The 142,106-nt window shown below is 33.9% G+C and overlaps 14 protein-coding genes across 15 annotated transcripts; 3 read left to right on the top strand and 11 right to left on the bottom strand.

The window, feature by feature from the left end:
• Window positions 1-572: 572 nt before the first annotated feature.
• On the bottom strand, window positions 573-7,522 carry LOC110698681 (biotin carboxyl carrier protein of acetyl-CoA carboxylase-like). Its single transcript, XM_021876182.1, has 9 exons — window positions 7,271-7,522; window positions 5,187-5,384; window positions 4,065-4,153; window positions 3,321-3,380; window positions 1,971-2,210; window positions 1,833-1,895; window positions 1,273-1,341; window positions 1,029-1,074; window positions 573-912 (listed from the first exon to the last, which is right to left on the bottom strand). The coding sequence occupies exons 1-9, from the start codon at window positions 7,278-7,280 to the stop codon at window positions 833-835; spliced, it is 855 nt and encodes a 284-aa protein (XP_021731874.1). The 5' UTR covers window positions 7,281-7,522; the 3' UTR covers window positions 573-832.
• Window positions 7,523-8,211: 689 nt separating this feature from the next.
• LOC110698682 lies at window positions 8,212-14,795 on the bottom strand. Its single transcript, XM_021876183.1, has 10 exons — window positions 14,506-14,795; window positions 13,823-13,948; window positions 13,446-13,533; window positions 12,196-12,281; window positions 11,904-12,110; window positions 10,281-10,405; window positions 9,028-9,186; window positions 8,854-8,934; window positions 8,722-8,776; window positions 8,212-8,638 (listed from the first exon to the last, which is right to left on the bottom strand). The coding sequence occupies exons 1-10, from the start codon at window positions 14,614-14,616 to the stop codon at window positions 8,444-8,446; spliced, it is 1,233 nt and encodes a 410-aa protein (XP_021731875.1). The 5' UTR covers window positions 14,617-14,795; the 3' UTR covers window positions 8,212-8,443.
• Window positions 14,796-16,201: 1,406 nt separating this feature from the next.
• Window positions 16,202-29,038, top strand: LOC110698683 (polyadenylate-binding protein-interacting protein 3-like). Of its 2 annotated transcripts, none has more exons than XM_021876184.1 (15): window positions 16,202-16,344; window positions 18,029-18,191; window positions 18,262-18,423; window positions 18,542-18,678; window positions 18,884-19,074; window positions 19,208-19,385; window positions 19,468-19,710; window positions 22,870-22,979; window positions 23,129-23,183; window positions 23,307-23,349; window positions 26,035-26,348; window positions 26,554-26,697; window positions 28,027-28,125; window positions 28,224-28,286; window positions 28,461-29,038. In XM_021876184.1, exons 2-15 carry the CDS (start codon window positions 18,053-18,055, stop codon window positions 28,488-28,490), a joined length of 1,908 nt encoding a protein of 635 aa, XP_021731876.1. In that variant the 5' UTR covers window positions 16,202-16,344; window positions 18,029-18,052; the 3' UTR covers window positions 28,491-29,038. The 2 variants fall into 2 exon arrangements, with proteins under 2 accessions (XP_021731876.1, XP_021731877.1); XM_021876185.1 differs by having other exon boundaries at window positions 28,236-28,286.
• Window positions 29,039-29,359: 321 nt separating this feature from the next.
• LOC110698684 (F-box protein At3g07870-like) lies at window positions 29,360-30,863 on the bottom strand. Its single transcript, XM_021876186.1, has one exon. The coding sequence runs from the start codon at window positions 30,710-30,712 to the stop codon at window positions 29,480-29,482; it is 1,233 nt and encodes a 410-aa protein (XP_021731878.1). The 5' UTR covers window positions 30,713-30,863; the 3' UTR covers window positions 29,360-29,479.
• A 1,031-nt stretch (window positions 30,864-31,894) lies between these two features.
• On the bottom strand, window positions 31,895-33,103 carry LOC110698685 (late embryogenesis abundant protein 29-like). The gene is made up of 3 exons (XM_021876187.1): window positions 32,897-33,103; window positions 32,697-32,777; window positions 31,895-32,440 (listed from the first exon to the last, which is right to left on the bottom strand). The coding sequence occupies exons 1-3, from the start codon at window positions 32,960-32,962 to the stop codon at window positions 32,237-32,239; spliced, it is 351 nt and encodes a 116-aa protein (XP_021731879.1). The 5' UTR covers window positions 32,963-33,103; the 3' UTR covers window positions 31,895-32,236.
• A 480-nt stretch (window positions 33,104-33,583) lies between these two features.
• On the bottom strand, window positions 33,584-55,191 carry LOC110698820. The gene is made up of 48 exons (XM_021876338.1): window positions 55,031-55,191; window positions 52,906-53,083; window positions 52,714-52,785; window positions 52,548-52,616; window positions 52,383-52,454; window positions 52,197-52,268; window positions 52,001-52,072; window positions 51,798-51,869; window positions 51,646-51,717; window positions 51,466-51,537; window positions 51,288-51,362; window positions 51,110-51,181; window positions 50,817-50,882; window positions 50,641-50,709; window positions 50,487-50,528; window positions 50,326-50,366; window positions 49,717-50,093; window positions 49,394-49,589; window positions 49,140-49,271; window positions 48,812-48,930; window positions 48,473-48,683; window positions 48,153-48,387; window positions 47,862-48,012; window positions 47,295-47,667; window positions 44,234-44,353; window positions 42,950-43,127; window positions 41,885-41,956; window positions 41,706-41,774; window positions 41,555-41,626; window positions 41,386-41,457; window positions 41,195-41,266; window positions 41,017-41,088; window positions 40,857-40,928; window positions 40,372-40,443; window positions 40,195-40,266; window positions 40,025-40,084; window positions 39,121-39,186; window positions 38,272-38,340; window positions 38,137-38,172; window positions 38,009-38,049; window positions 36,738-37,114; window positions 36,442-36,637; window positions 35,991-36,122; window positions 35,470-35,588; window positions 35,132-35,342; window positions 34,775-35,012; window positions 34,328-34,478; window positions 33,584-34,232 (listed from the first exon to the last, which is right to left on the bottom strand). Exons 1-48 carry the CDS (start codon window positions 55,110-55,112, stop codon window positions 33,858-33,860), a joined length of 6,006 nt encoding a protein of 2,001 aa, XP_021732030.1. The 5' UTR covers window positions 55,113-55,191; the 3' UTR covers window positions 33,584-33,857.
• Window positions 55,192-57,361: 2,170 nt separating this feature from the next.
• LOC110698821 (F-box/LRR-repeat protein At1g06630-like) lies at window positions 57,362-59,515 on the bottom strand. Its single transcript, XM_021876340.1, has 3 exons — window positions 58,124-59,515; window positions 57,853-58,017; window positions 57,362-57,712 (listed from the first exon to the last, which is right to left on the bottom strand). Exons 1-3 carry the CDS (start codon window positions 59,162-59,164, stop codon window positions 57,362-57,364), a joined length of 1,557 nt encoding a protein of 518 aa, XP_021732032.1. The 5' UTR covers window positions 59,165-59,515.
• Window positions 59,516-78,112: 18,597 nt separating this feature from the next.
• On the top strand, window positions 78,113-84,493 carry LOC110698686 (ABC transporter C family member 3-like). The gene is made up of 9 exons (XM_021876188.1): window positions 78,113-80,713; window positions 81,180-81,266; window positions 81,373-81,999; window positions 82,205-82,369; window positions 82,680-82,974; window positions 83,067-83,281; window positions 83,388-83,693; window positions 83,780-83,843; window positions 83,944-84,493. The coding sequence occupies exons 1-9, from the start codon at window positions 78,359-78,361 to the stop codon at window positions 84,300-84,302; spliced, it is 4,473 nt and encodes a 1,490-aa protein (XP_021731880.1). The 5' UTR covers window positions 78,113-78,358; the 3' UTR covers window positions 84,303-84,493.
• Window positions 84,494-88,923: 4,430 nt separating this feature from the next.
• LOC110698688 (late embryogenesis abundant protein Dc3-like) lies at window positions 88,924-90,540 on the top strand. The gene is made up of 2 exons (XM_021876191.1): window positions 88,924-89,144; window positions 89,785-90,540. Exons 1-2 carry the CDS (start codon window positions 89,091-89,093, stop codon window positions 90,298-90,300), a joined length of 570 nt encoding a protein of 189 aa, XP_021731883.1. The 5' UTR covers window positions 88,924-89,090; the 3' UTR covers window positions 90,301-90,540.
• A 587-nt stretch (window positions 90,541-91,127) lies between these two features.
• LOC110698687 (ABC transporter C family member 3-like) lies at window positions 91,128-98,449 on the bottom strand. Its single transcript, XM_021876190.1, has 9 exons — window positions 95,891-98,449; window positions 95,336-95,422; window positions 94,603-95,229; window positions 94,233-94,397; window positions 92,663-92,957; window positions 92,356-92,570; window positions 91,949-92,254; window positions 91,801-91,864; window positions 91,128-91,700 (listed from the first exon to the last, which is right to left on the bottom strand). The coding sequence occupies exons 1-9, from the start codon at window positions 98,243-98,245 to the stop codon at window positions 91,342-91,344; spliced, it is 4,473 nt and encodes a 1,490-aa protein (XP_021731882.1). The 5' UTR covers window positions 98,246-98,449; the 3' UTR covers window positions 91,128-91,341.
• Window positions 98,450-103,124: 4,675 nt separating this feature from the next.
• Window positions 103,125-107,367, bottom strand: LOC110698689 (WD repeat-containing protein 43-like). Its single transcript, XM_021876192.1, has 7 exons — window positions 107,191-107,367; window positions 106,958-107,083; window positions 106,115-106,347; window positions 105,931-106,013; window positions 104,123-104,234; window positions 103,602-103,676; window positions 103,125-103,510 (listed from the first exon to the last, which is right to left on the bottom strand). Exons 2-7 carry the CDS (start codon window positions 107,058-107,060, stop codon window positions 103,331-103,333), a joined length of 786 nt encoding a protein of 261 aa, XP_021731884.1. The 5' UTR covers window positions 107,061-107,083; window positions 107,191-107,367; the 3' UTR covers window positions 103,125-103,330.
• An 8,092-nt stretch (window positions 107,368-115,459) lies between these two features.
• On the bottom strand, window positions 115,460-123,349 carry LOC110698690 (periodic tryptophan protein 2-like). Its single transcript, XM_021876193.1, has 7 exons — window positions 121,910-123,349; window positions 121,412-121,663; window positions 121,213-121,305; window positions 117,731-118,102; window positions 116,519-116,863; window positions 115,958-116,185; window positions 115,460-115,856 (listed from the first exon to the last, which is right to left on the bottom strand). Exons 1-7 carry the CDS (start codon window positions 123,158-123,160, stop codon window positions 115,686-115,688), a joined length of 2,712 nt encoding a protein of 903 aa, XP_021731885.1. The 5' UTR covers window positions 123,161-123,349; the 3' UTR covers window positions 115,460-115,685.
• Window positions 123,350-124,074: 725 nt separating this feature from the next.
• On the bottom strand, window positions 124,075-127,589 carry LOC110698691 (acyl-protein thioesterase 2-like). Its single transcript, XM_021876194.1, has 9 exons — window positions 127,257-127,589; window positions 126,947-127,061; window positions 126,145-126,181; window positions 125,955-126,024; window positions 125,715-125,819; window positions 125,362-125,512; window positions 125,161-125,243; window positions 124,745-124,838; window positions 124,075-124,619 (listed from the first exon to the last, which is right to left on the bottom strand). The coding sequence occupies exons 1-9, from the start codon at window positions 127,285-127,287 to the stop codon at window positions 124,535-124,537; spliced, it is 771 nt and encodes a 256-aa protein (XP_021731886.1). The 5' UTR covers window positions 127,288-127,589; the 3' UTR covers window positions 124,075-124,534.
• A 10,414-nt stretch (window positions 127,590-138,003) lies between these two features.
• On the bottom strand, window positions 138,004-142,001 carry LOC110698692 (cytochrome c oxidase subunit 5b-1, mitochondrial-like). Its single transcript, XM_021876195.1, has 6 exons — window positions 141,592-142,001; window positions 141,418-141,497; window positions 141,240-141,290; window positions 139,293-139,359; window positions 139,084-139,163; window positions 138,004-138,387 (listed from the first exon to the last, which is right to left on the bottom strand). The coding sequence occupies exons 1-6, from the start codon at window positions 141,752-141,754 to the stop codon at window positions 138,313-138,315; spliced, it is 516 nt and encodes a 171-aa protein (XP_021731887.1). The 5' UTR covers window positions 141,755-142,001; the 3' UTR covers window positions 138,004-138,312.
• Between the last annotated feature and the right edge of the window lie 105 nt (window positions 142,002-142,106).

Below are 142,106 nucleotides of genomic sequence, written 5' to 3' on the forward strand. Positions count from 1 at the left end.
GTAAAGTCGAAAGCTCAGAACGCCGGAGGTTCCATTGTCGACTAAGTTCAGGTATTGGTCAAAACTCTCTAAGTAAAACATTTAATATTGCGAAATATGGTGGGCTATTAAATATAAACGCTAATTTGTTTAAGATATTCGAATTATAGTAATAATCAGTATGTTATTAAAATCTGTTATTTTTAAGTAAGGTGTTGTTATTAACTTACCAAGTACTGTTATTGGTTTATTAAGTACTGTTATTTACCCTTAAAAACCAAAAAAAAAAAAAAAAAAACTTACATCACTTGGTATTGGGCAAGGTGGTCCATACCGGGTAGCGGTCCATCATTCCCCAACTTTATGTTGTCAGTATGCTTGCTAGTATAAATAACATAATGGGAGCTTGCAACTTTCATGTTTTCTGTATGTTCGTAAGTGTCAAATAACAAAATGAGAGCTCGCACCTTTCGTGTTCTCTGTGCTCGCAAGTGTAAATAACATGATGAGCGCTTGCAACTTTCGTGTTGTCTGTTTTCAGTTGAGGACTAGCGGAATCCAGTTAAACTTAGAGCTGAGTCCAGCAGAGTCTGTTGTCCACGGGAAATAGTTCCAAAAAATATCTAGTTTGGGGAAAAATGGAGAGTATAATTACAGAAGGTGAATAGGATAAACAGCTTTATGCAATCCCAACCAAAATGGGCTGGAAATACTACTGGAAAATCCAATAACCCTGTAAAATAATTATATTAAAATAAAAGTTAAACATTGGTTTCCTGGAGGCAAAGCAAACAGATTTTGAGGCATCAATGCTTGTGCTCCTGTTTCAACCAACGGATAGAAATAAGGTGTGTTATCCTTCCAGTTGTAGCTTCTTTATCCCAGGAAAAGATGGGAGGATCGCGATTATAGCATCACCATATCCCACAGGTTCTGTTGAAAAACTAAGATTAGCAGGAGCAAAAGGAAATAATACTGAGAAAAAAAAAAAAAAAAAACACTTTAATTCTCAATCATCAAGGCATAGCAGAAAATTTTAATGAGCGTACCGCCATCCTTGCATAGGATCTTTGTGACTTCACCAGATATATCTGACTGCAATTGGAATGATTAAATTGGAGGAATTAGATGTTGCTTTCCTAAGTGCACAAAATTTGCTAATAGCCAGAATATACGAACACTGAGCATTCACAATTTGCTAAGAGAAATCAATCATCTTCGATAAATCATACGAAGTACAAAAAAAACAGAAGTAAATAAATAACAGCATATTCTGAAGAGTAAATCAAATACCTCAACTGGTATCTCGCCACCTAGCTGCTCAATGTAACAAATCACTTGCCCCTCCTTAACGACCTGCTTCTGTTTATGTCAAAAATAAATGTTAGAAACTCTTATAGCAGATTAGAGAGTGTTAAGCTGATAACAAAGATATGTCTTGAGCATTTATGTGAACTTTCATAAACTTTCAAGTTCTGAAAAATCATTCCTTCTATTGCTCTCCAAAAATCAAATCAAGCAACCTCAGGGAAACAGCAAATTATAGAGTATAAATATAGAACCAACACATGACATGAGTACACGATGAATAACTTGGTAACTGATGTCAGCATAAGACATTAAGACCATCCACGACATACTGTAAACATCAAATACCCCTCTTCCCTTTGACAAACATTAAAAAGATGAAAACTTGGCCTCATAGCAGGAATGTAGGAGTAACAGCATAAGATAGCACCTAAATGGAAACCTCCATGTCCCTTCTCCCTTTCTAACAAAACCAAAGAGGCTCCACAAAAAAGGGACAATCACAAGAATTAAGAGTGGATTCGGCAAGGGGTGAAATAATCTACCTCTTTGCAAGCTGGAGGTGCACGCTTTCCTTTTATGGTTCGAGATCTCCGGAAAAACCCTACCTGCATCATCAATGGCTTTACAATTGCTACACTAAATATCTTTAAACTAGAGACAATATATATGAGGATTCTTACCTTTGGAGATTGAATTATTACCAATCCTTCATTTGCCGCTCTCTCAAGCAAGGTGTCAGCAACAATGTCTAGAGGCTCAGCCTTGGTGATGGCTAGTGACGATGGCGAGACTGGACCATTCAAAGAAGGTGCCTCTACTGCTGTGTTTGAACTCATTGAAGCTGAACCAGATGGAGGCAGAGGTGGAGGGTCAACAGCCTTAGACAACTCCCTCGTTACATGGAGGTGAAAACCATTAAGCTAATCTTGCAAGAACGTTAAAGCTATAAGAAATGTGAAGATGATTTGCGTTTACACAAAAACTTGACCCAAAATACAATTATTAAAAATATTTGTAAATATCCTAGTGTAAACTAATACTTATATTTTTATAGATACTAACAACATTTACAAATATTCCACGTACTGCCAAATGAGGCCTCGAACAGCTTAAAGAAGATTGCAAAAAAAGTAATCAAGTATGTTGTAAATTGAACATGCAACTCCAATTACTATTAAGCTTAAATTGTATCCCATCCCTTGAAAATATTTAAGCATCAACAGATATCTCATCACTATCTGTGATAAAGAATCCTGGATCCATTCCAAAAAGTGTTGCAATCTAAAATGAGACTCCACAACTTAAGTCCAGCAACACTTGATGTTGTCACTGAAGTTGGTCACAGCATGCCAATGACCAAATTAATGGAGCTATAGTGTGGGATTGAAAGCCTTCATTAATCCAGATGGCTTAAGGTAGCATAATTATGGCCTCTGAAACTTTCAAATCTTCATTTAATTCTGAGATAACCATAATTGAATCAAGCAATATTTTTTTCAATAATTTGTTGTTTGAAAATGCCAGGTTTGCCAGCTAAACGGAAAATTGGTATGAAGTTGCTACAGCTCGAAATTGAGATTTTCAACATTCATGATGAGCTGAGTTTTCAAGATATTCTACACACGAGTAACCGCAAAAACAATTGTACACTACCAGTGCCCAAACAACTGTACACTACCAGCACCCAACATGTATCCAAGGTTAAACCAAAGATAGGCTTAACCCTACAGGATACACTTCAAAGAAAATGTATTAACTCTACTGATAAGCACAAATTAATTTTAGGAATTAGAATTAAATTCATCTTGCAGTACTTTTATGATAGAATAGAAGATATCTAAAAGTATCATGCTTCGCCATCAAAAAAAATATTTCAAATCCAGCATTATTGGAATCATAACTAACGAATAAAATTGTATTTCCATGTACCAACTATCCATGGTCCAAAGAGCAATGTGATTCCATATTATCCTATTTCTTATCAATATGAGAAAGGTAAATTAAAATATAAAGGAACAAAGGAAACTTACTTTCAGTTCAAATTCTGCAATTGATGTTGTATCGCATATTTCTGTCAGCAGTAATTTCACCTAAATAGAGGGGGGAAAAGCATCAAATTTAACTGAACTTATAATCAACGGATATATAAGGCTCAGATAGAAAAGGAGGGTAAGAAAGAAGAGCACAGGTCAGAAAGGGGATTTAGAAGGTAAAAACAGAAAACGCAGAGATGGAAATTAATCAAGGAAAATTAATTTCTCAATAACCATAAAATGATTATAAAATAATATGATTATTTTGCTAGCTTGTCTATACCAAATCCCATAATACTCAGAATACAATATATAGAATACCCAACAAATTTTAATATAGGGTACCAGGTAAAAGAATATCAAACTGTATCTCACAAACATTATTAACAGTCTAATTTTGTTCAGCCTCTGAAACATCATATAAAATAATTCACATTAATTACAGACTTGAAAGGTGTGACAAGTACTCTGACAGAATGCATTTATTTTAAACAGATAAGAATCATGTGAATGATTCACAGAATCAAGAAACCGATGCAATGTCCATGTGGGACTTCCCTCTCTGAATGTATATATATCAAGTTCCAAAATATTACAAAATGGACCAAAAGCCATACATCAAGGCATGAAAGTTCTACCACCAAAAATTAGTAAGAAGGCATTGAGCTGAATCCACCATTTCGGAACAATAAATGATAAAGCATTTAGTTAAACTTAATAAGACTTAGAAACGAATATAACCTTGTCTGAATCTGGAATAAGCTGGCTAACCGGACCAGAAAGGTTACTTTGCTCTTCTCCCTTTTCTAATGTTGAAGTAGCTGGCTCACCTGTATGAACATTCATATGACAGTGTGAACAACATGCAGGTACGGTGAAAAGGATACCTATAAGGAGAATCCATAGTATTTCCTTTTCTCTTTCATAGTTTTATTCTTCCCAGCAAATGCAGGTTAGATATCTAGACAGACAGACAAAAAGGTTTTCTAATAATTACTTTCTTTTTCTGAAGAAATCAAACTTAACTGGTTCATATAACATGAGAATTTGAGACTATCAGCATCAAACAAATTAGCACCCTTCAATTGATATATCTTGTCAAATTAATTTTCTAATCAACAAACTCCTCATGGAAAAAATAGTTTACAATTAATACTAATGTAACATAGCCCACAATTTTACACTAGGTCTCTTGTTATTTAAGAAAACTCCAAATGCTGCAACTAAAGTTTTGGATTTTCTTATGTTTTGGGTTTTGTTCATGGTGAACATGTTTTCAAACTTAACATAGTGCCATTGAGGTTATGGTACCTGTCCACACCATTACCACCTTTGAAATTTCTGTAATTATACTGTAAGAAACACAGGTTACCCTTTCCATATACAAAGAAAATCTGCAGTAAATCATACAGTCAAACATTTGACTTTACCGTTCCTTTCCTCTCAAAAAATCATAAGACAGTAAGACACTATTCTATATCTTCTTTTGCATGATATTTATATATTTCCAAAAAATTTTGTGCAAAAAATTTTACTCATAGACTTGTTTGAGGTATCAAGCATCAAGAAGTTGACATATGAGGAATTGGAGAAGGGCCTACTAGCCTACAGCAGCCTACACACGATGCTATTACTACATCTTTATCTCAGTTCCAGAATTATTAGACCAAGAATAAATAAACAATACCAGAAGACAAATGAAAATAAGTCCAGGGAGAAAAGCTGTTTCGGACTACACATGCATTGCAACAGCAATGATAATATGATTATAAGTTACAACTGTAGCATTAGCTGCAAGCCTGTAATAGTAGCAAAATTAAAGAACGAGTAACATAGGATAAAAAGGATTCTGTTATCACTTACTTTCAGTGGTCAATGATGCTTGAGCACGGCATATAATTAATTCTTTATGTGAAGTTTGTGACATTTTTAAACCTGAATGCTTCCATGACTTTGGCCTACTTCCAGCTTGAATAACACATGGGAAGGATGTCAAAGATAAGCTGCTCCTATATTTAAGCTTCGAGCTCAAAATTTGTGTTTTTGAAATACCTAAGCTACCTGAAATCAGGCAAAAGATAAATTTGTGATTTGATGAGCTTATAATAGGATTGTTATCCAACGATTCCAAACACATACTGACTTCCATAGGATAATGGAAAGACAAGGTTTCATCTTCACTGGGAATAAGAGGTGATGGAACAGTAGCAAGCCAAAACTACAAATAAACTATTTATCGAGTTTCAATGCTACCTGTTTAAAAATTGTGATGAACCAACAATGTGAGACAATTTGTAGACTCAGAAAAAGGAAGGGACAGCTATGCACTAAGAGACAAATGCAATTAACATTCCAATAGGAGAGGAGGCAACATGAAGCCTGCAAACTGATTCTCTTTTGTTATTTTGTAGTAGGACAATTTCTAATTAATGCTAGGGAATTGTAGTTGCTTGAGTATATAAAGGAAGGTAGTAGCAGTAGTAAGGGAGGCAGAAATTGAGTGATATTTTGAATGTGAGATTAGTAGCCTCAAGCTACCATTGAGAGTTATAGCCTAAAGCTATATTTATCCTTGTAACCTTTTGCTAGTTTCAATCAAAAAGCCTCAAGCTTTCTTATTAATCTTACAATTAAACTACAATATTTACAAAAATATGCCTTGTTGTATAGGGGTGGCAATTTGGGTCAACAGGTCAGGTTCAGGTCAGATTAATTGTATGGTTCAGTCGCTACTTGCCAGGTAAGTAGCAGGGCACGTATTAAATACTAATGTACATCATCCCCCACATGAAACTTACTGAAGTGAGAACAATATCATGATTATACCTAAATAATCAGTTAGTTCATTATAAATTACAATAGAGAAGCACAAAATTATGTCAATAATATCGAAAACAGGGACACGAGAATACAAGCATCTAGCTCTAAGCATATTTGTCTCTCAGAATCATCACAGAAAGCCTTACAAACACATAAATTTGAATCACCAATATTATGAGATGTTACAAAGAAACAGCCAAATGCCCAGCCCATGATTACAGAGAATTACTACATTTCATATTGATAAGTATCATATCACATATTCTCTTCGAGAAGGACAAGTTTAATCAAGGCCTATTCTGGTAAAGACGTGTTTCATGAGAAAAATAAGAAGGGGGGGGGGGGGGTGATTATTAGCTGATTAGAAGAGAATTTGGATTAATTACTCTAATTCTCCAAGAAAGAACTAATAAGACATGCATTTACACAACAGAAGATTAGAAATTCGGTATATAACCTTCATGTCATTTTAATTTTTCACATAACCAAGCAGCTAAAAACTAATATCTATTGATTTAATTTTTTCTCAAAGATTTCCATACTAAAAACTAATGCAAACATCCAACGAACTCGGCTAATAGAATCAACAAACAATTTATGAAATTAATTATCAATGCCAATCTACTAATCGCGATACTCAGCCTAAAACAAGTTGCAATCCCTACATGAGGCAAAATAGTATAAGACCAATATTTAAGTAACTAAACTACAGTAACATTTAATATGTTCAGGCATTTCGATTCCGGCTTTCGGTTCCAATTCTAACAGCACGATAGAACTTATCAAATTCAATTGAATAATTTTCAAGAAACAATTTTATTCACTCGATGTGAACACAATTTCGATGCAAACAATACAGCAACAAAAATCATGCAATATAAATAAAAATACAATATATCAAATTTATAGGGTGTGATAAAATTCAATCTAATTCACCCACTAATTTATAAGCATTATTCAACAGAACCCAAAAACCAAATTCCAATAAAAATAAGAGCAAAATCAACAACCATAACAAGACAATGACATATAAATACAAGGGAAAATGATCATCACAGCAGAAAGATGCAAACTTTGATTAAAATTGAAGGGTTTGATAAAAAGAGGAGAGAGAAAGAGGGACTTACTGGCAGCCATGGCAGTGGTTCGAAGTTGTTAGATAGAGAAAGTAGGAAAGAGAAACTGGTGGAGAGAGTGAAAGCGCATGAAACCCAAAAACTGCAGAGCTCAGGTTTAACCGTTTTTTATGGAATTAATTTGCTGTGACTGAAAACCTGTATTTACTTTTTCGACCTGTCAAGTACGGAGTATGTACAACAGTACAAACCCAAAACAAGCAAATCTGTTGGAATTAGTTCACCTGATTTTTTTTTTTTTTTTAATAATTATTCATTTAAAACAAGTACGTAGCATATATTAAAATGGCAAATTTTATTATACGAGTATGTTGGTAGGTGATTATGGATATTGATATTTGCCTGATTCTATAATACAGAGTAACTTTTTGTTTGTATACTAGTTAAAGTTATTGATATGATAATTTAAAATTGTTAGTCCTAAGGTTTAGCAGATGTTATCCTAACAATCTCATGCAATAGATATTACTTTTTGTAATAAACGTATAAAAATACATTTACTTAGTAAATCCAATTGTGGCAATATAATTCGATACAACACTATGATAATAAGAGAATTTGATCCCGGCTCAGAGAGTAAACTAAAGTGTTTTCCTCCAACAACAAACATCCTATATCCTCCAACTCTCTAGAAATGAGATTTTAAATTATATACTAAGGACATAATGTTAAAAGACTTACTCGTATTGTAGAATACTTTGTATTTGATTTCTCTCACTTTACAATTTTATTCGTGTGGACCGACCTAGTTTTCAGATTTCTAATTTCTAATCGCAAATTAACCATATGTTAGGAGTTTTGGACTTGGCAATCTGAAGCATCCAGAATGAATGGACCTAAGTTGAGCTAAATGAAACCGGTCTTAATAGAGTTGAACTGAATTAAACTGAAATTATGAAAAAATAAGTCCAAAAGAACAGGACTCCACTCCATTAAACAATTCCCAAAAAAAAAACCAATTGCATTCATTGCTTGATTCATAAACATTTACAAGACACTATCTATATAACACAACCTTGCTACAGCGCATTGCTTCAATAAGTTGCACGTCACCAAAATGGGGAAGTATGATAGCGAAATTACGCATTCATCCTCCAACCCAAAAACCTTTCTTGACCAAGCATCATCTCCAAAAACTCAGCAACCTTTTCTACTGTTGAATTTTCAAAAACCCTTTCTACTCCTGCTACTTGGACTAGCAGGAGCAGGACTTCTTGCATTCATAGATTCACCAAAACTATGAGCACGAGCAGGACTGCCTCGATATCCATCAACCCGAAGAGGAGATCCTACTGTGCCCTCAGTCCCTCTGGAGGCTTCGGCCTCCAGAACTTTTGCTTCTTCAGTCAACATTCCTAACTTCATGGGCAAAGCTTCACTATTAGTTTCATGTAAGGGAGAGCAAAGGATGAAGAGGACAGTGAGGACAGAAAGACTATTACCCGAAGTTCATTTTCTCGGAGATGATCTTCAAGAGCCTCAATAGCAGGAGTAAGACTACAATATATAGTATCAAGTGAGTATGAAAAATGTAGCACCAGAATAAAGTTACTCCTGAAAATCAGCTTACTCACCAGTATTCCATTAACTTGCACATTGAAGCTTGATATGTTGATGTATGATGGATGAAAGTAAGCGGATGCAACTTGCCATCCCTTTATAGAAATTTTTTTAAAATAACAAACTTTAGAGAAACTTTAGTAATACTCTGTAAGAAGGAAAGAAAAAAGAAGCCATCAGCAGTTTACCTGATATTCTGGGATATTGCTTGGTTATAAGCAGCCTTCTCCTCTTCATACAACACACGCTGCAAATCCGTAAAGGAGGCCAAAGGTGAATCTAGCTTGAGAAGGGAAGATGCAGGAAGAACGTCAAGAGGGATTTCTTTCCTGATATACTCTGCTCCACTACAACGCAAGCAAGAAAAATAACTTTAGAAACATTAAGTAATAGCCTACTAGCTTGTACAACCTAAAACCTGACACAATTGTTCACATGAAAATACCAACTCCCCATTTCTAACTAAGAAATAACTATAAATGTTAAAGAGGGCTTCTCAATACAGTTTTGCAATCAATACAACAAAACTTGCTAGAATACCATTCAATCCCCAACCTTAATTTTCCCCAATATGAACAATATCGACTAGCTGCAGAAACTTCAAAACCACATGCACTCTCCACCTAAAAATTGCCATTATATAAAATTCCAGAGGTCCCCAAAAGTTGTCAAATTCTTAGAATAAATGTAAAGAAAGTTTTTCTTTCAAAATATAAACAGAATAAGCAATAATGTTTCCTTAAAGTTTCTCTACACACAGGTTGGCAAATTTTACAAAGCTGCTAGGCGTGCTTAATCTCATCATACTCTTAAAAAATACGAAGTAATAAATAAAAGATGTATGGTAAAGCTCAACAAGCCATGACAACAGACATAGCAGTCAAAAGAATGACATAATATATTGATTTGAAAAACAAACTTTTACAACAAATCATGTCGGTATTTGAAACTGAAAAATTGACTCTAAACACCAAATTCTCATTCACCCACCAGAGTTGCTAACACACCCAAAAATGCCAACTGCAAATTGCTACAAAAGATTCACCTTTCTCAGTCACAGACTTTACACCAGCACACTAGCATCACAACAACAAAATTCCTTGCTTTACCCTCCCCCCCCCCCCCCCCAATTCCCCCCTTCATCTCCTACCATTGCCAGCCCTCTACGCCCTTTGTATGGACAGCGCAAACACCTCCCATTTCCCTAGCTACAATAATACTAGAAAAAGTCTTTCAGATACAGAATCAATTGATAGGCAACTGAAAACCAAATACTGCATGTCTGCAAAGCATAATAGCGTAATAGAAAAAGATGCATACCACACTACTGCTCTGGGAAAATAATTCCTTTTACAATGGTGCCAGCGCAATATAGAGAATTGGTATTGTAGAATGTGAGATACAAACACTAGAGAAAGGATGAGCACGTACTCATATATACCTCATTTCCAAATGAGAGCGATGCATTGCTTCTTGCATGCCATCAGACATATCCATGGGATCAATGTCACCAAAAGCATTACCAGCGCTGTCAGGGTGAAACTTCCCTCCTATTCTATCAGAGCCCTGAAATTGCCATATAAATGGATAAAGAAGCTGCCTACAATTTAAACTTTTTAACATTAAGCATTCAAAGGTAGACAAACAGGGTGTTTAGATATAGCAAAAGAAGCATAATAAAAACAAGAAAATTACCCTTATACCTACCCCCAACAAAAAATTTATTAGATTGCTGTTCCTTTTGAGACCTATTTATCCTTATTCTGGTTCCAACTCATCTGGATTTTAAGATAATTGATAAAGATCACCACACAGGTTTGCACAAAGGAGTTCATGCTATTAAGTAGAATCAAGACAAAAAAAAATTCTCAAAAAAGGTCCTCTGACATGTTACACACTAGATGAGGGAATATCTTCTTAAGCGCTCAAGTCATAAAGAGAAAGAAAAACACTCATCTCATGGAGATGGAAGCACAAACACCACAATTGAGTGTCGATTACTTTAATGTCTGTGATTCAAGGTTAAACTATTCCTCAGAAACCACTGTTAAGAAGTATCATAAGCTACATATTATAGCCTTTATAGGTGCCCTCGTAAATTCTTCTTTAGAAAGTTTCAACTGTCAATTTTGCCAAATCAAGCCCAGCTAGTCATTATATATTCACTGTCACACATGGCAAACTGAAACCTCTTTTACTCTAAAAGGTGCTACTTCCACATGTAATAAGTGCAGAATTTCTAAATGCAAGTCACATAGAACTCTTAAAATATTAATACTCCATAGAGGTGGAGGGGGATTGAAATTTCAGCTAGTTAAAAAACTTTAGAACAACACCCACTGAAAGAGGAGCATAAAAATTTCCTAATTACAGAAGAAGCATCTAGTTGACTTCCTGATACACACATTCAGTCAAGTGACAGGACATATACACGAGGAAAATACATAATCAAAATAGATTTGAGAGTAAACTTATATGTTTTACTGACACAAGCACCAGCATTAACTACTATTAGCATTCATGTAAAACCAATTTCTTTGCACTTTCATATATCCTTCATCTTAGAATAAGCTCACAAGGTAATCCTTCCAAAATCAAAGGTCATTCACATCAAAAAGGTGTACCATAGATACATATCAGAAAAAGAAGAAAAAAAACATTTGTCACTAATTCAAGGGTAATAAAAAGCTACATGTAAGAAATCAAGGAAATGGACTATGAACAAATGAAAGATTACGCGTTAAAGCCGTTAAGTTATATACAGGGGATATATATAATCCACTTGTGATCAAGATCTCATAACAACCAAAATAATGAAGCCCTGGAGGCCTGGAGACTAATCTATCAGTGATTGACAGTTGAAAAAAGAAAACTACAGCACACTTGTAATTGTAGTGCATAACAACAGATAAGCTTGCCCATAGCATCCATTAAGGGGATAGTGCAAAGCCCAGCATAGATTATGCCTTAACATCACTTATGACAGCATCTATGTGTCATTTTCATTGCAAGTCATTCACTAAGGCATCACGTTTGAATGAACACACCCAACTCTGTGTCTAACCTTAGTTGCAGCAGTTCTTGAATCACCTGTGTCCTGTTCGGGTTTTTCACCCTTTCCAGAGCCTAACCTTGACGCATCATCAGAACTCAACGATGATTCAACATCTATAATATTATTTTTCTGTACAGGAGATATAGTGATAGGCCTTGAATTGTAACTCTGCTTCCCATCCAAGGACTGGAATGCAATGGCTTGAATTCTTCCAACCTGAATATTGGCCAACAAAATTCACAAATCCTCCAACAGAAGTGCAAGAAAAAGGGTTTAAATTTAATTTATTAATGACACAAACCTTAAAAGCATCTTCATTAAAACATGAAAATATAAGCCCGATGAATCCTGAATCTAAAAGCTGATACATTGCCTGAGTACGCACATCTGCAGAGAGTATTCAATCTCAATTAAAGAGGCAAAGTAAGACAAACACAGAATTTATCCAATCTTAGAGCACAACATATACTTCGGTTTGGAATCTGAATTACTAGAATTCAGCCATCAAATGCAGCGGAGATTAGCCAAACAACTGCACCTTTCTGAAAAACAAATAACTTACATACATATACGTACATTGCATATGTGTCACATGTGTGCATTTGAATGTAAATAATTATTCGATCAAACAAATTTTATCATCTCAGCCACAACAGCATTAGACTAAGCAATTCATTACCAGAGGCAAAGCCTAAAGCATCAATAGAATCCAAAATCCGCATTCCAAAGCAGATAAAAAATAAATTTTCAATTACATTGAGATATAAAAATGCATGCAGAGAATAAGAAATACATTGCTCAACAAGATTGAGAGTGACAAGTAAATACACTTAATTAGATATTAGCCTAAAATGGTATTGAAGAGATAACTAATTAGCTTTAATGTCACAGACCCATTTCAGGCAGGATTTACACATAGAGTGGTTTTCAGTGGTAATTTAAACTGAAGAGGTAGGGGGGGAAAATTGAATTTCAGGTTGGTATTTAAAATCTCAGGACAGTACCAAAGAAAATAAGAAAATAGGAATTGAAACATCTTTATTCAGAATTAAGTCTAGACTGTCAATAAGATTTGTCTCTCTCTCTCTTTCTTACATCGACCCTGCTCATATTATACTCCTGTGCTCTCTCATCAACCCGGCTCTTATTATACTCCTATGCGATCAGGCAACTGCTCCCGCTAACTACTCTGAATTTTGAAGATATATACCTATAAAATTATAGTCCAGCCAAGTAATTCATTTGTTGAGGAGCTTATAACTGTGGATTGGCTTGCATTCTTGTAAGGAAAATTGAATGAAATGACATGTCTATAAATTTTAAGTTTTTATTCATATGATTTTGTTGGATATGCAAAATATATGTATAACCAATACCTAATAAACGTCCCACAACTAGATTGTGTGCAACCAAAAACCACTAATTTGTATAGAGCTATAGACAAGGAGTCGAGTTAAAACATACAGCTCTTGCAAAATGAATTGGTTGACTCCTGCCCCTTATGGCCATAAGCAACAATGAAAGTAACAATTGTCACAATTCCATACTTACCAACATGCGATGGAAGTACAGTTATATGAGGATGAGAATGATACCATCCGATCACTCTTGTTCGTCTTCCAGTTAAAGTGCTCATTCTGTGCTATTTAGTTAATTACACAAATCGTCCAAAAATTCCATGCACATTTTTCAATCATCTGAAACTTCAAAGTTCACTCATGTGTAGTTGTTTACAAGATTACACAGGTAGCTGTAGGTTTATATCCTTTAAATGCACTCATTTCCCATTCGTTACTTTTGCAATCTTTAAAATCCAATCAACTTTGCCTAACCTACCAAATTTATGACAAGAAACTTCCTCCATCACTCACAGCCCCACACAAAGTAAAGGAATTTACAGAAATTAGCTGAACTAAAACAAAGGATATTTCTGCCATGGCTGATGCGGCAGCCAACTGTTCAGGATTAGTCTCCACTCTGTCCTTCCTCCTATCAGACCGAGTCTGCGGTGCTGCGCCCCATATCAAAGCTGTTGTATTTCCACCTCTTGAGCACTGAAAGTGTTAAGTTACCATCATGGCATCAGTATACTGAAAACTGACAACAACGGATGAGGCGAGTATTTAACCAAAAGGGAAATTTTGCCACCTTTTTAACTTTCTTTTCAAATTACTCTCTCACTAATTCCATTTTCTGCCCAAATTAAACAACCAATTCTGACTTATTGATGATGAATGGAAAGCCCCAAATAATTAATGAGTGTAAGAACCCACCCTAACCTAACTTACACCCAAAATTCAACAAATTTCAAGCCCTAAACCCAATTATTACATACACATTGAAAAAAGCAACAAAGATTCAACCTTTTATTCCTTTAATTCAGACCAAAATTACATCTTTCATCATGCTTATTGATTAACATCAGATAAACAAATTAAAATGAAATTGACAAAATTAAGGAAACACATGAACAAAAAAACGCCCAAAGATTGAAAGCACATAAATTTCATCAAAAACAGAGAAAATAAACCTTAAATTAACCAAAATTCAAATACCCATTAACCAAATCTTGACAAAAATTACAGAAATAGTCAAAAGAGAGAGACTAAACCTCAATGTCTCCCAGAAGAAGACCCATGATCTCTTCAGTTTCGGTTGAAAATGCGTGGGTGACGCAAGTTAACCACACTTCCTCCGACATTTTTACATTTGTTAGTGACATCTTATCCTTCTCCCTCAAATCTTCGAAAAACAGAAGAATGAAAATTTTTGTAATTTGTGGAATAGAAAGAGAGGAGTGCAGGCGCAACGTTACTGCAGTTCTCCAGGTCAAGAGGGTAACTATCTCGTTAGAATTGAGGAGAAATGTCTATTAATCTCCTTGATAAAATGATATACAAAGGTGCAAATCAAGTGACATTTTCGTAATAATCCCTTAGTTTTTAATTGGATATAAATCATATAATCCATTAGTTTTTAAGTGACATGCTATCTTTCGCGTAAAATTTTAGGAGAATTATATAAAAGATACTTGTATAGAAAATTAAGTATAACTTGTAGATTAGAATGTGATAAATAATACTAAAAAAAAAAGAGAATCAAAAAAAAAATGTAATGGTTGAGACAAGAAAAAATATACGAGTAATTCAAAATACTTGTAATAAACGGATTTCTAGAAGAAAAAGTGTGTCATTGAATAAATTAAAATAATACTAGTCATAGACTGTTTTCTAAAAGGAAAAACGTGTCATTGACTATAAAAACCTAGGTTTATCATAGATACAAATATGTTATTGAATAGATGCAAATAAGGAGATAAATGCTATGTTTGGTAACACATTTCTATCACCTTTAAATGATAAAGTGCATAATATTTAACAAATTATATCAGGAAAAAAAAAATAGTATACAAACTAGAGTTATTACAAACATCAATATTTACAATAAAGATAGTAAATGACCTACATAAACTATCCAATCTGTTGCACAATTTACCTCTCATTAGATGTGCTGGATTACCTAGATTCTTCAATTGCGAAACCGAGTAAGGAGGTAACAAAAGTCTTCGATAATATGCTGCACTTCCCAACTACCTTTTATTCAACTAATGACTAATAGATTATCACCTTCAATTTCAATGTTTTGAATGCTAAATTAAAAAGTTAGTTAGATTCCTTTATAAAGAGTTATATAGCTTTTGCTATGAATAGTTGAATACTTTGGTGCTGTCGAGTTTGAACCTAGATGACTTGATGAATGTTCCACTACTATCATGACTCTTGCTGCTCCTAAGTTACGTACCAAACCGTCGAAGAATATGAACATATGGTTAAGAGACATCTATCAATAAGATTGGATAATGGGAATGATTATGAAGAGGTTGGTTAAGATTTATGTTTCTTGTCCTTAAAAATCATGACACCGATCTTAAATAAAATACATGTTCAAGTATTTTTTATTTTTTTAAAATTATGGAGTACTTCGTGACAACAAAAAAGTGAAAATAATGTCAAACAGACCCTAAATAGAATAAATGAACTCAAAAGAGCCATACAAAAATTAAATGCTACCTTACATATAAATACTTTTATAGAATATCTTATGATTTTTTATTTATTAATCCAATTTTATTTAAAAAGATAATTTATTAGTTATCTCAATGCACTTAATAAAATAATAATAAAAGTTGTAGATATCAACAAATCCAATTTTTTTTGGAATAAAATTTATACGAGGATGAAAGATGACCGTCGATATGATTAGATCTAACGATTGAGATTATATGCGTGTCATTAATCCTTGCTCCTATGTTTTCAATTTTTTCCAATTTCAAGCATTTCACTTTTACGCACCTTTCTCTTTCTCTCTCCTCCCTCCATTGAAGCCTACTTCGAGTTTTCCATTGAAGCGGCTTCTAAGCTTTCTATCCTCCATTGAAGCTGCTTCTGAGGTAAGGTTATTATTTTTCAATTCTTCGAATATTAATCGCTCAATCTAGGGTTTAATTTCACACTACCGTTAATTTAATTTTAATTTTCAGTATAGTTAATTTAGGGTTCTTATTAGGTTGATTATTGAACTATTGATTGTAATTATTGAAGTTATGGAAGCTTGAAACGAGCGATTTCTTTGCAAGAATTTTGTTATATGCAGTTTATGTTGATTTTGTTTAGCGAGATGAATATTGTGTGATGTTTTTGAGCCTAATCAAGCCGATCTGAAATGTTTTGGGGCTATTTAAGCATGAGTCGAGCTTGAGTTGGAATAGTAGTAGTATGATTAATAAACTAATTAAGTGATCTAGTATTTATTTTGATTTGTTTTTGCCAAGTAAGTAGCACTATGTGTTTAGATTTCGAAGAAGGGTCGTAGGTTTGATCAGCATTATTGTTTGATTGTTATTTGGTGGCTGTTAAACCGGTTTCGCGCTATATGGGTAATTCTTGAAATGGAGCATTATGTTAGTTAAATTGAAAATACAAGTGTAAATTTAGGCCATACAAATGTTATTCGAATTGTGTACCATTACTTTATGTTTGATTTGTTGAAGTTTGAATATTTCTTTCTGCCCCTGTTGATCAGATCATAGCTTAAGAATTTTGTAAAGAATGTGTGAATTGGGCTGATTTAGTATTATAATAATAATAAATTTTTTATTATTTTGAAGTTCAATATAATTAATAGTGTAGGGTTAATTTCATGTCAGTTTGACTCTCATGAAAGTGAATAAATAAATAAATATTGCCAAATCTAGAAATTACAGAATCACACCCTGCTATTCTATGCATAAAAATCCAGTCTTATCTTGATATCCGTCTTGATTTTTTCAGATAATTCTGAACATCTCAATTAACCACACATTATGAAATTGGTTGAAAATGTTATAAAACGAATTGACAATATCCTTATACTATAAAGCTTAGAACTTGATCAAGTAGAAGTCTTGGACTGACACTTGGTTGAAAGATTTAGTAAGGAGCAAAAAATAGAATAGAAACAAGGTGAAACCATGTAATGATGTGGGAATACACTAGAATGGCTTTATTTTTTTTCCTTCCTTCTTTGTTACTTAGTATCATAAATTTGACTTTAGGTGATTGGATTTCATTCCCCCCTTGATGTGATTTATCTATATTTAGTCGATGATTGTTTTTGTCCAATCTGTCCAATCATCATTATAGGCCTTCAGGGTGAGATTTTAATTTTGAATTTTTATTATTTTCACAATTAACTTTATGAATTATTTTATAAAAGCTCAGAAAAAATAATTCATAGACCAGTTCCCTCAAAAACTCTAACCTAAGGCCTTTAATATTATTAACGGGCTCTTGCTGGGTATTCAGCAGCAGGATTCTCTATGAGTAGTGGTTTGCTTGATATTATGTTTGTGATCATTTTGCTTTACTACAAACAAATGGATGATACATTTGTGTATTTGATGATTTTCTGCTGTAAATATTAGTTTGAGTGTCATAATTGAAGTCTATAGACAAAATGGAAGGGAGGCAATCTATTACGTGTTGCCTTTGTGTCCTTAGATGAACTTAACTTTCAGGGTGCATGTAACTGGTCTTGTGTGATATGATGATTCACAGTGTATTTGCTGCTTCTAACCCTAATAATTTTGCCATCAGGGAGGTTGTGTCAGTCTGCTCAGCATGAACCTGCAGCAAGCTGCACAGCCAAGAACTTCTGCCAATGGTTTTAATCGCCGCAGAGTTGAAAAAGAGAACAGCAATAGGATGGATATAAAATCACAGCCTGGAAAATCAAATCCCGATAGAGTGACAAGTGCAGGTGAAGGTCTCTAACATAAGTGCTCCACTAATTTGCCATGTGCAACTTAATAATTTTATTTTTGATGCAGGTATAACAAGTGGCAGCAGAAGTGTAGGGTCTGAGAGTCCTTCGCGGGATCGGCTTGTTTATTTGACAACCTGTCTAATTGGACATCATGTAGAAGTCCAGGTCAAAAATGGATCGGTATACTCTGGAATTTTCCATGCGACAAGTGCCGATAAAGATTTTGGTAAGTCTCATAGATGTGAATCATTAGTATTTCATGCCTTTCTGCTGCCATACAGCCCTGCAAAATTGACTGTTGTGGGAACATTGCCTTGTGACATTTCCTTTTGGTTCACTCTCAGGGGCTATCTTGAAAATGGCTCGATTGATAAAGGATGTCTCTCTTAGGGCACAAAAGGTTACCTCTGATTCAGTTGTCAAGGCTCCGTCAAAAACTCTTATAATACCAGCTCATGAACTTGTGCAAATTGTGGCTAAGGTCTTCGTCCGCACTCTTTGTTTTATAGATTTTTTTATGTACAGGGAATGCATGATTGAATTCTAGTTCTGTTTTTGTTACATTTTTTTTTTGTCTCTACTTAGTCTTTGCTTTCCTGATTATTTAATGATTCCATTCCTGTCAAATATGCTGCCTTGTGGAACTACAATTTATGATTCTCTCAACCGACATGATTTTCTGGCAGGATGTGCCTGTTACAAGGGATGGATTGTCGAATGAGCTCCGAGGTGAAAGTAGGCAGGATATAATGTTGGACTCCTACATATCTCATTCTCGTCATGTTGAGGGGGGACGAGAGCTCGAGCCCTGGATGCCTGATAAGGATGATCCACTGTGCCCTGAACTGGACAATGTTTTTGATTCCTCTTGGACTGGGTTGTTATAGTAACTATATCTTTAAATGTTCTTTTTTCCAATTTTTTTGGCTTACTTCCTATTACATTGCACTATCGAATTTTTAAAAACTTATCAAATGTTTTTAATTTTTAATTTTTCCTTCACTCAATAGGAGCTGGGACCAGTTCAAGGTTAATGAGAAACTGTTTGGTGTAAAAAGCACATTCAACGAGGAACTGTATACCACAAAACTTGAGAAGGGACCTCGAACAAGGGAATTAGAGGAGGAAGCTAGGAGAATAGCTAGGGAAATTGAGGGTGAGGAAACACATGATCTTCATTTAGCAGAGGTGAGGTTGCACTGAATAATCTATTCAAGTCTTGATTTTTGGGACTTTCAATCTTAGTTGGTGGACATTTATTCTATTTCAGGAGCGTGGTGTAAATCCTTATGGTGGCTTTGATATTGATGAAGAGACAAAGTACTCCGCAGTTTATAGGGGTGCTGATGACAGTGGGTGTGCAGATGAGGATATATTGTTAAATTCACGTGATGCAGAGACCTTTGGAGATTCTACTGGGCCTGCTTTTGGCAGATCCTTTGCTGATGTCGCTAGTGGGAAAAGTGGAAAAGGCTTTGAAGGAGGTAGAGTGCCTTCTCGATCTACAGTGAAGGTAAATATATATTATTAAATTAGTTTATCTACTACTTGTGATGATTATGATGTAATTTTAAATCCTTTCAAATGTCTACCTATCAAATAACATGCGTAATATATAATCGATTACAGTGAAATAGGGAATCTGACTTGAGAAAGAAAGGAGTACTTTGGAACATGGCTTTTAGAATGTTGAAAAGCATGTGCCCTTTTATTTTTCTAAATGCAACACTTTAGAGTTTTAGGTGGTTGAGTTGAATTTGTTAAGATATTGTGTATGTGGGGTTTGTTGAGGAATAGAAGATTATTAAAGAAAGAGGTAGTAAGGCAATGGTTTATTGAAAAATAAGAGATACGGGAAGAGTGAAAGTATCATTGAGGGTGGAGTGGCAACTGTGAGATGAGAGAGATGTTATAAAGTACTGTGGATTATTTCCATTATAGGAATTGTTGCATGAAGAAGGCCGATTATGGGAACAACTGCTTTAAAAAAAAAAAAGAGAGAGTAGTTGTCTTCATCAGCGGTTATTCACTTTAAGGCTTTGTGCTTTTGTCTATGGATTCATTTGGAAATACGTAGATAGGAAAAAAAAAAGGTGATATTATGTAGACCTTTGCCTTGTGTATTTTGGTACAATTTCAAGTTACCTCATTATTGTTGGTATGTTTATTGCTTCTTCTGTTTTTTTAGTTGATAGGGCTTGACTTTTGATACTATTCACAAATCCTACTTTGACTAGTTTTTGTGATTTATAGCTATGATAATACATAATCATGTGGTTTCTTGTTAGAACCGTCTAAAAATAAAATAAAATGGAGGAAGTATATTCTAGAGATCTATGTAGCTGAGTTATTGTGACAATAGCCTAACTATTGTTACAACAACAAAAAAGCCTTAGTCCCAAAATGATTTGGGGTCGGCTAACATAAATTGTCATAAGGAATACGATATTAAGAAACGGACATAACAAAACCATTGTTTAAAAGTGTTTGAAAAAGGTGAGTAAAGTGAGTAAACGAAAGAACATATCAAGAATAAAATTCAAGGAAGTTTAAAAGAGTGGTTAAAACGTTCAAGTTGAAAATATAAAGGTTTGAGAAAACTTTAGCAAAAGAAAACAATACATTTCATAAAACATTGGTGGGCTAAAAATAAAATTAGAAACGAAAATAAATTTAAAAAGTATATACTTCCTCTGTTCCACAAATATTGCATCAAGGATGAAATTACGCATCCCAAAGCACATTTTATATGCTAAATATCTATAATTATATAAGAGTAAAAATTATTAAAAGTTGATATTGTGAAAGTATTTTATGAGACGAATCTAATAAGACCCCACATGACTATATTTTACTTTACATATAAATCATAACATGTGATCAAACAAGCATGATGAATAGTGTAAAAATCCAGTTGTTGCAATATTACTAGAACGGAGGAAGTATAATCACAACACGTCGTAGACGTGAATTTTCTCCCTCCACACCGCCCTATCCAACACCATATTTTCCTCAATCCCAAAGCACTCATGTCACCCTCTTCCAAGTTTTCTTAGGTCTTCTCTTACCTCTCGCAATCTCAACACTTTGCAATTCTTCAAGCCTCCTTACTGGATCGTCACTTGGTCTCCTTCTTACATGGCCAAACCATCTTAAGCGATTCTCCCTCATCTTGTACTCAATCGATGTAATCCCTACTTTCTTCCTTATTATCTTATTACTTAACTGATCCTTTCTTGTATGACCACACATCCATCGCAACATACGCATCTCCGCCACATCTTCAGGATACAAAAAAGGCAATACCCTCGCTCCCAGGGCCCCCACTGCCTGACCCGACAGACAACATGGAGGAGGTAAATCATGGTGACTCCGCGGCCTCTTAGGTGGGAGGGCCAGAAATTGATCCGCATTGGAATCGAACCCTGCACTTTCAGAATGCAATCTGCTACCTGAGTACCAACTGAGCTAAACCCATGATTGTTTGAGAATATGAGATATGATTTTGTAGGTTTCACAAATTATAACTGATTGGCCAAAAAAAAAAGGTAGTTGTATGGCATTAAATGTGAACCATTTATTGAGTGGTGCACCATTATAATTGTGTTGAAACTTGCAAGTCGCAACTTCTTAGCTTCCTAAGACTCTTGCATTATGCTACTCGTATGCACCGAATAGCAGTGAAGATTCTTCATAAGAGTTTTCCCTTAGTGTAAATTCTTCTAACTTCAGTTTGTAGAATAAGTGCTGATTTTGTGGACCTATCTAGATAATTGAAACCTACCAAGCAATTATAATAAAGAAGACGTTTAATGTTTTGAACAAATGAGCTTCTCACTCAAACTATGCTGATCTACTATATATAGGAAATTTTTTGGTCCACTTTTATAGTTTATCCATGTAGGCATAAAAGTCTAATAGAGTAAATATGAAAAGGATTGTTATGCTACCCATTGTGTCTCAGAGGCTTGTATACTGTGATGATCTTGTGCAGCTAGAGCTCGAATGGTTATTGCAATTGTCATTTATTGTTTATTTTCCAAGGCCTCTTTTTAATACAGTTGATCTGGGTGCCAAGGCTGAGATTTCTCTTCTTGAGGCTGATTTCATCTTTTTTGTCTAGGATTTGTGTCTATACATAAAATAATTTTGGTTGAAGATTGTTTGCCTTAATTTTTCTGTTCTTTTCACTTGTTGCAGCTTGTATGATTCTGTGTATTTTGAGTTGGTCTTCTCTAACTTAATTTCCTCAGTTCCAACTTTTAATGTAGAATGCATATTTCAATGTGTGTTATGTGCATGAAGTCCTGTAGTGAGGGGCATAGGCCGCATAATTGATGGCGGGTTATGTCAATGTGGTTGTGGATGGATGAGGCATAGCTAAATGGAATAACTTTTTTTCATGTCATAGGCATACTTCAAGCTATTGGACTTTTCTGTCAGCATATCTATTTTTTTAACCCAATGACCTTTGGTTGGTTAACCTTTTGAACTGTTTTGAAACTCATTGCTTTTGTTTGTTGGTTTGTGAGATTGATTGCTCAAAGTGAGGTTTACATTTGGTCCTTTAAATATCTATGTATGTGTGAGTATCATCTCTTCTTTCAGCATTAATATGTTTTCCTTGGGAACTGATGTTTTTGAGGGGTCAATATTGCTGTGGTGTGTGCAGGACGAAATACACCCAACCCAGTTTAATGCCAACCAAGATCTCCATTGCTCTGACTCTTTGGCGTCTGATCATAGTTCAAATGCTATTGATACATTTGAAGATGACAACAGGTCTTCTTTCTCTTTTTAAATAATGTTATTGAGTTGAGAATTTGCTTTAAGTTGGCGCTATGATTGTATGGCATAATTTAGTATGTAGTTGTAATGACATTTCATTTTCTCCTTTCTGAAATCTTTTGTGCATAATGATCTTAATTTAGGGTGCAAGGAAATTATGTCGATGACCAAGGCGGAAAAATATTATTTAAGGAGACTGTAAGAGCACATATGATGAGTTTTCTTGACTGTTGTATTCTTTAGTTGTCGCTTCGAAATCAACTTGTATTGTAACAATTTTCTTGTTTATGTTCTTATTTGTTTTTGGTTTCCATCACGCAGTTAAGTGAGGATGTTCAAACCGGAAAAGCTGATGGTGAATCAGGTACATGTCTGATTTTGGCTGATGCCTGTGCTTTGTCTTGGTCAAGAAATTACAGGCCTTGCCTTTTAAACATCATTTTCTTATGATGGATGGGGCTGGGAAACTTTTTGGGGAGGGAGTGGTAAAGGGAAGAAAGAACAAAAACTGTGATGTATTAGCGCTGTGATCTGGGGATCTGAAACTAAAGTATTCATGCACCATATTGCATTGTTATTAACTTATGCTATTTTGTTTATAAATTGAAAATTCTTGTGGAAACCTCTTTGTGTTGACTTTATCTTCTCTTGATCTGATATCTATGATACATAGGTATGGTGCTCACAACTTAGTTCTCTGGCAAAAAGGAGTAGAGTATATTATTTTTTGATGTGATTCCCAGGTGTAATGGCCTTCCTTATTTTATTTAAGGATATGCTGTAGGAATCTGGCCCCTCAGCCTTCCCCTCCCCCCACCCCCCCTGCGGTTCTAAGTCTTGCATGTAAAGTTTTTTTCTTCTTTGTCTATGCGTATGTTTGTTGTTCTTGGGATGCATTTTTCACTGTTGTCTGGATGGCCTAGTTCTAGTTTTTTTAAGAGGCACATTTGGACTGTGGTCTTCTTCCTGGTTTCCCGGTAGGCCTGTGCTATGTGCAAGTAGCAATGCATTTGAACTTTAGGAGCAAATAGACTATTGCATTTGGATTGGGGGTTTTGGATAAAAAAGAGTGGCCATATTTTGCTGGGAAGATCTTCTATTTGGGAGGCTTCTTGGGATTAGGAGGTGTTTATTGCTTCTTTATGGTGTATTTTTTATGGAAATATTTCCAGACTTAGGTGTTTAAAACTACTTTATCTTTTCTAAATGAACTTAGTGAATAACATGAATGACTGGTTGAAAAATGGACAATTTGTTTTATGAAATAATCACCTTGTCATTTTTAAGCATTTGAAATGAACAACTAAAGGATCATATGGTATCACTGCCATATTTAATTTGGTTTGTGATTATTAAAGGCCCTTAAAGTCATATGTTAGGTTTATGTTCTTAGTTGACACTTAATAATTATCCTACAATAATTCTGCTCTCCGCATCACTCCCCTTGCGAAGATCAGTTAACAACGGAATTGATCTATTTATCATTTACTTGATCTTGTTTAATCCTACCATCATTTTTTGGGGATTGGCTGGTTATGTTCTCTTTATACGCTGCTATAGTTAATGGAACTATGGGTTAGTCACTTAGTCTAATTGTCAACTGGATATTCCTCATATGGGAGTGACAACAAAACTAGGGAAACCCTTGCCTCTTTGAAAGCTATTAAACCCAACATTCTTTTTGTATGCTTGGTTTGTAGCGTCAGATAGGATAATAAGAGGTATATTTTTAATTGGTAATTGTTAGCATTTCAAGAGGCTCTGTTTTTCTCCCAAGATTTAAAAAGTTAAATATGTCATGCATTTAACCTGAGTCTCATCTTCCCTTTTCTATTCTTATATTATAATTGATCTTCTTTACTCACTTCTACCAACTTCCTGTGAACACAATTTGTTTCTAACTGAATTACAGTGATTTGCTCATGTTACCCTTGCTTATTAAATTATACTGATTTGCTATATTACCCTTTCCTTTATGCCTGGCATGCATCAGCGCAATAGGGGGTCTGGAAGGTGTCAGTAAAAAAGGTCAGAGTTATGGATTAGGGTCTTTGGGGACATGAAGGTAGAACTTGATGTAAAGAATAGTCTATAATATTGATGGGAGAGTGAAGTGCTCCTTTCAGTGGTCATCTGAAGGAAAAGAACTGAATCAAGTAATTTTTTGGAGCATCTTTGCCGATATGAATTTTTACTTAATCAAGCATAACAAAAAATTAATCACTTGAAAGTTAGGGGTATTTTAAAATTTTCCAAGCATATGTTAGGGTATTCCAGTTAAAATGGCGATTTTTCTACAAATTTTTGGTGATTCTGACAAATTAAGGGGGAGTTTTGTACTTGCAATCATATAGTGCGTTTAGTCTTATTTTCAAAAGTAAATTCAAGTGCCTAGGCTGATTATGGATCGACTCTTGTCCTGTTATGCAAGTATTCAAGTGGTGAAATATTAAAAGAAGATGAATGGATGCGAATCCTTATGGTGATTTTTGTGGAATTTTAATTTAACGTTGGTTGTTATGATGGTATTATAATTGCAAGGGTTTTGATTCTTCACAGAGAATGTTATCGAAGGGTGGTATTCAATTCTATGGTGTCCTGTGTTGGTGATTGGGAGTGTTTGGAGCTTGTTTTGGTGCAAGCAATAGAATAAAAGCCCAAGGTTAACTAAAGCATTGGGGAGCCTGCTGCACCTAGGCACGCCTTTGATGCACCTCATTGAAGTGAGGCACACTTAATAATTATTAGAAATGGTGGATAAAGTAGTAAGAGAGATAAAGTTAAAAGTTGGGAGGGTGTAAAAAGTAGCTGAAATAAGTAAGAGAGTGAAAAAATGTAGATATTGTGAAGGGTAAGATTGTAAAATGTGTTTGCCAAACTTAGAATAAAGGAGATAATAATAATAAAATATAATATACCAGAGTATTTCTTTTTTCATTTATGATTTTTCTTCAAATCTGATGGTCCTTCAGCTATAAATGCCTATGGAATATTAATAGTTTGTTTATATATGTTAGATCTGACTCATTATTGACATGCATATTTGTAGATTTACAACCATCGTGGAATGCGAAGCGAAGTGGCTCTGAGAAGACTAATGTGTCTTCATTGACAGCAACAACTTCAGATGTCAACACGAAACCTGTAGAGAAAACCAGTTCTAGTGAGCTCATAGAAGATAGCTCTGGCAAAGCACATGTGCTTACTGAACCCACAAATTCTCGAGGACGACCAGGGAGTTCTGCATCGTCTACTTCGGAGATAGGAGCTGCTACCACAGCTTCAAGTGGTCCCGCCCTATCACCTAGCTCATCTATGGGTTCATTATCCTCCGAAAAATCAACATTGAATCCCAATGCAAAGGTTTCTGTACATTCTTCATTTGTTTAAAATTGATTTTCTGTAAACATTTTTTGGGTGCATGCTCTGTATCTTGTTTTTTATGCCTGCCTAAATGTGCTTTGTGTGGATCACATTTTCTGCCTACAAATTACCTATGCTTTACATTGGTCAAATTCATGCAATGATGCATTTTTTTTTGTTTTTTTTTTACTTGTTTTACTTGCAGGAATTCAAATTTAACCCCAATGCAAAATGTTTTGTTCCAACAGCAAGTCCTTTAAGGCCACCTTCCCCTAATGATGCTTCATTCTATTTTCCATCCAGCATGCCTACAGTGCCTCATATGCATGGCATGCCAGTTGGTATGGGGGTGAGTAATTGATTAAATGCTTAATGGAAAGTATTCCATGATTTTTTTTTTCTTTTTTTCCATCCTCTGCTTGTTTATACCTTCTATCCGCTCTGATAATCTTTCACTATATTAGATGAGATGGGTGGTGTAGTGTATAAAGGAGTTAAAAATTGAACAATTGTTGAATCATATACCTTTAGGAGAGAGGAGGAGTGGACGTGGAGGGTTTTAATCATTATTTTTTTTATTAGGAATTTAATCCTAAAAAGAAAATGAAGTGGGTATTTTGAAGAAACCCAAAATGCAAAATGGGTCAGTATTTTGAAAAATGGTAGTAGTGTTTGGCGAGAGTATATTAGGTGGTATCTTTCTCTCCTAATTGGTCACGAAATGAAATACAAGGTTGAATTTTACACCACCCCCCCCCCCCCCGCCCCCTATTTGTTTTTCCCGTCTGCATAATAATGAGGTGGAATGAATGCTATATTCTCTTTTTAAAAGATAGCTGGTGGTCCAACTGTTTGTTAGCTGTTTGGATAGTCTGCAAGTATGAAAGTCTATCAAATTTGGGAATGGTGAACAAGGAATGAGCAGTTGAAGCCAAACTTTATCATCTTTGTCCATGGTATATAACAATGCGCCTCAAGTTTGGCCAATAATTTATGTGAAAGTAAGGGATGTGAGAAGAAAAATACTAATAGTGAGGTAGGAGTGGGGACCATGTGAGTATTTCCATATAAGGATTTAAGGAAGTGTTGCTTTAAAAATAACGGCTGATTACAAAAAGTGTTGCATTTACAAATAAAAAGAGGGAGTAAAATAATCTTGCACTCCTTGCCTCTGCCTACTGCACCTGTGGGATAGTGTAATGAGGTTGTGTATCTAGTGAGGAAATAATTGATGTGAGAGTGAGACTATTAATCGTTAGAAAATGAGGCGAGGCTCAACGGTATTTTAAGTAGCCCATTAGCCTGATCGTAATGATTTTTATTGCTAGGCTACTTTATATCAGTAATGAGAATCAATGCAAGAATTTACTTTGGAGTATAATTTTATCACAATGAGCTATTACATGAGACATGTCTTGTATAGTTGCACATAAGTTTCTGCATTGTTTAACTTAACTATGGCCATACATTGGATAACCTACTATAATTGACCATTGCTGAAAGAAGCTAAGAAAGTATCTTCTCTGATTTTTTGGTTGAAAAAAGTCTGGGAATTTTTATTGGGGTTGTTGGATAAGGTTGGGGGATTCCTTCAGTAATACTTTATGTATTGCACTCTTTTAGTACAGTTGCCTTGATCAGAGCCCTAATCGCTTTTAATTTTTGGATATTCTGACAGGTTGGGCCATCCTTTGTTGGGCCTCAGCCAATGCTTTTTAATCCTCAGGCTGCAGGGATGCAATCACCACAAGCATATTTTCCTGCAAATGGCCCTCAGGTGAGCTTTTTACTACATACCTGCTAAATAGCAGTCATGCGTAAATTCCTTGTGTAGGAGACTTTGATGAATTTCTGATTTGTCCTAACCATCTGCAGTATGGACAACAGATGATTCTTGGCCATCCCAGGCAAGTGATGTACATGCCAGGCTACCCTGCGGTAAGTTAATGGCTTTATTTAGATAAATTTTGTATTCAGTAGAAGATAAGAAAGATGTTCCTATGTCAGTCAGTCCCATTCACTGTCTTGGCTTGTGGATGGTGATATGTTCTTTTTATAGTTGGCATCAAATAAGCTCAATTCTACTTATGTAATGATGTCATTTTTCCGTAGGAAATGCCATACAAAGGACGGGAATATTAGACACTTTTAATCCAACTGCATCGTCAGTGGGGCATTGCATTGTTCAGAACAAAATAACAGATTCAAGAAGAAAATTTCCGCAAATGCTTCTCATGTACCAATGCTCCAGTGGAGACCAGGTTATTGGCGGAAGATACCGTGTTTGTGGTAGTAGCACTGGTCATGCCTTGTATTACCGTGTTCCATTAAACGTATACCCCTCTTTGACAGCTTGTGCTCAAATCACCGTCATAGTTTTCTTTTAGGACGAATTCAGTATAATCAAAGTGTTCATTTCCCCATATTGTTCACCTTTAATCTGCGTATTTAATGCTAATTTAGAAATAGATAGGTACTTCATGTTGTGTGGACTTAATAACTTTTTTACTCGAGCTATTTGCTCGAGTGTGATAAATTTATAGAACTTGTCACTCATGTTTGTCTCCTAATAGTGACAGTTATATACGATTGGCTACATTTTTGTTCTCATTTTTTGTTGTTGATGCAGTAGTGATAAAAGAATAGAACATGATAGCTCAGTGATAATAAAGTTATGGGATTTTCAGTAATTACCCTCTAATTCCAACCTCTTTTAGTTATCTGTTTTTTCCTTTCTGATATTTTCCCTTGCCGAACCTGTCTGTCAAAGGTCCAATTTTATTGTTTATCTACTATTTGTGAATCAGTGACCATGAGGTTACTTGGCAGCTGTGTTGAACACCAGGTCAATTATGTCTGTTTGTGCTTTGGTCATAGCGGCAGTTTTGATGGGGGTGTAGCTGAGAGGAGGATTATGTTTTCGAAGGTTTTGGAAGTCGGTTTGGAATGAAGCTGAGAGGAGTATGGTGGTTGAAGGTGCTTGGAATAGTAATAGAATACAGGGTCACTCATTATGCACAATTGCATATTTTATAACTTATAATAGCTGAAAATATACATAGTGGTCATACAAGCTATATTACTATACAGATTTCCCCTTAACATTCTTCTACTTATTTCCTGCTGGATTTTTACACCGCAGAAGAATTATTTTCAGAGTTTAAGCTGTTAGATGAAGACGGTATCTGTAAAATGTTTTCTTCCTCGCATTCAAAGACAGAGAAAGGAATTACATCCCTGTTGTGATTAATCTCTTCTTCTGCTTCCTGTAAACAAACTAGGCTCTCCTTGTATGGAAGAACTTGCAATATATAAACAAACCCGCGAGCTTGAAGATCTTTCATGTCTTGTGTGACGGGATTATAGGAAACTAGATTTCTTTCAGCATGTTCCAAAAGAAGCTCGCCGTTCTTCCAAAACCCCAAGGGTGCTGCTACCCCCAATACGGGTCCTATAGTTAGTTGCTTCATCCAAGACTTTCTAACACCATACTCGCCCAAAACCCATACATCAAAACTTTTACTTACTCCTCCAAGAGGGAAATCATGAATGAAAGCTAGGCTGTTCTTTAAGGACGCTAGACACCCATGTACTCTCTTTGAAGGGATGCCATTATATTGAGGGAGTTGGGTCTTTGTAAAAACCTCATTCTTCATGTTGAACGAGAAAATCACTTTCTCTACATGGTTATCAATCTCAAACCAGCTGGAAATACCGTCTACTGAGGGGTTTGAAGACGAGCAAGGTAGATTCCCAGTTGGCTGAAATTCCTCCCCAACATCAACCTCCTTCCACTTGTTGGTGCTCAGTGTGTATAGCTCCGCGTGAGCTATTGTTGAAGACGAGGGCAAACACATGTGCTTGAATGCTAAAACTTTGTACTCATTCCTTTCATCATCAAACCCAAAACCAACACACAAGTCGAAAGTGTATGCATCAAGAGGAGGCTTAACATGAGACTTCGGAAGGTTTTTCAGCTGTCGGTTTGCAGGATTCCATAGTGATATTGCACCATCTTTAGCATCAAAGACACAAAAGATCCCATTACAAGGTCCCAAAATGTGTGCAAAACTACGGTTTTCTTCATTTGAGCTAGGAAAAGATAGTTGAAAATGCTTATTTTTGATATCAAGAGTCTCAGAAGAGATCAATGAAAGTAATTGCCTCTTTGCTGGTTTAACGTGGCTAATTAGAAGCAACTCATGATTGTTTGAGCTAATGAAGCGCTTGAGCATGAAGCGCGGATCAATAATACGAGCATTCCATGATTTCGATACACATTTGAATCGTTGCAGGGACTTAACAGGCAGCCTTAGCAGGATCTCTGAAATCACGTCTTCTGGTAGTGTAACAAGGATTGACATCTTCAATTTTCTCTAATTTGTCTTTGCTGTTGGTGATTTTGTTTGCTTAATTGTTGTGTCTTTTAAGTGTAAATTTATGGAAGTTGTCAATGAGAGAAAAAAGGAAGATTTGAAAGGTTCTAAATCATTAAGCAAGCTTTTAATTTGTTGACAAAAGGAAAAGTTGATTAGAAATGTCATTTTCAAATATTTGTTCAACCACCTTATCTTAATAAGAAGAAAAAAATATTGGTGCATTTTCGTCCACAATCAAGACCACTACTTAAAAATCCATAAAATTAAAATAAAAATCATACATAGTGGTTTAGACTTTAGAGGCACTTTTTTTTAAGGTTATTTGTCAGGGAGTTTTTACCATTTTAGAAGTATTTTACAAATTTTACAGTTATGTCTTGAGAAAAAAGAAAAACCTATTAAAATAAAGTACTTGTAACAAGTATGGAGATGAGAATATTTTGCAATTTTTATTTTTATTTTTTTAATTGAGTCAATCAAGCAATATATGTTGTTGTCAATTATCTTGGTATATTAATGCCTTTTAAAACAAAACAAATATTCATGGGAAAGATAATCACGCAAACACAACTTGTTCAATTATTATTTCAGAATTCATAATGCTTTTCATCATGCATGACTTCATTCGTTTCTTTTTAACTTGAATATGACACATGATATACGTGCAATGAATCACTTATGACTTAAATAATAAATACATGACGATTTGAAAATTAGTTATGATGTTATTCAAACTGAATTGAATACAATAGTCAGTAGGAAGTTATTGATAAATAGGGAGAAGAAGGTAGGAGGAATATCTGGGAGTTTAGACAACTTCAAAAGGTTTGGGTTGCAACAATTTCAGTTCTATAAGGAAAGTATTGAGGATCTTCTTGTAATACCCTTACTCTTTTTTCCGTTTTAAATAATAACTAGTTTTTGGTTTCGGGCAATCCTCTCAAGCCATAACATAAAATTAGCAATTGTATGTGTAATTCATGACTCAATCTTTTGTTAATTTGTCTCAAAAAAAAAAAAAAAAAATCTTTTGTTAGTTACTTAAATTCTATTTTTCATATTACATTCACTAAATTTTGATCTTTCCTTTGCAAAATGGACATGAAATATGACGCTTACTATAATAAGTACATAAAATATATGCAATATAAATAAACAAGAAAAAAATGAAAGAAAAGAAAGAGGAGATTGATCAATGCATGCATGTAGCTCAAGACTCAAGAAAGATTAATCTTCTCTGAATTATCATCATTTGATTCTAATTTAAATCAAATAATTAACTGAGTACAATCTTATAATTCCTTCAGAGAGCCTCTTTTGAGACTCAGGAAACAAAAACTACATATATATATATGAGAAAATTCTCATGCAATAAAGAAAGATAAAAAAAGCATACCTAGTCCATATTTTTTTTATTTGCCAAATTCTGGGCATAGTTAACTACAAATGAAACAAAAGAGTGTATATGGACTAATTTTAGAACCAAAATCCAAAACCCATATTGGAAATTTAATTCTTTGGATTGGCAGGGGACGCGTTGCTGGGTGCATTGTTTGGGGTGGTGCTTGGTGTATTGCTTGGGGTGGTGGTGGTGTCGGCCGCGGTGCCAGCAGTAGGGTTGCTGCCTGCTGCATCACTGGTGTTGTTTAATCCCAAAGTGCTCTTTACTGTTTCAGCTGCTCCTGTTGCAAGGCTCTTCACTTGCTCCCCTGTCTGTGTAATATATAGATAATTCAGTTTTAATTAGCTCAAAAATTTCCAACAAAGTTATATTAAAAATATAGCAAGGCACTTGTATATATATTGCCTAGTTATTTAGATCACTTAAACACTTAAAGTTTAAAATGTAATAGAATATTTATTTATAGACAGAGGGATCGCATTATGATATAAGAACATTTATTAATAAACGGAGGGAGTATGATATAATTTGTCTTGAAAACTCGGAATGGGATTATAAAAGACTTGCCTGTTGAAGAATCTGAGAGGCTTGTTGAGCAGTTCCTGATGCTGCACTGCTGACTTGGGCCATAACTCCTTCACTCTTCTCCTGCAATATATATCAGATTAAAATTAATAATTAAGGCCTCATGAAATTAAAATAATGCAATGTATGTGAAACCGATAAAAAAACGAGGCTAGATCAAATAATTAGAACAAATTTTATACCTGAGCTTGGGTAGCAGCCTCATTGGCTTTGTGGCTAATTTCTTGAGTTTGTTGGTTGCTTGCCATTTTGTTTGCAAAGTATGAGTTTAGAAGAGATGTAGATGTTGATTGTGAAACTTAAAGTAATAAAGATATTTGATGTTTCTTACAATAATGTAAATTAGAGTTGTATTTATAGTGATAATTAAATATCCTGAACAACAGTTAAACTATTTTTGGGGTGTTTATTGCATAATTTTCTCTAACAATTTGATGGTAATTAATGGTCTTTGTTGCGGGAAATGGGGTTTATTGCTAATTGTTAAGCCATCTTTTGACCATTTCACACAAAAGTGCAAGTATTCACCATTGTGCATGTTTCTTGGTCAAATTATTATCTAATATTTTTGATCAATATTAATATCATTATTACTATTTTTTTTTCTAGAAAACAATTATGTGTATACTATCAACCACCTTTACCTGTCTCCATATTTAAAAAAAAAAAAAAAACCCTTTTATTATCCCTTTAATGCATTATTCTCAATCTATAATAACCTAACTTTAGTGTACAAGCATAGTATTCTGGATTCATGTTAAGAAACCATACTTCAAGAAACAAAATTTAAAGATTCAGCCATTTCTCAAGTTAGATTATACCTTTTTCTGTTCAAGGAGTCAATAGATGAATTATCGAACCTATCTCCATTTATCTTTCAAAGAGATTACATTAAAGTTCTGAAAGTAATTACATTCTCCAGTACAAAATACCATAAGAGAAATGTCTTAATTACAAGGATCATGTTGGTATTTGTTGAGGAATACAATAGGTTTAAACTGTTGATGAAGAATAAGTACGTGTTCTTAGATACGAGTAGATGACAGGAAACAAACTTCGAAGGTATTTTACGTACACAAACAAGAGCAAAGTCAAAGGCCTCCACAAGCACAAATTGTGCCTCACGGTCACCCATAGAGTGCTTCAATGAGAGCAAGCATCAACTGGATAAAGATCGTGTGCAGACTTGGAAGACGAGTCAATCCTTGGTGCATCAGATGAATGTATCAAGCTTTGTGTTTCAGTTCCAGATAATTGTTTTAGCTGCTGCTTCTTAGATGCCTGATACATCCACTCATGACTATATAAGTTATTGGGCTCCAGAATAAGTTCTTGTACTGCAGTATTTCCTTCAAGCATGTTCAGTGCCTCAGACATCGTAGGCCTCAGTGCTGGAGACGGATTTGTGCATAATAATGCTATCTGAATCATAAATGATGCTTCTTCCTTGTTGTAATCAGTTCCTAATGCCGGATCCATCAGCTCCATTAATTCTCCTTTTTGTTTCAGAACATATGCCTGGAAATTATGAAGATTGATATAAATGATATCTTTTCCATGTAGAATGCAGAATATTATCCTGCAAAATAAAGTACATGGCTAGGGAAATTTACCCAATCAAGGAGGCAAAAGTGATCTTCACTGGGCTCAAATTTCATGTTGCTTCTTCCGGCCACGACTTCTAATACAACAACCCCAAAGCTGAAAACATCAGCTTTAGGTGTCAAATAACCCCACAGTGCATATTCTGGAGCCATATATCCTCTGCAAAAGAAAATTCTAGTTCAAAAAATGAATTCAACGATTGCCTTTGCCCCTTGATCAGATTTCACCTCTCATCTTCATTGATTCATTGACCGATATATTACTATTATTTCCAGATAATCATTACACAGTACGCCATCCCAAGAAACAAGTGCAGGAGACCAGATGATGGTTATACTATGAATTATAGAAAATAGATCAACCATCTAATAATAAATACTTTAACTGGCTTTCATAAGTATGAGCACTTATGAACTCTATGATAAAGACAATAGAGACTCAAAAAGTTAGCTTACATTGTTCCAGCAATTCTAGTGCTAATGTGTGTAACCTCCTCTTCATTAAGCCTTGCCAACCCAAAGTCTGAGATTTTTGGGTTAAGGTTACAATCAAGCAATACGTTTGTAGCTTTGATGTCCCTATGAACAATTTTTATCCTTGATTCTTCATGTAAGAAAGCTAAACCTTTAGCTATCCCAATGCAAATCCTTTTCCTAATAGGCCAGTCTAATTTTAACCGGCCATCACCTGGACCTTCATTTAGAAAATAACTAATAAGTTAAAATCTTCGCGGACAGCTTTACAACTGATTCCATTCTGTACTCCTTGCAACGCAAACAGGATAAAGAGATAAACACAATATAACTCCTTACCAAACAAAGCATGTCCAAGGTCCTTGTTCACCAAGTATTCATACACCAGGAAAAGTTGGCTTGTATCGACACAACATCCATACAATCTCACAAGATTTGGATGGCACATACTAGAAATCATACCAATTTCATTCACAAATTCTCGATTCCCTTGGGAAGATTTGGCTGAAAGTTGTTTCACAGCAATATGGGTACCATCCAACAAGGTTCCCTACATAAGAGTTAGTATAAGTTTTTGTGCTTTTCACTCCCCAAGTTGTCCATGACAAATATGGGTTGAATAATTACACACCAACACCGTAATTCATTAAGCAAAAACAAAGTACTTAGTAACATACCTTGTACACAGATCCAAACCCACCTTCTCCTAGCTTATTAGCAATATTAAAGTTGTTACAGGCAGCCTTGATTTGCTTATAAGTGAAAAGACCAATTTGTGGATTCAGTACACGGAGCTCTGAGCACAAACTAATAGTATTCAGAATGGTACAATTCAACAAGTAATTAAGATAATAGGAAGTGGAGTATGTGGTACATTGATAATATAAAAATTTGAACAATCACTAAATTTTTTTTGTTCATGTTGGTGGATTATCTGCAACTTGCAGCGCTCTTATTTTCTTATATGCTCAAAATCATTTTTTGTGCCCCTGTCTACGTGGTTGAAGATATTTGATTTGAAAGTATAAGATGTAGATGGTTATTTAAGGCATAATAAACAGTAAAATTAACTTGTTCATCAGTTGAATTCTAATAAACATAATGTAGTGGTAAGTTAGAAACACTTGCCACTACAAGTCTGTAACATCTCACATAAGCAAAATGTTCCTATACCACAGATAACACAATACACACTGACCTTGTTCCCTTGATTTTATAATTTCCTTACGGCGTTTCCACCAATAAATAGCTAGTGCAATTCCAATAAGGAACGATGTAGCTGCTACTAGAGCCCGCATGACTATTTTCCAGTCAAAAGGAGGGTTGAACTCTGCACAAAGAAGTGATGAAAATTAACACTTGCTAATTGAACCTAAAAAAAAAAAAACCTTATTTCTAGACAATTAGGTTGATACCTAAACAAATTTTAACCAATCCATCTATGTCATATTGTCGTGCCCCAAGTTCAAAAAATTAGAAAACTTATTGCAGAAGGTGTACTTGCTAATTTTACAGTACAGTTCATTTCATTAATGATAATGATGCAATAATGAATATATTTCATGAGTAAGAGTAAACAATAGGATTAAGCGTTTCCTTAAAAAAGGACTTAGAATGAGCATAAACTTTCTACATGATGCTGGACTTACGCGACTCTATTGAAATAGCTGAAATAAGAGGACCATAATTTCCTTTTACTGGAATTTGTGTGCTCCCTTTTCCAGCATAGTAGAAGCGAATTTCTAATGAATTTGTTACTGATATGTTACTGAAAACTTTCTTGAAAGCCCTATGTGTTCCATTAGCTTCCTTTACAATATCAAAATCCTTGAAATATAGCTTTTCCTGCACAATGTAGTCCAACTCTTTAGATGCAAATTTCTAAAAATTCCAGCAATTTCATGATCACTAATAGGACTTAGATAAGAAGACAGTATTAAACAACCTGGATAAAAATGTCAAACACCCGCCTTCCTATACTCGTGTATGTATCATCATCTGTAAAGATGATTTCTGAAAAGTAAAGGGTCACACTGTAGTTCCCTTTTGCCAGGCACCGGCCATAGTAAGTTAGAGACGTAGCAGAGAGTCGTGCATCTTTATACAGTCCTTCATCACTCTTTCCTATTAACTTTGAAGTATTTTGCGCTATATAATTATTTGTAAGCTTTGCAGGTTTCCAGAATTCTCCACTACTACTGAATCCCCAGTCAGGCTTATAAAAAAATGTTGCTGCACCATTTTTCTCATAATCTTGCTGATAGGTGACCTTTCCTATTCTGGTTTCTGGTCCCCCGCAGTTAATATGCAATTTATACCGAGCTTCACAAGTACAACAATACATGTAAATAAAACCTTGACCATATACAAGATTTTTTTTTTAAAAAAAAGTTATGTAGAATTTAGCATCATTGATCTTAAACACAAATTTTCATGTGGCTAGCCAAAAATAGTGTAAGACTAATGAAGAAGCCGACAGTACTCTTATGCTTTGTTTGGATAGAAAAGTGGAAGAGAAAGGGAAGGAGGGAAGAAGAAGGAAAGGGGAGGAATGGAAGGGGAGGGAGAAGGTAAGGTTACATTTTCCCTCCAAAAACTTTCCAACATTGGAAGGATTTGGTTTATTAAAGAGGGAGGGAAAATGAATCCTTCCATTTCCCTTCCCTTCCCTTCCCTCCTACCAAAAGGTAGGGCTATTCAGAATGCGGTCTAGACTGCACCAAACCGCAAACCAAACTGCAATTTTACGATTTGGTGCGGTTTCCAAAAACTTTTAGACCAAACCGCACATTGATACGGTTTGCGGTTTACACCGGTAAACCGCAAACCTTTAAACCATTTTTATGAAAAAATATATAAAAGAACTTAAAAATATGATGTAATCTTTGATAATTAAGTAATTTAAGGTTAAAAAAAAGAGTTCAACATTCAAATTATAAGTTTATAATTACAAAATCAAGTAAAAGTTTTTTTAAAAAAAGATATTTCTAATTTTAAAAAAGTGTGGTTAAATCGCAAACCGCACAGCACCAAACAACCGCATTTTGCGGTGCGGTTTGGTTATAAGTGCGGTTTGGGATCCAAACCCCACCGCGAATAGCCCTACCAAAAGGTATCCAATCCCTTCTTTTTCTTCTCTTCCTTTTCCTCCAATCCTCTCAATCCAAACAATGTGTAAAAAAATAGCCTTTGCTATAAATCAAATAGAGTATATACCTTTTGGACATCTTAAGCTCTTCAAGCATGCACTTGAATCTCTATGTCAATTGTCATTAAGGATATCAATAGTCAAGAACTGGACAAAGAATGTATACCAATCTATTTAAACAATATCTTAAACTTACAAGGGCGTAAGCCTTGCATTGCTCCTGTACGAGTTTCTGAAGAAAAGAAAAGAAGAGAGTGTATCTTATTAAGCTAAGGATTAAGTGCGAGATGAAGATATGAAATTGCAGCAGAATAAACTGCATAAAACTTACATAGTATTTTTGCCACAAAGAGGTTCTTTAAGGTCATCAGTAAAATTATTGTACGAAATGTCTATGTGGCTGAAAGCACAATTGTTATATCATTAGGAGAATATTTATTTGCTCAAAATAGTAACAAAATTAGCATGAACAAATGAGCATCATATAATGTTGGCCAGCATTTCTACTCCTAGCAGAAACTCATGAAAATTCATAACTTGAGTGACAAAACCATGTTGCAGACATCACTTAATCTAGAAAGCTATTCCTCTGTCTCCAAACATCTTTAACACTTTCCTTTTCGGTCTGCTTTGATATTAATTTAACATTCCTTTCCTGTTAAGTGGTTCATTTCTCTCTTTCTATCCACTTCACATGGGTAGATATTACGATCTCTTTTTATATCTCTCCTTTCTTAATGATTAAACATGTCAAAAGGATTGTTACAATTTTTTGAAAATGAAGGAAGTACATTCGATCTTCAAAAAATCTTGGTAACGTTAAACAAGTTCTTGCTCCATTCAAGATCTCTTTTAGACATGTCTAAGTGTTATAATCCAACTCCCTTATAATGTATTACAAGTTTTCTAGGTCTTTTACCAAATTGCTCTGTTTTAATCCTCTAAGGAATTAGGTACCAACATATGATCAAACAGAAATCATGTCTAAAATTAAAAGGTTTTGGTTATACTCCCTCCGTCCACAAATATTACAGAATTTAGTAGGGTGTGGTGAAATAGTGAGAAAAGAAAAAGGTTAATGGAGGGATCTATATCACATGGGTTGAGTGTAAAATTTAAATAGGAACACGGAAGATTATTTGTGGACAGAGGGCATACTAATTTAGGGTAAAGATCATACGTAGTATCCACTGCATTTGCAATCCAGTTGGGAATAGGTCCATTTAGCATATTTCCAGTTAGATACCTGACAGAAAAAAAATGGAATCATCATTACTTGCCAAAAGAAAATCTTACAACCGATTCATTTCTGCTTCCCTTGACAGAAGCCAGACTTATGCTGCAAATAAGTGTAGGCTCGAAGAAGTTACCACCAAACAATGATTGACAAGATTCCAAGAACACGAAGCTCACAACGTATACAGCCAAGTCAAAGAGAGAAATCACAGTTCCCATCTTTTGGTTTTCAGGTCAAACAACCCTTTCGGTAGTGTAGGAATCAATGGCGTAATGGTCATAATTTTGTATTTTTTTCAAAATGAGTCTATGACAGTGTCCAATTGTTCATGGTAACATACCTCCATCCTTGACTTTCATGTATTTAAATCATTACCACTCAGTATCACTTTAAAGATGGTACCTAGGGGTGGAAAATACAATAACCATGGACATTGAAAACGACTTTTCTTATTAATTGTCATATAACTCGTTAGCATCACCACAATTTGTTACCGCAAAAGGACTGGATAGGTACATCTGTTGCTGAACTAGTTCTATGCTCTATTTCCTTGCACCTACCCTTTACATTTTAAGGGTTCTAACACTAAAGTGGGTATTCAAGGGCAGTTGAGACAAATGCGGTTATGATCATATAATGCCAACTGAACAGCCACGATAGTTAGGTGCTGCAGTTTGTTGTTATTACATCTTCTAAGCTCTACACCTATTTCAGATTGTTAGAATTCTGTAGAAGTATAGTAGATTCATCAAGAATCTTATCATCTTTCCTTTATAAAATTAAATGATAATGGGATGATCGAGATCAGAAATTGTGTAAGATTGATTGGGACTTTGGGAGTGCTTACAAGTGTTCTATCTGAAGGAGAGTTGGAACAGAGCCTGTCAACCTGTTGAAGCTAAGATCGCTGCAAAATAACACAATAAATGAACAAAAAAAAAAAACTTCAGAAACAAGGATACGTTTATATGTACGATCATAATAGCCATATAAGAAGTGTGGAATGGAAAATTATACATGAATTTTAATTTCTTCAAGATAACAATATCTTGGGGTATTTCACCAGTAATATTACAGCTCCTCAAAATCCTATCACAAAACAAATTACTTGCTTAGGTTAATATTTAAGTTGTGCAAAAACTACTTTTGCTCCTTGAGTTTTTATTTCAATAAAAATAACAAAACATGACTCACAGTATATTTAAGTCTCCCATATTTTGTAGTGATGGAAAATTAGAACCTTCTCCGCCCAAATCACTGATTCTCCTGCAGAAGAAGTACAAGAAATCAATACTGCCATTCTATCTGTCCATTGAAGCATAGATAATAAGCTAGATTTTATCTTGACAAGATCATTAGAAAGAAATTATTCACATCAATATTGTCATCATGTTCAAAGAAAGGTAATTTTATTCAAAAATATGGGCTTCATCTTACAGTATTAGAAAGGTTTGTTTTACTCTATCTTCTAAAAAAAAATTCTTTATTTGAGAAAAGAAGTATACATATAAAAGGAGAACAAAGAGTCCTCTAAAAATAAGTAAATAAGAAGTGAGGCAATCATGCAGCACATCAAGGAACACATACAGTAGAGGAGAAATTGGAGAATGTTGAACTCCTTTAAGAAAAGTATTCATTATAAAAAATATGAGAAACATACATAAAGTAGAATTACTTACAATTCTTTTAGTTTGTGCAGAGTAGCTATGTCAGATGGTATCGGCCCCTCAAAGCCACTGCCTATCATATATCTGCGGTGTGTCCACGGTGACACTGACGGATCAAAACCATGATTGGAACAATTTTGCATCATTCAGATTTTCAAGGAAGACAACTTACAAGTATTGAAGTTCTGAATAATGCTTTATGAAATCAGGTAAGCTTCCATTGAAGTTGTTGCTACCTAATTGACTAGCAATTACACCAGAAAAAGAAATGATTGAAAAAGAGGAGACAGATAAATATGTACAAAAGCTTTATGCATATAGTTAAACTCTCCAATATAAAAACTACTTACAGTTTTGTTAAATTGCTCAGATTCTTCAACTCCAAAGGCAAATGCCCTGTAAGTTTGTTGTCACTTAATGTTCTTTCATCAACAAGGGAAGAGACACAAGTTCCGGTGTTAATGCTCATGTAACAGATGAAAATTTAGAATGAATAAATGTGGCCTATCACTGAAAAAAGAAAAACGAAAAAGGTACCCACAAGTTGGTTAAGCTGATCAAGTTCCCAAGTTCAGCAGGAACAGTTCCATTAAATTGATTGCTCTCAATGCTTCTGATGTTCATACACAATTTGAGAATCAGGTAAGATATATATGCTACATGTTTGTGCTTTCACTTAAAGAGGGCAATAGGGAGAACAAGGAGGATACAGCTGTGTAAGAGTGGTGATTTTTCCCAAATACTTTGGAATTGGTCCTGATAGTCGATTGGCAAATAGAGACCTGTAAATAAAATAGATTGCAAAAACAAGACATTAAGAAAATATGAATACATGTGAAAAGGAAATACATGTTTTCTTACACAAATTCCAGCTTTGTATCAATCCATTCAACTGGCACTGTTCCAGTAAGGACATTCCTCGAGAGATCACTGATTAAAACAAAATAAGGGGGACAAGTTAATGGCTTCCTGAAGTATCAATGACCATATATGCACAAAACAAAAACAAAAAAAAAAAAATCACAGGGGGCTGGTCTTACATGGTCTTAATGTAACGCAGCTTGGAGAGGGATTTCGGAAGGACACCAGCAAGGTTTTGCCCCTTCCAGTAACTTTATGCAAGAAATAAGCTTTAAGTTAGACTATGTCATCTACGAAAATCATAGAATAATTGGTACATTAAGTACAGAGTTGATTGCAGGTTGTATTTACGGAGTATTTCTATTTCTCTATCTTAAACATATTTTCCTTCGGAAGAAGAGATTCTTTAAGTCAGAAAGCTTGTTCACTCAGATAACATACTCATGGGTCGATTGGATATAATCTTCTTTAGAAAGGATTAAAAGCATTTTTGGAGCACTTAAAGCCATGGCCTTAGATGCTTGGAGTAGGTTTGGAATCCTTAGGATAGTGTATTGTGACACATGGAAAAAAGATCAATGCACAAGGGTCAACTTTATTGATTTTAAGAGATGAGGCCATGATATGGATTAGTCATTATGGCTCATCCCTTATGATCTTTTAAATCCAATCAAGGTTTATGAATCTTCCTCCAAAGAGATCCATTCAAGGATCCTACCTTTTTCCCTTATAGTTTCTTGGGTTTAAAACCTCGTAACACCTTAGTGAGATCCCACTCCGGTTCTTGGTGATCCACACCAATTCTAACCAAGTTTCCGCTTTTATTTTCTGTCTAAGCTTCTATAATTTTGCATCACATCATAAGCTCTCTAGTATAAAAAAACGCGAGCCAAGTTTCTCCAAAAACACGACTTAGTCGCTCTGTAATAATAGAACTTATTTAAACTAAATATGTACTTATAAAATCAAGCTGAATAGAACACATAAAATCATAATAACCATTTATTGCGGGTTTTTTTTTTTTTTTTTTTTTTTTTAATGTCAAGTACCACCAGAGGATATGGCATGGCTAATGTTAAGGTATACCTTGAATAAAGCTACTATCCGAATTAAGAAACAAAGGATATTATAATTGCTAGAATGCAGAACTAACACAAAATTATCAAAATGAATAAATAAATAAATAAATCTTCGTATTAAGTGCCAAATCCTAAGCAAGCAACTTGTATGTTTGAGCAACTTACATATCTGTGATATGCCATATGCCATCACGGCATGTGCAATTTACCAAATTGGTATACTTCTCATCCTGGTCCTCTTTTGAATTCCAGCAAGTATCACTTCTGCTCTGGCTACAAGGATCTGTTGAGCAATCTGAGTTATGTTTTCGCACTTCTCTTGCAATTTGATGAAGACTTTCCACTGCACACACCAAACAAGTTATATATACATCACTTTGTGATCATGAGAGAAGTTAGTGAATGGTGATCCAAAGGAGTACCTAAGCTCAATTCACAACTACAAATTTTTACATGTATTAGCCTCAAAACAAAAGGGGTCAAAGAGAAGCAATTTTATTGACCTTATCTTACAATTAAGGAAATTTTGTCGAGAAGTACTGTGAAGAACTACCTTTACCTTTATTTTTTAGAACTATCAGCAAGTTATGAAACATTTGGGTAGCACTACACTACCCAGTAACGTTTTCCGTCTAATTAAGACGTTATGAAACGTTTGGGTAGCACAACACTCCCATCAAATACAAAGTATGTTGAAATTCATTATAGTCTACTTGTGAGTGTCTCACATTGGAGAAAGAGGAGAGATGATTCCACTTTATTAGGCAGAGGAGTTACTCCTACTATTGCCAATTGGTTTTAGTATGAATTCTCCTTAATCTTGTTTGTGGACCAAACTCTCCTCCTACTTGTTCGGGTTGCCCAAACCCATTTTATATTGTATCAAAATTTAACAAAGTACTATAATAATATAGACTATTCCGACTATAAAAGTTGTTTTTAACACGTTTAACCACATCTCACAAACATTCAAATCTCAAAACCTTTCAACTATCTTTATTTGCTACTCCCTCCGTTTCTTATCTACATGCTTATTTCTTATTTTTCGTGAAAATAAGAAACTTAAAGATTTCTTAAACCCCATGACAGGGAAGTAAAAATGTACATGTGGGGTTAGAGAGATAGAGAGAAGAAAAAGATAGTTGGTAATTATTAAAAATAGGAGAGAAAAAGTGTTGAAAAAAGATGTTAAAAGTACAAAAATATTAAAAACAAATAAAAATTGATGACAACTTTAAATATAATCAAAAAGTCCATTCTTTAAATAGAAATATGCATGTAATTTTAAAATTCAAAAAGAAATAAAGGCATGTAGATAAATGACGGATCAAATAATAATATATTCCGTGCTAATGCGCGGGTACATACTAATTTACACAACAAATCAAGGTACATAGAATGGAAGAAACAGAAAGAGTACCTTAAAAGAACAAGAATTAAACAGCTAACCTTCTTCAGTAGGAGTGGAAGAGCAATTACTGCAAACGCCAAAACCCACAAAAAACGCTAGTAAAACAACAGCGGCAGTGAAACCGCTGAAACTCAAACTAGCTGCCATTTGCACAGTAGCTTATACTACGAAGAATAAGTTTTTTTTTTTTTTTTTTTTTTTGGATTGCGCTAATTTGATCATTTTTATGCTTCTAAAAGGCTTTAATTTATAGTAGTAATTGCAGACTTTGAAGTGCAGGCAAAAGTCAAGTCTTTACTTTTCTCTTTTTCTCCTCCGTTTTACTGTGAGATGTGACTTTAGAATAGAAAAAAATAATTCATTTGATGTAAATTTATGGATGTAATAAAACCGACAATCGAGTCAATTGAATTGAGCTGCGTTAGATTATTATGGAAAATGGATCAATTTCAAGCACAATTAATTTCAAGTGGGGTTATTATTAGTTTATTACAGGTAGTTTATTTTTTTTTATTTTTTTTTTTTTACAAAAACGGGGCGATTGATGTGTGGGAATGAGAGTTTGGAGAATAAATGGTGGAATTAGGATGATTGTAAGTTATGTATAAGGCAAGCTTACGTTAATTTTATTGTAAAACGGTCAGTTTAAGGGTAAGTTTAACAATTTTCTTTAAGTGTAACTTTAGTTTGTAAGGAGTTTGATTATATATTAATGTGTAATTTCTAATGTATACATTGTATAAAGGCTTAATATGATTAATGTAATGCATTTTAAGTTTATGTTAGGAAAATGACAACTTTTGCAGTATATAAAGTAAGTTTAACCCATCTTCCAATAAGTTAATGAAAATCCGTCTTAATCAAGAATTTGTGTTGGGAATATATTTTTGTGAATTTTTAAAAATAAAACCAATTCCTGTTTGATAGTAAATGATACTAATATGTAAGGAATATATTTCAAAGTATAAATTTACAAATTTATCCGTACTTAAATTTCTTTTCTTACCTATTCATTAAAGGCATTTTAATAATTTTTCACCATTTCCAATTCCAATCTTCTAGCACAAATTCTTATATGTGGTTGGTCACACGGTGTGGCCAGCTATATATCATAGGAGTTACTTTACTTTGTTAGTGTTATAGGGGTTACTTAGTGTTAAAGGAATTATTTTGTTAGTGTTATATGGTTACTTGGTCGATTATAAGGGTTACTAGATCAGTATTACAGAGGTTATTTAGTCAGTGTTATAAGAATTACTTTGTTATTTTATAAGTAGCCACATACAAGACCGACTATCTCTAATACTTGCCCACCTGGTATTATTTTGTTGGGAGTAGAGGGCATATTTTTCCAATGTCCATTCCCAACCTCTTTTCCTAATCGCATGAAACAAACATTTGAGTTCCTTCTACTTAACACTAAAACTCCCATTCTCACCCCAAATTCCTACATACCAAACACCCCTTAAGAGCTCAAAACAACTTAACCACAAATTATAAAAGCATCCAGGGTGATGGTGAGCCCGAGTAGCTAATCATTGAGTCAGAGCAATCCAAGCCCGAGGGACTTTGTTGTTATTACGAGTAGTTAGGTTGGTACTAGTTTTAATTTGGGAAAATTTATTATAAAGGGTCTTTTCAATACCAATTCTATCCAAAAGAACCTTTGAAAAAAGTGAATCGCTAAACACTACCAACAAAATTGATCAAAACGTCAACATTATATATGAAGAGACCATTATACCCTTACTCATTCCAAATAAATGCACATTAATAATAATTAGGTATAAATTTAAAATAAAATAAAGGCATGTACGTAGCCAGGAACCAATGTCCAAAATTGGCACGCACCCCGTACAACCGCCACTCCGCTAGGACCGATTGGCCCCAATATGGCCTGGTTTCGGGCTCTGATTGTGTGTGACGTATGACAGTTTTGGGCGTCGGTTGTGCACACAATATTTTTTTTTTTTTTTTGGTTCTTTAGCTTATAATAGAGCATGAATTTGTCTCGCTGTAATAATTACTAGTTTAGAAATTAGAAAAAATTTACAGCCAAATTAACTAAAATAACTTAATTAACAATAAGTAAAATAATTAAAGGATTTGAATTAATTAATTACTTGTAAGAGTTGTAACCAAGTTTAGCTTAAAAAAAGTTTGCAGAATGGAAAAGTACTTTTGTATAAACCAAACCACGTGTAAGATTTAATTAAATACTCGTATTAATATTCCACATTTAAGTATCTTGATCTCCATTGTTTAGTACAGACTATAGAGTATCATTATGAAATCAAACCTAGCAAGAATAGACTAAATATGAGAACGTTCTAATCAAATTGTTGCAACTAAAAGTAAATGCAAGAAATATATATATATAAATACGAACAAAGTTATAACAAAATTTTATTTGTAGCTGTAAATAGTATTGTCAAAAATTGACATGATTAAAAAATAACTCGACCAAATCCAAAGTGACTTAATCCCTAATTCCCTATCTAATATGTAAGGATACTGAATGTCATGAGCCATATCCATCCAATGTCAGGACTCAGAAGTCAGGATCCTTCCTCGAAGGAAAACTATAATATTGAGAAATTAAACGTATGTGATAACATTTCACGCTAGATAATCGCTTAAAAGAGTAATTCTTTGATGTTTACAGACTTTAAACTGCTAGTTGGGTTGACATTTCTCCTTATTCTATTTTTAATCTATGTAGGGTACGTAGTAGTTTTACGTAACTTCAGACTGTTGCTTATTTTCAAACAGTCAAACAGTGTGTTGTTAATTTACAGCTACTTTTTCTCATCTTTTAATGCCACCGACTCCCAAGTCCACGAATTCCTGTTTTGGGTAACTAGTATTCTTTCAGTATTTTTCAAACTTAATTAGATAGTGTGATCGAATGAGACAATATACTTCATTTTATGGAGAAAAAATGACATAGTGTACCTTTGCATCTATATTGAACCTACATTATCTCTCCGTAGATGTGTTACAATACGTTTTCGTCACAATCTATAGAAGAATGACATAAAATATGTTTTCGTCACAATCTTAGCAAAAATGTTCTTCATGGTTGTCCATGTATGCTTTAATAGGAATAATTATCAACTGGATAAAGATCACGTAGAGACGAGGAAGTCGATAACTCGACCATAGGTACACTAGGAGAGTGTAATAGGCTTTGGGTATCGGTTTCGATTGTTTGGCTTTGCCAACTCTTAGATGATCCATACATCCACTCATGACCATATGAGTTATTAGGCTCTAGAATTAATTCTTCCACTTCTATGTTTCCTTCAAGCATGCTCAACGCCTTGGACATTGTTGGCCTAAGCGCCGGAGATGGATTAATGCATAATAATGCAACCTGAATTATTCTTAACGCTTCGTCTTCATTGTAATCTGTCTCCAATCTTCGATCCACCAGCTCTATCAATTTTCCATTTTGTTGAAGAACGAAAGCCTGGGAAGTAAAATTTATAATATATTTAACTTTTCATGTACCAAAACTTAAAAAACATTGCTTTTACCTAATAGCATCATGCATGCTATCTCGTCTAGATTTAGTTCTCACGCTAAAAGTTTAAATCACTATAATTCCACATAGAGCGTGTATTAAGATTTCTATGTTACTCAACAAAAGAAAATAAGAATTACCAAATCCAGGAGACAATAAAGATCTCCACTTGGTTGAAACTTCATGTTGCTTCTTCCAGCTACAATTTCTAACGCGACAACCCCAAAGCTGTAAACATCCGCCTTCTCTGTTAAGTAACCCCGCATTGCATATTCTGGAGCCATGTATCCTCTATAAGGCGAAATTATAACAAATTAAAAGAGTTCAGATAAATATTGTTTAAAGAAAAAACACGAAGACCAAGTACAAACATCCGCCTTCTGTCACATAATAGTGTAATATAATGAGATGGTACGGTCTAGCCAACTTACATTGTTCCTGCAATTCTAGTGCTGATATGAGTATTATCTTCTTCATTGAGCTTTGCCAATCCAAAATCGGAGATTTTTGGGTTAAGGTCACGATCAAGCAAAACATTTGTAGCTTTGATATCTCTATGAACAATTTTTATTGTTGATTCGTCGTGCAGGAAGGCCAGACCCCTTGCTATGCCTACACAAATCCTTTTCCTAGTAGGCCAATCGAATCTCAAGTAACCACCTTCCTCTGTAACATAATTCATTTACAATGTTACGCGACTTGTATTGATACAGACAGTATGTAGCTAGGATCAAATATACAAAATACCTACCGAACAAAGCATGTCCAAGGTCATTGTTCTCCAAGTATTCATAAACCAAGAAAAGTTGGCTAGTATCAACGCTACATCCATACAGTCTTACAAGATTTGGATGGCATAAGGTAGAAATAATACCAATCTCATTTACAAATTCTCGGTTCCCTTGGGATGATCTTGAAGAAAGTTGTTTCACAGCAATATTGGTACCATCCAACAATTTCCCCTGCACATAAATACAAGGTTTAATTTTCAAGTCCTGATAGAGTTGTCCATGAATAAAAATGCATGACACTTAATGATTTTCTAGCAGTAAAATTATCGCGAGAAAGAAAGAATAACAGGCAGATAGACCTTGTACACACAACCAAAGCCACCTTCTCCAATCTTGTTAGCTGCACTGAAGTTATTACAAGCAGTCTTGATTTGTTTGTAAGTGAATAAACCTATTTGTGGATTTTGTCCTAGGAGATCTGATCAAGAAAAAAATGTCAATTAATTTTTTCACAATTTATGATAATCTATTGAATACAAATAGTTATATAATGTTATGGTAATAGCCATATTTAACAGAAAAGCTTGAATAAAACAAAGTTAGTTAGCAGCAGATTCTCAAAAGGGAAGAAATTAAACACACACACAATGAAATGGCAAGTCTTCTTCGGACAACACATGTACTTACCTTGTTCCCTTGATGCTATTAATTCCATACGGCGTTTCCACCAAAGTATACCAAGAACAATACTGATTACACACAGTGTAGCCCCAGTAAATATCCATAAGAGAATTTTCCAATTAAAAGGAGGGTTGAACTCTATAAGAAATGGCACGACAAACAGCTTAAATATTTAGATTAAGACAGACAGAATGAAGAAAATGATATTAGCATTATTTTAATCAAAAGAAATCCCAATGTGTGCATGCATATATTTTCACCTGACTCCACTGAAATAGCCGAGATAAGAGGACCATAATTGCCTCTTACCGGGATCTGCCAGCTCCCTTTCCCTGCGTAGTAGAAGCGAATTTCTACATAGTTGGTTACGGCTACATGTGGAAAAGATTTATTGAATGCCTTACTCGTTCCATTCGCTTCCTTCTCTATATTAAAGTCCTTGGCAACCAACTTCTCCTGCACCAAAATTCATGTCTATGATATGCTCTTGAACAGGAATACTTGTAAGTAGTTAATAATACTCCTTAATGATCAAAAGTACTAGTAATTATGTATTCATAATACGAAGTAGTAATATAGAAACCTGGATATAAATATCAAAAAACCGTCTCCCAAGACTCACAAACGAACTGTCGTCAGCAAAGACGATCTCAGAGAAGTATAGTGTCACAGTGTAGTTCCCTTTAGCCAGGCAACGACCATAATAAGTGAGAGATGTAGCAGCAAGTCTTGCATCTTTATAAAGCTCTGCATCATTCATCTGTAGAGTAGATTTATTTTCTGCTATATAAAGATCAGTAGGAAGTCTACGATTCCTGAAGTCTCCGCTACTGCTGTATCCCCACTCTGCTTTTCTCGGAACAAATTTAGCAGCACCATCAGACTCATTATCTTGTTCAAAGGTATTTTTTCCAATCCTAGCTTCTTCTCCTCCACAGTTGATATGCAATGAGTACCGAGCTTCACAATGAGAAAACTATCATCAGAATAATGAGGATGCTAATTAAAATCCTCAAGCTAGCCTTTTGTCATCCTTGCTCCAACCACACGAAAACAAATAAGTATATTATTGACAGATCAGGATAGGTGCATAGATATTATGGCCAAACTAGTGTTCAAACACATTTTAAGGTATCACATGCTTTTCCTATATAGCTCAAGATAACAAGGACGCGACTAAAAGATCATTTACCTTTAGAACATTTCAAGTTTGTTAGGCATGCGCTTGTATCTCTTTTGTGATTTTCAGCAACCGAAGAGAAATCATAAATCATAACTCATGCATCAGTTTCAGCAAACTTGTATTATACATGTTAAACAAATTGAAAAAAAATGACAAAATCATCTACTTACAAGTTCGTTCTAAAGTCCCTTGCATTGCTTCTGTACAAGTTTCTGAATAGAAAGGAAGGAAAGAATGAATCAGTTTTCAACTAATGGAGAATACTGAAAAGGGTTATAAAATATTCAAGACGATGTATTCATGTAGATATTAATGTACACTTACAGAGTTGATTTATCACAATGAGAAGGTATAGAGCTAACATTAAAATTGTTGTAAGAAAGGTCTATATGGCTGAAAGGAAAAAATAAAATAAAATAAAATTAGAGTCCAAAGTACAAAAGCATCTATCACAACTAAATCTAAGAATAATTTGTGACATTAAGGTTGTAAGCCCAAACCTACTGTCATCTGTGTCAGTGATCGAGCTGGGAATGGTTCCAGTTAACATATTGCTTGTCAGAAACCTAAACATAAGCGACAATTGACAGTCAGATAATGCTCCATAAATAAAAATACACTCGAGGAAAAATTTATACAGGATCATATAAAATATGGTGGACTAAACTTTACTGAAATTAAGCTTGTTCTAGCTAGGCTGAAAATATTGTCAAATAACTTGCGCATTTTCTAGGCTGTAGAAGAGGTTTCTAGATATTTTTAGTTGTGCAGTCATGTGAGATTAGTTGCTTACAGTTTTTGCAATGAGTACAAATATCGGAAACTATCTGGAACGGCGCCTGTTAACTTGTTGAAGCTAAGATCCCTGCAAGATGGCAACAAAGAATGTAAAAATTATATTTAAAATGCAGAGAAGTAATCAGTAGATGCATAGAAGTATATACAAAGAAAAAGAAAGGAAGTTGAACTACAGTTGGACCAATTGTGGCATAATGCGTCCGATGTATGAAGGGATAACTCCAGTAATGTTACAGCTCCTTAAAACCCTGTGAAAATATAAAGTACTTGCTCAAGATACTGTGTCCAATATTATTTTATTTTTCAATTTTCTGAATTAGTTCTGTATATATGTGAAGAAAAATGACTCACAATATATTCAATTCATTCAAAGTTTCAAATGGTGGAAACTTAGAACCATCTCCATTCAAATCAGTGATTCTCCTGCAGACAAATATGTGAAAAATACTTTACTATGTGACTAATAGAGTAACATAGTAAAGTATTTGGAAGTATAAGAAAGCTATAAATAGGGATATGTAGATAACTTACAGTTCCTGTAAATTAATCAGAAGAGAAATAGTAGGTGGTATGGGCCCTTCAAAGCCACTACCTTGAATTTCTCTGAAAACAGAATAATTTAGATGGATCAGAGTCATTTCTGGAACATACGCAGAGTTAGTGTTCTCAACAAACAAACTTACAGGGCTTGGAGTTTTGTCCAACTCTGAAAAAAATCAGGCAAGCGCCCGCTGAAGTTGTTACTGCTTAATCGACTAAAAACACATGGGAAATTAGACTTATAAGGCTGAAAATGAGTTAGTCCACAATAAGTTATATGGTAAAGGAGATCAAGTATCAAATTAAGGAAATAAGAGTTTAATCTCAATTGACAGTGTATACTTACAGTTCTGTTAAATTATTTAGGTTCTTTAACTCGACAGGCAAGGACCCTGTAAGTGCATTGTCAGTTAGAGTTCTTCCATCCAAGAGTACATGCAAGTTCAAAGAACACAAAAGAAATTTAGTAGCTAGTATTAGCATAGAGTAAATGCCACAAAATATATCTTAACTATATCTTAATAAGTCGATATTTGACCTACAGGTTGCTCAAGTTGAACAGTTTTCCAAGTTCAGGAGGAATAGTTCCATTGAATTGATTACTCTCAAGGCTTCTGAATAATTTGGTGTCGCGTGTTCAGAAAATAAAGAAATGAAATGTAGTAAGAAACATGCACAACCTTGTTTATTATGTGGTGAACAGGGAACTAAAAGTGAGGATAGCATACAAATATGTCAGGGAGCTAATATTTCCCAAGTAATCTGGAATAGGTCCTGACAAGCGATTTGCAAAAAGAGACCTGCAATAACAGACAACATCCCTTTTGCATATCAGAATTCAAGCACACAGAAACATTATTGGAACATGAAAATTAATATGGCCAGTTTCTTACAAGAATTTCAACTTTGTAGCTGTCCATTCTCGTGGGATAGTTCCAGTAAGGAGACTCCGTGAAAGGTCTCTAACAATATACAAGGAATAGATTATTGTCATATATAAGTATCATCATTCATTATGCAAAAGAACTTACAAAAGTGTAACTGAGGGAGTCTTCCTACAAGGTTGTAATGTAAGACAAATTTGCAAGAGATCTTGGAAGGACACCGCTAAGACTCTGGCCCTTCCATGAACTGTTTTACATCAAAGAAAATCTTGGTGTAAGGTAAATAAAGAAGATGCACAAGTCTCGTGTTTCTTATGGAAAAGTAGATCAGAAAGACACTAATTAAGTATCTTATAATTGCTCTTACATGTTTGTCACATGTGTTACACCGCCAATGCATGAACAAGATACTTGGTTGACATAACTATGCCTGCTCGGATCAACTTCTGTAAACCAGCAGGTGTTGTTTTTGTCACAAGGATCCTTTGTACAGTTATTCATGTCAGGCTTCTTCAATTCTTTAGCAACTTCCAGGAGTGCAATCACTGCATATAATACGGAGTAACATACTATTCAACATGCTGAGCTTAAGATAAGAGTATAGAAAGTTGGACATACCTCCCTGTCCATTACGGCCTGTGTTAGTCCTTGTATGTATCAACTTACAACTACTTAACCACACAAGGCCTTATCAAAGCATAATTCATCTTTCAATCTTTGTATGTAGGACTCTTTCTTCTGTCCATGAGTATGTATGAAATTCCATGACTATGTATGTAGGACTCTTTTTTCGAGCATCATGCACTAATATACATTGCATATGTAAGAATCCTACCACTAAATACAACCTCTTAAATTGTACAAAGTTGTAATAAATACTTATAGACCTGTATGTTTTACATGCTGCATAATCAAGATTAAATTTCACTGTTGTATGGATAGATATGTTTTTGCTGCACTAGTTCTTGACATCTGCTGTTACAGCATTCAGAAATCGCAGCAGGGTCAAAACACTGGTTCATTTACCAATTTACTAATAGTAATTGACTAATTGATAAACTTTTATCTTTTCTCACCAGACACTATTCTTAAATGGCTTATAGCTTACAGTAAGTTTATAGGGGATATGACAGGTTAAAGAGGAGAAAAATAAGAATTTTGCGACGTCTTAAGCTCATTAACTATCTTCATATGTTCATACGAGGGTACAGTGAAACAGGATTCAAACTAACTTATAGTCCTCTTTCGATCTAGAATTAGTTATTACACTGTCTCAACCTTTACACTTAGGTTTCAACGTCTTATTCTTACATGACTTGTTTACAATGATAATTACAGTCAAATAGCAGACAAAACAGAATTTTGGTACACATTAGATTCATGAATTTTACACCAGGGACTGTAATCCCTTTGATAAGAAACTAAATATAAAGTGCATATATATAGGAATTTTGTTATAAATTTAGAATAGTCTTATATGATCTGAAATTTCCTTTAGAATACTAGCTATACATTGGTACATCTCTTTCAACAAAGTTGAAAAAGTCTTAAGGACAATAACGTTTCAAATTTGGATTATAATATATTTAATTTATAAATGAATAATAAAAACATTTCATTGAAATGTCCCCAATCTTTTTATGATAGATGCATGTTATAATTGCACTACCTTTTTAAATTATTAAAGACAAGATAAGAGCAACTTGCCAATGTATGAGTATATACATCACAATAGACAAATACTAGATAATATATATAACCTGTGTATGAGTTGAGAATAACGTCTATGTTAAGAAAATACGTACACACGAGTTGAGACTAATTGTCCCACATGTATGAAAGTGAAGAGGAAAGACTAACATACAAGTTTATTGGGCACATATCAACAATTGGTTATAGGATAGAACTTTGCTGAGCTTACATGGAGTCAGACTCTCCTCCAATCGATCTGGGTTGTTCTTGCCTAGTGAAGATTTATTCATCCAGTATGAAATCATATTGGACTTGTATATGCTTCGATTCTCTTTGGATGAATATTAATGAAAAGTTTATTTGAATTTGGATTGATGCATGTCAATGTGTCAATAGCTATGTTAGACTACATGCATGCAGAGACAAACCCCCATGATATGATCAAAACTCACTTTGCCCATGGAATATAAACTACAAGTCAACAATTGAGAGTAGAGAGGAGCTGAGTTTAACACCTGATGAGATTAGGGAGGAGTTAAGGAAATCCCCTACTCTCAAGTACGTGGTAGGGCTTGAACTCGTGATCCCAAAGTCACAAAATGAGTTTTCCACCATCTCCAGTATTTCACCATACTTGTTTGTTACTTATATAATTAGTTAATTACATACAAGCTAAGTTAGGGTCTTGTTGTTGTACATATACATACAAGACCTAATATATAAGAAGATGAGAAGCAATGAAGCAATAAACTCAAAAAATGGAGTTATACAGAAAAGAAGAAATGAGTGAAAATGCTAACCTTCTTGAGGAGGTGTGTTTGGTGCGCAAACATCAGTAGCTGCGCTGAAATGTGCAAGCAGAAGCAACATGAAAAAAAACATATTTGAAGTGGAATTACTGCCTAATAATAATTTCGAGGTGTGTACTGCTCTGTCCTCTTTTGTGTTAAAAGTTGTGCGCTGCCATAGACATTTTATTTATAGGCTAGGATATTGTTCGAAAATTACACCCAAAATATCATAATTTAGTCATAATATGAATAAGATGTACGACCATATGATATGACATAGACCCTGTTCTTTCTCCTTAAAAAAATTATATATTAAGTAAAATTAATTTTAATTTAGTAATAATAATTAAATTCAGTAAAAATAATTTCAGTTCAGTAAAAATAATTTCATTTCAGTAAAAATAAGTTCAGTTCAGTAAAATTTGGTGATTATAAAGAAGAAATATAATAGAAAATCAGTAAAAATTATTTCAGTTCAGCAATAAAAATTTCAATTCGGTAAAAATAATTTATGTTCAGCAAAAATAAGGTGAAGTGAACAGGGACATACTCACAAAATTGCAATTGTCATTTTTTGTTTTTCCAAATAATTGCCAAACATGGCCTACAATTTATTGTATCGAAAATGATAAATTAGTCATAATGTGGACGATAATTAATCCTAAATCTGGCTAGTAACACCATCAAAGGTTTTAGGTATGTAAAGTAGATTGGTATATGCAAACCAAAGATCGAATAATACGTTGACTAGTGAATTGCCATTAGATATATACTTCAAATATTTTATTGACATACTAATTTTAACCATATTTTGAACAAAATCTTTTATGGGGTACAATGTTTAAGTGTTGCTACATTACAGTACCTTGGATAAAATTGACCCTACATTACAATTCCAATAAGGCAAGGAAAGTCACATATTATCTAATTCGATTAATAATCACTTAGAATGTAGTATTTGCTCATATTCTACATGTCAAATTAGTCATTTTGACTTGCATTAAATAACATAATTTTCCATACGTAACACGTAATAAAATCCTACTCATAAGATTTGATGGAGAAAGTGGACGTGATCAAGTATTTATGTAGGTCTAATATGGATTGCTCCATAAATATCGACATTATTTATAATTTTTTTGATTAAATTGAAGAATAAAGACTATTATTACGTACTAATCTTAATCAAAACAGGCTTCGAAGTTCTAACGCTAAGTAACAAAGTCAAAGGCAAAGAATTGACAAGTGTGTACTTGATTTTGAAAATAGTACTGTATTTTTAAAGTTCTACGTGCATGCTCTAATTTGGTAGGGCTTTGATCTGACTATCAATTTAATTAGTGTGTAATTCGGAAAATTTTCCCAAATTATAAATTTATCACATAATATGAATTTCAAATAAAAAACTACGTAATATAAAAATTAGCAAACAATAAAACTAATCAAGAAAAAATTCACAAATTAAAACTAGCATGCCACCCAATTCAAATTAGATATGTTTGAGATTAAGTGCAATAATAATATATATACGAAGTATATTGGAAGCAAATGTGCAGTAAAACAAAGAGAGACTGACTAGATAAAGAAAAGAAAAAAATCATCAAGGATGACAAGATCGATGAGCAAAGAACAGTAAAAGTATCATCGATATACTTTAAATCAAGAATATAGTCTATATATGCGTGTGAGACCTATCAAGGACGTTTAACAATCTATCGATATACTTTTTAACATTTCAAATATTGAAATTTATAAAAAAGAATGGAGAAAATATATCATTATAACATTATAGGCCTACTATACAATAGAATGCAAATTCCTAAATTGTACTTGGTATTTATTTTCTAATTAAAAGCACGCTACCAACCTTAACTTCTACCCCTTCTCAATTAACATGAAATCAAAACAAATTTATGTAAGTGAAAACTAAGATTAAACTCGGTGACATCTTTATAACGCAGGCATGACATAATCATTTCTCCTAATCTAGAAGCAGTAGACCAGCCAAAGAGGTTTTCCCATTGATCTACTCTAGTACTCCGTAATTAAGATCACTTGTACTGCATCGACAGTAGACTACTGAATTCGCGTTACATGTAATTGTCCTAAACAGACAACTTGCTACCGGATCACAATCCTCGAACTGTTGACGATTTCACTCCCCACACCAGATATAATAATCTGAGCAGCCACGCTGTACATTGGATGCAGTTCACAATTTCCTTTTCTGTTGTCTATCAGTAGTCATTTCCAATACACATGCTGTCAAATAATGCTTAACGAAACTAGTTTACAGTTTATAAGAGGGGAACGAAGATGACTTGTACACTATCAAGGTGATCACAATACTTGAATTGAGCAGGTGGTTGAGGCTCTTGGATACTTCTTTAATGTAGTCTCAATCGACATATGATCTGGAATTGGAATAATAGATTCTTGGGCTCGAAATATGACCAATTCCTCCAAAACAAATGCTTCTCTTAGGAAAAACTTGGTTATTTCTACTTCCCGTTCAAATAACCCATAGTAATCTTTTATCACTATTCTCTTAAGACGATACCTGCAACATGAGGGAACGACGCGAGCTGCTCTGAAAAACTTTAGTTCCAACTCCAGTGACTCGCTTTTATATCCAGAGTATTCAAAGTATCCACAACGATCGAAACAGTGGTGATAAAACTCCATGAGCCCCTGCAAAGTAGTAGACAACAATCAAAAACATAATTTGCTTACAGTTAAGAGCTAATGCAACATTAACTATATAGGTATAATGCATTGCACTTGTGTAAATAATACCAAAACCATACACACACAGAGTTACAGTGACTTACCCATGGCAAAACAAGTGTTTCTAAGACAGGCGAACTGAAAAGAAGTGGCAGCAACAACTTATCCCAGTAGTGATTTTCACCAGAAAAAGACAGCTCCAGATGCTTCAGATTATGAAATATGGGCAGTTGATCCATTAGGACCTTTTCCTTATCACAGTCAAATCCCTTCAACCAAAGGTAAACATTTGACAACCAGTTGGTCAATTTCATGATTCACAAAATAACAAAGAACTATTTAAATATAAACAGAGTTTGGATCAGAGTGACATACCAGAAAGAAACAGCCAAGCAAAGACAAATGTTGAACATAAGACGAGGGTTTGATGAGGGTAATTATCTCCTCAAGAGAAAGCTGAATTTCCTCATGTAATAAGATGTACGGGATGGTTAGTGCTTCTTTAACAAAACAAGGAATCTTTGGGATTGAGCACATGCATCTTGAATTATCCATGAAGTCAAGGTACTCTGAATTAGGATAGCTGAAAGGCACTAAGTCATTGTAATCGCGCACATTACTCCCAAGTCTATTCATATATAGACACAATCTCCGAAGGGAAGTTGGATAGATAAATGTGTTATGGACATGGTTTGGTAAGGCTTGAAATGTGAGGTCTTCAAGTAAGGGGCAGCTCGAAACTAGCCTGGGCAGAAGGTCATCATCAGGAATGAATGACGTGAGCAAAAGTAGTCGTTTCAAGTTTGGAAGACGATAGGCTGGCATGGTGATAACTTGATCAAGACCAATGTTAACCTGAAGCTTCAACACCTCCAATGTTTCACACGTGAATATAGCCGGGGCCAACTGAGCTTTATCTGGTTTCTTCACCAGAATGCAGAGGTCCAGCTCCCTAAGGCCAGCAAAAGTCAATGGAAAAGAGATCCACTTGTTAAGATGTGTGAACTTCAAGTCAGGGAGACAACCATTAGAGTTCGGGGTGACACAGTCTGCTCTGCTAATTTGAAGTCTAAACCTTTTGAGATGCTGAGATCGGTATTCTTGGAGGACAGTATCGACAAAGGTGACAAAAGAGGGAAAATGCTGGATTGCAGAGGAGTGTTTCAAACAACGTGATGTAGGTGAACCATCGAAATCAAGGCTTGTAATTAAAGGGAAAAGACCCCTGATTTTTTTGGAGAAGAAAGACAACGAAGCAGCTTCCTTGGTAGGAAGCAGGGAAAGAATCTTAATCAACAAATCATCAGGTAAACTGGTGAGCCTATCTACCCGTGTTCCAACGTTGCGATTTTGCACTTCCTGTGAGGAAATTATAGTAGTACAGTAGTCAGACAGGGTTTTGTACTCAAAATACATACATAAACTTCATCTCTGAATAGAGATCAACAATAAAAATTAGAGGATATTGTGTCAATTATCAGTTTGTGGGACCTAGATGCACAATATAGGAGTTTAAACAAAAGAACATAAACCTAAAAGAAATAAAGAGCATGTAATTTACACTCAAAAAACATGGTCTAATCTCAATGCATGCATAAAAAAACATATATCGACAAGAAAATGAAATAAACATATATATAATTCAACTAAACCCAAAGAACAAGTTCAATTTATTTTCAAAAGAATAAGAACATAATCCTCAATCTTATAAGACACAAAATCCGAATCTATTAATGTTACTTGGACTCTTTATTTTACCACCCTCAACACTCGGACATAGATACGACACTTTGACAATTTATTTTAGTTCAAAATCATAGAAATTTTTTACAAAATAATCGAGTCGGATACTTGGACTCGTACCCGAGTCCGAGTAACATAGCATATAACACATAACCAAAAACACATGATCCGTCATTCTTTTCTTGGCAAAATATAATTCAACGCCGGAAAACATAGTTCGTAATTCTTGCAATTGGTCAGATGAGCGATTTATTTTGCGATATTGTGTAACATAATATCAGACTTCCCTAATTATGGAACTTTGTAAAATTGCTTTGACTGATATATATAACTAGGAAAGTGCACATAATCACAAATTCACAATAACAATTAGAAGATAAATCATCACACTTTTCCTCGAACAAAATATATAGTAAGAATGCAAATTCAAATATCCCATAAACAAGAACATTAATCTTCAAACCCAAATTCACGTATTTATATAGTTCTGAATTCGTAATGTATGAATTATTGTATCATAAAAATTGAAAATTAAGGAAATAAAATCAATGATCAAGAAAATTACGTAGTATAACGAATCCTAAAGTCATTACTCAAAATGTCAGATTTAATTAGGGTTATATAATAATCAACAAAATCATTATGATTGAATAAATTAATGGAAGAAAGATTCAAATTAATCATTACAAAAATACAAACCCAAAATTTGCAACTCAGAATTAATAAGCAAACCCTAATTTTTAGTTGATCAAAAATACATTACAAGAAAATTGAGTTGGGAGTGAGGTGAGAGAATTACCATGGCTGCTGTCTGCTGATAGCGGGAGAATAAACCCGAGTGTATTTGCAAACCAAAGCCTTTAACGTACTCCGTATTTTTTGCTTCTTGTACGTATATATAAAGGGGTAATAAAGGCAATGTTTATTTCACTTTTTTTATTTTTTTATTTTTTTTATTTTTTAATAAATTTCACCTCGTTTAAATACTCCATTTCATTTTTATAAGTGTTCCGCTTTGACTTTTGCATTGTTTAAAAGACTACTTTCACCGATATATGAGTAGTACTTATTTCAAATTAAATCAAAAAATATGTTTTTTTTGAAGGGAAAATCAAAAAATAAAAAAGATCATAATACTTGATTTTTTTTTTTTCCGTAAAATTTTAATGACTAGATATCTTTAATTAAATTCCGTAATTACAAACTTATGAAAAATACGGAGTATATGTTAGGTATTTATACATTAATATATATAAATCTAATAAGATTCTATTTGATATATTTTTCTTTATTAGACTGAATTTGTAATTTTATACACAATATTATAGAACTAACCAAAAAAAGAATTAAAAGAGTAACTTATTGTATCGTTTGGACTTTCTTCAATTCTTCAAACTAATGTAACATAACTTTGTATAAAATAGAAGGTTTAATGCCCAAATAAACCAAAAAAGAATTAAAAGAGTAACTTTTTGTAAAATAAAAAATCAACAGAAAGAGAAAACTCAAATTCTTAATTAAGACAGACTTTCATTAACTTATTGTAAAAAGAGTTAAAGTTACTCTAAAATACTACAAAAAGTTACTATTTTCCTAACATAAATTTTAACCTTAAATACACTTATAACGTACTTCGTATTAGATTAATACAAACTATTAGGTGAGGCAGTTCGCACTTGGTACTTCGTACTTGGTTTTGCGTTTTCTACGTGCAAGACGAACTTTTTTCCAGCTCTCTTCAGTGGCACCAAGGTTTAGAAAAATTTACATAGTGTCCTTTTTTAGGTTTATGGCTAACCTTTTTAGTTAAAATGGTTAACCTTTGATTTTTTTTATTAAAAAATTATTTAAATTATTAAATAAAAATTTAAAAAAAAAAAAAAAAAAAAAAAAAAAAAAAAAACCCACCTTTCTCTCTCCTCTCTAATAAAATTTGAATTTTTTTGTTTTTTTTTTAAATTTTATTATTTTAAAATATAATTTAAATAATTTTTTAATAAAAAAAATCAAAGGTTAACCATTTTAACTAAAAAGGTTAGCCATAAACCTAAAAAAGGTCACTATGTAAATTTTTCTAAACCTTGGTGTCACTGAAGAGAGTTGGAAAAAAGTTCGTCTTCTACGTAGAAAACGCAAAACCATGAGGCCAGCATGTAGAATTTCCCAAAAAAAAAGTTTTTAATTACTACCCTAAAACCGATTAATTCAAGTGATTGCTACCCTTTTTCCTAATCAGGCGATTTAAGCTCTTAAAGATATCATTATCCGGCTAATTTGTAATTTGATAACTATTGATGAAAATTGACATTAATTATTGCTGAAAATGTATATTAATTGCTAGAAATTGGTAATTGTTGGGAGTATATAATGATTTTCTTGCATTTTCTTGGTATATATATTGAATCTTTCATTGACCTAACCACAATTTTAAACTGATTATTGCATTTTTTTATTTGGTCGTTTGTTTATGTCAAGAATATTGATTTTCTTGCTGATTTTTTTAAGTATAAATTGAAATTGGAGTATATAGTGTATAAGTGTGGAGTTTGTAAACTATTATATACACTTTTATTTGGTATATTGATATGTATGACCCATTTACAAATTTCTATTTTTTGTTTTATTAGTTATGGTTTAGAATGGGAATTATCGGAGTGAGTTACGAGAAAGTAGGAGAAATGAAATCAGTCGAATTCCAAGTAGAAAGTTTACGAAATATCCTTTTGGGGATTGTGAGAGATGTGACACTGATTTGCTTGACACACTTCGCCTTTATTTAGATAATCAATTATCACGAAGCAACAAACTTCGACCTTTTAACTTCACAAGATTCACAATCGAGGATCTCAAGAGATATTATTGCTCTTACAATTTGTCTCAGTCCCCGATTATGTTCATATCTCATTGGGTTTTTCACCCAACGAAGAATGCAGTTGACTATTCTCAACAATATGGAGATAGTTCTGTCATAACTTACACTTGGAGAATGGTTCTAAATGGGCATTCTATCATACACAAACCGCCTGGGAATTCGGAGGTTTATGAGTATCGGGAGAAGTACCGCTTGTACGAAGCTAATAAAAATGCCTTATAGAACAAATTACGTAAAACTTATTCGTGAATTAACAAATTACGTAAAACCCATATATATATATATATATATATATATATATATCGAGCTTAAGATAAATCAGAGCTTAAGATAAATCATAATGGTTTTAGAAATATAATTAATATTAATGGACCCTCCACATGATTATTGGGTCCGCATATAAAGCTCGGTTGGGCCCAGTTTAGTATTTTGGTCATAACTTCCTCATTATAACTCAGAATTGGGCTTATAATATATCATTGGAAAGCCCCATCCAACTATACAATTATTGGACCCAAATTATGGACCAAAATAAAATGGTTTAGATGTTTTTTTATAAACAGGACACGAAATGAATGATTTTAGAAATACGAAATGAATGATTTTGAATTAAAACATCTTAGAAAAGGGAAAATTCATGAGACTCTTCAACATTTCACCTTGCTCGATAATCAAAGACGTGAAAGGTACTCATCACTGGGTTTGGTTTCTGGGGAGACATAATCAGGTGTCTACAGAACCCCCCACTTTGACTGAGTTTGGAGAAATATAAGTTTCAAAAACAAAAGCCAAAGTAAATCGATAGGGACGGAGAATGGTTTAGAACGTTTTGCGATCCTAAATCATTCTTTTTTAACGCCGATACCTGTAGAAAAATGTTAGTTCCACAAATAAAGGAGTTTCAGGGGAAAGAAATGCGTATCTGGCACCAGTGCATGGCAACAAACACGTTTGGTATTTTTCTATGCCTCGAGAAATCCAACAGATGATAATTTTCCACGTCTCGAGAATTCTATCGTGAACCACTACGCCTCGAGTGACCCACTTGATGATGATCTTCCACGCCTCGGGAGTCTATCGTGAACCACTACGCCTCGAGTGACCTACTGGATGATGATCTTCCACGTCTCGGGAATTCTATCGTGAGCTTCTACGCCTTGAGTAACCCACAAGTGAAAGATGACATATTTTCACGCTTTGAGCAACATGTTGTAGACTCCTATGCCTTGAGCAGTCTTCTAAATGATGATTTTCCACGCCTTGGGAAGTTTAATAGTTTCCACGCCTTGGGAGTCCTATCGTGAGCTTCTACGTCTCGAGTGAAATTCCACTAAGTACCCACGCCTTGGGACACAATCGCCAACTTCTACGCCTTGAGAAGTGTGCATTGATTGACAATTTTTCTACATCTTGGGAAAACTTATCTGATAATTATAGGTCTCTACGCCTCGAGAAACTTGCAATGTGAATCGTCCACGTCTCGGGATGCAATCAATTTTTTCGAATCAAAGTTGTTTTGTTTGACAACCTCCACATCTTAGGAACGCCGTCCAAAATTGCTACGCCTCGTGCTCAAACCGGGTGACAACCTGGCCTTCACAACCTAGGGAATGCTGTCGAAGACCACTATGCCTCGAGCCGTCTTCTCAAATCAAGGTGACATCTTCCACATCTTAGGGAATTCCATCGAAGACCACTACGCCTCGAGCCATCTTCTCAAATCTTTTCGTCTTCACGCCTTGGAAGTGATAGCTTCTCACGCCTTCGAAAACTTGTGTCCTTCCGCTCGTCAAATTGCCTCAAATCTTTTGTAAAGGTTACTCATCCGTCAGGGACTTAGTGTACCTGCATCTATATTTTGGACTATAGGACTTTGCTCATGTCTATAGTTATCTTGAGGTTGACCCAAGGTTTGGTGTTACGTGACTCATTGTGCGACTCAATGTGTTTGGATCAACTCGACTCATGTGTGTGCAGACTCAACTCGATGTGCTGTGACTTGATGTGACTCAATGTGCATGACAAGTGATTGTGTTCGTGCAACTCGAAAATGTAGAAAAGCAAAAAATTTCTTCGTCATTTTTGTAGAGGGTACCGACTTTCTCCCGAAAAAGAAAGATGTGAAAATGAATGAAGGTTAGAGATAAAGTGTTGGTGTTGGTGAAAAATGAAGTTCATATAATTTTTTAAAATATTCAGATTAGTTCGGATAATTTATGATAAATTAAGATAAGTTCAGATAATTTCAAATAAATTCGGATAAGTTCAGATAAATTAATATAAGATTAGATTATTTAAGATATTCAGATATTTTATTATAAATTCAAATAAGTTTAAATAACTTCAAATAAATTCATATAGGTTCATATTGATATGAGTTCAGATAAATTCAGATATGTTTGTATAAATTCAGATAAATTTAGAGTTGTTTATATAAATTTAGATAAGTTCAATAAAGTTGAAATAAAATTAGATTTGTCAAAATCAGGTGAATATAACACAACTAATCACATTAATATATCATGTATACATATTTATGTTATAAATTTCAAATTTTAAACATTTAAGGAACTGTAATTTTTTTTTTAATTAGGAATTATTTTTATGTTATTTGATAATTTAGGATTGTTTGACTTTAGAGTACTAAAATCATGGACTAATATATCAATCATGTACCATCCCTATAATGTTGACTCCATTCAAACATTCTTATTGCTTTGCTGCACCACTCTTTACTTCTAGAGTATCTCAAAGTTTCCTATAAATTAAAGTTTTTTTATACCATTTTATTACCAATTACCATTCCATTCTCTATCTCCCTTATTTGTTCTCTCTACAATTCACAACTTGGATCATGAGTTATTATTGGTCTGCCCTATTACCAATTACCTTTGTCATGTCGGGTTATGGTCATGAAATATTTTAGTTAGGTTAATAATATATAGATAGGGTTTAATTGGATCATGAGTAATTTCGGGTCGGTTTTAATTGGGTCATGGGAAGTTTCAAATCAAGTAATTAAAGGTCGGGTAAAAAGAGTTATTTTTTGGGTCTAAATGGTTTCGGGAAGATTTCGTTTCGGGTTAGATCAAGTTCGGATTTTATATTATCGAGTCTTATTGGTTTCGGATTAAATATGAGTTAATTTCAAGTTGGGTTTGGATCATAAATTACCGAGTGGAGTCAGTTTTGAGATAACGTCGGGTCGACTCCAGATCGAATTCGGATAAAAAATACCCGGATCCAACTAGTTTGATAACAGTCCGATTTCAGGTAAACCTTTCGCGTCGGGTAAGTTTTTGACACCCCTAGTCAGACATACAGTCTAAAGAGCAAAGCTTTTCATGGTAATAGCAAAAAAATTGATTATAATGATTTTCTTTTGCTTTTTCTTTTTCTTTTTCTTTTTTTATATTTGAAAAAGAATACTTCCTCTGTTTTTTTAAAATTACATTAATTTTACTTGTTCACTATTCAATGCTCTCTTTTATTCAACTTTTTACTATTGTAAAATGAGTAACTATTGTTGTTATAAAGTACTCCGTACTATATATTATTGGAATAATTACAATGGCATTCATTTTTTATGGTGAGTCACATGTCAATTCAGTCGTTGTTGCTACTGGTTTTGTGAGGCTTGCTGCAGAGTGCAAGGCGTCTTCTGTTTCGCATTGGTTGCCTCCCCCAATTGGAGTGGTAAAGGTGAATGTTGATGCCCATTTAACCCACAACAACGGTGTGCAGTTTGGTGTGGTGATCTGTGTTAGATAATTTAGAGTGTAGTATGGTGCGCGCTCGCGCCCATGTAAAGCGCGACCGCGCCTTGTAGGCGCGGCTGCGATGAAAGCGCGCCTAAACCGCGTACCTCTCTGGATTTCAGCATGGAAGATGAAAGTGAGAGGCACGGCCGCGCAATAAATGGCGCGCCCGCGCCTCTAGTCGCGCTCAAACCGTGCCCCTCACTGGAAAATTTCATCAAACGCATATTCTGGGTAGGAGCGCCCGCTCCTGAAAGAGGAGCGTTCGCTCCTCAGTGAGGCGCGCCCGCGCCAAAGTGAGAAGCGCCCGCTCCTCGCTGTGGCGCGCCCGCGCCGTGTTTGTCGCGCCCGTGCCATTTACCAGTTTTGCGGTTATTTCTGACGATTAACCCTCATATAAAAAGGAATTTCGTGAAAACGAAAGAAGAACAAAAAAATATTCAGAGCATTTTGTTCATCCTCTCCATAAAATAATTCTCCTATTCTCTTTCAATCTTCTTGAAAACTATTGAAAGATTAACCTCTTGAAATTTAGCCTTCCTTTGTGAATTGATCATCCTTATTCGTTTCTTTGTGCTAAGAACGGATTGAGTGTCTTTTGTATCTCAAAGAGAATTTTCGGTTTAACCCAAGCACCGTTGTGGGGGAAATTAATCTCTTTAGGAAAGTGTATACACGCCTAAGACATTATATCAAGGTCTGAGACTCAAGTGGTCACCGATATTCTCGTGTTCATGTTCGTTAGAAAAGGCTTGGAATTGAGGCAAGTTTGTAATCTTTCACATTAGGATTTGTCATTTGAATTTCTGTAATTCATTGATTTAACATTGCTTTGCTTGTAATACTTTGATTAGTATTGGAATTGTGTATGATTTGATTATTGTACATGTTTAGGTTTGTTCCCACAATTGTTTAAGTATTTACTTGTTGTAATTGCTGTTTAGAAAACCTAACAATCTAAAGAGATTAAACTTTTTGTAAACCTTAGCAAGCATGTCTAGCGTGAAAGAATTAACCACAAATTTTGTCAAACTTAAGAAGTTTGATGGTGTGGAGTTTAGGAGATGGAAGAAGAAGATGTATTTTCTTCTTACATCCCTAAATGTAGCCTATGTAATTAGTACTCCAAGGCCTAATGAACATGAGAATGAGACCTTGGAATTTGTTCGGGAAAGATCGAAGTGGGACAACGACGATTTCATATGTCGTGGTCATATCTTGAATGGGATGGAGGATGATCTTTTTGATGTCTATCAAAATGTGGAGTCGGCTAAGGAGCTTTGGGAGTCCTTGGAAAGCAAGTATATGGCGAAGGATGCTTCAAGTAAGAAATTTCTTGTTAGCAATTTTAATAATTTTAAGTTTGTCGATGGTCGATCCATTATGGATCAATTTCATGAATTGCAACGTATCTATGGTAGTCTAGAACAACATGGGATAGCTATGAATGAGTTATTTGTTGTTTCTAGTATTATTGACAAATTACCCCCTAGTTGGAAAAATGTTAAGCATGATTTAAAACATAAGAAAGAGGACATGACTTTTTCCGGTTTGGCCACCCTTCTTCAAATTAAAGAAGGGATTCGAGCCATGGAAGGTGCTAAGGATGGAAATCCTAGCACAATGGTAAATGAGGGAAGAGCTAGTGCATCTACTAGTGGAAAGAGAAAGAATTTTAATTCTTTCAAGAACAAGTCCAATAAGAAAATGGCAAGTAACAAGTTTACTTGTTGGGAATGCGGTAAAGCTGGTCACCGCAAGAAGGATTGTTATTCTTTCAAGAAAAGAATGGAGAAATCCAAGGAGGGTCGTGCTTCTGAAAGCAAGGACCCATCCATTAAAGGTAATCCTTCTCATGAGGTTGAATTTAATTCCGGTTTGGACTTAAATGCAACGGATCCTAACATTTTTATGGTTCAGGATTATGACACATGGTGGATTGATTCGGGGGCTTCAAGGCATGTATGCAAGAGTAAACATTGGTTCAAAACCTTTCAAAAGGTTGTTGATGGAGAAGACCTCTACATGGGGAACAACTCTACCATCAAGGTTCTTGGAAGAGGACAAGTTGAGCTAGTGTTTAGTTCGGGGACTGCAATTATTCTTAGGAATGTCTTGTATGCTCCGGAAATTAGTAGAAATCTTGTATCGGGGCCTACCCTGAATAGTCTTGACTATAAGCTTGTATTTGAAGCTAATAGATGCATAATTACTAGGGGTGTAAATTTCATAGGACGTTGTTATTTGGAAAATGGATTGTTTAAGCTCTCATTGAAAGAGAGTAATGTTTTGGATAATTTGTGTTTGAATGTTGATTTCAATGATAATCATGTTGATTTACATATGATTGATTTATGGCATTCTAGGTTAGGACATGTGAATTATAATAAAATTCTTTTCATGTCAAAACAAGAATTGATACCTTCTTGTGATATTTCTCCTAATAAATGTTCTACTTGCATGTTGAACAAGATCACTAGAACTCCTTTTAAGAGAGTTGAAAGAAGTTCTAATATTTTAGAATTGATCCATAGTGACTTGTGTGATTTTCATAGTACTCCTTCTTTGGGGAATAAAAGATACATGATAACGTTTATAGATGATTATTTTAGGTTTTGTTATGTGTATCTTTTACACTCCAAAGATGAAGCTTTAAATAAGTTTGATATTTATAAAAGGGAAGTAGAATTGCAAGTAGAATCATTAGTTAAGAGAATAAGAACTGATAAGGGAGGGGAATATTATGATCCAGTTTATTTCCAATCTTTGGGTATAATTCATGAGACTACATCGGGTTATGCACCACAATCAAATGGTGTAGCTGAAAGGAAAAACAGAACACTTGAAGAAATGGTTAATTCCATGTTATCTTACTCTGGTTTGAGTGAAGGGTTCTGGGGTGAAGCAATGTTGACAGCTTGTCACATTCTTAACCGGGTTCCCACTAAGGGAAAACAATTTACTCCTTATGAACTATGGTACAAAAGAAAGCCAAACTTGAAGTATCTCAAGGTTTGGGGTTGTAGGGCAATCGTAAGAGTGCCTGGCAACAAGAAAAGAAAGCTCGGTGAAAGGGGCTTGGATTGCATATTTATAGGTTATGCTGAGCATAGAAAAACCTATAGGTTCTATGTAATAGAACAAAATGACTATATATCGATTCATTCGGTTATTGAGTCAAGAGATGCAATATTTGATGAAAAACGGTTTTCATCAATGAGTATACCAAAAGATCTACAAATCAGTGCCAATGATAGGGAGATAGTAGAGTTGAATGATCAACTTGAATCTCATGAAGAAACATTCGATAATGAGAATGTTGAAACTCCTCAAGTTAGGAGAAGTGCTAGGGAAAGAAAACCTAGGAACCCTCTTGATGACTTTATAATTTATTTAGTCGAAGGGTCTAGGAATGTCATTAGTTCAACTATTCCATATTGTTTTAATGTGGATAGTGAACCAAAGAGTTATAGCGAGGTCATATATTCTCAAGATAGTGTATTTTGGAAGGAAGCTATAAATGATGAGATGGACTCCATCATGGGGAATAGTACCTGCGTCTTAGAGGATTTACCTCCCGGTTGCAAACCTATTGGTTACAAGTGGATTTTCACTAGGAAAAGGAGACCGGATGGCTCCATAGTGAAATTTAAAGCCAGATTGGTTATCCAAGGCTTTAGGCAAAAGCATGGTGTTGATTATTTCGATATCTATGCACCGGTTGCAAGAATTACCTCTATAAGGTTATTGTTTGCAATGGCTTTGGTATATAATCTAATGATTCATCAAATGGATGTCAAGACGGCATTCCTTTATGGTGATCTAGAGGAAGAAGTGTATATAAAACAACCCGAAGGGTTTGTTTTGGAAGGACAAGAGGATAAGGTGTGTAAATTGGTTAAGTCATTATATGGACTTAAACAAGCACCTAAGCAGTGGCATCGGAAATTTGATGACACAATTTTGTCCTTTGGATTCAAAGTGAATCAAGCAAATAAGTGTATATATAGCAAATTTGATGACAAAGGTCATGGTGTCATCATGTGTCTATATGTTGATGATATGCTTATCTTTGGTACAAGTCTACAACAAGTAGAATTGACCAAGGAATTCTTATCCTCATCTTTTCAGATGAAAGATTTGGGGGAGGCGGATGTCATCTTGGGCATCAAGATTATTAGGGATAATGGTAGACTTATTTTAAGTCAATCTCATTATATTGAGAAAATGATCAAACGGTTTAATATGTTTGATAAGTGTCCCGTGAACACCCCCATGGAACCTAATGTGAAATTGGTTAAGAATTCAAGGAAAACGGTTTCCCAATTGGAATATTCAAGGATAATTGGATCCTTGATGTATGCCATGACTAGTACTAGACCGGATATTGCATTAGCTGTTGGGAAACTTAGTAGATTTACTAGTAACCCAGGTGCACAGCATTGGTTTGCAATTGGGAGGGTCTTGAGGTACCTTAAGGTTACACTAGACTATGGTCTAGCTTATAGTGGATTTCCTTCGGTTTTAGAAGGGTATTCTGATGCAAGTTGGATCACTTACAAAGAGGATGACTCTTCTGTTAGTGGTTGGGTATTCATGTTTGGGGGAGGTGTCATTTCATGGTCTTCCAAGAAACAAACTTGCATTGCAAATTCCACTATGGCAGCAGAGTTTATTGCTCTTGCTTCAGCTACTAAGGAAGCTGAGTGGTTGAGGAATCTCATGATAGAATTGCCTTTATTGTCAAAGCCAATGCCACCGGTGGCAATCCATTGTGATTCTAATTCGGCATTGATAAAGGCCTATAGTCAAGTGTATAATGGTAAGTCTCGGCATATTTCACTTAGACATAGCCTAGTGAAAGAGCTTATCAATGATGGGGTCATAAGTCTTGACTATGTTCCAACTAAGTTGAATTTGGCGGATAGCTTTACAAAAGCAATGCCAAGGCATTCCATCATATTTGCTATGAATGGAATGGGTTTATGTCCAAAAACGCGAATTTGTGAAACCCAATCTAACGCTTAAAGAAATATCAAGTCTTAGATTCAATGTGGTTGAATTACATTTTTGTTGTTTGTTAGCAATGTTTGTGACCCATATTGCTATGATACTTGTGATGTGAAAGGTAGAGTCTACTAAGTTCTCAAAGGTTTAGAGTTGAGAAGCTCTAAATGTAAGTGTCTTGTCACAAGGGCACTATTACGTATATGAGAACCTACCTATATAAGTTCAAAATTTATTAGCCGCTTCAAGAAGTCTAGGTGGACATATAGACTTTGATGAACTTATGAAAGATATGGACACATGGCTGTTTAAAAGTGTCAAGTGATGATTAATTCGATTTGTCTTGTGTGTACTTCACCTTCGAATGATTGGAGATATCCGTGTGATTCAATCCATATGGAAATCATGGGATATGATCATCGTTAAGTGTATTGTACTAGGTGCTAATTCAATCCGTAGGGATATTAGCATTGATGCATGAGATGTGGCTAAATAGATGGAAGTGGAGAATGTTTAAAGAAACACTCTAAATGGGGGAGGATTGTCAGATAATTTAGAGTGTTGTATGGTGCGCGCTCGTGCCCATGTAAAGCGCGACCGCGCCTGGTCGGCGCGGCCGCGATGAGAGCGCGCCTAAACCGCGTACCTCTCTGGATTTCAGCATGGAAGATGAAAGTGAGAGGCGCGGCCGCGCAATATATGGTGCGCCCGCGCCACCTGGTGGTGGCGCGCCCGCGCCTCTAGTCGCGCTCAAACCGCGCCCCTCACTGGAAAATTTCATTAAACGCATATTCTGGGTAGGAGCGCCCGCTCCTAAAAGAGGAGCGTCCGCTCCTCAGTGAGGCGCGCCCGCGCCAAAGTGAGAAGCGCCCGCTCCTCGCTGTGGCGTGCCCGCGCCGTGTTTGTCGCGCCCGCGCCATTTGCCAGTTTTGCGGTTATTTGCTGATGATTAACCCTCATATAAAAAGGAATTTCGTGAAAACGAAAGAAGAACAGAAAAATATTCAGAGCATTTTGTTCATCCTCTCCATAAAATAATTCTCCTATTCTCTTTCAATCTTCTTCCAAACTATTGAAAGATTAACCTTTTTAAATTTAGCCTTCCTTTGTGAATTGATCATCCTTATTCGTTTCTTTGTGCTAAGAACGGATTGAGTGTCTTTTGTATCTCAAAGAGAATTTCCGGTTTAACCTAAGCACCGTTGTGGGGGAAATTAATCTCTTTAGGAAAGTGTATACACGCCTAAGACATTATATCAAGGTTTGAGACTCAAGTGGTCACCAGTATTCTCGTGTTCATGTTCGTTAGAAAATGCTTGGAAGTGAGGCAAGTTTGTAATCTTTCACATTAGGATTTGTCGTTTGAATTTCTGTAATTCATTGATTTAACATTGCTTTGCTTGTAATACTTTGATTAGTATTGGAATTGTGTATGATTTGATTATTGTACATGTTTAGGTTTGTTCCCACAATTGTTTAAGTATTTACTTGTTGTAATTGCTGTTTAGAAAACCTAACAATATGTAGCTGCTGCAGTGAAGAGGGTTGATGTTGGGTGGGGTCCTGAGATGCCTGAAACAGGGGCAACGATGTATGGGTTATTTATGAGGACATCCTCAAATTGAGTTTGCTTTTTAATTATTTTGCTTGTAAGCATGTTAAACATGCAGGTAATACTGTAGCTCACTTGGTTGTGAAAAGAAAACTAATGACGCATATCAGCCATTAAAATGAACATATAAGCCAATTAATGTTTGATATAAGTCAATATTAGGGACATATCTGACATTAATAAAAACGTATCAGTCAACAAAAGGAACATATCAGTCAACAAATGAAACATATCAGCCAACAAAGGAACATATCATCCAACAAAAGATACATATCAACCAAAAGATGAAACATATCAGCCAACAAATGAAGCATACCAGCCAACAAAAGAATGCATGAAATCAGCCAACAACAGGAACATATCATCCAACAAAAGATACATATCAATCAAAAGACGTAACATATCTGCCAACAGATGAAGTATATCAGCCAACAAAATAAACACATCAGCCAACACAATGAAACATATAAGCCAACAATTAAAATATATATATATCACCCAACAAAATAAAGATATCAGCCAACCAAATAAATATATCATCCAACTGATGTCTGATAGCAGCAAACAAAAAGAACATATCAAAAATTATTAAAAAAAAAACCATATTAGCCAACAAAAGGAATATATTAGACAACACAAAACCATATTAACTAACAAATGAAACATATCAGCCAACAAGTAAAATATATCAACCAGCCTGCCGCACGCATAATTTGCGTGCGGCAGTCCGCACCTAATACCTTATCTTAGATTAATCATATTAGCATCATATCATGTATCCACTAAAAATTACACCTTAAAATACAATCAAACTCATTACAAACTAAAAGTTACCCTTAAATCGATTAAAGTTACTATAAAAATTGTTAAAGTTACCCTCAAATTGACTGTTTTACAATAAAATTAACATAAACCAACCTTTTTTTATTTGAAGAAAACGCTGATTAGTGCACTAACATAAACCAGCCTTATACAAGACTTATTAAAGAGAAAATATTCCAAACCTTAAATTAAGACACCCCTCATTCATAAAGCTCATTAACATAATTAACCGCCATTAAATCATCTTTGCCATCATCAAAGAAATTATTCAAGAATTGATAGGAAGGAGAAAATATAAATGAATTAGTTCATTGGGAATATGTATTTTTTAGGAACACATGTAATCTAATTAAATTTGCTTTTATATATATATATATATATATATATATATATATATATATATATATATATATATATATATATATATATATATATATATATATATAATAAAGCCAGTCTCGAAGCCAGGTCATGAGACAGCGACACTTGGCATTCCAGTTTTTTTGCCAAGTGTCGTGCCACGTACACAACAAATAGGTATTATTGTGATTAGATTAGATGTCACATTAGATTAGATTGGATAGATTAGTTTAGGATTAAAAAGTATACATAAAATAATTTATAATTCTTTTGAAAACGTTTATCTTTTTATTGACAATAGAATTTTACTTATAGCAACACAACCCATATTATAACTAATATGAATATCCAATTAATAATAGAATTTTACTCCTATACGAATAACCACGTAATTATAATTATAAATATGGCCATGTATCATTAATTTTTTTTAGTCAACCATTAATTTACCATTAAAACTTTTGAATCAGGTATTCTTCATATTCGGTTGTGATATTTTTGTGTATGTTTGTGATTTAGTTAATGAAATTAAAGAAGTAAAAAACTATTAAAATTAGGACACAACAGAAAGTGTACAATACAAGGGAATCTTGAAGTTAATTCAGATCAATGTTAGCAAGGTATTAGAACTTTACGAGTTTTACAAAGGCTCCATAGCCCATTTACCAACCATATACTTCGTATTACAAATGGTCCAATTAGGCCAATAATATAATCTGTTGATTTCCGTTCAATATATATATAATTTGTTGATTTTACATGTTAAAAAATAATTACTTTTAAACTTTTTATTTATTATTTTTTTTTTTACCAACGCACTCTTCTTTTCACAAAATTATACTCCCTCTATTATTTTAGTGTCCCATTAAAATTTATCACATATGTCAACATAGAACTTTGATAAACAATATCTTAATTACATTTTTTTTTATGTATAATTCACAAACATTGGTCGTAGTAGACCAAGTGAATATAGTGCAACTTACAAAAACAAAAATAATTAATAACAAATGTGAAAAAAAAGAATAATAGGTAGTGTTTCTACTCTCTTTTTGCATCTAACATTTTAAAAAAATATAAATAATAATAATAATAATAATAATAATAATAATAATAAAACATGCCCACAAATAAGTACACTATTTAAAATGGGTATCTTGGGCAACGCCCGAGGCATCCCGAATTTTCGCCAAGTGTCAAGCCACGTAAGTCACAAATAGACATTATTGTGATTAGATTAAATAATGTCACATTAGATTAGATTGGATAGATTTGCTTAGGATTAAAAAGTATACATAAAATAATATAAATTTCTTTTGCAAAAAAATTATCTTTGTATTGAAAATTGAATTTTACTTATAGCAACACACCACATATTATAATTAATATGAATATCCAATTAACAATAAAATTTAACTCCTATACAAATAATCGCGTAATTATAATTACAAATATGGTCATGCATCATTAATTCTTTTTTTAGTCTACCATTGATTTACCTTCAATGCTTTTGAATCAGGTATTCTTCATATTCGGTTGTAATATTTTGTGTATGTTTGTGATTTTGTTAATGAAATTAAAGAAGTAAAAAACTACTAAAACTAGCATATAATAGAAACTTTACAATAAAAGGGAATCTTGAAGTGAATTCAGATCAATGTTAGCAAGGTCTTAGAATAATAAAAGAAAGTCTTGAAGTGAATTCAAATCAATTCAGATCAATCTTGAAGTGAATTCAGATTAACTTAAAAAGCGTTTCAATAATTTTTTTTACAGGAATATAATAACAAACGTGAAAAAAGAATAATAGGTGGTCTTCTTATTCTCTTTTTGTATCTAACATTTAAAAAATATATATATAAATACTAATAATTATTATTATTATTATTATTTTTATTTTTATAATAATAATAATAATAATGATAATAATAATAATAATAATAATAATAATAATAATAATAATAATAATACAAAACATGCTGACATTCTCTAAAATAGGTATTCGAGGCAACGCCTGGGCCACATACTAATCACTAATAAATAAAGCCGGTCTCGCAGCCAGGCCACGAGACAACGACACTTGGCATTCTAGTTTTTTGCCAAATGTCGCGCCACGTAGGCGACAAATAGGTATTATTGTGACACATATGATGCTTAAGTAAGCGAAATTTGGATAGATTTTTAAAGATAAAAGTGTTGTATAGAGTTTTATTATTGATATACTGCTAATATTTCATATATACAAAATTAATCATAAATTTTAATAAATGTCTTATAACTCGGTACTATTTTCATCATAAAATTCATGTTAAAAGTTTTTTAAAATAAGATCCATATACAATATATTTCATTTATTTACAAAAATAATAGTAAATTAGTGAAAATAAGTTTTAATAAGAAAAAATAATTTTAGTTTGGGTAAAAATACTTTCAGTTCAGTCAAAATAATTTTAGTTCATTAAAATATAATTTCAGTTCTGTATTATAAAAGGGATTATATGATCGTATTCTAACATTCAATCTTAAAAGTTTATCCTAAACTTTTATCAATCATCTGGACATCGCCATATTTATATACGGGGACTTTTTTCAAAGTAAAATCATTTAAAGAATTAAAAAAAAAAAAAAAAAAAAAAAAGGCCGGACATTATTGAATTTAGGCGGAAATTTTTTTATATAACATGACATGAATTAAAATCTGATACAATTAATTTTAGATTATTTTTGAAAAGACTATTAAAAAATTGAAAGGGATCGATTTCAAATAAAATTGAAAGGACTCTTTCATAGTGTTACACCTCCCCATCAAATTATATTCTCATCCACAAATATCATACGAGTAATTCTTATTATAATTATTTTTTTTAAATCACGAAGAATACTACTGTACATCATCTTTTTTTTTTTTTTTTTTTTTTTTTTTTTTTTTTTTTTGTCACTATATTCTCGTGAAAGTATGAATTTTCGTCGAACATTCGAATAGTCCTTTACAAGCCCACTGCATCTTGGCACTTGCCAAATTCCATAAATGAAGATATCCTTCAGAAAATACAAGTTGATATCCTATATTAACAAAACTTGTTAATATTAAGGCTAATTTTGTAAATTTAACAGCCACATTAAGGCTAATTTTGTAAATTTAGCAATCATACCCCCTTTCTCTCCCCTCTATCACCACCGTGCAACCTCTAGCTTCACGAGTCGACAACCGCACGACCTTTACCTTCACCAATCGACCCCAGCCGACCACCGCACGGCTTCGCCAGTCGACCACTACACAATCTCTAGCACCACCATTCGACCGCCGCAACACCACTAGTACAAGCGAATCCCTTTCTCTAAGGGGTTTGTATGGGCCCAATTTTCATAAATTGTTAGGTGTCTTTTGTTTGGCCGACCGGCCACTTTAGATCTGCAAAGGTGATCGATCACAGGAAGGAAAAATTGGTCATGTGAGGGGAGGAGAGAGAAAAATTTGGTGATATTATCATGTATTTGTTAATATAGGATATCAACCTGATTTTCCTCTTTAAATAGTCCACAACACATGCATGACTTTGCTACACCATATAGTTGAAGGGTCATAAGGATTTTTAATTTGTGAACGAGGAAGGTCATTTGGGGCAAATACTTTTCCACAGAATGACTTCTTAAGTGGTAGTTCACATCAAATGAAAAATGACATTTATTTGTGCTATGATTGTGCCTAGCCAGTTTGTGTCATATGATATTAACAACTACCTTCATTTTCATTATATCTTAATATTTAAGATAAGTGAAGGTAAAATCGAAAAATGTAGTTAAAGAGAGACAATGTTAAAAAGTGGACAATGTAAAAAAATGTGGTTAAAGATAATTTGTGAGTATTTTTAAGGTCAACCCATCTTTTATAAAGTCCCAATTAATAGTTCTCATCAATATTCCTGCTTTAATTCTCTGTTTCAAAAGAAATGTTTCAGTTAAACTGCATATGTATGCCAATATAAAACTTTGACTAATATAGTAAAAATTAATATTCGAAAACTTTACATTAAGATGATTCTAATTAGTATCAACATGACTATATTTTTTCTTATTTATAAATCATTAACGTTGGTAAAAGTAATTAATGTAAATTCTAAAAAAAAAAGTAAAAATAAAGCATTTATTTTGAAACATAAGTACCACACACCGACCTCAACTCAAGTTCAAGTGTCCAACCTCTCCAAATAGAATCATTTTTCATAGTAGAAGATGATTTTGTAATTTTGTTTTTGTTCAAATTTGTTTTAGGTGTTCATATTTTCTTGGAACATAGCGATAATTAACAAGTACGTACTCATACTCTGTAACCCGTTTTCTCTTTAACTGATTTTCCCATAGCCCGCTCTTTTTCCAAAACACTATAAATTCCATCTTTAAAGCTTCCTCCCCACTTAACAAAACCCCAATTGAACATGGGTATTTCACCAATTTCATATTTTCTCTCTTCTTTGAAAAACCCATATCTTAATTTTCTTCAAAGTCCATTCTTTTTGCAAGATTCCTCTGTTTTCTTACATCTAATCCTATTATTTGGTCTAATTCTTTCATGGGTTTACAAATTTTTCCGACGAAATGGCAATGATCACTCCAAAGATAGAAACTCTTGGTATTTTAAACCTGTTTTCTTCCCTTCTTTAGCTCTTTCTTTATTTAATCTAGTATTATTTTGCTTAAATTGCTTTTATTGGTATAAAAATGGCTGGTCAGATGAAAAACTAGCTACCCTTTTGGTTTTAGCATTGAAGGTGTTTGTTTGGATTTTAGTTTCTATTTACTTGCATAAACAATTAATTTACCGCTTTAATGGAGTAAAACTTCCTTTTCTATTGAGAATTTGGTGGGGTTTTTACCTTGTTGTTTCTTGTTATTGCCTTATTGTAGACATTATCCAATTTAGGGGAAATCAAACTTTGCCAATTCAAGTTTTGGTGTCTGATGTGGTGTATACTACATCAGGAATTTTTCTTTGTTGTGTTGGGTTTTTTGGGAGATTTACTAGTGAGGATTGTGATCTTCAAGAGCCATTTTTGAATGGTAATGGTAGGGTCGATTCGAGTACAAGCGAAGGGAGTGAAACAATTAGTCCTTATTTGAATGTTGGGTTGTTTAGTAACCTAACTTTTACTTGGGTAGGCTCTTTAATCTCCAAAGGTTATAATAAAACTTTGGACCTTGAGGATGTTCCATCTCTTTCGGGTAAAGATGATGTTAGTGAATCCCATATGATTTTTAGAAATTGTATGGAGTCTCTTAGAGAAGGTAGTGATAAGAAGGTGACAAGTATGAGGCTTGTGAAATCTTTGATCTTAACATCATGGGTTGATATCGTATTGACGGCTTTCCTTTGCCTCATCAAAACATTAGCGTCTTTTGTTGGTCCGTACCTCATTGATACCTTTGTCCAATACCTAAATGGGAGAAGGGAATACAAAAACCAAGGGTATGTACTAGTTTCTGCATTCTTCTTTGCGAAGCTTGTGCAATGCCTATGTCAAAGGCATTGGTTCTTTAGGCTTCAAGTAGTTGGGATTAGGATGAAAGCTGTGCTTATAGAGAGTATCTATAATAAAGCATTGACCCTCTCTAGTCGATCAAAGCAAGGTCATACAAGTGGGGAGATGATCAATTTCATGTCTGTGGATGCAGAGAGAATTGATGATTTTAGTTGGTATATGCATGATCCATGGATGGTCATATTGCAAGTTGCATTGGCCTTGTTGATCTTGTATAAAAGTCTAGGGTTGGCATCAATTGCTGCACTTGCTGCAACCGTTTTCATCATGTTAGCCAATTATCCTTTGTCAACTTTGCTTGAGAAGTACCAGGAAAAGCTAATGGAAGCCAAGGATAAGAGAATGAAGGCAACATCTGAGATATTGAAGAACATGAGAATTCTGAAGCTTCAAGCATGGGAAATGAAATTCTTGTCTAAGATTGTTGACCTAAGAAATAGTGAAAATGTTTGGTTGAAGAAATTTTTTAGTATTTCAGCTGCAACAGTTTTTGTTTTCTGGGGTGCTCCAACATTTGTGTCTGTTATTACTTTTGGGACATGTATGATCATGGGTATACCTCTTGAATCAGGGAAGGTTTTAACTGCTCTTGCAACGTTTCGGATTCTTCAGGAACCCATTTACAACCTGCCAGACACAATCTCTATGATCATACAGACAAAAGTTTCCCTTGATAGAATTGCCTCTTTCCTTTGTCTTGATGACTTAGAACCTGATACTATAGAGAAAATTCCTAGAGCTACTTCTGAAGTTTCTGTTGAGATAAATGAGGGAAATTTTAGCTGGGATCCATTGGCCCCAAGCCCTACATTGAAAAACATCAATCTTAGAGTTAAACATGGTATGAGGGTGGCAGTTTGCGGTACAGTTGGATCTGGAAAGTCTACTCTACTTTCTTGCATTTTAGGAGAAGTTTCAAAGTTCTCTGGCAGTTTACGATTGAGTGGATCCAAGGCTTATGTCCCACAATCCCCTTGGATTCAGAGTGGCAAGATAGTCGATAATATTTTGTTTGGCCAGAAAATGGATCATGGAAAGTATGACAGGGTATTAGAGGCATGTTCCTTGAAGAAGGATCTTGAAATCTTGTCTTTTGGGGATCAGACAATCATTGGTGAGAGGGGTATCAATTTGAGTGGTGGTCAGAAGCAGAGGATACAACTCGCTCGTGCTTTATACCAAGATGCTGACATATATCTGTTTGATGATCCTTTTAGTGCTGTTGATGCTCACACCGGTAGTCATCTCTTCGAGGTATCAACGTTTTCCTTGTACATTAATTGCATTCTATTTTGTTCCCATTTCGTCGTACAAATACTGGTGATATTCACATTATCCTTAGTTATTTGTTTAACACAATTTTCACAATTAGAATTATTGTTATATTTGGATTGTATGAGGATTGAACGATTATAGCTTCAGGCTACTAACCAATGCCATCCTGTTACTGACCATCGTCCATTGTGCAAGATTGATTTGCTGCTTGATCCCAGTACATGGCTTTTTAAGAAGTGCTGAGATCCAGGGTTCTTGCGGCATCACATTACATGTGTTGACTTTGCATAAATTTTCCTGTTTAATTTCTTGGTCTTTAGATTCATGGTTCTGATGCAATTATTCCTTTCCATTGGAATCTCAGGCTATTTGCTTCTCTTAGGTACTGCCTGATTAAAATGCCTATTATGCTAATTTTTGTGTATTTGCATGGATGTTCTTGCAGGAATGTCTGCTAGGCCTTTTAGAATCCAAGACTGTGATATATGTAACACACCAAGTGGAGTTCTTGCCTGCTGCAGATTTAATATTGGTGAGAATACTTTAGAAATTTTCTTCTTCCTCCAATTGTAGTCATTGTACTGTATTTCAAATCACCTTCTGATTTGATTACCCTCTAACTCATGTATCTTTTAAAGGTCATGAAAGATGGGAGTATATTGCAAGCTGGGAAGTACAATGATATTCTTGCTTCAGGAACAGACTTCATGGAACTTGTAGGAGCACACGAAGAAGCCTTATCTGCACTTGATTCGGTTGAGCCTGGAGTTTCAAAGCCGAAAGTTGATGAGGAATGTAGTGATAAGAAAGCCTTAGAGGAGAGCAATGTTGGTAATATTGAAAAAAATGATGATATGACGGGGCTGAAGGGACAACTAGTTCAAGACGAAGAAAGAGAAAAAGGTAGAGTGGGACTTTCAGGCTATTGGAAATATCTCACAACAGCATATGGAGGAGCTTTGGTACCTTTGATATTGTTAGCTCAAATACTTTTCCAGACTCTTCAAATTTTAAGCAATTATTGGATGGCTTGGGCAACTCCTGCCTCTTCTGATGCTGAACCTACAGTCAATGCGAAAGCTTTAATACTTGTCTATGTTGCTTTGGCCATTGGAAGCTCCTTTTGTATCCTAGCAAGGGCAAGTCTCCTTTATACTGTTGCGTACAAGACAGCTACTTCACTATTCAGTAAGATGCACTCGTGCATATTCCGTGCCCCCATGTCATTTTTTGATGCTACCCCAAGTGGGCGGATTTTAAATCGGGTACATACACATCCCCTGTTTCTTCTTTGTTTTGCATTCAATTTTGAGATATTTCTGATGATTGATGGTATAAGAAGAATAGGAAGGTGGTAAATTATTTTGTGAGATCTCTAAATAATGAACATAATAAGTATCTTAAATTGTCTGCTGTAATTAGAGTTGATTTGACGTAATTTATTGTACATATTTTCATTTCATGTTTCAGGCATCTACTGATCAAAGTGCTGTAGATCTGAAAATTCCATCTCAAATTGGTTCTTTTGCATTCTCGTTCATACAACTTCTGGGAATTATTGTGGTGATGTCACAAGTTGCATGGCAAGTTTTCGTGATTTTCATCCCTGTTATTGCAGTCTCGTTATGGTATCAGGTAAATTTGATGAGCTTTGTACTCTTGTCATTATACATAATAGCAAATTGCTTTACGAGATCGAAATTGTGGCTTGAATTTAGTGTAGCTGAATATGTACTAATTATTCTCTTTGTCTATCTTTGTTTCTTCTCCAACTTAGTCACAGTGTTATTGCTATTATTATTTCCTTACTAAAACAATCTTTCATTTGGTTGTTATCTCTTATGTCTTCATTGGTCACTGATCAAATTAATGTTCTACGAATTATTAGGCTCATTCTTAAACTATATCTTCTGTTATTCCAATTATTTTAAATTTTATTATGCAGCAATATTACATACCCTCAGCACGAGAACTTTGTCGATTGGTTGGAGTAACTAAAGCTCCAGTGATACAACATTTTGCTGAGACTATATCTGGAGCAACAACTATTAGGAGCTTTGATCAAGAATCTAGATTCTGTGCCACAAGCATAGAACTAGTAAATGGATACTCAAGACCAAAGTTTTACAGCGCTGTTGCAATGGAATGGCTTTGCTTTCGCTTGGACATGTTATCTTCAATTACATTTGCCGCCTCATTGATCATTTTGATCTCCATTCCTGTAGGAGTAATTGATCCTGGTATGTGAGCCCCATTTATTTCTGTACTCGCTATCATATTTCCATCATGTACAACATAACCATTCTAACATTCATTACTCTTATGTTTAAAGGAATCGCTGGTTTATCTGTTACGTATGGGCTCGATCTCAACAGGCTACAAAGCTGGATGATATGGAATTTATGTAATATGGAGAATAAAATCATCTCAGTTGAGAGGATCCTTCAGTATACTTGTATTCCAAGCGAACCTCCACTTGTTATGGAAGAAAATAGGCCAGACTCATCTTGGCCGTCTTTTGGAGAAGTCAATGTTCAAGACCTTCAGGTGATTTTAGTTTCATTTCACTCTGAAAACTAAATAAAAATTTGGCAACAAAAAAAAAGAAATTAAGTGCATGCTAGTTACTGTATAATGTTGTGGAAATCTACAGATTCGTTATGCGCCACACATGCCAGTTGTGTTACGAGGTATTACTTGTACTTTCCATGGAGGGAAGAAGACTGGCATTGTAGGGAGGACAGGAAGTGGTAAATCAACCCTCACACAGGCACTTTTTCGCATCGTTGAACCTGCTACTGGGCAGATCATGTTAGATGGTATCAACATATCATCCATTGGACTGCATGATTTACGCACCAGATTAAGTATAATCCCACAAGATCCCACCATGTTTGAAGGAACTGTCCGAAGCAACCTGGATCCTCTTGAAGAATACTCTGATCAACAGATTTGGGAGGTAATTCTTACATATTGGTACACAACTTTGCTCTACTGATTACCTTTCCATTTTTCCCTAAAAAAAACACTTTCTAATGTTTTCAGGCTCTTGATAAATGCCAACTTGGAGACGAAGTTAGAAAGAAAGAAGGAAAGCTCGATTCAATAGGTCTGTTTGTTACTTCATCTACTCTGATTTTGGTCCCTTTTTTTTTTTTTTCCCCTTCTTTCAGCTCTCAACTTATTTGTATTCTTTATCAAAATCTCAGTTACTGAGAATGGTGAGAATTGGAGTATGGGACAGCGACAGCTAGTTTGTTTAGGCCGCGTTCTACTCAAGAGAAGCAAAGTACTGATTCTAGACGAAGCAACTGCATCAGTCGATACAGCAACAGACAACTTGATTCAGCAAACATTAAGGGAACATTTCTCAGATTCAACAGTTATTATCATAGCACACAGGATTACATCAGTTATCAATAGTGATATGGTGGTGCTTCTAAGCCATGGACTTGTAGAGGAATGCAATTCTCCTATGAAGTTGCTAGAAAACAAGTCATCGTCATTTGCTAAACTCGTAGCAGAGTATACAACAAGATCTATATCAATTGCAGAGAATGCAACATAAGAGTACATTACAGTTTTCCTGGATGATGGCGAAAATCATTACAATAGAATTTTGTATAAAAGTGTAAGCAATACAATGTACAAATAGAGTGTACGTAAGCAATAGAAAGTACAAACAGAGTGTAAGTGGTGGTTTATGTATATTGGTGCTAATATTGGACCTCCAGTTAATTAATGATGCTAATTGTCAGACATAGAGGTGTCAAATCGGGTATCCAGATGGAGTTTTGGTTGAACCACGACAGGTCGGGATGTTTGGGTCGGGTAATGATGGGTCATTTTAACCTAATAAACCAAATCAAATCGGGTTGAGCTTAATCAGATTCGGGTTAAAGTTGAGTTCAAACATGGTCGGATACAAATCGAACTTGGGTCAAGTCAAATTCGGGTCGAGTCATATTGATTTAAGATGAACTCTGATCTAGATTTTATCGGGTTTATTTGGGTCAAAATGGATTTATTTGATTTTGGATCGGGTCATTTCGAATTCAATTAGACCTTGGTTCGAATCAATTCAGTTCTGGTTAAAATTTGAATCTAGCTAGTTACTTCGATTATTAGCTCATTCTCAATTAAAATTACTTTAGTTTCGGTTTTGAGTCGACTAATTTGAATTCAGGTTAATCTCAATTCAAGTCGTTTTAGCTATATTAGAATACATGTCAGATAATGTCATTTTTGTTATTGGAGATTTTCATTCATATGTAGTCTGTTGGGTTTCATTTAATTTAGTTTCGTATTGGCTTATTAGAATTGTTATAAGATTGACAACTCAAGCTATTACAGAAATTGACTATTTATCGCCTTGATAGGGTGATTATCACATCGTTGTAAAATGTCTTTTTCCTTACCGTTTTGCGTTTATCGTCGTCTTTGCGGCTATTTATCATCATCAATTCATTGGCAACTTGATTATTAGAAGTGTTAAGATTTTTTTTATTATATATTAGCATCTAAATCGTGATTAAGAATACAAGATTTTCAAATTTTAGTAATGTTTGAATTTTGTTATTGTTAATGAAGTTATACCCCTCCATTTTGTAATAATCGCAACACATTTTTTTCATGTTGGTTTCATAATAATTCTAACTCCTTATTAAGTAAGGACACATTACTACAGATCAATAATGAATAAATGTTACTTGAGTTTGACGTATAGCTAAAATAAGTTTTAATAAAGGTTATTAGAATTTAAATAAATTACAACTAAAATAAGCTATAATAAGGACTAATAAGCTAAGTTAAAGTCCATTCAGATTAGGGTTTGTTCAACTCCCCTTATTTTCTCTTATTTCAAGACTAAAAGTTTAGATAATATTATATAATTTTAGATAAGTTTATTCAAATTTAGATTAGTTCAAATAAATTCAAATTAGTTCAAATAAATTCAGATAAGTTGAACAATTACAAATACATTCAGAAAAGTTCATTTTTTAAAATATTCAGATTAGTTCAGATAATTTATGATAAATTAAGATAAGTTCAGATAATTTCAAATAAATTCGGATAAGTTCAGATAAATTAATATAAGTTTAGATTATTTAAGATAATTCAGATATTTTCTTATAAATTCAAATAAGTTTAAATAACTTCAATAAATTCATATAGGTTCAGATTGATATGAGTTCAGATAAATTCAAATATGTTTATATAAATTCAGATAAATTCAGAGTTGTTTATATAAATTCAGATAAGTTCAATTAAGTTGAAATAAAATCAGATTCGTCAAAATCAGGTGAATATAACACAACTAATCACATTCATATATCATGTATACATATATATGTTATAAATTTCAAATTTTAAACATTTAAGGAACTATAATTTTTTATTTTTTTTTATTTTATCTTATATGATAATTTAGGATTGTTTGACTTTAGAGTACTAACATTATGGACTAATATATCAATCATTGTACCATCCCTATAATGTTGACTCCATTCAAACATTCTTATTGCTTTGCTCCACTCTTTACTTCTAGAGTATCTCAATATTTCCTATAAATTAAAGTTTTTTTATACCATTTTATTACCAGTTACTATTCCATTCTATGTCTCCCTTCTTTGTTCTCTCTATAATTCACAACTTGGATCATGAGTTATTATTGGTCTACCCTATTACCAATTACCTTAGTCATGTCGGGTTATGGTCATGAAAAATTTTAGTTAGGTTAATAATATATAGGTCGGGTTTAATTGGATCATGAGTAATTTCTGGTCGGTTTTAATTGGGTCATGGGAAGTTTCAAATCAGGTAATTAAAGGTCGGTTAAAAAGAGTTATTTTTCGGGTCTAAATGGTTTCGGGTAGATTTTGTTTCGGGCTAGATCGAGTTCGGATTTTGTATTATCGGGTCTTATTGGTTTCGGATTAAATATGAGTTGATTTCAAGTTGGGTTTGGATCATAAATTACCGAGTGGAGTCAGTTTTGAGATTACGTCGGGTCGACTTCAGATCGAATTCGGATAAAAAATACCAGGATCCAACTAGTTCGAAAACAGTTCGGTTTCAGGTAAACTTTTCGAGTCGGGTAAGTTTTTGACACCCTAGTCAGACATACAGGCTAAAGAGCAAAGCTTTTCATGGTAATAGAAAAAAAATTGTTTATAATGATTTTCTTTTTCTTTTTCTTTTTTTGTATTTGAAAAAGAATACTTCCTCTGTTTTTTAAAAATCACATTAATTTTTCCCGTGCACTATTCACATGCTCTCTTTGATTTAACTTTTTACTATTGTAAAATGAGTAAATAATGTTGTTATGAAGTACTCCGTACTATATATCATTGGATTAATTACAAGGACATTAATTACGATTGGAGTGGTAAAGGTGAATGTTGATGCCCATTTAACTCACAACAACGGTGTGCAGTTTGGTGTGGTGATCTGTTAGCTGCTGCAGTGAAGAGGGTTGATGTTGGGTGGGGTCCTGAGATGCCCGAGACAGGGGCAGCGAGGTATGGGTATTTATGAGGACATCCTCAAATTGAGTTTGCTTTTCAATTATTTTGCTTGTAAGCATGTTAAACACGCGGGTAATACTGTAGCTTATTTGGTTTTACAAAAACTCTTATTTGGAGCGTGTTTGTATGAGCTCATTCTCTCAAAACTTACAAACTTTGGCAGAACTCGATTTATCTTAATAAAATCCCGTACTTTTCCTCAAAAAAAAAATTACAATGTCTATTTATACTATAATTTTTTGTTATAATTTTTACTAATAGACAATTAAAGACATTAATGGTTAAAATTATAGCTCGATAAATGTGCTAGTTAAAATTATGCAAACATTAAATAACGAAGGGATTATTATATTAAGACAATCTAAAACTTTCTATCTCGACACCCTTTGTAAAAATCCATGGTTCTCGCCACCCTTTCTTTCCTTTACTTTGCTAGTTTATGTATTGCTTTTCCTGCGTTTTTCTTTAATTTGTCTTCGTTTAGGGTTGGCTTCATGATGTGCAATTTTCAGCATCACCGCAATCATGGAAGCTTATTTTGGCAACAAACTTTCATTTGTCTAGATAGTTTTAATCATCTAGTGGTTATGTAATATGTTATAAAAAAAAACAGGGGCGAGACTAGGGTTCTAATTTCAAAGTATTTTAAATTGAGCTCTTATTTTATACTCCCTTCATTTTTTTTATAAGCTAGGATTGGAATTTAACTCTGATCTAATGGATATACTCTTATATTTTCACAGCCATTGATCCACTTATATATTCTGTATGTAATTCTAAGTGAAACAAATTATACTTATATTAATTTTTGGGGCCTTTTTATTTGGGGTTGCACCTTGCACACCTTGCACCGACCTAGCCCCGTCACTGTTTATGAATAGCTAGTAGTAATGTAGTATAGATTAAAGGTTTCCCCATTCTAAAGTGTTTGGGTCTAATTCAGCTATATTACTAATTGGGCCGGTCCAAAAGATTCAATTATAAAAGCAAGATTCAATTCTCCGTAAACATGCTAAGTCCAAGTCAACCAAGTCCTGTCAGCATGGCAAGCCCATCTGACTTCAAGAGCCCAATTCTCCTGAATTGAGCAAAGGTATAAAAGTCATTAATTGTCTCTTCTAACATTCATTCTCAATCAGCGTCAAGCAATTAATTCTCTTGCACAACATTTACTCTCTATACACTGAACTGACTTTAGTATCGGAGGGTCTTCCTCGACAACCACCCCAGAGGCTAGTTTACGTGTGCTTTGTTGTGCAGGAAATCCTTGGTCAACTTTTACCTGACCAAGCTTTATTTTCTCCACCGAAAAGGGTCTGCTGAAGGTCCTATTGTTTTCACACCGAAACATAGAGTATATCTCATTTGTACAAGAAGAAAACTAATAGGCAGACACAATTAATGTAAAATCATTATTTTATTTTATGATCAAATCTTAATATAAAATTCATCGATCGAGCAATAAATTTCTGATCAAATCTAATACAATTTGATCACATAAAAAACGTTATCTAGAAGAGTACGCGAAAAGTGGAGCTAACTACGATAACACGTAGTCGTATTATAGTAGAAGCTAATAGTTGCATGGCACGTGACAGGTTACGTATCTCATAGCAAGACACGTGTCCTGGGTTGTGAGAAGCATGCAACGTCTATAAATACAGGGTTCAATACAATCTACAGTAATAGTTCAACCCAAATAAAAAAAAAAAAAGAAAAAACTCATAATCAATAATTTTCAGTTTTTATTGTTGATCAAAGCTTCTTAATTTTCGATAAAGTTGGTGATTAGTTAGAGTTGGTAATAACAGTAACTTAGAAACAGTAAAATGGCGTCTCATGGTCAGAGTTACAGAGCTGGTGAATCTGCTGGTGTAGCTGAGGTAATTTATTAATTAACTCTTAATCACATGCCTAAATTAACTTGTTACGGAATATTTCTCTTTGTTTTGTAATATTTTTTTAATTGTTTTTATTACTAACCTATGATAGTTAACTATGATATTTTCTTATGTTGCACTATGGTTGGATTTATCAATTCGATCCCTGGCATTTCATGATGTTATGTTCCACTTTCCACGCAAAACATACATTCTGTATTTGTACTATTTTAAAATGTTGTTGATATGCTTAGCTCTATATTCAGGATAGTAATGATCTATAATCGGATTATTTTATAAATTTATTAAATGTAGTATGTATTTCGTGTAATTATGTAAGGAAAAAAAAGAGACCATGATGTACAAAATATGGTAGGTTTTAGACTATGTCCTTTTTCTTTTTTTTTGGTTTATAGCGTTTCTACCCGGTTCATCGCCCTTTTGCCTAATTCGAATTTGGGTCTCAGTTTTAGTGGTTAAGTTTCAGTTCCCCCTCAATTATTGTTGTGGGTTGTGGGTATGTTAGATTTTAGTCTATGTTGACAACTATTTTCCGTTATTATTAAGAGAATGTAATACCTATACATCTAATAGCTTGCCCCTATGTTAAACATGTAATAATTACAATTGAGTTGATTTATAGGAGAAAGCTAATCAAGTGATGGGCAAGACAAGGGGGGCAACAGAAGCAATGAAGGACAAGGCCCAAGAAGCCAAGGACAAAACAATGGACACAGCCCAAGCAGCAAAAGACAAGACTTCTGAAAAGGCCCAAAACACAAAGGGCCGAGCCCAGGAATCCAAGGACCAAACCGGAGGGTACGTAGCAGATCAGGCCCAATCCACCAAGGATGGGGCCGCTGGAATGGCCCAAACCACAAAGGACAAGGCCTATAATGCAGCCCAAGTCACCAAGGATAAGGCATATAATGCAGCCCAAGCCACCAAGGAGAAGGCCTCGGAAATGGCGGAAGCCGCGAAGGAGACGGCGGAAGCCGGGAGCGAGAAGACTGGAGGGATACTCCAGAGAACCGGAGACCAAGTGAAGAGTATGGCTCAAGGTGCAGCTGATGCTGTTAAGAGTACTTTTGGGATGGATGAGGCTGAGGAGGATGAATTCGATGAGCCCATTAAGACTACTAGGCCCAATAGGCCGTAGAATGAGTGTATTAGTTTGTTGGGCCTTTTATAGAATTGGGCTTTTAAGTTTGGTTGTTTGTCATTGTGGTTTTGTTTTGTTGTATTTATATTTTGGACCCATTTTAGGCTTTATGACATGAGAGTCTTAGAGTGACTTCACTTTGTTTATCATTCTGTAGAATCTTGGGATTAGGGGTTGTGGTGATATAAGACAATGTTCAGTCCCAACACATGATATCAAAAATTCGGTTTAGCACTATATCTCCCTGGTTTTAGTCTTCATTTTCAAACTAGTATCACTTTGAAAACCATACACGCATTTAAAAGTTGTTCGAAATATCATGGTATGCACGGTGTACCCAAATGTATAATCAACAAATAAATGGTACGATATCGAATATTCATAAGATGAAAAGATACCTTCATTGTATTCCATATACTTTTGTCCCTAAAAGCCTGTCTTCTTCCTACATAAATGAGGTTCCTTCAACAACCAAAACGACTTGCAACATATTCCACTCAATTTGGAAATCTCAAGGATTAATGTCATCAGCCAAGAATTGACTAAAAAGCATACCTAATGAAATCTGCCAATTAGTAGCTTCAAACTTCCGTTAGACTTCCAATTTAAACAAGATTTATAAAAACTACATTTTACAAAAAATATTAAAAAAAAAAAAAAAAAAGTTATGAACAAAAAAAAAATCTATAAAAAATTGTAAGGGTTGAAGTCACTTTTATGGGAGTGGTGGAAGTGTGGAACCATGGTTATTTACTTATATAGAAGGGGTGCCTAGATAAAATACTATAGATTGTCTCAATATAACAGTCTTTGAAATGCACACAAACACAAAGAAATTAACTATTATAATCAAATATTTTTGTTATCACCATGAAAAGCTTTGCTCTTACACGCATGTTTGACAATAATTGCAACAACACCAGCACTTACACTCTATTTGTACTTTGTTTTACATTTAATCCAAAATTTATTGCTATGATTTTCGCCATCATCCGGGAAGATATAGTTGAGTTCTTTGTACTTCACTGAAATGTACTGTTATGTTGCTTTCTCTACATTAGATATAGATCTTGTTGTATACTCTGCTACGAGTTTAGCAAACGATGATGACTTGTTTTCTAGCAACTTCATAGGAGAATTGCATTCCTCTACAAGTCCATGGCTTAGAAGCACCACCATATCACTATCAATAACAGATGTAATCCGGTGTGCTATGATAATTACTGTCGAATCTGAGAAATGTTCTCTTAGTGTTTGCTGAATCAAGTTGTCTGTTGCTGTGTCGACTGATGCAGTTGCTTCATCTAGAATCAGTACTTTGCTTTTCTTAAGTAGCACGCGGCCTAAACAAACAAGCTGCCTCTGCCCCATACTCCAATTCTCACCATTCTCCGTAACTGAAATTTTGATAAAGAATCCACATAAGTTGAAAGCTGAAGAGAAGAAAAATAGGACCAAAATCAAGAACAATCAGCGTAGATGAAGTAATAAACAAACCTATTGAATCGAGCTTTCCTTCTTTCTTTCTAACTTCGTCTCCAAGTTGGCATTTATCAAGGGCCTGAAAACATTAGAAAGTGTTTTTTAGGGAGGAAAGAAAAGGATATCTGTAGAGCAAAGTTGTGTACCAAAATGTAAGAATTACCTCCCAAATCTGTTCATCAGAGTATTCTTCAAGAGGATCCAGGTTGCTTCGGACAGTTCCTTCAAACATGGTGGGATCTTGTGGGATTATACTTAATCTGGTCCGTATATCATGCAGTCCAATGGAAGATATGTTGATACCATCTAACATGATCTGCCCAGCTGCAGGTTCAACGATACGAAAAAGTGCTTGTATGAGGGTTGATTTACCACTTCCTGTCCTCCCAACAATGCCAGTCTTCTTCCCTCCATGGAATGTACAAGTAATACCTCGTAACACAAGTGGCGTGTGTGGAGCATAACGAATCTGTACATTTCCACAACATTATAACTAGCATGCACTTAATTTCTTTTATTATGTAGCCAAATTTTAATGAAGTACTAAGAGTGAAATGAAACTAAAATCACCTGAAGGTCTTGAACACTGACTTCTCCAAAAGACGGCCAAGATGAGTCTGGCCTATTTTCTTCCATAACAAGTGGAGGTTCGCTTGGAATACAAGTATACTGAAGGATCCTCTCAACTGAGATGATTTTATTCTCCATATTACATAAATTCCATATCGTCCAGCTTAGTAGCCTGTTGAGATTGAGCCCATACGTAACAGATAAACCAGCGATTCCTTTAAACATAAGAGTAATGAATGTTACAATGGTTATGTTGTACATGATGGAAATATGATAGCGAGTACAGAAATAAATGGGACTCACATACCAGGATCAATTACTCCTACAGGAATGGAGATCAAAATGATCAATGAGGCGGCAAATGTAATTGAAGATAACATGCCCAAGCGAAAGCAAAGCCATTCCATTGCAACAGCGCTGTAAAATTTTGGTCTTGAGTATCCATTTATTAGTTGTATGCTTGTAGCACAGAATCTAGATTCTTGATCAAAGCTCCTAATAGTTGTTGCTCCAGATATAGTCTCAGCAAAATGTTGTATCACTGGAGCTTTAGTTACCCCAACCAATCGACAAAGTTCTCGTGCTGAGGGTATGTAATATTGCTGAAAAATAATAAAAATTTAGATTTAAAGTAATGGGAGTAACAGAAGATCTCGTGTATATTTTTTGATTTGGCACACCAATAAGCCTTTTCTTGATTCGATGATGGTTCCTTATGTGCAGCAAGAAGCAACTACAGATTTCAGGAAGGAGATCTAAGCAGTTATAAAATGGCTTAGGCAAGCAATAAGCCATCTAATTGAGTAATGGTAGACTACAGAAAGCTACTGCAGGTTCAACAACACAAAATTTATTCATTAACAGTCTAAACTTTTGGTGAGTGTCATATTTTGCAATGCATAAATATAATTCTTACTAAGAGATATGATCACTCAATAGGGTAAGGTGGAAAGACAGAATTTGGGTAGAGTAACTGGCTAAGAGCTTTAAATGCATGGACTGTTATGAAATTCATGTTTCCATTTTGAAATGTCAGAAACTTAGAATACTCAGGCAAAGCCTCTTCTTGACCAGCAAACTGTTCCTTCCATTCCCAAAATTATCTCTTTTAAACAAAAATTCCTTTATAATTGGTAAGAGCACAAAAAACAGAATTTTATACTTCGTATTTGTATAGCTAAATTTGTAAAAAATTTCACACATTTATCATTTTTTATCTGAATTTTTGTATTTTTCTTTCATAATTGATAATTTTACTTCCCATTTCCAAGCAACAACACCTGCTGCCTGGCATAAATGTGCCATCTGATGACTTCTCAATTTCCTTAATAATAATCTGATACCAATAAACAGCATGATTTTTCAAAGATGACCTCATTTAAGGTTTGATCAGAGTAAAAGCTTCTCATCTGGCCAACTAAGATTTAGATATTATGGTGAATTGGTCTGATCAGAAGCAGATCGAAAATATTATACTTTCAGTTGACTCGATCATAAATATCAATACAGCTGATATTTACAAACTAAATTGTGGATATAAAAGGATAATGTTAGAACCCAATCCTGATCAGATATAGTTTAAGAATGAACCGAATAATTCGTAGAACATTAATCTGATCAGTGACCAATAAAGATAGAAGAGATAACAACCAAACGAAAATTTTCATTTGGAGTCAATATGTTGAGGTAATGGAATAACAATATCAACAACACTCAAGCTAATTTAGAGAAGAAACATAGATAAATAAAGAGAATAGCTAGTCGACAATGAGCTACACTAGATGGCAAACCACAATTTTGATACAAGCTCCTGAAAAGCTCGTACAACAATTTCCAATGAAGTATAATGACAAGAGTCTGAAGCTCATCAAATTTACCTGATACCATAAAGAGACTGCAATAACAGGGATGAAAATCACAAAAACTTGCCATGCAACTTGTGACATCACCACAATAATTCCCAGAAGTTGTATGAACGAGAATGCAAAAGAACCAATTTGAGATGGAATGTTCAGATCTACAGCACTTTGATCAGTAGATGCCTGAAACATGAAATGAAAATATGTACAATAAATTACGTCAAATCAACTCTTATTACAGCAGACTATTTAAGATACTTATTATGTTCATTATTTAGAGATGTCACAAAATAATTTACCACCTTCCTATTCTTCTTATACCATCAATCATCAGAAATATCTCAAAATTGAATGCAAAACAAAGAAGAAACAGGGGATGTGTATGTACCCGATTTAAAATCCGCCCACTTGGGGTAGCATCAAAAAATGACATAGGGGCACGGAATATGCATGAGTGCATCTTACTGAATAGTGAAGTAGCTGTCTTGTACGCAACAGTATAAAGGAGACTTGCCCTTGCTAGGATACAAAAGGAGCTTCCAATGGCCAAAGCAACATAGACAAGTATTAAAGTTTTCGCATTGACTGTAGGTTCAGCATCAGAAGAGGCAGGAGTTGCCCAAGCCATCCAATAATTGCTTAAAATTTGAAGAGTCTGGAAAAGTATTTGAGCTAACAATATCAAAGGTACCAAAGCTCCTCCATATGCTGTTGTGAGATATTTCCAATAGACTGAAAGTCCCACTCTACCTTTTTCTCTTTCTTCGTCTTGAACTAGTTGTCCCTTAAGCCCCGTCATATCATCATTTTTTTCAATCTTACCAACATTGCTCTCCTCTAAGGCTTCCTTATCACTACATTCCTCATCAACTTTCGGCTTTGAAACTCCAGGCTCAACCGAATCAAGTGCAGATAAGGCTTCTTCGTGTGCTCCTACGAGTTCCATGAAGTCTGTTCCTGAAGCAAGAATATCATTGTACTTCCCAGCTTGCAATATACTCCCATCTTTCATGACCTTTAAAAGATACGTGAGTTAGAGGGTAATCAAATCAGAAGGTGATTTGAAATACAGTACAATGACTACAATTGGAGGAAGAAGAAAATTTCTTAAGTATTCTCACCAATATTAAATCTGCAGCAGGCAAGAACTCCACTTGGTGTGTTACATATATCACAGTCTTGGATTCTAAAAGGCCTAGCAGACATTCCTGCAAGGACATCCATGCAAATACACACAAAAATTAGCATAATAGGCGTTTTAATCAGGCAGTACCTAAGAGAAGCAAATAGCCAGAGATTCCAATGGAAAGGAATAATTGCATCAGAACAATGAATCTAAAGACCAAGAAATTAAACAGGAAAATTTATGCAAAGTCAACACATGTAATGTGATGCCGCAAGAACCCTGGATCTCAGCACTTCTTACAAAGCCATGTACTGAGATCAAGCAGCAAATCAATCTTGCACAATGGACGATGGTCAGTAACAGGATGACATTGGTTAGTAGCCTGTAGCTATAATCGTTCAATCCTCATATAATCCAAATATAACAATAATTCTAATTGTGAAAATTGTGTTAAACAAATAACTAAGGATAATGTGAATATCACCAGTATTTGTACGACGAAATGGGAACAAAATAGAATGCAATTAATGTACAAGGAAAAAGTTGATACCTTGAAGAGATGACTACCGGTGTGAGCATCAACAGCACTAAAAGGATCATCAAACAGATATATGTCAGCATCTTGGTATAAAGCACGAGCGAGTTGTATCCTCTGCTTCTGACCACCACTCAAATTGATACCCCTCTCACCAATGATTGTCTGATCCCCAAAAGACAAGATTTCAAGATCCTTCTTCAAGGAACATGCCTCTAATACCCTGTCATACTTTCCATGATCCATTTTCTGGCCAAACAAAATATTATCGACTATCTTGCCACTCTGAATCCAAGGGGATTGTGGGACATAAGCCTTGGATCCACTCAATCGTAAACTGCCAGAGATCTTTGAAACTTCTCCTAAAATGCAAGAAAGTAGTGTAGACTTTCCAGAACCAACTGTACCGCAAACTGCCACCCTCATACCATGTTTAACTCTAAGATTGATGTTTTTCAATGTAGGGCTTGGGGCCAATGGATCCCAGCTAAAATTTCCCTCATTTATCTCAACAGAAACTTCAGAAGTAGCTCTAGGAATTTTCTCTATAGTATCGGGTTCTAAGTCATCAAGACAAAGGAAAGAGGCAATTCTATCAAGGGAAACTTTTGTCTGTATGATCATAGAGATTGTGTCTGGCAGGTTGTAAATGGGTTCCTGAAGAATCCGAAACGTTGCAAGAGCAGTTAAAACCTTCCCTGATTCAAGAGGTATACCCATGATCATACATGTCCCAAAAGTAATAACAGACACAAATGTTGGAGCACCCCAGAAAACAAAAACTGTTGCAGCTGAAATACTAAAAAATTTCTTCAACCAAACATTTTCATTATTTCTTAGGTCAACAATCTTAGATAAGAATTTCACTTCCCATGCTTGAAGCTTCAGAATTCTCATGTTCTTCAATATCTCAGATGTTGCCTTCATTCTCTTATCCTTGGCTTCCATTAGCTTTTCCTGATACTTCTCAAGCAAAGTTGACAAAGGATAATTGGCCAACATGATGAAAACAGTTGCAGCAAGTGCAGCAATTGATGCCAACCCTAGACTTTTATACAAGATCAACAAGGCCAATGCAACTTGCAATATGACCATCCATGGATCATGCATATACCAACTAAAATTATCAATTCTCTCTGCATCCACAGACATGAAATTGATCATCTCCCCACTTGTATGACCCTGCTTCGATCGACAAGAGAGGGTCAATGCCTTATTATAGATACTCTCTATAAGCACAGCTTTTGCCCTAAGTCCAACTACTTGAAGTCTAAAGAACCAATGCCTTTGAGAAAGGCATTCCACAACCTTCGCGAAGAAGAATGCAGAAACTAGTACATAGCCTTGGTTTTTGTATTCCCTTCTCCCATTAAGGTATTGGACGAAGGTATCGATGAGGTACGGACCAACATAAGACGCTAATGTTTTAATGAGGCAAAGGAAAGCCGTCAATACTATATCAACCCATGATGTTAAGATCAAAGATTTCACAAGCCTCATAGTTGTCACCTTCTTATCACTACCATCTCTAAGAGACTCCATACAATTTCTAAAAATCATATGGGATTCACTAACATCATCTTTACCAGAGAGGGATGGAACATCCTCAAAGTCCAAAGTTTTATTATAACCTTTGGAGATTAAAGTGCCTACCCAAGCAAAAGATAGGTTACTAAACAACCCAGCATTCAAATAAGGACTGATTGTTTCACTCCCTTCGCTCTTACTCGAATCGACCCTACCATTACCATTCAAAAAAGGCTCTTGAAGATCACTATTCTCACTAGTAAACCTCCCAAAAACCCCAACACAACAAAGAAAAAATCCTGATATAACATATACTACATCACATACCAAAACTTGAATTGGCAAACTTTGATTTCCCCTAAATTGTATAATGTCTACAATAAGGAAATAACAAGAAATAACAAGATAAAAACCCCACCAAACCCTCAATAGAACAGGAAGTTTTACACCATTAAAGCGGTGGCTAAATTGCTTATGCAAGTAAATAGAAACTAACAACCAAACAAAGACCTTCAATGCTAAATCCAAAAGGGTAGCTAGTTTATCATCTGACCAGCCATTTCTATACCAATAAAAGCAATTTAAGCAAAATAATGCTAGATTAAATAAAGGAAGAGCCAAAGAAGGGAAGAAAACAGGTTTATAATACCAAAAGTTTCTATCTTTGGAGTGTTCGTTGCCATTTCTTCGGAATGATTTGTAAACCCAGGAAAGAATTAGACCAAATAATAGGATTAAATGTAAAAAAGCAGAGGAATCTCGCAAAAATATTGGACTTTGAAGAAAATTAAGAGATGGATCTTCAAAAGAAGAGAGAAAATATGAAATTGGTGAAATACCCATGTTCAATTCAATGGTTAATTCTTCTTCAATGAATAAATTAGAGAAATAGAGAGGTTGAATAAATGGGGTTTTCTAAGTTTGTTACAGAGAGTGGAGGAGAGAGAGCTTGAAAGATGGAATTTATAGTGTTTTGGAAAGAGGAGGAAGAGCGGGCTATGGGAAAAACAGTCAAAGAGAAAACGGGTCACACTGTCGCAGAGTACTCTTTAATGTTAACTAGTTTTTGGATCCGTTGCACGAGTTGTGTATAAGTTACTCCGTATTATTTGTGCTACAAAAATCATTTATGAAAATAACTTGTAAATCTAATAACATTTAGCATGCATAGTAGTTATACAAAATTAAATAATTGAAGAACAAATGCTGGTTATAAATTTATATTTTACCTCAAATATAAAGTTAATATCTATTTCTAAAATAGAATATTTAATATCTTGAAAGTATGCATGGTCTCATCATGACTGCAAGCAATGTCATATAATATGTTTTTTTTTTTAATATTCTTATACACTTTCCTTTTCTTGCCATTCAACTTTTCCTTATTTGAGATTTAATTTATCTCCTTTCAATCACCATCTTCATCGTAACACATATTTTGCACAATATTTTAGTATTTTTTATGTCAGTTTTATTAGGGGAATTTAGATGATATAAAAAATGTTTAACTAGAAATTAATATTAGGAGAGGAAATAGATAAAGGGTCAATGAATTATATAACACATTCAATATAATTGAACTTGAAAGATTAAGAGAGAAAAGGAAAAGATTAAGAAATTCAACATGTTGAATTAAAGAGGAGGTTACAAAATTATTAGAACTATTGATACATAAACGGGGAAGGTGAAAAAGTTTTACAATAACTAATGACATATAAAGATGGCCAATAAAAGAAAGGGATTATAAAGAAATGTAAAAGAAAAGGACACGTGGCAAAATATTATAATGAAACGTAGAAAGAATAAAAGACATGTAGCAAATGGAGTTTGTGTTTTTAAATACTACGTATAGATTATTGTTAAGGTACTATAAAATATGGACACCTAAACAAATTTGAAGAAAAAAAATTACAGAAATAACTTCTACTACGAGTATAAAAAATTAATCTATTTGTCGAGAGAGGTTAAATTCGATGAGACATTTGTGTTTGGTATATGAGAAAAAAAATTAAGACGCTTTAAAGCTGGAACATATATACTTACTATTTAAAAACTCAAACCAAAATAGACACATATACCCATCCTATTACACCTTTCTATCTTCTTTTCCAACTCAATATGCTACCTGTCGTTTTACCTTTTCTATTGTTTTATTACAGTATCTTTCTTAACTCTTTCATTAAAGAAGACTTCATCTTTCTCATCCAATTCAACCTTTTCCTTTTCTGTCTTTAACTTTAGCCCCTCTGCCTTCTTTTAATTTTCATGGCTCATTTTGAATTAAAGTCCCAAAAAATTTATTTCTTTGATCATGTTTTCTGTTATTTTAAAATTAAAATTGTTAAATAGCTATCTCAACTTCTTGAATTCTTATACGGAGTGTTATTAAGTATTAACACAATGATCTGTTATATTGCGTTATTTCTATGTATGAATTTATTTATGGATGAATGCGGAAAATTGGGTATACTACTCGTCTATTTTAGTTTATTAAAGAAAGTAAAAAAAATCTTTTTATATATGACCTTTATTTCTAAATGGATGTTCTTATTAACACTTTTCATTTTTGTTTGTTATTAAAAGTTTTTATATAAAAACTTTTCATGTATGACAAACCCTTTTTACCCCCATAATATTTTCACATATCTACTCAATATATCTTTATCTAGATTTTTTCGCTCGTATAAACAAAGTCATTGTTTATTTTCACATTTCTACTCAATTTGTTTATATTGTCTCTTTTGATTTAACCATATTTTCGATTTTACTTTCACTTATTTTAAATATTAACTAGTGAGTAGTCCGTGCGTTGTCTCAAATTATTCATTTTATAGTTGTGCAACTACTAATTTTTAAGAGCATCTAATAGTTTGTATATAGTATGTGTTTTCAATACTTTGTAGTATAACATTATTTATTGTGCAAGATTAAAGCATAATTGACAATTAGCTTAAATGTTTAAACAATAAGTTTTCTTCTAAGAGTTCAAGTGTTTGAACCTTCTCATCCATATATTTTTTCTAATGTAGTTGAGACAACATGGAATATTGTTGGTTGTGATGTGGCAAAATGAGGGGGTCTACATGACGGTATAGACATTTTTAGAAACGTCTTTTAATATATTAGTATAGATATTAAATAAAAACGGAGATAGGAGTTAATACTACTAACACAGGTTAAGGTTGGCTAGCTAGTCACAATCATATGGCACATAAAGTCATTGTTTATTGATTTACACTACCACTTAATTAAGAAGTCATTTATAGAAAAGTATTTGCCTCAAATGAGTCCAACTTTCCTCGTTCACAAATTCAAAAAAACCTTAGAACCCTTTAACTTTACTTGGGGATCAAGGATATTGTAGCAAAGTCATGAATGAAGTTGGACTATTCAAAAAGATATCTTTATTTATGGAATCTGCCAAGATACAGCGGCCTAGTAAAGCACAATTGGACGAAAATTCATACTTTCACGAGATTTAAAATAAACAAATTTCAAAGTATTCATCAATTTAATTACAGCTTTAAGTAGTGACAAAAAAATAAAGTGAAAAAAAAATGATGATGACCCCCCCACTTTAGTATTTTTCGTGACAAGATAAAAATAAAAAAGTATATATGTAATTTATCAAGATCAGATAAAAATAAGAGTTATTATGATATTTGTGGAGTATATATTTGATATGGAGGTGTAAAGAGTAGTTTGGTCTTTTAAAATATTTAACAAAAGTTAAATATATTTTGTGTTAGAGATTTTAATTTGTATATAACACCTTTTTTTTTTTTTTTTTTCTTCATATTAATTCCTTTCAATTTTGGAATAATTTTTTTAAAATAATCATCACCAAAAACACGAAGCCACAAAAAGCGATTTCCACTGTTGTAAGTTTTCACAAAAATTATGATTTTAATATATTTGACTAATTTTTTTTTTATTTATATCATATGACTTTAAAAATAAAAAATAAAAATAAAAAACAAAAAACTACCGTGATACCGAACAAGTGCTAAAAAGTAGATTTTCACAAATAAAAAAGGCTGCAATTACATAGATTTCAAATGCACTAACTATTCACACTATTTGGCAAATGATGACCTACGAGCTATGACTATAGGTCTACCCTTTCTTGAATCTATTCAATTTTTGATACAAAATATTTTCATTAAGACAACAATATTAAATGAACTGATCATTCACACCATCTAATGCAAATGAGGATAAACTTGTATTTTTTACTCTTATTTAATATCAGGGTAAAATATTTTGTATCAAAAATTGAATAGATTAGGGGAAGGCAGACTTATAGCTATATCCCCTAGGTCATCATTTGTACCAAATTGTGAGAACAGTTAGTGCATTTGCTGTTGTTATCTCAATGAAAATATTTTGTATCAAAAAATGAATAGATTCGAGAAAGGGCAAACCTATATTCATAGCCCTCGATCATCATTTATTATATTTTCATTGAGACAACAACATTAATGCATTGAGTGTTCACACCATTTGATTTAAATGATGGCCTAGGGGCTATGACTACAGTCTGCCTTTCCCGAATCTATTTTCAATTTTTTATTTGAACATATTTTGTTCAAGTTAATTTTAATTAACTTAATTTAGACATACACACTCAATCATACTGATAAAGTATACAAGTAATCTCTATTATATAAGCTAAGAGAGGAGACTATGGTGTCCCCTTGAAAATACCACATTACCCCTCTTAGCTTATACTTAGATCCTGTTCTTTTAAGCTTATGGGCAAGTAGAGCAGAGCATAATAGTTATCCGCGGAGTAGATTGAGTCAGCAGAGTAGGGCTCAACAGAAGAGCAGAGCAACTCAAAAAAACAGGACCTTATTGTCTTTAGTTAATTTAATGAAATATCTTCAATATACAATTTCTTTAATTGATTTATACAATTTTAATTGTGATCTTCATTTATTTGACCTCGTGCCATGATTTAATCCATCACCTTCTATTACAATCAAGTAACGAAAATTAAACAAAATTACAAAAAATAAAAATAAAAAATAAAAAAAATGATTTTTAAGGATTCTATCCAATTTTTTGTCAAAATTCTCCTCATTCACCCTTTTAATCAATTTTAAAATAGGTAAATAGGTAGCAATTCTTAATTGTTTAAATCTTATTAACTACCTCACCAGCAATCATAACCACTCAAAAGAAAATATTTCGTCTTCTTTTAATCTGTTATACAAGTATAAGCCATGATCTACATTTAAGTTATAAAGAATATTAATTGAACATAATTGTCGGTTATCTTAATTGAATAGCTACTAATATCAGTAATATGTATATACGCTAATATATACCACGTAACAATTTAACCTTATTTTCTTTGATAATAATTACCAAACAATTTGTTGGTTACTTTTATATATTGTTTTTGTTCAATGTTTTCAACATATCGGAATATATAAGATCGTTCATATTTATTCCTAAGTCATTAAAATTTGATGTTTTAGATGTTCTTTAAAACTAATTATAATGTTTAATACACGGATCGCGTGTATATATTGTCTAGTTAATCATAGACTTCAACTATCAAATCACACCCTCAACTTGTAGATCTATTTTAAGTATGTCTTAAATTACTTACATACTAAATATCAATAAGTTTTGTTGAATGCATTTGACTTTGATTTGATATAGCATGACACATCAATTATAATTCACAAGACCATTTGTAAATTGCACAGCATACCACTGATAACAGTCTATGGACTTCATGATAGATTGATAATATGCGCACAATTTCTACCAAAGATGACTGAATTTAATTGATGAAGATAAATGATTATAAAAGGTAATTAATTTGCAGCAAAAAGTTAAGACTGTACTATTTCATCACCAATTACAACAAATTTTTCCTCCACCCTGAGGGCTAGCAATATAAGATCATGTAATTTAGTCACTAAAGCCTTCACTTAGATCAGCATCGCTTATACCACTGAAATCTTCCGGTTCTTTATTCTCTTCATCTGTGTCCATTGCATCTTCTTCAGATTCTTCTTCTTCACTTTCATCCTTGTCCTCGTAAATGACAGGAGGACCAGAGTCATACTCGTCAACTCCTTCATCCGCAACCTAATACGATAAAAAAAAAAAAAAAAAAAAATGAGCTTGTATACCTAAATATACATTCTATTAGCAGCTCATTGGCCGAGACAAAACTTACCCCAGCATGTAGGAGGTCCAAACTGCTAGCCAATTGAAGTGAGTGATTAAAATTTGCAACTCTAGATTCTATGAGCTGCCAAGGACCAAGAACAACTTGGTCAGCAAACCCAAAACCAAGACAAATTTTCACTTCAAAGTATATAAAAAGTACAAAGAAACAAAAACTGATACCCCAGAGCAAATTCAAATGACTTCAATTATTTTCTATAAAACAGCTTCTTTTTTTTGGTGTTTAAGAGAGCCACAAAGGCGCATGATGAGAATCGATCCCAAGATCTCTTGGAATCGGGAGGGGAACTCTAACCACTTGAGCTATCCCTCACTCTCTATAAAATAGCTTCTTATTCTGAATACTATAGTATGCTTCAACTTTACATGAGTATACATTGTACTTTCTTATGTTACATAACAAAGTGAATTACACATAATATAATTTTAATGTAACATAAAGGAAATAGGTATAGATAGCCATTAAAATTCGACTTCAATTCATGTGAAATGTAAGATAGGAACCTTTACCTGGTATAACGAATTAAGGGCAGCTAATGAAGTCTCTTGGGACATTATCCTGCTAGAATGCTGGAGAAGTAAACTCCTCAGCCAAGGAAGAGCACATACCAAAACTGCACCCCTGTCATCACAGATAAATAACATTTTAGACTTTATCCTACTATAGCCAACACGATGATAGAATTTCCAGACAGGTTAAATTGCAATGCATTCAAAAAATTTCAGCAATAAACTGATAGGCCACCATCTTATACAGTGACATTAGCTTGAAGCTACTTGCAAAGAGAAAATGTCAATCATAGCTCTTTACAAAGCATATTTGCATCACGACATCACCATCTATAATACTGTTTTGCTAGCTAAACAGTCAGATTACAGAATGTACTTTTCCACTATAATTCACTGAAGTGAACTTAAGTCATTGAACTGAGCTGTAGTGAATTTTGGAACAAACATAAGCTGAATTAGGGGGAAAACAATTTTTTTTTTTGCCAACTCTTATAAGAATTCTCTCACTCTTTTTTTGGTACAACTATTATTTCAGGTATAAAAGCCACATGATATTCCCGGTATTAACATCAATTCAGTTTTCTACCAAATTATTCCTAAATATAGGGATAATAAAGTTTTGACTATGGAAACATAATAAAATATTTCACTTTGGCTTTCATTAGAATGGAGAGAACATTTCTGGATTTAGTATTAAAAGCTTGACAAACAATTTCAATCAGGCTTTCATAATAATGGAGAGAACATTCATGGCTATAGTTTTTAAAGTCTTTAGACGACTAAGTATATTGGTGAATAGTAACTTCCTAACTAAGGCTCTATTCACTTCAACTTGTTAAAATAGTTTCAGCAAAAATAAGTTAGCAAATTCAGAGTATAATTAAACTTCAGCAAGATAAGTTAATTTCAGCTTAAATAAGTTAGATTAAGCAAAGAAAAGTTTTTTTAACAAAAAGAATAAAAATTAATATTAAAATTGAACAAAAATTAGCTGAGAAAAACTAAGCCTAATTGTGGCACTTTGCTACTCTTTCTAAAATGCTAATTTATATGTGGAGTAATGTATGCCTAACCATACATTTAATATGTTAATTTTGGCGGTAGCCTTTATGGACTTCAATGACCATTGCAGCAAATTAATTAAAAAATCACAAAAATATAGTGTAATGTTGAAGGTTATTCTGCTCAAGTAAAATCAAGGACGGACTGAACCAATATAAGTCAGGTGTGCAAGAATTTATGCAAAATTAATAAAATAATAATGAATAAAATTGGAGTAAACAATCAAATGGGGATAAGAAGTTTGGGGGAGAAAGTAACCTCCCCAAGTGAACTCAAATGAGGTCCAATGGGGATGGAACAGGAACATCAATGGCGGTTAAAGGGAGGATATTAAAAGATCACAATCTTTGTCATAGTTAAGGCACAAGCATATATTTCTAGGAATTCCATTCCAATCAAAAGTTTCCACATCCCACTCTAAGAAGCCAGCTTATGTAGGTACACTTCAACACTACAAAATAAGTCCCACATCTCAGACCTTAAGAAATACTTCTTAATAGACTAATAGGCATCAGTAGAAATATCTATGTCTGCATTGCAAGTCCAAGATACATAAATGTTTTCCAAACAGGGTTTCTAGCATGTCTCACAGTGGAACAGAGTTGTAATCCAAGCCTCAACATACTCTATGCTAATGGGGCTTTCTCACCATTTTCTTTAATTTACAGCATATTAGGCACACATTTTAGTTTTATTAACATCCAGATGAAGCACATAAAGATATTGCACATAGAAAGTTGATTTACCTTGACTGGATGATAGCTAAAAGAGAGTTCAAAAGCTTGAAAATGTCAACTGCATTTAAATGTGAAACAGAGTTCGCAATAACCTATCAATGAAAACCATTCTGGTTAGAAATCAATTAATGAGTCCAACTTTCTAGCAGAAGTTCAAAAATAAAAAAAATAAAAAAAAAGGGGGAAAATTAACCTTGTCATCTTGATTGTACAAACAATCTAACAGAAGTGCGCTATCATCAGCATGTAAAGCTTGCCTTAACAAAACATGTATGGAGTCTGCACTGGGAGGCTGTGTCTGAGAAGGTTCTGGACTTTCCTGAATTTCAGTGTTATCGTTCTTTTCAATGCCTAAACTAGCAAGTTTGTCAGCCATTGTAGGATCATTATCGTCAATCTGAATCCCATCTGTGTCTTCTCCTTTATCTGTATTAAGGACAGGTATGATCACTAATTGCAATTTGCAAGCATAGAGCAAACTTATAAACATGAACATCATAATACAGATTAAGAGTAAACTTGCTCTGACATTTTACCAGAGCTCCAACCCCACTCCTGAATCCTTCCTCTCATCATAACATCAAAATCTTGCTTTAATTAACCTCACATTGAAATGGTAGGACAATAGGACAAATCAAATTCTGTGAACTTCCAATCACAATTATCAGGGGCACGTTCTACCATTTAGCTAATAGCTCGTCTCCGGTCTCTAATTCAAAATTACACCTAAACATTAACTCCCTAATCACGCCATAACTATCACCCAATACTTCATCATCCAACTCACCACAACAATCAGTTAAAACCCTCAACAGCCAATTCCACCAGTGCCAACTCTATATACCCTTCAACCAAACAAGCATTTCTTTCAAACCCCAAAAACTAAACTATAATCAAATAAAATACACTAAAAATCAAATAACAATAACCATATATCTCAAATTTAATACATGTAACTAAATAAAAAGCTCATATTAATCAATTGACAAGAAAAAACAAACACCCAGAAAATTAAATATAGTCACAAAATCATTACCATGAGCTATAACATTTTCTGTAAGTTGAGAATCATCAATTTCAGGTGCCCTTCTCTTTTTACTTGATTTTTTCATAGAACTCTTCTTAGCAGATGCTTCCATGGCAGAGGACCGTCCCACGGGTGCTGCAACACATTCGCAACCAATTTGACTCAATTATCAAATTAAATTCTTCTTGCTTAAAAACATGAATAGCAACAGAATAAATTAGGGAAATAAACCAGAAAATTACATTAAATCAAACGAAATTAGATGGGAGGTGAGGAGTTTCAGACTCAGTGAGAGAGAAGGGGGTCTGAGAAGGCGTTCAGAGTCTTCAAATAATATGAGTTAGGGCTTCAGAAGATAGTGGGGCTTTTAAATTTTTTTTGAAATATATACTCCCTCATTTCGCTTTGTTTGTACCATGGGCAGTGGTGAATACAGAATAAATCTTTTAACGGGGTTAAAATACATTTTATAAATTTTAATAAGGTCAAATGGGTAATTTTATACGAAAAAAAACTTCAATTTTATAACAAAAAAACTTTATTTTATAGTATTTTTTTTTTATTATTCGAGTGGGGGTCACACCCCACTTCCTTGTATACATCCGGCATTGAGTATTAGGTCTGTAAACGATAAGGGGCGGATAAAGTACTTTGTATATAATGTCTATAAATTTAAAAAAAAATTAAAAAAATATAATACCTCCATCGAGAAAGCCCCAATTTATCTCCGTGATAAACAAAAAATAATTTTATCTGGTGGCATTTCAGTAAATAAATCAATATAAAATCTCAGTCAGCATGACATTTCTGTAAATAAATCAACATCAATAAGCCCACATTTAATAAAAAAATTGTTGATTTATTTACAAAAGTGTCACTAGATAAACGTTATTTTTTTTTTTGTTTAGTATGAAGATAAACTTGTATAATCTCACCTCAGTTTTAATTTATTTACAACGATGTAAAAATAAAGTGGCATGCGATAAGGAGAGAGATAGAAAGAAATGATTAGTAAAAAAAAAAGGAAAGAAAGCAATTGTTGCAAGTAATTTGTAGTTTTCATTTATGGTAAATGTTGCAAATAAATTGAAACAGAGGTAGTATATTTTTTTAAAACTATATACTTTATATTAGGGACTTAGGGTTGAAATCTTATGAGAAGTTTTTTAAAATATGAATGATGAGAATGGTAAAAATTTTCATTTTTCTGGGAAAACAAAAGTTGTGCACATTATGTACATAATTTTTGCACATCAAATTTGACTCGATTTTTTATTTTTTATTTTTTTTTTAGAAAAATCTATATGTGCATATCTATATATGTAAAGGATTTTTTTGCATATTTTTTTGGTACTAAATATGGATATTTTGTGAACTAAATATGCAAAAAAAAATAAAATAAATTGACTTAAGTTTAATGTGCATAAATTTTGATCATAATGTGCACAATTTTTGTTTTTCTAAAAAATTGAAAAATTTTATTAGTTCAAAAATCAATTTTGCACATTTAATCTTCTCATTTTAAGAAATTTCGCATCGGGTGATAAACGGATGATGGATGCAACAGAGTCCTACCCGAATGGGCCGAATCTGACCCGTCACTTGCTTATTCGTCATTCGCCCTTCATTTATTTAACGCGCATTTTCATCCATTAATTTATATCAGGTAGATTGGGTTTTCGGATATCCATTTACAATTATCATCCTTAGGAAAACATAACATTAGGAAGATGTTTTTATATAAATGGATTTTTTTTAAATTTAAGTTAAGCGATTAACCTCAGTTTTATGTTCTTATTAATGTACAAAATTCGTTTTGTTCAAAATTGTACTTCCAGCATGCCTTTATTATATCAACTCGGCTAGAATATAATGCCTTTATTTTGGGTACATTTGAATATTTGATGAGAAAATTCATGTATCTCAATATGAGATACATATCATGTATCTTAAAGGGGTATATTTGTCATTTTAGATAATAAGATGGGGTTAAAATTGTAGAATTGTCTAGAATATCATTGTATTCAAGCAAAAGCAGAACATCATCAATGGAGGAACGAAAATCAGAACAACATCAATGGAGAAACGAAAATCAAAACAATATCAATGGAGGAACGAAGAGCGAACTTGACAATCGGCTTCAATGGAGGAAATTAACACTCATACCCTTTGGGTTAACCATGCCCTTAATTTCTCTATTTTTCTTAGGGTTTTCGTTTAATTTGGCGGTGAAGCCACCGGAATTATGTGTAGATTAATTTAGAGTATTGGAGACTAAATCATGTTTACTTATCTTAATTAGCTAGGTTAAGGTGTGCTAATTAAGGAAGTTAAATATTACAAAGGATATGATACGTGGTCTTATCTTGCTCGATCGGCACGATACACATGAATTATGAAGCGTTGCCTTATCTTGTTCAATCGGCACCATGCAATAAGTGTCAATTCATTTTGACGGTTAATTACTTTGTTTGGTGAAAGTGATTTATATATATACCAATGATATAAGATGATTGGGTACGTGAGAAATTATTCTTTCTTATTTTCTTAATTGTGCTACTTGCATGATTATCAGTTTTTACAAAGTTTTGTTATCACAAAATTACAAAAATACTTGCTTACATTGTGATTGCTTTTATACCACTTGTAATTGCAATTGTCTTCGTTGTATCTCCTAATTGATTTCGTGATACCCGGTTATAGTTTAGGGTCGAAATATTACTTTTGAGAAAGTGATATCGTTCACGCCTCGAAGGTTTTCGATTCTTGTTAATTTTCATCATCTTTGTGATCCTTGTTTTAGTAAAATCCCCAACAATCCAAATGTAATATACTTACAAAGATGGCCACTGTTAAGGAATTGACATCAAATTTCCAAAAGTTGGATAAGTTCGAAGGCGTGGGTTTACGAAGATGGCAAAAGAAACTGCACTTCCTATTGACATCTCTTGGTGTGGCTATGTCCTCACTACCCCGAAGCCTTTGGAGGAGGAAAATGAGACATTGGGAAACTCTAGGAAGAGGAACAAGTGGGAAAACGATGACTACATATGTCGTGGACACATTATTAACGGTATGTCCGATGACTTGTTTGATGTCTATCAATTTTATGAGTCTGCTAAAATTCTTTGGGATGATTTAGAATAAAAGTATATGGGTGAAGATGTTTCTAGTAAGAAATTTCTTGTTAGTAATTTTAATAATAATAAGATGGTTGATAGTAGGCCAATTATGGAACAATTTCATGAAATACAAAGAATTTTAGGGAGTTTTAAACAACATGACATTAGTATGGATGAGACTTTTATTGTATTTTCTATCATTGATAAATTACCACCATCATGGAAAGACTTTAGAAACACTTTAAAGCATAGAGAAGATGAAATACATGTTGTTGAATTGGCTTCTCATATTCGGATTGAAGAGAGAATTTGATTTCATGATGGACAAAAGGATGCAAATCCTAGTTCCACCATTAATGTAATGGAGGACTCTAAGTCAAATGACAAAAAGAGGGGTAAAGACTCAAACAAAGGCAAAGGCAAGAAGCCTAAGGTTGATGGTGATGCACCAAAGCCTCATGCTTGTTGGGTGTGTGGCAAGGTTGGACATTTTAAAAAAAATTGCACCATTTGGAAGAAAAAGATGAGCAAGAAGAAGGCTCAAGGTGATATAGGCGAGTCAAGCCAATCCCAAGATAAGCAAGGTAATAATTGTACACAAGTTTCATTTAATTCAATTATGGGTTATTTGTGTGTGATTTTTGAAATTCTTTGTGTACAGGGTGATACATCATGGTACATCGATTCAGGAGCATTGGGACATGTTTGCAAGGTCGTTCTTTGTTCAAATCTTTCGTTGAGGTTACCAATGGAGATATTCTTTACATGGGGAATGATTCCACCGTAAAGGTCTTAGCAAGGGACTAGTAGAATTAATATTTAGTTCGGGAAAATCTCTAATTCTTAGGGATGTGTTGTATGCTGCCGAACTTAGGAGAAATCTTGTATCCGGTGCTACCTTGAATCGTTTAGGATTTAAAATGGTGTTTGAGTCGGACGAATTTATTTTGTCTAAAGGTGGTATGTTTGTAGGACTTGGTTATTTGTATGATGGAATGTTTAAATTAAGTATTTGTAATAATGTTATGGACAATGTGTATGTTGTATGTGATAATTCTTCTCTATGGCATTTTAGACTTGGACATGTTAATTACAAGAAACTTTACTTCATGTCAAAGCATGATTTAATTCCATCGTTTGATCCAAGGATAGAGAAGTGTAGAACATGCATGCTAACAAAAATTACAAGGAAACCATTTCCTAACAATGTAGAAAAGAATACTTCATTTCTTGAATTAGTGCAGAGTGATTTATGTGATTTCATAGCACTCCTTTAGGAAATAAGAAATATTTAGCAACTTTCATTGATGATTTTTCAAGATTTTGCTATGTTTACTTATTGTTTTCTAAAGATGAAACCCTTGACAAATTTAAAATCTACAAGAATGAAGTAGAATTTTAACCAAATGAAAAGATTAAAAGGTTAAGAACAGATAAAGCTGGTGAATATTATAATACAAGTTATTTACAATCTATAGGGTTAGTACATGAAACAACCGCAACATATACACCACAACAAAATGGTGTGGCGGAAAGGAAGAATAGAACTTTAGAAGAAATGGTAGATTACATGTTATCCTATTCGGGCTTGAGTGATGGATTTTGGGGAGAAGTGGTACTAACCGCTTGTTACATTTTAAACCGAGTTCCAATGAAAAGGAATGAGATAACTCCATATGAGCAACGGTATAAAAGGAAAACAAATTTCAGTCATCTCAAAGTTTGGGGTTGTAAGGCAATTGTAAAAATGTCGGAACCTAAACGTAAAAATTTAGGTGAAAGAGGAGAGGAATGCACTTTTATAGGATATGCGGAACATAGCAACTCCTATAGGTTCTATGTGATTGAACAAAATGACTATTGGTCGGTTCATACCATCATTGATTCTAGAGATGCATTGTTTGATGAAAATAGATATTCATCCATTCCCATACCAAAGGATGTAACTCCAAATACCGATGCTCAAAGTTTTGACCAAATTGAATTTGATCAAGTAGTAGATGAACAAGATCATTTTGATAAGGCATCTACATCGTCATCTCAACCTAGGAGAAGTAAGAGGGCTAGGGAAGAAAAATCTTTTGGTCCGGACTTTCATGTGTACTTAATTGAGGGATTAAGGAATTTTGTTACAACACAATTTCCATACATTTTTAATGCGGAAGATGATCCTTTGACTTATGATGAGGCTATGAGCTGAGGTCTCGTGATGCTCCATTTTGGAAAGAAGCTAACAATGATGAGATGGAATCCATCGTAGGAAATAATACTTGGGTGTTAGCTAATTTACCACCAAAATGTAAATCAATAGGGTGAAAATGGATCTTCAAGAAGAAATTGAGGATTGATGGAACGGTCGAAAAGTTCAAAGCTCGGTTAGTGGCATAAGATTTTACACAAAAGTCAGGTATCGATTATTTTGATACATATGCACCGGTTGCGAGAACTCAACTATAAGATTGTTGATAGCACTTGCGGCTATCCATAATCTTGTGATCCATCAAATGGATGTCAAGACAACGTTCTTAAATGGAGATCTAGAAGAAGAGGTTTACATGCGACAACCGGAAGGGTTTGTTGTGGAAGGTCAAGAAGGAAAAGTTTGCAAGTTGATTAAATCTTTGTTTGGGCTTAAGCAAGCACCTAAGCAATGGCATCAAGAGTTTGATAAGGTTGTGTTGTCTAATGGATTCAAGTTGAACAATTCGGACAAGTGTATATATAGCAAATTTGATGACAACGGTCAATGTGTCATAATTTGTCTATATGTAGATGACATGTTGATCTTTGGAACAAATTTGTCACAAGTTGAAATAACAAAATCCTTCATTAGTTCACAGTTTTCCGTGAAAGACATGAGAGAAGCGGATGTCATCTTGGGCATAAGAATAAAGAGAGAAAAAGGAAAGATAATCTTGTCACAATCTCATTACATTGAGAAAGTGCTCAAGAAATTCAATGTTAATGATGTTTCGACTTCTCTTTATTCAACACCTATGGACCTAGCGTAAAGCTGATACCTAATGAAGGTAATGCAGTTTCACAATTGGAATACGCAAGAGTAATAGGTTGTTTGATGTATGCCATGACAAGTAATAGACCGGATATTGCTTATGCAGTTGGTCAATTAAGTCGATATACTAGTAATCCTAGTATGCTACATTGGCAAGCAATTCGCGTTTGTTGAAGTACTTGAAGAAAACCAGGGATTATGGTTTGTCTTATAGTGGATATCCCTCGGTTGTAGGATGATATTCGGGTGCAAGTTGGATCTCTAATAAAGATCACTCCTCCACAAGTGGATGTGTTTTCCTATATGGGGAAGGTGCTATTTCTTGGGCTTTTAAGAAGCAAACTTGCATTGCGGACTCCACAATGACATCAGAGTTCATTGCTTTGCATTCGGCTGGTAAAGAAGCTGAATAGTTGAAGGATCTCATGTATGAGATACCTTTGTTGCCAAAACCAATATCACCAATAGTGATACATTGTGATAACAATGCAACTTTGGCTAAGGCATATAGCCAAGTGTATAATGGTAAGTCAAGATACATTGGTGTAAGGCATAATTACATCCAAGGGCTTACCAAAGATAGTGTGATCACTATTGACTATGTTCGAACGAAGTTTAATCTAGCCGATTGTTTCACAAAAGCATTGGCAAGAGATGTTAATAAAAGGATGGCAATCAATTTGGGATTGGAGCCCTATAATAATCACGAATGAGGAAATCTTAACTTAACGCCCAATAAGACGTTAAGTCTTAAATTCAATAAGATTAATTTCCTTATTGGGTGATTGGGAACTTGATATTCATCCTCGGTAAGTTCCAGTTTTACTATGATGAAAAGATGTTGTTTATCTTAATAGATTTTTTGACATTGTGCTTTGTCACGGGAGCATGTTTATGAAAGATCTACCTACATAAGTACGAGGTTTGACCGCTTCAAGAAGTTATTTGGGCATAGCTTTAATGTATTTATGAATAGATATGGACACAAAGCTACAAAGTGTCAAGTACATAATGTATTCAAGTTATTTGTTGTTGTGTGAGTAATATCTTCAAGTTTCTAATATGTATTGTTATTGGTTCAAATGTTTAACGATACCAATTGGATACCGATTCTTGAATTGTATATTATACTAAGTGGAAATTCAAGCCTTTGTACACTTTCATTAATGCATAAGATTGTATTTTGTGATGATAATATTATTTTTGCAATGAGTCTATTTAAATACTTTAAATGGGGGAGGATTGTAGATTAATTTAGAGTATTGGAGACTAATGTTTACTTATCTTAATTAGCTAGGTTAAGGTGTGCTAATTAAGGAAGTAAAATATTAAAGCATAAACAAAGGATATGATACGTGGTCTTATCTTGCTCGATCGGCACGATACACATGAATTATGAAGCGTTGCCTTATCTTTTTCGATCGACACCATGCAATAAGTGTCAATTCATTTTGACGGTTAATTACTTTGTTTGGTGAAAGTGCCTTATATATATACCAATGATATAAGATGATTGGGTACGTGAGAAATTATTCTTTCTTATTCTCTTCATTGTGCTACTTGCATGATTATTAGTTTTTACAAAGATTTGTTACCACAAAATTACAAAAACACTTGCTTACATCGTGATTGCTTTTATATTACTTGTAATTGCAATTGTCTTCGTTATATCTCCTAAGTGATTTCGTGATACCCGGTTATAGTTTAAAGTCGAAATATTACTTTTGGGAAAGTGATTCGTTCACACGTCAAAGGTTTTCAATTGTTGTTAATTTCCATCATCTTTGTGACCCTTGTTTTAGTAAAATCTCCAACATTATGAAGGTGAACGTTGGTGGTTTACAAGATGAGGCAATATTATTGGGAAGGAGCAAGAAAGAGATGAAAATGGAGGGGAATGACAATGAAGCATATCTGCAGATTATTTGTTGAAAAAGACCAAACCCAAAAAAATAGTACATTAAAAATTATAAAATATTCATAAAAGTTGTTTGTATTTACCTATTTGCCATCTTGAGATACAAGTCTTGTATCTCATATTGAGATGCTGGGGCTTCCTCGTATTTGATTGAGATGTGGTAAGATTAAATCAAACTTAAAAAAACATTTAACCTGTTTTGGCTCAACCAAAACTCAAAAAATTTAGGTCATGAACAAGCATTGTTCGACCCAAATCCAAATAGTATGTACTATAAAATGACTAGTGAATGAAGGCTAATTGCTGTAAGTTAGAACCTAGATACCAATTCTATCTTAAATTGATTTACAATAAAATAATACAACTGCTCGGATTTTCTTTAAAAATAAATAAATAATTAAAATAACAAAAACATTTGAGAAAGAATTAAATTTGTATCGATCTCTAACACAATTTGATCAAGTCGCGACTCAGAAATTTTGTATTGATACCATCACTATATGAAAACCATTGTTCTGTTATCAAAATCGTGAGCTTGTGGGAAAACTTGGATTTTTTTTCTTTGAACTAAACTAGAAAATATTAGTACAAAAGTAATACAATTGCAACAAAAGAAATTATCATGAATAGTGAGCTGTGTACAAGGCCTACATTTGGGTGGTGTTACCATTGGTCCTGTCCACATCATTTCTTCACGGCTGTTGAACACAAATATCTTAGTGAATATTCATTTGAGGAGCACATCTCTGCCAAATCTTGATGGGAACTAGTAATTGCTTTCTGCAATGATTTCAGGGCCGGAAGCAAGTTTCTGGAATTTTGTTGGATAGATTGACCGTGAACTTTGCAGATTTCCTGTCAGACAGAATGTAGAAATTAGGGCCAGCAGAACTGCAGAAAAGATCGAATCACAGATAACAGATTGCAGCTCAATCAGTCAAGACATAGATACAAACCTGACACCATCTAAGAATGAACTCCAAATAAGGGCAACCCTCCAAAAGTTCTGTCAACGCCTCTATTAATCTTTGCAAGTATCTGAAAGGGATTGATGAAGCAACAGCTGGTATGTCAGCAGGATTGACAGAAAGAATACATTTTTTCATGAGCGAGTCTTCATTCAATCTAAGACTGAGGATTAGAGCTCTGCTATGTTGATCTTCATTGAGTGCTGCATCAACTGCCTGAAAAGAGTGGAAAGGCATTTGTCTTAGGATAGATATAACAGCACCAATGGAATTTTTCCTCTCATCAGAAAAAAAACTAAGAAAAAATGAGTAGCAATACTAACACATGGAAATTATAGATACTAAACAAAAGTAAACAAATGGAGTGACATACACAATAATCAACCATAGCAAAGTCCACTCCACACATTTTCTGTCCTCCAAAACAATGCAATATAGCTACCGAGAATGGGGAAGGGAACGTGAATTATTATCATTCCTCAGTGAAAGCAAAAGACAAAATGCAGAAGAGGCGCAATGTTGGAAAATGAAAGAAATACAGGTGTGTACCTCAGGAGTAACATCTATGTCAAGGTCAGTAGGATCAAAAATAAAGGATTCATCTACTGAATAAACCAGAACTCCCTCTGTTGTAGCCGCCACAAAGCTGCGTCCAGTAGGTGCAATTCTGAGGCACTTTGTTCGAATAACAGGCCTCCCACGGTTAGGCATAGATCCTGGCAAATCCAAACCAAGTTTTCCTCGTGTTTGTTTGTCAATGCCTTCCTCTGTGTCACTATTATCATCATCAATCAATTCCAGAGGACCAGCTTCTGTCATCTTTTTAGAGTTTAAGACGTCCAGGACCCCATCAAGTGAAAGGTTGTGAGTTATTTGAAATCTACGTAACAATACCTGAGCCACAGAAGAAATCCAAGAATAAGCATAACCAGTTATACTAGATATAGGAAGTGTGTAGCATAACCCATAGACAAAAAAATAAATTTTAATCCAAGGAAAACGATTGGGAAGAAACTAGAACATTCATGACTAAAATATCAAAAGAAAAGAACTCAGAACTTCAGACTCCGCATCCAGGAATAAGACACAACTGAATTATTGCCATATAGGAAATATTTCACCCCTAAAGTTGAGTAAATTGTAGTTATATATAGCTCCTTATGTCAAGCATTTGAACTTTGAAAGCAAAAAATTAAAACATCAATAAACACATATTTATCCAATTTTTTCTTGATCATAGAAACCTATGAATCTATGTTTGCATTTCAACCACCACCATGCAACAAAGGCAAGTTGAGAGATGCCTCCTTATTCCACATAATGACCAATAATGCTAAAAAGAACTTAAGACCACAGATCTATAAGCTAAAACCACAGCCAGAGAGAAATTTGGCTTTTGCCATTTGCTAAATAATCAAATCAAGTTAGAGTCTAAGAGAAATCACCATACAGCAGAACACTCCCACCCCTCATTTGTCTCGTCTTTCCTCTACTATTTTATACAATTTCATTACTTTGCTCTCTGTTCCATTTTGCCATGGCTGCAGGAGAGCTAATGTAGGTCTAACAAGCAATGTAGTTGGGGTACAAGAAACACATGCTACAAGGAGGAAATTTTTTTGCTGGGAAAAGGTTGCATATACACTTCACACGTTTATTTAGAAAGAAATTGGCAGCACAAAAAAGTAGAATATACAAGCACCAGATGAAGAAAACAAAAGCAGGGGAAGTTGAAGTGGGGAGAAGCAGCAGAAGACAAACCTGCTCAGCGATATCATACATGCAAATAAATTTGCTACTGCCACCAGCCAGTATGTAACTTCCATCAGCAGAATAGCTCAAGGTTGTAAAGTACTTTCCTGAGGTAGAGTTAGCTGCTGATCTGCGATCAGTCATCAACCGACCTCCAGCAATATCTCTACGACCCTCAATAGTATACATTAATGCACCGTCAAGAGGATCCCAGAAATTAATTAGGCCATCTAATGTGCTGCAAGCTAGTTGTTTCCCATCTGGACGGTAAACAACAGTAAGAACATCATGGACATGTTGAAATGTCTCGACAGAACCCTTCCCTTCAAAAACATCCCACAGCCGCACAGTTTTGTCCCATGAAGACGAAGCCAAAATTGCCTACAAGTAAAAGGTTGTGCAAAAAACATTAACATGGATAAGATGGTGCCAACATACACTCATTTAGGATAATCCCTTGTATATTTTTGTCTTACATTTTTCTTTGAAGATTTAACTTCCATCAATATGCTTAGTGGCTTACATGACATTAAACAAGCAAGACATGCCAATAACTAAAGAAAGGCATCAAGTGCAGCCAGCAGGTTTTACCCTGCTTAGGGGAAGAAAAAGCCTCACAGAGCCTCAAATATTATCTCACAAGAACTCCAGACACCAACCCCTTCCCCGCCCCAAAATTACTTACTTTATCACATAGAACAGCTTCTATGAGTTAATCATCTCCTCCCTCCATGGCTAACCATTTTATAGCTAAATCCTCCATCAAAAAATCTTTAAACTTCCAACCCACACTATCCTCAACCAAATTCAAACTTGAATTAAAAAAATCACAAGCTTAAGGACTTTTTACCCTCCCAGATCTGAGTGTAGGGATTTACTATTTAACTTTTTTTGGGACACAAAAAGAACATCCTTAGACTTAGCTGCCAAAGGTTAGATCGTTTTGAGAGGAGCGTTTTCATGCTTGGATCTTCAATGTATTGACCATAACCCTGTGCTAGTAATGCGGGAGACAAATGGTTGACAGACAATGTTTCAGACTTAGGTACTAATATTGGACACAAGTAAGTGTCAAAGTGTCCGACTCAGCTATTTTTTGAAAATTTGAATGATTTTGGCCCAAATGAAGTGTTGATGAGTACATACTCATGTTGAAATGTTAAAGAATCCAGCACAGATTTGAAATGAAGAGTACAAATAACATAGTTGAGCAGAAGTTTCCACCTAAAAGGCTATAACCTTTTCTCTTCAAAGCCTAACTTTCCAAAAACCATAATCCACTTCAAATTAGGTTGAATAATGTTCTGATTGGGTTTGAGCAAATACAATAGGTTTCAAGAGCCCCCAATGGCAGAACAATTTTCTGTTCTTCATTGCTGGGGATTATAATAGCAATAATTTAATGGTGGTAGAGAATTTGGGTTCTTCAATTTGTTCGTGTTGGTGAGATATTTGAGATTTCATAAGCAAGTAGGTGTTTAGGGAAAGATGAGAGAAAGAGAGTGGCTAATAAAGGCAAGAAAGAAGAGAAAGACTATGGGTGGTTCCAAACTTCCAATACATGAATCTCTAAGTTTTCAAATCAAAATTGTGTAAAGGCAATTTAGGTTCAAATACTCTCGTATACAAATCACTTTGACTATCTTTAAAAAAACACGAGAGTAATTGCATTTGGTTACCGTTAAATATCTATAATTCTACTTTAAAAAAATATATAATCCTTCCATCGCATATTACGAGTAGTTTTTACACTTATTATAGCACAAGGATTTAGCCTTTTATGTGATTAATTGTTAAGTTATCAATTACTCAAACTATTTCATTGATAAAGTAAATGTGAAAGGTGATAGGGGTACTAGGCTGATAAAAGCTAACCCGACCCAAAAACCCGACCCGACCTGAATCCGAACCGTAAATAGCGGGTTAGGGTTTAAGTTTTCGACCCAAAAACTTAAATGGGTCGACAGGAACCCAACACGGAAATTAAATGGGTTTGGTTAAGTTTGAAAATTTCAACCCGAAAACGACCCACATAACCCGAAAAATAAATCGGGTCATTATCAGGTCGGGTCAACCCGAATCCGACCTGATAACGCGAACACATTTAAGCTAAGTTAAAAAAAAAAAATCCCCGAAGCCAGCCCAAATTCGAAAAAAGCCTCCCTTATAAACTCAAAAACCCTAAAATCATATCTTTTTTCTCATTTCTCCCTGCCGTTATTTTGCCCTTCTCTCTCTCTCTTAAATTTTCTCTCTTCTCAATCCTTAAAATCCTCTCCATTGTTGTTTTGAACTTTGAAGCTACTCTAATCTCCATTGAAGCTTGTCGACTTACTCCACTTCCACATCGTCGGTCCAACTTCAATTCATCATCGATCTAACACCATTTTGTTTCGTAACTTCGAATTATTTATTTATCTAATTTTGTTTGAGTGTGGTTTATTTCTTTGTTACAGAAATAATTTCTCTAAAATTGTGTTTGGGAGTTAAATATAGTTTAGATTATTGGAATTTTACACACCTTATGCTGAATATATGTATATACTTCGTTTTATTTTGTGATTTAATTGGATGATGCATGAACAAGATTCGGATCAATCTTATGCTTCGTATGCTCACAAAGTCAGAAGCCCAGCACTTACACCTGTAGTTGAAAAATAAAAAACATACTTGTATTTTGTAATTTTGTATTTCTAATCCTACATTATGATTTATGAATTCCATTTAATTTGTGATTTTAGATACAGTACTTCGTAATGCGTTTGTAAATGTAAATCTATCTAAAGTAAACCAAAACTATCCTCTTATAATTTTTTTTTAATAAATAAAAAAAATTGGTTGAAATAATCAAGTCAAATCAAGTTGACCCGAACCCAAACAGATCAGGTTTGGGTCAAGCATTCTGACCCGAAAAACTAAACAGGTCAGGTTCGGGTTGATACTTTTTGACCCGAAACCGAATTGACCCGAACACGAAAGTGACCCGACCTGATGTGTTTGCCACCCCTAAAATTATTATTGAAAAAGTAGATATGATAGAAGATATCTTTTTTATATATATATTATTATTAAATGTGAGAGGGAGTTCCATAACTTTTAAGTAGTGGAAAGAGGGATGTATTAAAATAATAGTGGAAGATTTACTACAAATGAAATGTAAAAATTAATTTCAGACATATGAAAAAGGAAAGTGTAAAAACCAATCTAAAACAATGTGCACATTAATATGAATCTAATGACATCTCACTTTGTATTTTTTCTTCTTAACGATAGTGTACAAATAAGGCCAAAATTTAGTCATATATGTTCAACATATCCTTACTAATTGACTTTGTAGCCTTATAGGTGAGGACATAGAAGAAAATTGGTGAGATATATGGGGTCACCACAATGAAGTGTAAAGTCCTCCATTCCATTAAAAATAAAATTTGGCAAGTTGAGTAACAAATGCAACTACAAAAAGTGAGAGGAAAGAAGAAAAGAATTCATACATTTGATGGAGAAAACATTAATCCATGAACAGGCCCTTCATGACCACTTAAAACATCTAGCAAACGTCCTGTTTTCATTGACCAAACAAATATCTGAGCAGAAACAAAAAAAAAATACATTGTGTTAGACATGTTTCAAACAAATACCAGTATACCACCATGAGGAAAAAAACCTATTAATTAAGAAGTATATGCTTACCTCAAATGAATCTAATGTTCCAGCACATATAACTTCACCACTCTGATCAGCAGTCAAAGAAACAAACTGCTTTGAAGAAGGGGTAGTAAACGTCCTAAAGTTTCGATACCGGAAAAGGTCCCATGCACGAACCGTTCCATCCAAAGATGCACTTAAGAGGCTATGATTGTTAGCCATAAAGTGGAGTGCTGTGACTGCATTAGTATGCTCAGGAAATGTCACAAAACAAAAGCCAGAGGAAACATTCCAAACCTACAAAAAAGATTTACACTTAAGCATCTAGTCATAGAAACCTGCCAAATGAGCAAAGGCTGCTATCATAGAGCACAAATGCAATATACGATGCAAGACATATACATTCAAATTCAAAACCTTTTCAGAACATCCCAATTTAGAGATTTGGAGCTCAGAAAAATTGGATCACAAACGGAGGGAATAAGCAGCACTGCAGCAACATTTAAAAACAGACTGTGCCAAATATTCAATGTTGCCTCTCACCTTGATTTTGTTATCATCAGCTCCAGTAGCCAAGAGCTGTGAATCGGGTGAATAAGCAAGACAATTTACGTCAAAATAATGGCCTTGCTGCTTCAAAATATAACTCTCTGACTTCCATTCCCACACAAGCAGCTGCCCAAGCCTTGCACATCCAAAGGTTAACCAGTTGCCCAAGTCGTTAAAAACAGCAGTTGTGATCTTCTCTCGTGAAATTGACAACTGATGTATGCAAACAAAATCAGGCATTTGGTACCAACCGAAAACTCCACTTGAGTACCCCACAACTACCATATCAATCCCCTGGTGATAATCACATGCAGTCACTTTAGCCGGCGCTTGCATAAAGTAATCCTTCTTCAGCAACTCCCACTTCAGCTTATGCAGAAGAAACTCACTCCCTTCATCCCCAAAGTCCCCTTCTTTCTCATCAAACTCTTTCCTCTTCTTCACATCAACAACAGCAATGACACCATCACCGCCAATGCCACCTTCCTCATCCATCTTTTCAGGTGTCCCAGGAGAAGGCGGGTCAACCATTTCCTCATCCTTCTCTCCTTTTCCACCCAAACTACCATCAAAATCAGGGCAACCCCAACTAAACAACCCCCCATCACGCGAAACACTATAAACCCGCAAAATCTTACACGTCTTCTTATCAACCCCAAAAAACACACCCACAATTACATCTCTATGACCCAGAAACAAAAATGGCTTATTATTCTTAAATTCCTTCAATTTCCTCAAACAAAACAACCTAACAGTCAAATCCCTCGAACCCGCAATCAAATACCCCGAATCAGGGCTCCAATTCAAGCAACTAACCGTATCATCAAAATCAGCAAAAGTTCTAACTAATTCAAATGCAAAAAATTCCTTCCTAAAACCAGGTGAACGCCAAATTTGAATCAATTTACCAACAGCAACAGCAATAAACTGCCCATTTGGGCTAAATTGAAGAGCAGAAACTTTACCCTTGAAAGTGATTCTATGAAGAACAATCCGACGGTGGATATTGATGAACTGAGCCTTGCTATTCTCATCAACGGCCAAGATGAAGTTCCCGTCTGGGGATACCGCGATACGAATGATGTTTGCAGAAAATTGACAAGGTAATGTTATTGTATTCGATTTGACGAGGTCGGTGACGGAAATCCGATTACCAACCGATGAAATTAGCTGATTATTGCCGGAAACGACGACGTTTCCTCCCCTGTAAGGAGCTCCTAGAAGATTCTGGAACCTGTAATTCATGGTTGATTAGGGTTTTAGGGGGTGAAAGAGTGAGTGAGAGAGAGAATGAGTGTTGTGTTAACCCCTACAAAATTTGGGGGTGAGAGAAATACAACAATGGAGGTTGCTAAACCCTAAAAATTTTGAGAGGGTTTTAGTTGGTTTGTTTGTTTGAATGGAGGGGGTTGGCAGTTCTTGCATTGTTGCATATAGGGGTAATTTGGACATTTTTAATTAGGGTAATTTTGGAAAATAAAAGTAGTTGGATATTGGATTGGATGAAGTGGATCGATTGATTCAACCTTATTTTTTCGAGTGATGATTAAAGTACGTTGTATGACAGAGATTTCCGTATCAAAGATGTTTTTAAAGAGTATTTGAAATTTTTTTCTAATGAAACTAAGAATGATAATTTTGGTATAAAAACGCTTTAAGCTTTTATTTGTTGGTAAAGAGTTTCACTTAGTAACAAGTAAAAGAAGGTGAAAAAAGTTTGAGAAAATGATACCTATTCAATATTGTGACTTTCTATTAAGTTCTCCCTTCAATTGTTCCTTACTCAACCATGTTTCCAATTCCACCTAAGTAATCTAACTCATCATATTATATGAACCTCATCATCAGATAATTGCAAAAGAGATTCTTTAATATGTTTCATACCTAAGTTTAATCTCATACTTGTATTTTTTATGGTTTGACACGTCAATATTAAAAAGAGGTGAGACACAAGATGAGACGTATGATTCTCAAAATTAAAAATCGTGAATACCATTTATAACTTCATTTTTATTTTTCTAATATACTTCGTATTCTTTAAGAAACAAATTTACATCTTACGGTTGTTGGCTTTTGCATGACAAAAGCTCCAAAATTTTAAGTAGAAGAAACTATAACATGTGTTTCATAATGCATGTAAAGTCAAATGTTACAAGTAATTTGAGGAAATGGAGTATGTAAAATTACTTTATATCTTTGTAGCTATGGTACAAGAGAATACTCTGTAATATGCATACATGAAGAGAAGCCGCAATACACTAGAATTCGCTTTTAATAAAGTAAATATAAATATTCTAATAATCATATAGTAGAACAACCAATCTCATTAGCTACAAGCCTAGAAACCAATCCCCCAAAAAAAAAACTTACGTAAAAAACCAAATGAAATTTCAAAAAAAATTACATAATCTTATTGGATAACAGGCTTATAGCCGAAAACGTATCATAGAATATCTGCAAACCAAACTATACTGTATGCCCTCAACTGCCTCAAGCTATATTCTTCAATCAACCATCCCACTGTTTTTTGTTTACAGGTCAGAACAGAACTCAGAAGTCCTTCCTCATGAATGTTATGAAGCATGTACTGAACAAAGTTTCGAAGTTATGGTAGAGTCTTCAGCGGAAGGATTCGAGCCCCAACCTCGATACCAAGAAGTTGCATACTTCATCCATCTCCATAGGTATAGTATAATGACCAAGCCTGCATTATGACCAAACATTATTCCTCTTCAATTGAAAAGATTAACAAGGCAAAAACCAGTAAAACAGATGGACTGCAGGTGATTAGTAGTTGTTTTTGCAAAAGAAATGGAGGCTTGTACATACCCATCAAAGGTTTTAAATGTGAGATTTCGAAATCCAGCTGAAGTCAAGGCTTGAGCAGACTTCTCACCGAATCTGTATGCAACTACTTCATCAGCTGCAAGAGCAAAATGGTGATGTTAGCAATGGTATGTAACTGTCAGCAATGTTAATAGTGCTTTATGCATCATTCGCTATGACTGACCAAAATACGATTGAAGGATGAGGCAAATCGATGTTCATTAAACACGTTTCACCTCAAAGAAAATGCAACATCAAAACAAGAATTATCATACTTGTCATGTGAAGTTTAGAATGATAAGGGCCAAGTGTATAGCCGAGTTATTAACATACTGTTTATATTATCAAACAGAGTAAAATGGCGCGACTGCTTGTCTCTGAACTGAAGTATGAAGGAGAAAAGGTACAGAAGGACTTACATTTTCCATGACAGAGGAAAATTGGCAAGTACGCGGCCCTCCTTGCAGCATCATTTGAACCTCCCATTTTGTTCCTCAAACTCCTGGAACAATGAACATCAATTGAGAAACAAAAACTTGTTTTTGATCAGAACAATGAAAACACATTAGTTGCATGCTCTATATATGGGTAAATAGAGTATCAGGAAATCTTTAGTATACCTTGCACCTGGAAGCCAACCACTAAGTCCAACTATTGCCCTCAAATTGATTGGATAGAAGTTTCCATTCGCGTAATTCCCCACAGCGAAGCAGGATGCTGAGTAGAGACCAACAGCAGCACCCATACTAAATCCTCCAATACCAAGTTTAACTGTTTAGAAAAAGCAAGAAATCATCAGACCATCATTTTAACAGCAGGTGTAAAATGAAACTCACAAACATTTGTATTGTATTCTGGTTGGATTACACTAGTAAATAAAAAAAAATTAAGCTGTTATAAACTTATTGTTGTCGTAAAGTTTTATCATATTATTGCTACATATATTCTAGCTGTGCAAAGTTCAGACTGTTACCATCAGCAGGCTCTGTTGACAGTAGATTTGCAATATGTGACGCCGAGGCATCCAATCCCTCAAGATCGTCTTGGCTATCCTCTGAAATCTCCGTTACATCAAACCCTATTATACAGAGAAGGAACTTAGACAAGGTTTCCTCACAAAAGAAAAAATACTAGAAAAACAAAAGCAAATTATAAGTAATATAGGCAAATCATAAAATGAAATTTTTTCAGGAAATAAAGAAAGCTGGCTTACATGCTGTGCATGTAAATCCACCAAGTAATGCCACAGGGCGAGTTGGAGCTGTTGGGCATATAAATTTAACCTGCATCACAATGCATATTTGTATCAGTAAAGCTTTTTACAACACCCCAAAACATTCAACTCTCAGAAATAATAGCAGAAGATATGAAACCGTGTTTTGATATAAAGCGAAAATGCTTACATTTGGAAGAGGAAGAGATTCCAAGAGCTGACAAGCACTGCAAGAAAACCAATTGCACAAGAATAAGAAGGTATTGCAGAAAGAATGTTAAAACTTTTTTCCATAATTTCACGTCAATAGATCATACAAGATACTACTAACATGTATTGTAAAATGTATCGATTAACAATCATCAAAAGATAATTAAAGACATGAAAAAAAGACTCGAACCTTCAAAGACAGAAAAAGGGAAAAAGAAAAAAGGAATACAGCTGTAGCTCTAGATGAAGGTGGACTAATTTGGAATGATCTACTAGACGCTGATATTAGCAAGTATGCTTTAGGCATGAATTATGAATATAAGTTCGATACCAAAAACGTTTTTCATTACCTCTCTCACTCAATGATATAAGAGAATCAGCGTAAAGCAGTCCACTTTGCAAGCAATATGTAATAAAAGGATTCCAAAGTTGTCAAGGACTCAAAAGAGGCATTAAAAGGAACAAATAAAAATCGAACAACAACCATGGAAAACAGATTGCAGGAGAAAGCAAAACTTAAATTAGCAACAATTAAGACTTAACTTATGATAGCAGTAAGAGCAATGAGGAAAACAGGACTTAGGCTCGAATTATAATGATTCGAACTCTAAGCTTGATATTGTGTATTTGAGCAATGTCATGATTCATGATTCATGAGTTATATCCTAATAATCTTTTTTCAAACAACGCGCCACAATTAGTGATTTAGTGATTTCCAACATCGTTTCTAGTGATTACAACAAATGAACATACACAAGAGATAAACAAGAGAGAATGAGGACCTTGCTCCATTATCACCAAGTCCATGTAGCCAAACAATTGTAGCAAGATGCCTCCCTCTAGGCCTAACTACATGTGTCCTCCCAAACTCGAAAGTTCTCCTTGCGCCTCTAGCACCTAACAATATATATAATCCATGGTAATGAGCTCAAAAGTTCCAGGAAACTTCAAAACATATTATCCCAATAAATTCAATAATAACACCCCCAATAACCCAAATGCCTTTAACAAGGCTTCCACAGATAGCGGAGCTAACAGGTCAGATGTACACAATCTTATCAATACACATTTGAGCACGAAAAATGAACTCACCAGACCCAGTTGAGTAATTTGAGTAGCTCATATTGAAGTTGCAACAAAGTGTACTAGTAAAACACCCTATGTGTAATAGAAGTGAAGGAAAATACAATGAAAAAAAACCCAAGTATGATGGCCTATTTATATCAAAAAAAAGTGGGAGAATATATGAATATACAATAAATCAATGAAAAATAGTATAGTTGTGTGTAAACTTGTAAACTAGCTGAACTTTGTGCCTATAAAAAGGAGAGGTATAGATGAAAAGATAATGACAAAAGCTGGAAATCTTTTTTGGAAAGAGAATCAAAAACCATACCCATTCCATAGAGCACATTATTCATTAATTAATGTCTCTGCTAATTCAGAGGACTGCTGTTTTTTTTGGTTTTTTTTTTTTTTTTTTTTCTGAGGTGTTGGACTGCAGTTTCTTGCAGTTGGGTGAGAATCTAATACTTCTGGGCACTGTTCATTAAAAAAAAAAAATTGAGCCAACAGTGTAATTAAACTTCGGCAAATACTTGTATACAACGAGTTACATGTATACAGGTGTCGTTGGTTGCATAGTACGAAGTATACTTCTAGTCACCTAAATCACGTAAAAGTCATCGTTACAAGAGACTTATCATAGGGGACTTGAAAATTTATCAACTCAAAATTAATCATATTTATGGCAAAGGGGCTCATAAATCAAACAAGAGAGCTTTTGGATTCACCTTTTGACTCTAAGCAATTAAGTTGCTCATCCAAGAGGTCCGTAGAGTTGGACACGACCAAGCCATGCAAGCCAACATGTTATGTCAGCAAGCTTCGCTCAAACAAATTGTATCTAGAATGGGCTAAGAAAAAGTTGTAACATGTTAGGCTCGCACTAAATGTTTAAATATATAGATAATTCATGCACGACTCAACCCACTTGACATATTGTGTCAAGTTGTGTCAATGGATCCTCTTTACATTATTTGCCATTCTATAATAGTTAAACATAATAATAAAAAAATAAAAAGTAAAAAATAAAAAAATTAATGGTATGAATATATTAAAACTCCTGTTGAAAAAAACATGGAGGACGCAAAAAATCAAGAAGGTCCTTTACACAATTTGAAATGGGTTCAATTTATTTCTTTAACAACACGGTTGATTGATGCCCATTAAAGAGGTTCGATTTTGAGTTCATAGTGAAAGAATATCAATTTTTAATTTGCGAAAAAGAAAAAGGAAAAAAGTAGTGGAAATTAGTAAAGACAAGAATAGTTTTGAGATTTTTTTTTTTTTTTTTTTTTGTTTTTAGAAAAGTTTTGAGATATTGGTACTTTAAATATCTTTGTGTAACAATTTATTAAAGTACAAATTTACACTTTCTTCAAACATGGACATGAGAACACACGTGTGTTATATTACAGAGTAGTTTGATATCTGAGTTTAATCGAAATTTTAGGCATTTGAGGTTAAGACGAGCAAGTCCAAGTTACTCATTTTGAGTACTAACTAATTTTATTACTCAAACGACATTTTTGTAATATTTGTCTTGATATGCGCGGACGAAGGTCCACCTTCATCTTTTTCACATCCGAAACCACGACCCACCTCCACCTCCATTTTTGCCCTCTTTCCTCCTCCTCCTCACACCATTATCAATTTAACTCTCAGTACACCATTGAAGCAACTTAAACTTTCCTTTCTCGTGCACCACCATTTTCACCGTCGACTGACGAATTTAACAAAAATCCTTAGAAAAATGGAGAAAAGAATGGAAAGGGTATGACTGTTGTCCTCCTCCATTGAAACCAATTGCAGAGTTCGATTTCTCCATTGAAAACTTTGAAGATCTGTTGATTTTTCCCCATTAAAGCCTCTTCTGTTTTCTTCACTTTTACCTTGTTTTGACAATTTTACCCCGACTTTATATAGCAAATGACCAGCGTGTCCTTTGAGTAGCTTTGGTTGTTAATTATAATGAGTAACTTCGGTTTTCTCAAGTTAAAGCATAATTACATTTTCCTTAGTATAAGTAAAACTAAGTCAATCAATGAATTTTTTTGTAATTTGTAGATTTTTGTTTTATATAGTAGGATTTTTTGTCATAAGGTATTAATAAAACTTAGATTTTGTGAGAAACTACCTAATAAAACTTAAATTGTGTGAGAATCTACCTAATAAAAGGTAAAATGTTGTAAAATATTACCTTAGTCGGATTTCCACTGTTGACCCACCTCAAAACACCCTCAAAACCACCGTTTTCATCCCAAAACAAACACAACCTGCTAAAAATTACCTCCACCAACGCCAAAACCATCCTCCAACCCCAACCCCAAAACCACAACCTCTAACCCTAAAAACCACCATCCCGAAGCACGAAACTATCCTCACCAACTCGGAATATCCTCCAACCACCCCAAAAATAACTTTACCACATTGAAAACCAACCCCCGCGGTGGTTTCGGGTGAGTTTTGAGGTGGGTCAATGCTGTAAAATTAGGTCAACAGTAGAAATTCGGCCAAAAATAGTATCTTACAACATTTTATCTTTTATAAGATAGTTTCTTACAATATTTTTTTATTAGGTAATTTCTCACAAATTTTTGGTTTTATTAGGTAATTTCTGACAAAAAAATCCTATATAGTAAAATCAGTTTCAATCAGTAACCATATTTCAACGAAATGATACCCAAACCGGCCGATAGCTTCCTAAAATAATGCAAATTATTGCAACGACATAATATCATTTATGTGTTAAGGATTACTATGTTGATCTTCTCCTCCGAATTCTCAGCTTATATAATTTGAGACATAAATGACTCTAATAAAACGTGTTGGTATTACATTATAGTTTAGCTTGTATTATCATAATACCAAAATAGTTTCAGTGGTACCAACGAATTGAATGAAAAAAAATTGTTGGTATTGATATAGTTCCTTGTTGGTATTTAGATGATACCATCTAAACACAATGTAATATCAATGACGTGTTATTAGAGTCATTCATGACTCAAATTATTAGATATAGAGAATTTTTCGATCTTTTCCTACTTCCATAAATTTACTTAGTTTCGAGAAAGATTAATCTATTTGTTCAATTCCATAAAGATTATCACATATACTATTCATGTGGTCAAAAATTAAATTTTACTAATAAAATAAACATAATTATAGATGATCTTGTTGAATTTGCTTGTTTCAATCTTACTTAATGTTCTTTTTATCAATTTTTCATAATTTTTACTAAATTGAAAATAATTAAGGATCAAATGTGTGCATTGAAAACCAATGCAAGCTAAGCAATCTGCATATATAATAGCCTTTGAGAAACAAAGTGAGTACTTACCCTTTTTTTTTTTTTTTCAACAATAAGAAATTATACGTAAACTATATTCCTTTTTCATCTATTTTATTGACTCAAACCTCTTTGCAATAGTTGTTAATCAATTTTTTTCATTTCTTTTTATATTTTAAATAACCTTTCAATTTTCCATAGGTTTCCAAGCACCTTCGTCTATTGATGCCTATAAGAAATAACTCAATGCACCGTCCATTGTACAAATTATTCTTTTTGTCATCCACACAAAACTTGTTTATATAAATTAATTAGTTTTTGCATATTCAATCTCCACTTATAAATTTATAATTGGGGCTAGGTATATGATTAATTATGTAACAAGTTACTCACTACATCAACATTAATAATTTAATAATTATAACGATATTATATGATCTCCACGTATAAATAATGTATTTTGGAGTCTAGCTAGTAAAGCTTAAAAGCTAACTTTAATTTTTATGTGAATTCGTTGACTTTTGATTGTAATTAATTTTGTACTTAATAATATTTTAGCTAACTTTAAAAGCTAACCCCGTTGAAATTGTAGCATCAAAAATTAGCATCTAAGAACCTTTATTAATAAATCAACATTACGACATTTTTTTCCCTTTCTTTAGGATAAAAAAGAGTAGAAACTTGGGTTAGGCGTTTTTAAATTGTCAACTTTGCACCCTACCTTATTATGAAAGAATATCTTTACTACAAAATATGCATGTACATATACCTAAGTTAATAGTGTTGTTTATATATAATAATATTATATTATATATTGTTGTCATAAAGTTGTGGGCAAGTGGTATATATTAACCATATACATCTAGGTAACGTTTATTCCTAGCTTATGTCTATTCTCACTTTATTAGTTGATTCGAAAATTAATTTTCACTAAATAGTTAATAGAGGAATAAGCTACATACATGAGAGTGAGAACAAATTCCTTAACTATCATACGATAATCATATACCAATAAACTTTACATAAAATAAGTATCATACTTTGTATTAGCTTTTGTGATGGTATTGGACTAGTGATATTATACTATAGTGCATCCGAGAGTAGCATAAATTGTGTGTGTACATCGAAGTATGCACATTATGTGCGTGATTACGTGAATGTCTTGGAAAGACACATGACACCTTCACACTCATTGTGTGTCTTATGCATTTGTATAAGAGCTTAAATAATTGTCAATATCATTACATGTACGTTTTATAAGATATGTGCATATATAGTAAGATTAGCATGGCTTTCAAGTCAAAAAAGAAAAAACAAATAGTATGACTCTAAAAATTAACTTTATTTTACTTGAAAATAAATTTCCTTAAGGATATATGTACGTTTGCTTATCTACATAAGAAACTGAAATTATTGAAATTAATTGATTGGTCATCAAATTTTTAGTAAGGCGCCTTAAGAGCTTATCCTAGATTATCAAATGATAAACAAATTTTGTTTATCAAATAATATTTTTTAAATAAATCAATAACTTTATGCTTATAATATCGACTGTGAATCCGCATTTAAAGAAAAAAGTTGTTAATTTATTTACGAAAATGCTATTTGATATACTTTTGTTTTCTGCTTATATAATGCTAAGCACGATTGCAAAAGTATTCTGTAATTCCTTTTTATTAAAGTTCCAAAAAAGTGATTGCATGTATGCATGGAAGTACAATTTTCCAATACTTTAAGTGAAAAGAATGGAGTTTAGCAAAAGAATTTAGCAATAGTGAAATGAAAAAAAAAAAAAAGATCCCGACTTTTATTGTTCTACCATTGTATTTGTACCATAAGTAGCATAATTATTAGTTAATGATAAGAAAAGGGATTATAATTAACTAATTTGTAACCATTAACCATCGGCCTTTGGGATCTATTGAGACATGTTTTTGAATAATAATAAATCACACGAATCTTGCTTGGTTTTTGTGAAAAGAGAATTTGATTCATGCTATGGACGGCTGATTTTTTTATACATAATAATATATATATATAAAAGGAGTGTTTTTTTTTTTTAATGTATATAATAATATATAGAGAGTTTATTAATTGCTCGGATATTTATCCATTTCCCCTACACTCTTAGAAGATTTAAAAATTTTCAAAAAAAAAAATAATAAAAATAGGGATCAAATTAGTAAGTTTGAACTCATACAAGTTTCTTTACTTGATGCTCTATTACTTTAGTAAAGTGTAATTTTTATCAAAAAAAATGAGGAAAGGTATTTAGAATAAAGTTGAAACTCTCCAAAAATAGAGTAATTTTATCCGATGTTACTATTTAATTATTGACAATAAAGCCTTACCCCTCCTATTAATAGATGAGAATTATATTCATTGATAATTTAACACCAATGCCTTAGGCTATGTAAAAGGTTATTCTAATTTGAGCTTTTAAACAAGGTTTGGCATGATCAAGTATGGTATGAGTTTTTTTAAAATTGTGTTTTGGTTTAATTTATTGTTTATTGTGTCTTTATAAGTGTGTATCCAATGTATCTTTTGATCTGGTCTGGTTTGATTTTTATAAAAACAATAATATGAATAAGTTGAAATCATGAAACTGTAGTTGACTTTAAAGGAAGAATACTTCTGCCACTTTTTTAAAAAGTGTATACTTACCAAATGCGGTCAGTTTTTTAAAGTGTTACACTTTCGCTCACTTTCAGCAACAACATTTTAATAAGGCTAGATTTTCCAGTGCAAGAATTAATACAGTACAACCCTGTTCTTTTGAGCCGCCCTGCTCTATTCAATATTCTGCTCTGCTCTACTCTACTAAAATCTGCTCTGCTGACTCAATCTGCTTTGCTTTGTTGAAACCTGCTATACTCTGCTGAAATCTGCTCTACTTGTCCGGAAGCTCAAAAAAACAGGCCAGGGTCTACTTCGTAATAAGGTTATGCTCTCTTGATCTTGTATGAGGTGTTTTGGCCGGTATATATTTTTGTAAAGTCTAGCGTAGCCTCATATGACCGGATCTAAATCTTTTTGATTTGATCTTTGAAGTCTTCTAGTGTATTTTGAATCACTAATTTTATCTGGTGATGTGGTCTAGTCTCTTTCTAATCTTGTCTAATATGGTTTGAATTTTTCTTATTTAGTTTTATATTGTCTAATTTTCACAAATAAATAATACGAAGTAAATAATAGGAATTGGTGGAGAGGATGGACAAATTACCAAGGACCCTCACTCCGTACGAAGTATTTTACTCCATAAGTAGTCCCTCTAAGTCAAATTAATTGCTCAACTTAACCCATTGTACTTTCCACAAAATAAATATAAATCGGATGAGACAAGTAAAATAAATGAGACGTGAGAGGTAATCATACCGTCCGTGTTTCATAAACAGTTCGATAATTTGATAAGTCATTTCAATTGTCATAATCACAAACTCCAACTGTGATGCAAACTAAAAAGAGAGTACTTGCACTGTATAGAATAAATAGGTGTGGTTGTCCATCAAACGAAGTTAGAAAAAAGGACCTAATCCTTTTTTCTAATTTTTGTATTTTTTGCGTTACAATTGTCCATACTCCATAAGACAATAATATAATAAGTCTTCTTCAATTCATTCGTAAACCAAACTTTTTGAATGCTAGCTAATTCACACAAAGAATTTCAAGAAAAAGAAAGGTAAATTAAAAAATATGCTAGCTAATAATTTGATATATATTTCTGTCCATCAATTTTTGGATTTGTATGTTCTTTTCAAGCTTCTTTTTCCATTTTAGTGTACAACGGTTCATTTAGAATCAATATACAGATATTATTCCCCACTTTTTTACTGTACTATACAACGACTAATTAATATTCATATGATAGAAAGTTCATACGAAGGTGAACCCTATACGAGTTTTCATGATAGAAAGTTCCTCGAAAAGTTTCGTAAAGAAGAAAATAAGCAAATAGATAATAAATGGTAATGAAAATTTATTATTCGTCAAGTATTGCTATATGTCTTTTTATTTTGTTGTTTGTAGGGAAAATAAAACCCGCTAAAAAAATTAAACAAAATAAAAATATGTCTTCGATTGCAAATTATATGATTACAAATTAATGTTTGTTGATTTATTATGGAATTAGTAATTTGAAATTTATTTTTGATTCATTGTATATAAGAGAAATCCAAACATTAATCATTTGACTTATACACTAGGTATAGATTTTGGGTACATCTTATGTTGAAATGTTCAATTTGATATTGGATGATACACAATAACAGTACCCCTCAAAATTTTTGGAGTATAAATTATTGTCATTGAATGTTATGTAAAATCTTTACCAAATAAATATATAAATAAATCACGATTAAGAGTTACTATATTTTTCCTATTAGACTGCTTGACACGGTCAAAAAATGGCCATATAAAACCCCATTATAATAAGACCACCTTAGCTAAAAAAAAAAATGAAAAATTTACTTTAGGTTCATAGTTTAGGTCATATTTTAAAAAAAAATGAAAAATTTACTTTTCCAAAAAAAAGTTCTTACAAAAAGTCAATTATAAGCGTTTTTTTTTTGACAACTTTTCTAAATTTAACATTTTAACTACATTTTTTTTATATGTATAGTTTTAACCATGTAGGTTGTAGATCTTTCGCCAAAAATTGACGCGAAGAGAGATGTAGAAGGGCGAAAGAGCAAAAATTATGAAAAAAACAAAATGCATGTCGGATCCTTTCTAATAATTAATGTGATGGAGATGGATGCTTAAATAATCTTGTGAGAATAAAATGTATGTGTAGATTCTGAACAATAATATGGTTGCCTCCTTGATAAATATCATGCATGGGAACAATTTCGAAGACTACATAGAAAGAGACAAGAAATAGTGACATTTTCAAGTAGTGGAGACCTTTTTTTTTCTTAGCAACAAATTCAAACCCACAACATTGTATTATTCCACCCCAACATGTTAGCAATACTAGCTACTTGTCATTTTACTATAAGTTTAACAATATACGAATTACTAGTCTTTGAGATTTTGACATAAATCATTCAAGCTCCATATATTGTTTACACGAAATAGTTTTATTAGAATTTTATATTTTGTATATTTGAAATTTAATTTGAAAATTTAACAAGTATTTACAACTCTGAATAAAATTAATTAGTTTATACAGTAAAGAAATAATTTATGAAGATTAGTTAAACTAGTATAAGACTTTCAATGGAAATAAATAAATAAATAAATTAAATAAAATAAAATAAAAAAAAGCTGTTAAGAAACAAATATAGTTTTGGTGGAAAAAGGTTTATAGAACTATGTAAAGTTTGATAGTGAGTTCTAAACTCACTTATTAGGCTCCTTTATTAGAGTAGAAAATCATGTAATTTTGAGACTTTTTTTTTTTTTTTGGTGCACTAATTTTGAGACTTTATAAGTTGCATTTCAGCATAATTACATACGTATTTAATATATTTCTCTTATATTCTCGGTTTCCTTTTTGTGTGTGCTATGGACATTAGAGATTTCCTCCCCCCATTCTTAGGTTTGAAAGGAAGAAAATTTTGCATTGGAGAATATTGAAAGAGTTCAAGAAGCCGTTGCCAAATGTGGAGGAAGGAGAGAGCTTAAAGTTTAGGGTTCCTTGAAAATTTTTCTACTCATTTAATAATTGCCTGAAAATATTAAATAATAATAATAATAATAATAAATAAAAAAAAAAAAAAAAAACCTTCCTTAACTGCACGTAGCTCTATGTGCACCTAGGTATATATAAAAGGCCACCATTACCTGTATAATCTCATCATTATCTTTTGAAGGAGGAGAAGAAGAAGCATTAGCCATAGAGCCATCAGCCATAGTACACTTCCCTCATAAAATCCAAATCAAATAAGATCATAAGAAGACCCCTTAATCCATGCAATGGAAAAAAGGAATAACATAAGAGCTAAATAAAAGCAACCCTAGATCACAACGGGCACTTTGACGGTAGCTTTGGAAAAATAGAATTCAAAACTAAGGAAAATTAAGTACCCAAAAATAACTGGTAAAAAAGAAAGAAAGAAAGAAAGAAAAAGCGATCATTGGCTTAGTTGAAACATAGTCACATAACTTCTTACTTTTAAAGCATCGTATGTAAATTTGTGGATTTGGCATGTTGAGATTGTGCTCATAAGTAGGGGTGTCTATTCGGTTTTTGGTTTGGAATCCGATCCGAAATAAAATTTGATTTTTATTTTCAAATCCAATCCGATTCGAATTTCTCATCAATTCAATTCGATCCAATCTGATTTAAAATTCGGTTATTTGGATCCGATCCGAAAATCCGAATTGAAATACATTGCAAATTTTTAAGGCCTAAAGTGATTATAAAAATAAAAATGCAATTTTAAAAATTTTATTCTTGAAAACATAGTTATACATGATTAATACAAGTATTGAAAATATAGTTGTACATAATTTATATTGATGTATATATCAACACAATTTTACATGATCAATACAAACCATCCTTATTTGTAAAAGCATATTTTCATATTTCGGTTAATTCGGTTTTTTGGATCCAAACAAGGTCAATCTGATCAGATCCAAAAATCCGAATTTTCAAAAATTTCAATCCGATCCAATTTAAAGTTTAAATCCGATCTGAATTGATAATTTGATTTGAATTGGATTGAATTTCGATTTTTATCCGAATAATAGACACCCCCTACTCATAGATTTCTTTTACTGCATATGTTTGATTGGGAATATTTGTTTCTAGTAAGCCTATCAAGGGTAGTATTGCTTTGCCAAAAAACAAGGGTAGTGTTGAAACTTGAAAGGGTATCTTAGGAGAAGAAACTTCTTAGTCCTTTCACTCTTTCAGTGCATTCTAGCTAGGAAAATTACCTTGTCATATGGCACTATGGCTAAATGACTTACCAAATTGGGACATTTGAGAAGATGATCAAAATGATTAAGTCTTAGGATTAGGTTTGTGTCCATACATAGCTAGGTTAGAGCAATAATAAAGCCCCATGAAACGAGCACTTTGATTGCCTCTTCCTTCCTTCACAAATTGCAATGGTTTCCCAATCTCTTCCACTTTTCTCCACTGCAAAGTTTCCTTCTTTTCAAACCTAAGAATGGAGGAAAATTATCCTCCATAGAGCAAACACAAGGGGTACCCAGGAAAGTAGAAAATACATTGCAATTAATCACGACTTGCAGATGAATGTGGAGTTATTGCCTAGCAATGAGACACATCTTGAGACCACCATAGCTTGTCAATAAGAAGCTCAACTCAGATGGTGGCTGAAGAGTACCCTGGTCTTTAGGACGTAGCAGGGTTATTCACTTATTTGTGATGCAGATGTCTTTTGGCCTGTTGGTTATTCCATGAAGTTTCATTATCTGTGTTGCAATGGAATTGATCATACTATTAGAGAAGGCCTGCCAGTTCCTAGCAACACTAAATAGCATAACCATTACAATTATTTCAACATGAGATTTTCAAACTGGATTTTCTTCGAGTGATGCAGCAAAAGGATCAATGGATTATTCGCCCAAGCAACAAAGACCATGAATGAAAGTTATACTTCCAATTACCAGCTCAATGGTAAAGAAACAACTTTTTCGTATTTCTCTCAAAAATAGAGCAGCGGGCTAAATTGTTACCAACAAGCATCCGTCTAAGGTACCATCAAAAAACAAACAAGCTTTTTAGCTTTTCAATTGGAAAGCAGCAGCAGAAGTTTCACAGAACTTGTCTCATTGTCTCACCAGATCTTATTATGTCACTAAAATCGTAAACTACAATCAATGGTGGTGGTGGTGTTCGCCTTCATCTTCATCATGCCCTTCGGGGTCACCGCCATCGCCAACAACTTCCAACTGCAACAGATTAAACAATTAGTAAGCATTTCTAATAAAACCAACATTATAGAAAAAAACATTGAAGTAAGAATGTAAAGGATGGGAATAAATAGCCAAACAACTGCATGAATAATCCTTGAATCAGAAAAAACAATGTTTTCATCACCCATAACCCTAAATAGCTAAAAGCAAGAATGTAAAAGAATAAGAATATGTCCAATCTCATCAAAGACTAGTTGTTGGAGGGACATTATCTAGCTTTAATTATAAAATTCTACCCCTTAAAAACATGTAAATGAATTTGGCACTTAAAAACAGATTGCAGTATGCAATAAATCGTGAATTTGAAAATGCAATTTGGTAGCACACTGGTATTGTTCTTCAAAGAACCAGATAACTATTATCAGCTCCAGAGCAAATCAAGAAAAGATGCAGAAAATTCAAAGTAGCTGATTTAATCTAAAATGTGGCTAATATTACTCGCTTGTCAAAAATAAGAATCATTTTAACAAATATTTTAGATTGAGCATTATCTAATTTTCTGTACAAAAGTAGAGAAAGTACGTGTCAAGTCCAGTTTGAGATGCGTATGATTTACAGACAAAGCACCAAATTTCCAGTATAGATTCTCCACATCATAGTCGACAAAGTTGTTATGACAAGGATCTAAATGATATACTGGTCATCAAAAATTCCACATAGTACATCACTAACCTGGAAGTATTGTGTGCAGACTGGACACTCATATGGCTTGTCTTTCTCGAGCCAAAACCAGACAACATCATGTTCATCCTCTGGGAAAAGAAGAGTTAAAAAGATTTAAAGGGTTTTAGTACATGTCAGCAACAGCAAAATAAGATTCAGTAACTAAAAAAATGGAGATGACATTGTATCAAGAGGGCATATAAAGACTTGATACTGACCTCCTTCGCCACCTGGACATCCAACAATTCTTTTGTCAAAGACAGACTTAACAATAGCTGGATTTTCCTGCATTCATATATAGCAATTCAAAGTTAGCAAAAAATTTAAAAATCAACGTGTAGATCATCTCTATATAATGATGGGACATGAAGAAAATTTCAAGCTATATAAATTTTAACAACATAGATGATAGACCAACAAATTAATTATATAAATTTAGTCAGTTTAAATTTTTACATAATAATTCATAAATAATAGCAAGCTTGGCATTTTAAAAAGCGTTAACGAAAGAAGTCATCTAAATCAACATCATGCTTTTTGGAATTTTATATATTAGGATACCATTAATTTGAAAATGCATAGATCATATAATAACCTTCTTATTGAAATTGAGCATAGAATACTGAAAAATTTATTTGCATTATCAAGCCCAACAGGAGGATAAATTTATTTATTTATTTTTCTTTTTTTAAAAAAAAAAGCAATATTGAAATAAAGGAAGAATACTGAAGACAAAGAGGATCACATTATAGTAAATAGGACTAAAAAGACCAAACAATATTTAACCTCCTGGGATGTTCTTCTCATTACAGTATAATAAACGCAAACAGAGAACAAATTCTAAAGTTCATCAATGTAGACTTTGAAACTAAGCTGCCATTTTGGGGTTTCCTGACTAAAGACAGTTTATAGGCATTAACATTAGATTAGGGACTTTGGGGTAAGATATTAAGAGGGGGGAAAAAACACAGTAAAGGCAAAGCTTTTGGGTTTATAAAAACTTTAAAGCAGACAAGCTGAAGGGCGAATATCAAGGCTTTAAGGAAATTAAAGTTTTGATAAAAATCATATATTCATGCCGGCCTAAGAGTATAAACTTAAGCACCGAAATTCAGCATCACATTAAAATGAAAGATGAAGAGTCTCAAGACTAAAAAATAAAAGAAAACCCTAATCATAATGTTCCAGAGTAATACGTTCTGATTTCATTATATTACACAATTACATGATAAAATCAGCACCTGATTTCAAAAGATTAAAACAAGAAAGAAAAATGAAGGTATGAGAAGACAGCATACCAAACAGGTCCCCTGCAGTCTACACTCTACACATTACATATTTTCATCGCACTGAGATATATAACATCATGACAACTACATGTAGCTATATAAGAGATACCATACACGAAAAAGTATCATTCTTTTTAATCCTACCAAGGGTCACAGTTCGGCAAACACATAAATTAGAAAGGCAACCACCTTACAAAAAGAACCATCAAACAATCCTCAGTGCAGGCATCCCTTGCATTTGCCAATATACAATCAGTATTACAGCAACGATTTTAAAAACCAACTTACCAGGGTTGATTAAAGTAATTGGATTGGGTACACCCAAGGGCCTAGGCTACTTTGTATGGAATACAGGTATTTGTAAGTGTCTAATAGCACAGGAAAGTAAAATTTTCATGTTCCTGTTCCAAAATAATGTGTCATAACTCATAAGCAAAAAAAGGTCCATACCCATATCTACAAGTCACATACCCATTTCAAATAGTCGAGGTGAAATGAAAAGTCCCCGAGTAACATAGGGTGTTACAGTAGCAGTCTAGAAAATGGCTAATAATAAATACTTCCTCTCACACCCCTTTCTCTAATTGAAACAACCAAACAAAGTGAATGATTGCCCATTCAACTCTCTCCCTCCCTTCCTACATTCCTAGATAGTGTCAAATTACAGCAAATTTCAAGCAAATCCTAAATACGACAATGTATACAACCTCAAAACAATTCCACATTTGACAATCACATTAAATTATCGCCAATACCCATCACAATAACAAATAAAAAATCGCCAACATCCATCAAAATAAGTACGTATAAATCATCAAATGCAAAAGAAAAATCCAAAAAGCCCGCAAAATTTATGGGGAAAAAAAAAAACCTAACCTTGGTGCCGAAAGGACCCGAAGGGTGGTTAATCTCCAGAATATCCTTCCCCTAAGAAAAATCATAACAAATAATTCAATAAAATTTGAGAAATTTCATAATCTCCGAAAATTAATGCAGCAATTATTCATTCAAATAATGATAAAAAAAAAAATAAAAAAAAAAAAAAAGTAAAAACCTGCAGCTCAGCTTCAAGCTCTTCACGCTCATGGCCAGTAGCAATGGGCATTACATCTTCAACCTTAGGCTTTGAAACCTCTACACCACCCAAAAACAATCCAATCAATTAAACAAAAAATCAACAACAATAGATCTGAATCAAACCCTAGAAAAGGGGGGGGGGGACAAATACCGGCTTCAGCGGAGAAATGGCGACGAGAGAGAAGAAATGAAGAGGATCTAACAGCGGAGGAAGCAGCAGGAAGACGATGAGAAAGAGAAGAAAATGAAGGTTTAACAATGGCGGAAGAAGAAGAAAGGGTTTTGAGGTGAGAGAAAACAAGTCTTCGCCACATGATTGATTGATTGATTGAATTGTGTTCTGGATCTTAGGTCACGCCCTGATTGTTGAAGATGGTGAATCGATGAATTGATCTGGAAATTGAATTGGGGGAAATTGGTGAATTTTCTCTCTCTTAGTTTTTGGGTGAGTTGCCTTCTGTTTGGGTGGAAATGAGGAGAGAAAATGGGTGTGGAGGAAGGGAGGGCGGCTGTTTCCTTGGGGTTGGGCTGGGTGGGGCTTGATTTGGGTTGCAGTTGTTTGAGTAGACTTTCCAATTCTTTCGGAATTTGTATGGTGAGTTTGTTAGGTGGTAATAAATACGATGTATAATGTACGTCTCCAGTAATTCTTTGGAGTAATGAAAT

This window comes from Chenopodium quinoa, unplaced genomic scaffold, assembly GCF_001683475.1.
Source record: "Chenopodium quinoa cultivar QQ74 unplaced genomic scaffold, ASM168347v1, whole genome shotgun sequence".
NCBI classification, from domain to species: domain Eukaryota; kingdom Viridiplantae; phylum Streptophyta; class Magnoliopsida; order Caryophyllales; family Amaranthaceae; genus Chenopodium; species Chenopodium quinoa.

Excerpts from the sequence above, each read along its gene's own strand:
- LOC110698681 (XM_021876182.1), bottom strand. Across the intron at positions 3,381-4,064 it reads TTATTCCAGATTCAGACAAG|GTGAAATTACTGCTGACAGA; the intron begins GTTATATTCGTT and ends CCCTCTATTTAG. Across the intron at positions 913-1,028 it reads GATCCTATGCAAGGATGGCG|AACCTGTGGGATATGGTGAT; the intron begins GTACGCTCATTA and ends GTTTTTCAACAG.
- LOC110698682 (XM_021876183.1), bottom strand. The coding sequence starts at position 14,616 with ATGTCACTAACAAATGTAAAAATGTCGGAGGAAGTGTGGTTAACTTGC. Across the intron at positions 8,935-9,027 it reads GCAATATCCCAGAATATCAG|GGATGGCAAGTTGCATCCGC; the intron begins GTAAACTGCTGA and ends ATTTCTATAAAG. Across the intron at positions 8,639-8,721 it reads TCCGAGAAAATGAACTTCGG|TTAGGAATGTTGACTGAAGA; the intron begins GTAATAGTCTTT and ends TTGCCCATGAAG.
- LOC110698683 (XM_021876184.1), top strand. The coding sequence starts at position 18,053 with ATGAACCTGCAGCAAGCTGCACAGCCAAGAACTTCTGCCAATGGTTTT. Across the intron at positions 18,424-18,541 it reads AAGTGCCGATAAAGATTTTG|GGGCTATCTTGAAAATGGCT; the intron begins GTAAGTCTCATA and ends GTTCACTCTCAG. Across the intron at positions 26,349-26,553 it reads CATTGAATCCCAATGCAAAG|GAATTCAAATTTAACCCCAA; the intron begins GTTTCTGTACAT and ends TTTTACTTGCAG.
- LOC110698684 (XM_021876186.1), bottom strand. The coding sequence starts at position 30,712 with ATGTCAATCCTTGTTACACTACCAGAAGACGTGATTTCAGAGATCCTG.
- LOC110698685 (XM_021876187.1), bottom strand. The coding sequence starts at position 32,962 with ATGGCAAGCAACCAACAAACTCAAGAAATTAGCCACAAAGCCAATGAG. Across the intron at positions 32,778-32,896 it reads AGGCTGCTACCCAAGCTCAG|GAGAAGAGTGAAGGAGTTAT; the intron begins GTATAAAATTTG and ends TATATATTGCAG. Across the intron at positions 32,441-32,696 it reads CCTCTCAGATTCTTCAACAG|ACAGGGGAGCAAGTGAAGAG; the intron begins GCAAGTCTTTTA and ends TATATTACACAG.
- LOC110698820 (XM_021876338.1), bottom strand. The coding sequence starts at position 55,112 with ATGTTTTTTTTCATGTTGCTTCTGCTTGCACATTTCAGCGCAGCTACT. Across the intron at positions 47,668-47,861 it reads TTTATTGTCTCCTGGATTTG|GCTTTCGTTCTTCAACAAAA; the intron begins GTAATTCTTATT and ends TTTACTTCCCAG. Across the intron at positions 38,341-39,120 it reads GCAAATGCAGTGGATACTAC|CCACATAGACATTTCGTACA; the intron begins GTATGATCTTTA and ends TTGTGCTTTCAG.
- LOC110698821 (XM_021876340.1), bottom strand. The coding sequence starts at position 59,164 with ATGTATTTTGAGTACAAAACCCTGTCTGACTACTGTACTACTATAATT. Across the intron at positions 58,018-58,123 it reads TGCTTGGCTGTTTCTTTCTG|GGATTTGACTGTGATAAGGA; the intron begins GTATGTCACTCT and ends CTTTGGTTGAAG. Across the intron at positions 57,713-57,852 it reads AAACACTTGTTTTGCCATGG|GGGCTCATGGAGTTTTATCA; the intron begins GTAAGTCACTGT and ends ACTACTTTGCAG.
- LOC110698686 (XM_021876188.1), top strand. The coding sequence starts at position 78,359 with ATGGGTATTTCACCAATTTCATATTTTCTCTCTTCTTTGAAAAACCCA. Across the intron at positions 82,370-82,679 it reads CAGTCTCGTTATGGTATCAG|CAATATTACATACCCTCAGC; the intron begins GTAAATTTGATG and ends TTTATTATGCAG. Across the intron at positions 83,844-83,943 it reads AGGAAAGCTCGATTCAATAG|TTACTGAGAATGGTGAGAAT; the intron begins GTCTGTTTGTTA and ends TCAAAATCTCAG.
- LOC110698688 (XM_021876191.1), top strand. The coding sequence starts at position 89,091 with ATGGCGTCTCATGGTCAGAGTTACAGAGCTGGTGAATCTGCTGGTGTA. Across the intron at positions 89,145-89,784 it reads AATCTGCTGGTGTAGCTGAG|GAGAAAGCTAATCAAGTGAT; the intron begins GTAATTTATTAA and ends GTTGATTTATAG.
- LOC110698687 (XM_021876190.1), bottom strand. The coding sequence starts at position 98,245 with ATGGGTATTTCACCAATTTCATATTTTCTCTCTTCTTTTGAAGATCCA. Across the intron at positions 91,865-91,948 it reads CTGATGAACAGATTTGGGAG|GCCCTTGATAAATGCCAACT; the intron begins GTAATTCTTACA and ends TAATGTTTTCAG. Across the intron at positions 91,701-91,800 it reads AGGAAAGCTCGATTCAATAG|TTACGGAGAATGGTGAGAAT; the intron begins GTTTGTTTATTA and ends TCAAAATTTCAG.
- LOC110698689 (XM_021876192.1), bottom strand. The coding sequence starts at position 107,060 with ATGGAAGCATCTGCTAAGAAGAGTTCTATGAAAAAATCAAGTAAAAAG. Across the intron at positions 106,348-106,957 it reads AGAAAATGTTATAGCTCATG|ATAAAGGAGAAGACACAGAT; the intron begins GTAATGATTTTG and ends TCCTTAATACAG. Across the intron at positions 106,014-106,114 it reads TGTACAATCAAGATGACAAG|GTTATTGCGAACTCTGTTTC; the intron begins GTTAATTTTCCC and ends TTTCATTGATAG.
- LOC110698690 (XM_021876193.1), bottom strand. The coding sequence starts at position 123,160 with ATGAATTACAGGTTCCAGAATCTTCTAGGAGCTCCTTACAGGGGAGGA. Across the intron at positions 116,864-117,730 it reads TGTATGATATCGCTGAGCAG|GTATTGTTACGTAGATTTCA; the intron begins GTTTGTCTTCTG and ends TCTGTGGCTCAG. Across the intron at positions 115,857-115,957 it reads TCATTCTTAGATGGTGTCAG|GAAATCTGCAAAGTTCACGG; the intron begins GTTTGTATCTAT and ends TCTGTCTGACAG.
- LOC110698691 (XM_021876194.1), bottom strand. The coding sequence starts at position 127,287 with ATGAGCTACTCAAATTACTCAACTGGGTCTG. Across the intron at positions 125,244-125,361 it reads GGTTGGCTTCCAGGTGCAAG|GAGTTTGAGGAACAAAATGG; the intron begins GTATACTAAAGA and ends TCATTGTTCCAG. Across the intron at positions 124,839-125,160 it reads TTTCCTCTGTCATGGAAAAT|CTGATGAAGTAGTTGCATAC; the intron begins GTAAGTCCTTCT and ends TTGCTCTTGCAG.
- LOC110698692 (XM_021876195.1), bottom strand. The coding sequence starts at position 141,754 with ATGTGGCGAAGACTTGTTTTCTCTCACCTCAAAACCCTTTCTTCTTCT. Across the intron at positions 141,291-141,417 it reads AGCTTGAAGCTGAGCTGCAG|GGGAAGGATATTCTGGAGAT; the intron begins GTTTTTACTTTT and ends GATTTTTCTTAG. Across the intron at positions 139,164-139,292 it reads ATGTCCAGGTGGCGAAGGAG|AGGATGAACATGATGTTGTC; the intron begins GTCAGTATCAAG and ends TTCTTTTCCCAG.